This window comes from Paramisgurnus dabryanus, chromosome 9 (assembly GCF_030506205.2).
Source record: "Paramisgurnus dabryanus chromosome 9, PD_genome_1.1, whole genome shotgun sequence".
Classification (NCBI taxonomy): domain Eukaryota; kingdom Metazoa; phylum Chordata; class Actinopteri; order Cypriniformes; family Cobitidae; genus Paramisgurnus; species Paramisgurnus dabryanus.
The window spans coordinates 42,064,943-42,209,121 of NC_133345.1; the positions used below are offsets into that span (position 1 = coordinate 42,064,943).

Here is a 144,179-nt window from a genome sequence, read left to right on the forward strand (position 1 = left end):
CAGGCTTACAGACCAAGTCTTCTCTCGAACACCAGCATAACATCATCTGGAAACCTTTATTGTGGATGGTGATTGAAGTAGATCCATTTAGATCCTCTCACCTGAACACAAACCCTAACCCCAACGTCACAAAACCTGCAAAAAGCAGCCCTAAGCTCACTAACCACAAATGTGGATTTATTTACCAAAAAAGGAATTAGTGTGAGTGCTTGTGCATACTATTTTGGGCTTTTGGTGTGATAATGGGAACTTACCTGAGGCGGCCAGTTGAACGATGGCCAGTGCTTTCCAAGTTGGACCTTGGGTCTGGCTTTGGCCTAACTCTAACCTAACCGGACTTGACATACTATGTTCACGCGCACGATCTTACAACATCCAGGCCAGAAAATCGCCCAGATGGAGATCTTCATTCCCTCCCGTCTCTCCCTCTTCCGTTCTCGGTGGGGGATAGGCGGGAAGGGAAAACGAACCGAACCTAGACAGGTTCTTTGGGCGATGTGAGACCTAGACAGGCTTACATTTCCTGGTTCGTTCCTTAAGTAAGATCTTTTTCTGGACGCAGAAGACTCATATAATGTCAAACTTATTATAGTCCTCATCGTCGATTAGAAATAAATAATAAGTAAATAATCCTACAAATATAATCCCCTGACCTCCTCATAAACCCTAACCCCAAAAACCCTAAAAGGAGTACGATAAACTGAGATTAGTGGCCCACCACACTTAATCCCTAAACCCCAAAAATTAAAAATAATTTTTAGAACCCCTAAAAATAATAATAAATACATGTTTATTCCCCTCACCTAACACCAAACCCTAAACCCAACATCTGGAAAACTCAGCTCAAACCCAGGAGTAATTGCTCTAGGTTAATGAATTGTACATTCAAAAAAGCGACACGTTTCATTCCCTTGTTTTTTATAATAAATAAATAAAGGAAACGCTTTACAAATTCCTTAGACCATATCGAGTAGTAAAATAAAATGATTTATTTCAATTTTAAATGAAAAGCATAGCCAGCAGCTTTAAAAGGCATTCAAACATACGTTTTGGGACTGTAGTTCCCTAAAGTAACCACCAGAGGGCGCCACTCGATCGTTCCAACTTTATTAAAACTCATTACACTTCTGTTATCATCACAAAGCAGGTTCCACGGGACAACACGTGCAAAACATCGAACTGAGACCCACAAAGGATCAACATCAGCACTTTTAATGGTGACAGGTAGACATAACATCACTGTATCATTACTTTTTAAACAGGATTAATTGAATTTTCGTTAGGAAATGATCTTTTGGATCGAGGCATACGATAGCACGTGGCTTAGCATGACACTCAGGATCAGTTTCTCGTATTAACAGAGTCTTAAACTGTAGATTGGCAAGGCAAGTTTATTTGTATAGCCAACTCATACACATAATTCAAAACCACCTAATGAAAAATCTGTCAAAATAAGAGATATGATAATAAAAAACAAAGATAAATGTGAACTCAAAACAACAATTTAAAGAAAATAAAAACGGTTTATATTGCCAAAAATAGTATAAAGCAGGATTAAAGGTGCATCACTGCGACGCAGCACAGTACAGTTAATAAAAACCAGATGCAATATAGGTTGAAATCTCTTATTAGAATCCACAAAATAACCTTTTATCTATAAGGCAATAATGTGGTATTTATATTTCAGACTCCAACCTCACCAATTGAGAGTCTGATCACTTGTATAGTAATTGGCTACAAGACACACGCTCGGGATTGATCACCCGGGCGGGGCACATCTCGATGAAGGTGTATAGTGCTGAAAGCCCGAAACACCTGATGACTCGAGATGAAAGCACTACTGACGAGGTGTCTTGAAATTTTCCCTCGCATTGGTGAGGAATGCCTCTGGAGGGATAGGATTCAAAATGAAAAAACCCTTTGAATCAAAAGTTTTTGAGAACTACAGCAAGAGACGCTTTAAACGCTGAGACGGCTAAGGTAAAATCCCCTGAAGTACTCTGACAACTACAGTATAAATCAGACCTTAAACGCATATGCAAAATGCCAGATGTAGCGTAATTATACCGAAAACTAGATGGTACGCACAACACGAGCCGGTGAGACTTTTCAAAACCGAGACGGTCATAGTTCAAACTCTAAAGAGTCGGGATCTAAAATACAAATCCCTAAACCCAAGGTCAGTACTTCTTAAACATTAAAACCAACTACCCCTTACCTTAACTTGCCCTAACCCCAAAGTCAGGCACCATCGGGACAAATAGTAATCACTACACTTAACCTAAACCTGCCCCTAAACCTAAGGTCAGGAAACCTAGACTTCTTTAAAATATACCTGTATCTTGGCTAATTCTAAAGTCAAGCACCATAGACATAGTATCTAAATAAAAAGCTCTATACAAGATTTACCTTAAATCCTTCCTAGATACAAAACAAAGCAATATACAAACATTACAACAAACTACAGTCTAAGTTATAAAGAAAAGACAAAAACAAATAATGTAGATCTGAAGCAAAAACAGGATTCCTCAGAAATACACAAAAACAAATTATCTACGTGGCCTGAAGCCGATAAAGGCACTGCTCCTAGATGGGAGACGATCACAGGCGACATGGTATAGTCTAACATGCGTCGGCCCGTGCACCCACCTCATTCTCCCTATTCCAAACCTTTTCGGACGAGCTCCGAATAGGGGTGAGATGTTGTAACTTTCCGAAAAACCTAACCTAACCCTAACCCTAACCCTAACTAAAAGCAAAGCTGGAACCTGTAAATATTACACTTATAAGCGTTGGGTACGCAATAGGATTACACAACAAATTTTTGAGCTAAAACAGTCTCTGTCCTCCCACTCGGCTAATTGTGTGTATCTGATTTTTTGTAACAAGTGTCAAAAGCAGTATATTGGACAAACCAAAAATCAAATCAACACTAGAGTTTATCAACATGTACACAATATCATCCACAAAATTGATAAACGCAGACACTTAGTACAACATTTCCTAAAACATGGACTTAAAGAACTCAAAGTGACAGGCTTGCAATCAGATCCACGCTGGTCTCTTAGGGACAGATTGAAAACAGAGAGTTTGTGGATTAAAAAACTGAATACAGAATTTCCTAGAGGTCTCAATGAGGCCTAGTTTATGAGCTAACTCGCTATGCTTTCCTTTTAGGCCCACTGTCTCCTTTACAACAGACACACCATGCAGAGGTCTCCCTTTATATATTATATATTATTTGCTGAAAGATGCATCATCATGAAAATCTGATTAATGATTTGTATATGTTTTTAACACACATTTTTTCTCTGTATGCTTTTAGAGACGGGGGAGACCATACCAATTTACACACGGATAACCTCACTGATTGACCTTGAATAAGGCCCATACCCCAATCACAAGGGTCGATGCACCACACCTTCTGTGCCTAAACCCAATTCAGGTCACACATACTGTGATTTCTCAACACTACAGCCTCCTTAACTTCTAGAACACCACACCTACCCTTTCTCAAACCCCAACATCACAGGGGCCTGGGCACTAACCCCAATTACACCATCCCTATGGGAGCTTTTACACTAGTTCATTAGAACCCTAAACCCCTCCCTTTTCTAACCCCAACATCACAGGAGCCTGGGCACTAACCCCAATTACACCACCCCTATGGGAGTTTTTACACCAAGTTCATTAGAACCCTAAACCTCTCCCTTTTCTAACCCCAACATCACAGGGGCCTGGGCGTTTAACCCAAGTGCACCAGCCCTATATAAATCAAACACTATATGAATACAACCCTTATGGTGTGATACACTGTGTCTGACATACTCTATACATCTAAAATCTACATCATTAGAGATTAGAACCCCATATACTGATTTTAACACACTTTGTATCTAGGGCACCATTGACTTATACTGGGATGCAGTGCTCCTTTAAAAATCCATTTTGACATTGTATTTCCTTTTTGACATTGTATTTCCTTTACACAATAAAAGATCACTTTAACACACTGAATAAAATAAAAAATCCCTTTCTTCAGACACAAAATCTAAACACAGAGCTCCTGGAGGCCGTTTTGGGTACACGGTGGTGGATTGGTCATGGTCTCTCACCCTCTCTACGTACAGATTACACCAAAGGATGGACTTTCTCCTTTCTTATTGCCTATTCAGAGAACTGTTGATGTGTGAATATTACATATTTTTGTATGATGGGGAGCGGGGGGCTTTTCTGGTTCCTGGGGTGTCCATTGGATTGTCTGGAGTGGTCAGAGCTTGATGGCCCATGCACAACCGGGTCTGGACTTGTCTGGGCTCTGGACTAACCTAACTCCTAACCTAACCTAACCCTAACCTAACCAACAACACGAGGATTAGTTTTTTTCTGAGTAACACAAAAGAAGGTATTTTGAGGAATGATGGTAAACCCACAGCAGATAGTCACCATTGACTTCCATAGTAGGAATAAAAAAATATGATGGAATTTAATAGGTACCATCAACCGTGTGCTAACCATCACTTTGCAAAATATTTTCTTCATCATTTATCACGATACTTCCAAAATATTTTTTCCTACTAAGTCAATATTTCATTATTTGCTTTACAAGCTTAAAAATGATGGTGGCAGGATTCCATGGTAATCACAAACAGGTAAACAAGTAAAATAATCACTATTTACTTTTAAAAGCATTTTGAAAATTGCTTGCTTATGCTGGGAGTAAAGGTATTTCATGCAAAAGGTATTTCCTCTTTAAAAGGTAATGTATGCTTCTTTTAAAGCTGACACATTTGCCACATTAAAATAACAGAAATGTGTACTGTTTAAACTTTTTGGAGCCGGTGTGTCTGTGTTCTTGGGGCACACATCTACATGTAAAAGCAGAATTGCTTATTATTCTTCTCTATTTCTTGTATAGGTCAATTATGAGTGAAGAACCGTTCACCAAATGAAGACCGCAGCCAGGTGACGGGATCCTGTGGTAATCACAAACAGGTAAACCAGTAAAATAATCATCATTTAATGTTAAAATAATTTTGAAAATTGAAGTTCTGTGTGTTCTTATTGTACTTTATTTATTTCTGCAGGTAAGCACCATACCGTAAGCTTCATTCCCTTTATAACAGGTAAGGTTCATACTGTTTTATTCTTTTGTACTGTTTTATTCGTACTGTTTTAAATCATTCAGTAAATGCAAAGTTAAACTGATGTGTTTTTAATCTAGATTTAAAAGTGTCTACTGTTGAAGCACATCTGATCTCTTCTGAAAGCTGATAATAACTGAATGCTGAGGCACCTTGTTTTGAGTGAACCCTTGTTTTTTCTAAATGACCTGATCCTATTGATCCGAGTAATCGGTTTCATATTCGATTAGCATATCTGTCATGTATTGTAGCCATGAAGTGGTTTTTAAACAAGAAACAGTACTTTTTAAATCCATTGACCATTGCAATAATCGGCCCTGCTGGTGATGAAAGCATGAACAAGTTTCTCTAAGTCCTGTCTTGAGACAAAACCTCTAATTCTGGCAATATTTCTGAGATGGTAGTAAAAGCAGAATTCCTTATTATTTTTCTCTATCTCAGGCTCTACGGCATATATGTCATGATTTTATTTGTCTATTTATATGTCTATTTACAAGGACTGCCTTGGCCAAATGTTATTGTTAATTAATATTGAAGCAGTTATTTAACATAGTTCCTTTGAGTAGTGATTTGTGTAATGATCCATATATCTATTTTTATGTATATTTTTAACTTAGGAATGTGATTTTAAAGCTCATATTTGTTATTGTATGACACCTCTCATGTTATGAAAGTAAAAAATAAATGTATTTTCTGATGTCTTGCATTTCTGTTTTTAAACTGTTAATCCTTATCAAGTGCTATACATTAGAAAGTGGATATAGAGTGAAATGCACACGGTGAATAATGAACGCAGACCTTCAGTGCCGGACCTCTGACCCGCTAACCTCCATCCCGACAGCCAGCGCCTTCTCCGGATGCCATTGCGGTATCGCTTCTCGGCTTTTTGGGTAAGATCGAGTGGACACCGGGGACTACACGTTTAAATGGATTTTTGACCTTCGGCTATGGAAGCGAGGCTTGTTCCGTCCACTCCGTGCATCGACTCTGGCGCTTTCCGGGGACAAATAAGGTGAGTTTAAAATCAGAGTTTGCTTCTTTAGTGCGTGGTTGCCAGTTTGTTTGCCAATCCGTGGTCCATAATACGTTCCGCGTTCGTGGTCTCTCCATCGCTCAGTACTTTTCTGTGTTTCTATTTTACGTAAAGCTAACACCAAAACGATTGTGGAAGGCGCTATATAGATTGTTCTCAAAGAAAAAAAACGAGAAACAAACCCATGTGAATATGGGTCAAATTATCTAGGCGGAGCACTTCGTTCAAAGAAAAACGCAACAGAATTGTTTGCGTTGAACAAAGACAATGGTGCCTGCAGACATCGAATGTGTATTGTGGATAAAAAATGGCCAGTGGGGTGGGACAATTTTTCTTGAATTAAGTGTTTATGGGAAAAGTTCACGAATTTTTTCTTACCCTGTAGTCAGATTTATTTGCTTGTTTTAAGCATAAAATAACAGGAGAAGAAATTGTGTAGGGGGAGCAGAGGGTTTTTTTTCGTTCAAAGAAAAGCAGCGTGGCACGAATGAATGTTTGGCTGAAATGCTATCGTAATTTCCCCCTTAATTTTCCTTACAAACATGAAACCAGAGAGAAGGGTCAGTTGGCATCGAATTGCACCTTGTATTCGGTGATTGATTGAGGAAAAATATGCGTATGTGTATATATACACTTGTTTTGTTGAACAGAGACAATGGCCGCGTGCTCCAGCGTCACCTATATGCCTATTTCACAAAATGGCGGCTTTGACCGGAAGTAGGGAAAACATCGTTCAGGTTGCACCACTACGATGGCCACTCAATATAGTATGGACTGACAGCTGCTTCATGTGCTCCTACACATGAATTTACTTGTAAAAATAACAATAACAGATATTGTCGATTGGTGTTATATTATTTTTTTAGCATTTCGTATTATCAAAATATATCATATGTTAGACAGCTTATCAATTTTAAATAAAATAACGAGACATACATAACTATTCGTGTCTGCTCCCGTTTATTGTAATGAGTGTGCACATTTGGAGAAATACATTTTACATCTTATTTCTTTAGACTGAATAATTATTTCTTATTAATTCCAAAGTATGCGACCCGATGATCTAATCGTGGTGTATGTGCTATTCCTCGTTTGTTTGCCTGCATCCATTGCTTTACGGCTTGCTTGTTGCGTTTAAATGCACATTTGATTTCTTTACCAGCATTGGATTTAGACCATTCAATAAGAAGAGTTAACAGCGTTTATTATGATTGATAAGCCCTCAACGGAGAATGAGGTCGGCATACATTAAAAGCCTTATTTTGTTTTTATCGTGTGCCTTCCAAAATGTATGCGACGAAACTTAAATCACGCAAAATATGAATGGTAACTAGACGTGCTTGTTGTGTGCAAGGAGTGCATTTATTTGTAAACTTTTGCTAAATCAAAATGGTTTATTTGTATTTGCTTTTTACCTGGGTTTTATCAGGTTCGCAGTCGGGACATTTTTAATCCATAGTGTATGCATAATTAATTTCAAAGAAATAAGAAGTAAAATGTGTAAGTATTCCTCAAAATGTGCTTTGGACTAAGTCCCCCGTCATCACAGCAAACGGGAGCAGACCCGAATAGGTATGTCTAGTTATTTTATTAAAAATTTCCAGCCGTCTGTAAATTTATGTTTGAAAGAAAAAAGTAAATTAATATCTTACTTACTGTTTTTGTCTTGTTTTCTAGTGAATATCTGACAATTCTTAAATGGAGATACATTTACTTGGTAAGCAAAGTGGCTTAAGATATTATGTATTGTAATAGAAAATTGTTATAAAAACGTTTTGTTTTTGCTGGGAATTCTTGTATATATTTCACAGCTATATAATTAATTATAATAACGCACTTTTTGTTGATAAACATGTTAAAAAATACATTAACACAGAATAATGTGGCAACAAATCAAATGTGCATTTAAATGCAACAAGCAAAAATAAATAAATAAAGCAAATGCACGGAAAAGAAACGAGGAATAAAAGAAACACCGCGATTAAAAAAATCAGATCGCATACTTTGTAATAATTGAAATAAATTATAAAAATCAACAGGTTTATATTTAAAACAAATAAAAAATATCTGCCAGCGGGGTAAGAAAAATAAACTTAATTCTAGTTTCAACTTAATTCAATAATAAACTCAATTTAGGTTTATTTTTCTTACCCCACTGGCAGATATTTTTACTTGTTTTAAGCCTTAACCTATTACATTTTAGAATTTATTTCAGTAAACAAGACTTAAATTCTAAGCCACTTTGCTTATTAAGTAAATGTATCTCGATTTAAGAATTATTTTTTAACTCGAAAACATTAAGAAAATACTAAGTAAACGAACAAATTGGGATGTTCAAAACACTTAAATATTTTTTTTCACTCTACCCTTCATATTACAGCTGTCGAAAAACCACAGCAACGTTGACAGACCCGGAAGCCATGATACATTAGCAGTTTTTAAAATAAGTTAAATCTAGAATCCTTATTGGTTTTAGATACTTTAAAGCAATGAATGATCTTCTTTCTTTTGAATTGATTTGGTATTATGGAGGAGCTCTGTGTCTGGTTATTGAAGATGATTTGTTCTTTGCTCCTATGTTGGCTTATTTTTTTGTTATTTCCGTTACTATATATATTTTTTTCTTTGTTTTTTCTGATTTGAGGTTATGAAAATGTTTTAATTTGTAATAAAGGTTTTTTGAAAATTCTAAATTCTCTCTATCTCTCTCTCTCTCTCTCTCTCTCATGAGCGTGGATCAGATCCTGCATTAAAACATGAACTTCTGATTTGCTAGCTCAACGTTCTACCTCTGGGTTATACAATGAGAACGTATAGAGTTAAATGCCCGCTAGCCTCCACCCCAAAAGCCAGCGCCTTCGCCGGCTCCCCCTTTGGCTGCGTCTATTCCGGTATCGCTTCTCGGCCTTTTGGCTAAGATCAAGTGTAGTATCTGTTCTTATCAGTTTAATGTCTGATACGTCTCCTATCCGGGGACTATATGTTAAATGGATTTTTGACCTTCGGAAATGGAAGCGGAGCTTGCTCCTTCCACTCCATGCATCAACATGGTATTGCAGTGTTTCCATGAATGGTGCGCTCCCCATCTCGGGGATAAATAAGTCAAGTATAAAAAAAAGAATTTGCTTCTTTTGTGCGTGAAAGACGGTGTTTTTTCTAATCCATGTGTTTTAAAATTGCTGTGGTTTCGTTGGCTTTATTGGTTTAACGAAAAGCTTGCGTGGAAATGAACACGCTGATAAAGAAATGTTTTTGTAATGTATTTAATTATTTTCTTTACAAGTTTGCGGAGGTGATACGAGGACGAATTAAACATCCTCGACACAGCTGAAGGCGCAACAAAAGCGAACGAGACCGATTGGAATGTTAAAAACACCTGAAAACTTTTTTCACTACCCTTCATACTACAGCTGTCGAAACACCACAGCAACGTCGACAGACCTGGAAGCATAGCTGTACTTGTTTAACTCACAACGGGTAAGTCATTGAGCCCTGTGTTTTTATTTATCCACGTTCTAAAATTGCTATGCTTTCGTTGTTTCTTGATTGCTCTGTACATTTCTTTGTTTCTATTCCACGTAAAGTTACTTTGTAATAACGAAACCATATATTTGAATGCGCAATTTAAATCCATTTGATTTAAATTGTTTCACATATTTCACTCTACATGGTTCAACCGGGCTGGAAACGGAATAAAAACAGGGTAGATCTCGAAGAATGTTTGGTCTCAGACGTGGCTTCGTGCGCTTTCCACCTGGTCACACACAGTAAATGAAATGTTAGTCGGACGGCCTCCGGGGGCGCCGTCGATGTGATCGGTCACAGGAAGATGCGGCCGTCTGGCCTCAAAGGGTGTCGCTCATACTTACCTGGCAGGGGAGACACCATGATCATGAAGGTGGTTCACCCAGGGCGAGGCTCAGCCATTGCACTCCGGTTGGGCTGACCCTTTGCGAATTCCCCAAATGTGGGAATCTCGACTGCAAAATTTCTGATAGTGGGGGACTGCGTTCGCGCTCTCCCCTGACCTTTGTGTTAAAAATAGATTCGCTTGTCGTTTTAGGTAAAATCCAAGAGACGTCTAACCACGGCCCAAGAATACATTAGTCATCAAAAAAGCGGCTATTCAACGACTACATAACTTTTAATAGACAGCGAATATGTGTCTAGGCTAAAACAAGGCTTAATTTGGGCTGTCAGTGAAAATCTAATAGCCGTTTGACCATTCCAAACGAATAGACTAGCCATTAAATAGAACCACAATCAAACGGCTACATGTCTAAGAGCACAAAATAATGCTTAGATGATTCTTTTACTTCCAATATAAGAGGTTCTCGGGAATGGCAATCATCCAAACTAATAAATTATAAAGGCTTTTATAAGAAAATGACAACAGTTAAACAACCTAGACAGCGTTGGGCAATACAAAATGCTAATAAATACAAGACAAATTGAAATATTGTACATGCATGTACATTAAACAAGCCAACAAATCTGCCAATGGGCTACGACAATTTTTCTTGAATTAAGTGTTTATATCTAGATTTGTTTCTTACCCCTTTGGCAGATTTATTTGCTTGTTTTAAGCCCAAATTCGCTTAAAGTTCGAGTTTTTTCTCCCTAAAGGCTAGGTTTATTTACTTAGGGCATTTTGCTCATCAAAAAATGCATCTCATTTTAAGACTTTCTAGATATTTGTATAGTTAAAACAGTTCGAAATAACAAGTAAGAAATGATTTTTTGCAATGTATTCATTCATTCGCTACCCTTCACACTACAGCTGTCGAAAAACCACAGCAACGTCGACAGACCTGGAAGCGTAGCTGTATTTGTTTAACTCACAAAGACAACGGGTAAAGTATTTTCTTGATTACCTAAATGACTTGCTGTAAGAAAATAAGTTTAGGTTTAAGGGGGGGGAATACAGTTTAAAGGGATATTTCAATTTATGATGATAATTCTGTCATCATTTACTCATGCATACAGGCTTACAACAACACGAGGATTAGTTTTTTTCTGAGTAACACAAAAGAAGGTATTTTGAGGAATGATGGTAAACCCACAGCAGATAGTCACCATTGACTTCCATAGTAGGAATAAAAAAATATGATGGAATTTAATAGGTACCATCAACCGTGTGCTAACCATCACTTTGCAAAATATTTTCTTCATCATTTATCACGATACTTCCAAAATATTTTTTCCTACTAAGTCAATATTTCATTATTTGCTTTACAAGCTTAAAAATGATGGTGGCAGGATTCCATGGTAATCACAAACAGGTAAACAAGTAAAATAATCACTATTTACTTTTAAAAGCATTTTGAAAATTGCTTGCTTATGCTGGGAGTAAAGGTATTTCATGCAAAAGGTATTTCCTCTTTAAAAGGTAATGTATGCTTCTTTTAAAGCTGACACATTTGCCACATTAAAATAACAGAAATGTGTACTGTTTAAACTTTTTGGAGCCGGTGTGTCTGTGTTCTTGGGGCACACATCTACATGTAAAAGCAGAATTGCTTATTATTCTTCTCTATTTCTTGTATAGGTCAATTATGAGTGAAGAACCGTTCACCAAATGAAGACCGCAGCCAGGTGACGGGATCCTGTGGTAATCACAAACAGGTAAACCAGTAAAATAATCATCATTTAATGTTAAAATAATTTTGAAAATTGAAGTTCTGTGTGTTCTTATTGTACTTTATTTATTTCTGCAGGTAAGCACCATACCGTAAGCTTCATTCCCTTTATAACAGGTAAGGTTCATACTGTTTTATTCTTTTGTACTGTTTTATTCGTACTGTTTTAAATCATTCAGTAAATGCAAAGTTAAACTGATGTGTTTTTAATCTAGATTTAAAAGTGTCTACTGTTGAAGCACATCTGATCTCTTCTGAAAGCTGATAATAACTGAATGCTGATGCACCTTGTTTTGAGTGAACCCTTGTTTTTTCTAAATGACCTGATCCTATTGATCCGAGTAATCGGTTTCATATTCGATTAGCATATCTGTCATGTATTGTAGCCACGAAGTGGTTTTTAAACAAGAAACAGTACTTTTTAAATCCATTGACCATTGCAATAATCGGCCCTGCTGGTGATGAAAGCATGAACAAGTTTCTCTAAGTCCTGTCTTGAGACAAAACCTCTAATTCTGGCAATATTTCTGAGATGGTAGTAAAAGCAGAATTCCTTATTATTTTTCTCTATCTCAGGCTCTATGGCATATATGTCATGATTTTATTTGTCTATTTATATGTCTATTTACAAGGACTGCCTTGGCCAAATGTTATTGTTAATTAATATTGAAGCAGTTATTTAACATAGTTCCTTTGAGTAGTGATTTGTGTAATGATCCATATATCTATTTTTATGTATATTTTTAACTTAGGAATGTGATTTTAAAGCTCATATTTGTTATTGTATGACACCTCTCATGTTATGAAAGTAAAAAATAAATGTATTTTCTGATGTCTTGCATTTCTGTTTTTAAACTGTTAATCCTTATCAAGTGCTATACATTAGAAAGTGGATATAGAGTGAAATGCACACGGTGAATAATGAACGCAGACCTTCAGTGCCGGACCTCTGACCCGCTAACCTCCATCCCGACAGCCAGCGCCTTCTCCGGATGCCATTGCGGTATCGCTTCTCGGCTTTTTGGGTAAGATCGAGTGGACACCGGGGACTACACGTTTAAATGGATTTTTGACCTTCGGCTATGGAAGCGAGGCTTGTTCCGTCCACTCCGTGCATCGACTCTGGCGCTTTCCGGGGACAAATAAGGTGAGTTTAAAATCAGAGTTTGCTTCTTTAGTGCGTGGTTGCCAGTTTGTTTGCCAATCCGTGGTCCATAATACGTTCCGCGTTCGTGGTCTCTCCATCGCTCAGTACTTTTCTGTGTTTCTATTTTATGTAAAGCTAACACCAAAACGATTGTGGAAGGCGCTATATAGATTGTTCTCAAAGAAAAAAAACGAGAAACAAACCCATGTGAATATGGGTCAAATTATCTAGGCGGAGCACTTCGTTCAAAGAAAAACGCAACAGAATTGTTTGCGTTGAACAAAGACAATGGTGCCTGCAGACATCGAATGTGTATTGTGGATAAAAAATGGCCAGTGGGGTGGGACAATTTTTCTTGAATTAAGTGTTTATGGGAAAAGTTCACGAATTTTTTCTTACCCTGTAGTCAGATTTATTTGCTTGTTTTAAGCATAAAATAACAGGAGAAGAAATTGTGTAGGGGGAGCAGAGGGTTTTTTTTCGTTCAAAGAAAAGCAGCGTGGCACGAATGAATGTTTGGCTGAAATGCTATCGTAATTTCCCCCTTAATTTTCCTTACAAACATGAAACCAGAGAGAAGGGTCAGTTGGCATCGAATTGCACCTTGTATTCGGTGATTGATTGAGGAAAAATATGCGTATGTGTATATATACACTTGTTTTGTTGAACAGAGACAATGGCCGCGTGCTCCAGCGTCACCTATATGCCTATTTCACAAAATGGCGGCTTTGACCGGAAGTAGGGAAAACATCGTTCAGGTTGCACCACTACGATGGCCACTCAATATAGTATGGACTGACAGCTGCTTTGTTTTCTCCTACACATGAATGTACTTGTAAAAATAACAATAACAGATATTGTCGATTGGTGTTATATTATTTTTTTAGCATTTCGTATTATCAAAATATATCATATGTTAGACAGCTTATCAATTTTAAATAAAATAACGAGACATACATAACTATTCGTGTCTGCTCCCGTTTATTGTAATGAGTGTGCACATTTGGAGAAATACATTTTACATCTTATTTCTTTAGACTGAATAATTATTTCTTATTAATTCCAAAGTATGCGACCCGATGATCTAATCGTGGTGTATGTGCTATTCCTCGTTTGTTTGCCTGCATCCATTGCTTTACGGCTTGCTTGTTGCGTTTAAATGCACATTTGATTTCTTTACCAGCATTGGATTTAGACCATTCAATAAGAAGAGTTAACAGCGTTTATTATGATTGATAAGCCCTCAACGGAGAATGAGGTCGGCATACATTAAAAGCCTTATTTTGTTTTTATCGTGTGCCTTCCAAAATGTATGCGACGAAACTTAAATCACGCAAAATATGAATGGTAACTAGACGTGCTTGTTGTGTGCAAGGAGTGCATTTATTTGTAAACTTTTGCTAAATCAAAATGGTTTATTTGTATTTGCTTTTTACCTGGGTTTTATCAGGTTCGCAGTCGGGACATTTTTAATCCATAGTGTATGCATAATTAATTTCAAAGAAATAAGAAGTAAAATGTGTAAGTATTCCTCAAAATGTGCTTTGGACTAAGTCCCCCGTCATCACAGCAAACGGGAGCAGACCCGAATAGGTATGTCTAGTTATTTTATTAAAAATTTCCAGCCGTCTGTAAATTTATGTTTGAAAGAAAAAAGTAAATTAATATCTTACTTACTGTTTTTGTCTTGTTTGCTAGTGAATATCTGACAATTCTGAAATGGAGATACATTTACTTGGTAAGCAAAGTGGCTTAAGATATTATGTATTGTAATAGAAAATTGTTATAAAAACGTTTTGTTTTTGCTGGGAATTCTTGTATATATTTCACAGCTATATAATTAATTATAATAACGCACTTTTTGTTGATAAACATGTTAAAAAATACATTAACACAGAATAATGTGGCAACAAATCAAATGTGCATTTAAATGCAACAAGCAAAAATAAATAAATAAAGCAAATGCACGGAAAAGAAACGAGGAATAAAAGAAACACCGCGATTAAAAAAATCAGATCGCATACTTTGTAATAATTGAAATAAATTATAAAAATCAACAGGTTTATATTTAAAACAAATAAAAAATATCTGCCAGCGGGGTAAGAAAAATAAACTTAATTCTAGTTTCAACTTAATTCAATAATAAACTCAATTTAGGTTTATTTTTCTTACCCCACTGGCAGATATTTTTACTTGTTTTAAGCCTTAACCTATTACATTTTAGAATTTATTTCAGTAAACAAGACTTAAATTCTAAGCCACTTTGCTTATTAAGTAAATGTATCTCGATTTAAGAATTATTTTTTAACTCGAAAACATTAAGAAAATACTAAGTAAACGAACAAATTGGGATGTTCAAAACACTTAAATATTTTTTTTCACTCTACCCTTCATATTACAGCTGTCGAAAAACCACAGCAACGTTGACAGACCTGGAAGCCATGATACATTAGCAGTTTTTAAAATAAGTTAAATCTAGAATCCTTATTGGTTTTAGATACTTTAAAGCAATGAATGATCTTCTTTCTTTTGAATTGATTTGGTATTATGGAGGAGCTCTGTGTCTGGTTATTGAAGATGATTTGTTCTTTGCTCCTATGTTGGCTTATTTTTTTGTTATTTCCGTTACTATATATATTTTTTTCTTTGTTTTTTCTGATTTGAGGTTATGAAAATGTTTTAATTTGTAATAAAGGTTTTTTGAAAATTCTAAATTCTCTCTATCTCTCTCTCTCTCTCTCTCTCTCTCTCTCTCATGAGCGTGGATCAGATCCTGCATTAAAACATGAACTTCTGATTTGCTAGCTCAACGTTCTACCTCTGGGTTATACAATGAGAACGTATAGAGTTAAATGCCCGCTAGCCTCCACCCCAAAAGCCAGCGCCTTCGCCGGCTCCCCCTTTGGCTGCGTCTATTCCGGTATCGCTTCTCGGCCTTTTGGCTAAGATCAAGTGTAGTATCTGTTCTTATCAGTTTAATGTCTGATACGTCTCCTATCCGGGGACTATATGTTAAATGGATTTTTGACCTTCGGAAATGGAAGCGGAGCTTGCTCCTTCCACTCCATGCATCAACATGGTATTGCAGTGTTTCCATGAATGGTGCGCTCCCCATCTCGGGGATAAATAAGTCAAGTATAAAAAAAAGAATTTGCTTCTTTTGTGCGTGAAAGACGGTGTTTTTTCTAATCCGTGTGTTTTAAAATTGCTGTGGTTTCGTTGGCTTTATTGGTTTAACGAAAAGCTTGCGTGGAAATGAACACGCTGATAAAGAAATGTTTTTGTAATGTATTTAATTATTTTCTTTACAAGTTTGCGGAGGTGATACGAGGACGAATTAAACATCCTCGACACAGCTGAAGGCGCAACAAAAGCGAACGAGACCGATTGGAATGTTAAAAACACCTGAAAACTTTTTTCACTACCCTTCATACTACAGCTGTCGAAACACCACAGCAACGTCGACAGACCTGGAAGCATAGCTGTACTTGTTTAACTCACAACGACAACGGGTAAGTCATTGAGCCCTGTGTTTTTATTTATCCACGTTCTAAAATTGCTATGCTTTCGGTTTTTCTTGATTGCTCTGTACATTTCTTTGTTTCTATTCCACGTAAAGTTACTTTGTAATAACGAAACCATATATTTGAATGCGCAATTTAAATCCATTTGATTTAAATTGTTTCACATATTTCACTCTACACGGTTCAACCGGGCTGGAAACGGAATAAAAACAGGGTAGATCTCGAAGAATGTTTGGTCTCAGACGTGGCTTCGTGCGCTTTCCACCTGGTCACACACAGTAAATGAAATGTTAGTCGGACGGCCTCCGGGGGCGCCGTCGATGTGATCGGTCACAGGAAGATGCGGCCGTCTGGCCTCAAAGGGTGTCGCTCATACTTACCTGGCAGGGGAGACACCATGATCATGAAGGTGGTTCACCCAGGGCGAGGCTCAGTCATTGCACTCCGGTTGGGCTGACCCTTTGCGAATTCCCCAAATGTGGGAATCTCGACTGCAAAATTTCTGATAGTGGGGGACTGCGTTCGCGCTCTCCCCTGACCTTTGTGTTAAAAATAGATTCGCTTGTCGTTTTACGTAAAATCCAAGAGACGTCTAACCACGGCCCAAGAATACATTAGTCATCAAAAAAGCGGCTATTCAACGACTACATAACTTTTAATAGACAGCGAATATGTGTCTAGGCTAAAACAAGGCTTAATTTGGGCTGTCAGTGAAAATCTAATAGCCGTTTGACCATTCCAAACGAATAGACTAGCTATTAAATAGAACCACAATCAAACGGCTACATGTCTAAGAGCACAAAATAATGCTTAGATGATTCTTTTACTTCCAATATAAGAGGTTCTCGGGAATGGCAATCATCCAAACTAATAAATTATAAAGGCTTTTATAAGAAAATGACAACAGTTAAACAACCTAGACAGCGTTGGGCAATACAAAATGCTAATAAATACAAGACAAATTGAAATATTGTACATGCATGTACATTAAACAAGCCAACAAATCTGCCAATGGGCTACGACAATTTTTCTTGAATTAAGTGTTTATATCTAGATTTGTTTCTTACCCCTTTGGCAGATTTATTTGCTTGTTTTAAGCCCAAATTCTGAGTTTTTTCTCCCTAAAGGCTAGGTTTATTTTCTTAGGGCATTTTGCTCATCAAAAAATGCATCTTATTTTAAGACTTTCTAGATATTTGTATAGTTAAAACAGTTCGAAATAACAAGTAAGAAATGATTTTTTGCAATGTATTCATTCATTCGCTACCCTTCATACTACAGCTGTCGAAAAACCACAGCAACGTCGACAGACCTGGAAGCGTAGCTGTATTTGTTTAACTCACAAAGACAACGGGTAAAGTATTTTCTTGATTACCTAAATGACTTGCTGTAAGAAAATAAGTTTAGGTTTAAGGGGGGGAAATACAGTTTAAAGGGATATTTCAATTTATGATGATAATTCTGTCATCATTTACTCATGCATACAGGCTTACAACAACACGAGGATTAGTTTTTTTCTGAGTAACACAAAAGAAGGTATTTTGAGGAATGATGGTAAACCCACAGCAGATAGTCACCATTGACTTCCATAGTAGGAATAAAAAAATATGATGGAATTTAATAGGTACCATCAACCGTGTGCTAACCATCACTTTGCAAAATATTTTCTTCATCATTTATCACGATACTTCCAAAATATTTTTTCCTACTAAGTCAATATTTCATTATTTGCTTTACAAGCTTAAAAATGATGGTGACAGGATTCCATGGTAATCACAAACAGGTAAACAAGTAAAATAATCACTATTTACTTTTAAAAGCATTTTGAAAATTGCTTGCTTATGTTGGGAGTAAAGGTATTTCATGCAAAAGGTATTTCCTCTTTAAAAGGTAATGTATGCTTCTTTTAAAGCTGACACATTTGCCACATTAAAATAACAGAAATGTGTACTGTTTAAACTTTTTGGAGCCGGTGTGTCTGTGTTCTTGGGGCACACATCTACATGTAAAAGCAGAATTGCTTATTATTCTTCTCTATTTCTTGTATAGGTCAATTATGAGTGAAGAACCGTTCACCAAATGAAGACCGCAGCCAGGTGACGGGATCCTGTGGTAATCACAAACAGGTAAACCAGTAAAATAATCATCATTTAATGTTAAAATAATTTTGAAAATTGAAGTTCTGTGTGTTCTTATTGTACTTTATTTATTTCTGCAGGTAAGCACCATACCGTAAGCTTCATTCCCTTTATAACAGGTAAGGTTCATACTGTTTTATTCTTTTGTACTGTTTTATTCGTACTGTTTTAAATCATTCAGTAAATGCAAAGTTAAACTGATGTGTTTTTAATCTAGATTTAAAAGTGTCTACTGTTGAAGCACATCTGATCTCTTCTGAAAGCTGATAATAACTGAATGCTGAGGCACCTTGTTTTGAGTGAACCCTTGTTTTTTCTAAATGACCTGATCCTATTGATCCGAGTAATCGGTTTCATATTCGATTAGCATATCTGTCATGTATTGTAGCCATGAAGTGGTTTTTAAACAAGAAACAGTACTTTTTAAATCCATTGACCATTGCAATAATCGGCCCTGCTGGTGATGAAAGCATGAACAAGTTTCTCTAAGTCCTGTCTTGAGACAAAACCTCTAATTCTGGCAATATTTCTGAGATGGTAGTAAAAGCAGAATTCCTTATTATTTTTCTCTATCTCAGGCTCTACGGCATATATGTCATGATTTTATTTGTCTATTTATATGTCTATTTACAAGGACTGCCTTGGCCAAATGTTATTGTTAATTAATATTGAAGCAGTTATTTAACATAGGTCCTTTGAGTAGTGATTTGTGTAATGATCCATATATCTATTTTTATGTATATTTTTAACTTAGGAATGTGATTTTAAAGCTCATATTTGTTATTGTATGACACCTCTCATGTTATGAAAGTAAAAAATAAATGTATTTTCTGATGTCTTGCATTTCTGTTTTTAAACTGTTAATCCTTATCAAGTGCTATACATTAGAAAGTGGATATAGAGTGAAATGCACACGGTGAATAATGAACGCAGACCTTCAGTGCCGGACCTCTGACCCGCTAACCTCCATCCCGACAGCCAGCGCCTTCTCCGGATGCCATTGCGGTATCGCTTCTCGGCTTTTTGGGTAAGATCGAGTGGACACCGGGGACTACACGTTTAAATGGATTTTTGACCTTCGGCTATGGAAGCGAGGCTTGTTCCGTCCACTCCGTGCATCGACTCTGGCGCTTTCCGGGGACAAATAAGGTGAGTTTAAAATCAGAGTTTGCTTCTTTAGTGCGTGGTTGCCAGTTTGTTTGCCAGTCCGTGGTCCATAATACGTTCCGCGTTCGTGGTCTCTCCATCGCTCAGTACTTTTCTGTGTTTCTATTTTACGTAAAGCTAACACCAAAACGATTGTGGAAGGCGCTATATAGATTGTTCTCAAAGAAAAAAAACGAGAAACAAACCCATGTGAATATGGGTCAAATTATCTAGGCGGAGCACTTCGTTCAAAGAAAAACGCAACAGAATTGTTTGCGTTGAACAAAGACAATGGTGCCTGCAGACATCGAATGTGTATTGTGGATAAAAAATGGCCAGTGGGGTGGGACAATTTTTCTTGAATTAAGTGTTTATGGGAAAAGTTCACGAATTTTTTCTTACCCTGTAGTCAGATTTATTTGCTTGTTTTAAGCATAAAATAACAGGAGAAGAAATTGTGTAGGGGGAGCAGAGGGTTTTTTTTCGTTCAAAGAAAAGCAGCGTGGCACGAATGAATGTTTGGCTGAAATGCTATCGTAATTTCCCCCTTAATTTTCCTTACAAACATGAAACCAGAGAGAAGGGTCAGTTGGCATCGAATTGCACCTTGTATTCGGTGATTGATTGAGGAAAAATATGCGTATGTGTATATATATACTTGTTTTGTTGAACAGAGACAATGGCCGCGTGCTCCAGCGTCACCTATATGCCTATTTCACAAAATGGCGGCTTTGACCGGAAGTAGGGAAAACATCGTTCAGGTTGCACCACTACGATGGCCACTCAATATAGTATGGACTGACAGCTGCTTTGTTTTCTCCTACACATGAATTTACTTGTAAAAATAACAATAACAGATATTGTCGATTGGTGTTATATTATTTTTTTAGCATTTCGTATTATCAAAATATATCATATGTTAGACAGCTTATCAATTTTAAATAAAATAACGAGACATACATAACTATTCGTGTCTGCTCCCGTTTATTGTAATGAGTGTGCACATTTGGAGAAATACTTAGACATTTTACTTCTTATTTCTTTAGACTGAATAATTATTTCTTATTAATTCCAAAGTATGCGACCCGATGATCTAATCGTGGTGTTGTATGTGCTATTCCTCGTTTGTTTGCCTGCAACCATTCAATGAGAAGAGTTAACAGCGTTTATTATGATTGATAAGCCCTCAACGGAGAATGAGGTCGGCATACATTAAAAGCCTTATTTTGTTTTTATCGTGTGCCTTCCAAAATGTATGCGACGAAACTTAAATCACGCAAAATATGAATGGTAACTAGACGTGCTTGTTGTGTGCAAGGAGTGCATTTATTTGTAAACTTTTGCTAAATCAAAATGGTTTATTTGTATTTGCTTTTTACCTGGGTTTTATCAGGTTCGCAGTCGGGACATTTTTAATCCATAGTGTATGCATAATTAATTTCAAAGAAATAAGAAGTAAAATGTGTAAGTATTCCTCAAAATGTGCTTTGGACTAAGTCCCCCGTCATCACAGCAAACGGGAGCAGACCCGAATAGGTATGGCTAGTTATTTTATTAAAAATTTCCAGCCGTCTGTAAATTTATGTTTGAAAGAAAAAAGTAAATTAATATCTTACTTACTGTTTTTGTCTTGTTTTCTAGTGAATATCTGACAATGCTTAAATGGAGATACATTTACTTGGTAAGCAAAGTGGCTTAAGATATTATGTATTGTAATAGAAAATTGTTATAAAAACGTTTTGTTTTTGCTGGGAATTCTTGTATATATTTCACAGCTATATAATTAATTATAATAACGCACTTTTTGTTGATAAACATGTTAAAAAATACATTAACACATAATAATGTGGCAACAAATCAAATGTGCATTTAAATGCAACAAGCAAAAATAAATAAATAAAGCAAATGCACGGAAAAGAAACGAGGAATAAAAGAAACACCGCGATTAAAAAAATCAGATCGCATACTTTGTAAAATAATTGAAATAAATTATAAAAATCAACAGGTTTATATTTAAAACAAATAAAAAATATCTGCCAGCGGGGTAAGAAAAATAAACTTAATTCTAGTTTCAACTTAATTCAATAATAAACTCAATTTAGGTTTATTTTTCTTACCCCACTGGCAGATATTTTTACTTGTTTTAAGCCTTAACCTATTACATTTTAGAATTTATTTCAGTAAACAAGACTTAAATTCTAAGCCACTTTGCTTATTAAGTAAATGTATCTCGATTTAAGAATTATTTTTTAACTCGAAAACATTAAGAAAATACTAAGTAAACGAACAAATTGGGATGTTCAAAACACTTAAATATTTTTTTTCACTCTACCCTTCATATTACAGCTGTCGAAAAACCACAGCAACGTTGACAGACCCGGAAGCCATGATACATTAGCAGTTTTTAAAATAAGTTAAATCTAGAATCCTTATTGGTTTTAGATACTTTAAAGCAATGAATGATCTTCTTTCTTTTGAATTGATTTGGTATTATGGAGGAGCTCTGTGTCTGGTTATTGAAGATGATTTGTTCTTTGCTCCTATGTTGGCTTATTTTTTTGTTATTTCCGTTACTATATATATTTTTTTCTTTGTTTTTTCTGATTTGAGGTTATGAAAATGTTTTAATTTGTAATAAAGGTTTTTTGAAAATTCTAAATTCTCTCTATCTCTCTCTCTATCTCTCTCTCTCTCTCTCATGAGCGTGGATCAGATCCTGCATTAAAACATGAACTTCTGATTTGCTAGCTCAACGTTCTACCTCTGGGTTATACAATGAGAACGTATAGAGTTAAATGCCCGCTAGCCTCCACCCCAAAAGCCAGCGCCTTCGCCGGCTCCCCCTTTGGCTGCGTCTATTCCGGTATCGCTTCTCGGCCTTTTGGCTAAGATCAAGTGTAGTATCTGTTCTTATCAGTTTAATGTCTGATACGTCTCCTATCCGGGGACTATATGTTAAATGGATTTTTGACCTTCGGAAATGGAAGCGGAGCTTGCTCCTTCCACTCCATGCATCAACATGGTATTGCAGTGTTTCCATGAATGGTGCGCTCCCCATCTCGGGGATAAATAAGTCAAGTATAAAAAAAGAATTTGCTTCTTTTGTGCGTGAGTGACGGTGTTTTTTCTAATCCGTGTGTTTTAAAATTGCTGTGGTTTCGTTGGCTTTATTGGTTTAACGAAAAGCTTGCGTGGAAATGAACACGCTGATAAAGAAATGTTTTTGTAATGTATTTAATTATTTTCTTTACAAGTTTGCGGAGGTGATACGAGGACGAATTAAACATCCTCGACACAGCTGAAGGCGCAACAAAAGCGAACGAGACCGATTGGAATGTTAAAAACACCTGAAAACTTTTTTCACTACCCTTCATACTACAGCTGTCGAAACACCACAGCAACGTCGACAGACCTGGAAGCATAGCTGTACTTGTTTAACTCACAACGACAACGGGTAAGTCATTGAGCCCTGTGTTTTTATTTATCCACGTTCTAAAATTGCTATGCTTTCGTTGTTTCTTGATTGCTCTGTACATTTCTTTGTTTCTATTCCACGTAAAGTTACTTTGTAATAACGAAACCATATATTTGAATGCGCAATTTAAATCCATTTGATTTAAATTGTTTCACATATTTCACTCTACACGGTTCAACCGGGCTGGAAACGGAATAAAAACAGGGTAGATCTCGAAGAATGTTTGGTCTCAGACGTGGCTTCGTGCGCTTTCCACCTGGTCACACACAGTAAATGAAATGTTAGTCGGACGGCCTCCGGGGGCGCCGTCGATGTGATCGGTCACAGGAAGATGCGGCCGTCTGGCCTCAAAGGGTGTCGCTCATACTTACCTGGCAGGGGAGACACCATGATCATGAAGGTGGTTCACCCAGGGCGAGGCTCAGCCATTGCACTCCGGTTGGGCTGACCCTTTGCGAATTCCCCAAATGTGGGAATCTCGACTGCAAAATTTCTGATAGTGGGGGACTGCGTTCGCGCTCTCCCCTGACCTTTGTGTTAAAAATAGATTCGCTTGTCGTTTTACGTAAAATCCAAGAGACGTCTAACCACGGCCCAAGAATACATTAGTCATCAAAAAAGCGGCTATTCAACGACTACATAACTTTTAATAGACAGCGAATAAGTGTCTAGGCTAAAACAAGGCTTAATTTGGGCTGTCAGTGAAAATCTAATAGCCGTTTGACCATTCCAAACGAATAGACTAGCCATTAAATAGAACCACAATCAAACGGCTACATGTCTAAGAGCACAAAATAATGCTTAGATGATTCTTTTACTTCCAATATAAGAGGTTCTCGGGAATGGCAATCATCCAAACTAATAAATTATAAAGGCTTTTATAAGAAAATGACAACAGTTAAACAACCTAGACAGCGTTGGGCAATACAAAATGCTAATAAATACAAGACAAATTGAAATATTGTACATGCATGTACATTAAACAAGCCAACAAATCTGCCAATGGGCTACGACAATTTTTCTTGAATTAAGTGTTTATATCTAGATTTGTTTCTTACCCCTTTGGCAGATTTATTTGCTTGTTTTAAGCCCAAATTCGCTTAAATTTTGAGTTTTTTCTCCCTAAAGGCTAGGTTTATTTTCTTAGGGCATTTTGCTCATCAAAAAATGCATCTTATTTTAAGACTTTCTAGATATTTGTATAGTTAAAACAGTTCGAAATAACAAGTAAGAAATGATTTTTTGCAATGTATTCATTCATTCGCTACCCTTCATACTACAGCTGTCGAAAAACCACAGCAACGTCGACAGACCTGGAAGCGTAGCTGTATTTGTTTAACTCACAAAGACAACGGGTAAAGTATTTTCTTGATTACCTAAATGACTTGCTGTAAGAAAATAAGTTTAGGTTTAAGGGGGGGAAATACAGTTTAAAGGGATATTTCAATTTATGATGATAATTCTGTCATCATTTACTCATGCATACAGGCTTACAACAACACGAGGATTAGTTTTTTTCTGAGTAACACAAAAGAAGGTATTTTGAGGAATGATGGTAAACCCACAGCAGATAGTCACCATTGACTTCCATAGTAGGAATAAAAAAATATGATGGAATTTAATAGGTACCATCAACCGTGTGCTAACCATCACTTTGCAAAATATTTTCTTCATCATTTATCAGGATACTTCCAAAATATTTTTTCCTACTAAGTCAATATTTCATTATTTGCTTTACAAGCTTAAAAATGATGGTGACAGGATTCCATGGTAATCACAAACAGGTAAACAAGTAAAATAATCACTATTTACTTTTAAAAGCATTTTGAAAATTGCTTGCTTATGCTGGGAGTAAAGGTATTTCATGCGAAAGGTATTTCCTCTTTAAAAGGTAATGTATGCTTCTTTTAAAGCTGACACATTTGCCACATTAAAATAACAGAAATGTGTACTGTTTAAACTTTTTGGAGCCGGTGTGTCTGTGTTCTTGGGGCACACATCTACATGTAAAAGCAGAATTGCTTATTATTCTTCTCTATTTCTTGTATAGGTCAATTATGAGTGAAGAACCGTTCACCAAATGAAGACCGCAGCCAGGTGACGGGATCCTGTGGTAATCACAAACAGGTAAACCAGTAAAATAATCATCATTTAATGTTAAAATAATTTTGAAAATTGAAGTTCTGTGTGTTCTTATTGTACTTTATTTATTTCTGCAGGTAAGCACCATACCGTAAGCTTCATTCCCTTTATAACAGGTAAGGTTCATACTGTTTTATTCTTTTGTACTGTTTTATTCGTACTGTTTTAAATCATTCAGTAAATGCAAAGTTAAACTGATGTGTTTTTAATCTAGATTTAAAAGTGTCTACTGTTGAAGCACATCTGATCTCTTCTGAAAGCTGATAATAACTGAATGCTGAGGCACCTTGTTTTGAGTGAACCCTTGTTTTTTCTAAATGACCTGATCCTATTGATCCGAGTAATCGGTTTCATATTCGATTAGCATATCTGTCATGTATTGTAGCCATGAAGTGGTTTTTAAACAAGAAACAGTACTTTTTAAATCCATTGACCATTGCAATAATCGGCCCTGCTGGTGATGAAAGCATGAACAAGTTTCTCTAAGTCCTGTCTTGAGACAAAACCTCTAATTCTGGCAATATTTCTGAGATGGTAGTAAAAGCAGAATTCCTTATTATTTTTCTCTATCTCAGGCTCTACGGCATATATGTCATGATTTTATTTGTCTATTTATATGTCTATTTACAAGGACTGCCTTGGCCAAATGTTATTGTTAATTAATATTGAAGCAGTTATTTAACATAGGTCCTTTGAGTAGTGATTTGTGTAATGATCCATATATCTATTTTTATGTATATTTTTAACTTAGGAATGTGATTTTAAAGCTCATATTTGTTATTGTATGACACCTCTCATGTTATGAAAGTAAAAAATAAATGTATTTTCTGATGTCTTGCATTTCTGTTTTTAAACTGTTAATCCTTATCAAGTGCTATACATTAGAAAGTGGATATAGAGTGAAATGCACACGGTGAATAATGAACGCAGACCTTCAGTGCCGGACCTCTGACCCGCTAACCTCCATCCCGACAGCCAGCGCCTTCTCCGGATGCCATTGCGGTATCGCTTCTCGGCTTTTTGGGTAAGATCGAGTGGACACCGGGGACTACACGTTTAAATGGATTTTTGACCTTCGGCTATGGAAGCGAGGCTTGTTCCGTCCACTCCGTGCATCGACTCTGGCGCTTTCCGGGGACAAATAAGGTGAGTTTAAAATCAGAGTTTGCTTCTTTAGTGCGTGGTTGCCAGTTTGTTTGCCAGTCCGTGGTCCATAATACGTTCCGCGTTCGTGGTCTCTCCATCGCTCAGTACTTTTCTGTGTTTCTATTTTACGTAAAGCTAACACCAAAACGATTGTGGAAGGCGCTATATAGATTGTTCTCAAAGAAAAAAAACGAGAAACAAACCCATGTGAATATGGGTCAAATTATCTAGGCGGAGCACTTCGTTCAAAGAAAAACGCAACAGAATTGTTTGCGTTGAACAAAGACAATGGTGCCTGCAGCCATCGAATGTGTATTGTGGATAAAAAATGGCCAGTGGGGTGGGACAATTTTTCTTGAATTAAGTGTTTATGGGAAAAGTTCACAAATTTTTTCTTACCCTGTAGTCAGATTTATTTGCTTGTTTTAAGCATAAAATAACAGGAGAAGAAATTGTGTAGGGGGAGCAGAGGGTTTTTTTTCGTTCAAAGAAAAGCAGCGTGGCACGAATGAATGTTTGGCTGAAATGCTATCGTAATTTCCCCCTTAATTTTCCTTACAAACATGAAACCAGAGAGAAGGGTCAGTTGGCATCGAATTGCACCTTGTATTCGGTGATTGATTGAGGAAAAATATGCGTATGTGTATATATACACTTGTTTTGTTGAACAGAGACAATGGCCGCGTGCTCCAGCGTCACCTATATGCCTATTTCACAAAATGGCGGCTTTGACCGGAAGTAGGGAAAACATCGTTCAGGTTGCACCACTACGATGGCCACTCAATATAGTATGGACTGACAGCTGCTTTGTTTTCTCCTACACATGAATTTACTTGTAAAAATAACAATAACAGATATTGTCGATTGGTGTTATATTATTTTTTTAGCATTTCGTATTATCAAAATATATCATATGTTAGACAGCTTATCAATTTTAAATAAAATAACGAGACATACATAACTATTCGTGTCTGCTCCCGTTTATTGTAATGAGTGTGCACATTTGGAGAAATACTTAGACATTTTACTTCTTATTTCTTTAGACTGAATAATTATTTCTTATTAATTCCAAAGTATGCGACCCGATGATCTAATCGTGGTGTTGTATGTGCTATTCCTCGTTTGTTTGCCTGCATCCATTGCTTTACGGCTTGCTTGTTGCGTTTAAATGCACATTTGATTTCTTTACCAGCATTGGATTTAGACCATTCAATGAGAAGAGTTAACAGCGTTTATTATGATTGATAAGCCCTCAACGGAGAATGAGGTCGGCATACATTAAAAGCCTTATTTTGTTTTTATCGTGTGCCTTCCAAAATGTATGCGACGAAACTTAAATCACGCAAAATATGAATGGTAACTAGACGTGCTTGTTGTGTGCAAGGAGTGCATTTATTTGTAAACTTTTGCTAAATCAAAATGGTTTATTTGTATTTGCTTTTTACCTGGGTTTTATCAGGTTCGCAGTCGGGACATTTTTAATCCATAGTGTATGCATAATTAATTTCAAAGAAATAAGAAGTAAAATGTGTAAGTATTCCTCAAAATGTGCTTTGGACTAAGTCCCCCGTCATCACAGCAAACGGGAGCAGACCCGAATAGGTATGTCTAGTTATTTTATTAAAAATTTCCAGCCGTCTGTAAATTTATGTTTGAAAGAAAAAAGTAAATTAATATCTTACTTACTGTTTTTGTCTTGTTTTCTAGTGAATATCTGACAATTCTTAAATGGAGATACATTTACTTGGTAAGCAAAGTGGCTTAAGATATTATGTATTGTAATAGAAAATTGTTATAAAAACGTTTTGTTTTTGCTGGGAATTCTTGTATATATTTCACAGCTATATAATTAATTATAATAACGCACTTTTTGTTGATAAACATGTTAAAAAATACATTAACACATAATAATGTGGCAACAAATCAAATGTGCATTTAAATGCAACAAGCAAAAATAAATAAATAAAGCAAATGCACGGAAAAGAAACGAGGAATAAAAGAAACACCGCGATTAAAAAAATCAGATCGCATACTTTGTAATAATTGAAATAAATTATAAAAATCAACAGGTTTATATTTAAAACAAATAAAAAATATCTGCCAGCGGGGTAAGAAAAATAAACTTAATTCTAGTTTCAACTTAATTCAATAATAAACTCAATTTAGGTTTATTTTTCTTACCCCACTGGCAGATATTTTTACTTGTTTTAAGCCTTAACCTATTACATTTTAGAATTTATTTCAGTAAACAAGACTTAAATTCTAAGCCACTTTGCTTATTAAGTAAATGTATCTCGATTTAAGAATTATTTTTTAACTCGAAAACATTAAGAAAATACTAAGTAAACGAACAAATTGGGATGTTCAAAACACTTAAATATTTTTTTTCACTCTACCCTTCATATTACAGCTGTCGAAAAACCACAGCAACGTTGACAGACCCGGAAGCCATGATACATTAGCAGTTTTTAAAATAAGTTAAATCTAGAATCCTTATTGGTTTTAGATACTTTAAAGCAATGAATGATCTTCTTTCTTTTGAATTGATTTGGTATTATGGAGGAGCTCTGTGTCTGGTTATTGAAGATGATTTGTTCTTTGCTCCTATGTTGGCTTATTTTTTTGTTATTTCCGTTACTATATATATTTTTTTCTTTGTTTTTTCTGATTTGAGGTTATGAAAATGTTTTAATTTGTAATAAAGGTTTTTTGAAAATTCTAAATTCTCTCTATCTCTCTCTCTCTCTCTCTCTCTCTCTCATGAGCGTGGATCAGATCCTGCATTAAAACATGAACTTCTGATTTGCTAGCTCAACGTTCTACCTCTGGGTTATACAATGAGAACGTATAGAGTTAAATGCCCGCTAGCCTCCACCCCAAAAGCCAGCGCCTTCGCCGGCTCCCCCTTTGGCTGCGTCTATTCCGGTATCGCTTCTCGGCCTTTTGGCTAAGATCAAGTGTAGTATCTGTTCTTATCAGTTTAATGTCTGATACGTCTCCTATCCGGGGACTATATGTTAAATGGATTTTTGACCTTCGGAAATGGAAGCGGAGCTTGCTCCTTCCACTCCATGCATCAACATGGTATTGCAGTGTTTCCATGAATGGTGCGCTCCCCATCTCGGGGATAAATAAGTCAAGTATAAAAAAAAGAATTTGCTTCTTTTGTGCGTGAATGACGGTGTTTTTTCTAATCCGTGTGTTTTAAAATTGCTGTGGTTTCGTTGGCTTTATTGGTTTAACGAAAAGCTTGCGTGGAAATGAACACGCTGATAAAGAAATGTTTTTGTAATGTATTTAATTATTTTCTTTACAAGTTTGCGGAGGTGATACGAGGACGAATTAAACATCCTCGACACAGCTGAAGGCGCAACAAAAGCGAACGAGACCGATTGGAATGTTAAAAACACCTGAAAACTTTTTTCACTACCCTTCATACTACAGCTGTCGAAACACCACAGCAACGTCGACAGACCTGGAAGCATAGCTGTACTTGTTTAACTCACAACGACAACGGGTAAGTCATTGAGCCCTGTGTTTTTATTTATCCACGTTCTAAAATTGCTATGCTTTCGTTGTTTCTTGATTGCTCTGTACATTTCTTTGTTTCTATTCCACGTAAAGTTACTTTGTAATAACGAAACCATATATTTGAATGCGCAATTTAAATCCATTTGATTTAAATTGTTTCACATATTTCACTCTACACGGTTCAACCGGGCTGGAAACGGAATAAAAACAGGGTAGATCTCGAAGAATGTTTGGTCTCAGACGTGGCTTCGTGCGCTTTCCACCTGGTCACACACAGTAAATGAAATGTTAGTCGGACGGCCTCCGGGGGCGCCGTCGATGTGATCGGTCACAGGAAGATGCGGCCGTCTGGCCTCAAAGGGTGTCGCTCATACTTACCTGGCAGGGGAGACACCATGATCATGAAGGTGGTTCACCCAGGGCGAGGCTCAGCCATTGCACTCCGGTTGGGCTGACCCTTTGCGAATTCCCCAAATGTGGGAATCTCGACTGCAAAATTTCTGATAGTGGGGACTGCGTTCGCGCTCTCCCCTGACCTTTGTGTTAAAAATAGATTCGCTTGTCGTTTTACGTAAAATCCAAGAGACGTCTAACCACGGCCCAAGAATACATTAGTCATCAAAAAAGCGGCTATTCAACGACTACATAACTTTTAATAGACAGCGAATATGTGTCTAGGCTAAAACAAGGCTTAATTTGGGCTGTCAGTGAAAATCTAATAGCCGTTTGACCATTCCAAACGAATAGACTAGCCATTAAATAGAACCACAATCAAAGAGACAGGGGTAGCTGCAGCCTGGAGCAATGGGCGTGGCAAGAGGTAGGGGCGTGGCAGGAGGTATGGGGCGTGGCAAGAGGTTTCTCATTGGTCAAATGAGCTTCCTCCTGGCAACTGCGTTGGCCAATCAGCCGTAACCATAGTTATACGTCATTTCCTTTAGCAAAAAAGAAATCGTAATTTTCTTTTGATGGAAAGAAGAAGATGGATATAATACATCTGCGATATAATTTGATGGTCTCTTTGCTTGACGTCTTTTCAGCTTCGGGAATTATTTAATTGTTGTTGACAGATACATGTTACAGTGAGAAAAATTAATGACAGCATTTGCATCGAAGACATCCGAGTCGGCGATTTATGTCGATGTCCGTTCTGTGCTCTCAATGTTGTTAGACCTATCGTGAATATCGCAAGATACAAAGCCATTTGCAAAGCCACAGACTTCGCGCGGTTCTCCATGAAGGGGGTCATTGTGCGTTCTATTTAGATAGAGAGTTTGATGTCTTCTGTTCGAAGGAATGAGTTTTGAATACAAGAACACAAGCTTTTGATGACAACTTCAATTGACGTTTCAAAAAAATTATTGTAAAAATGACTGAATAAATGTTTTTTGGATAAAATGGTGTTTGTTTTGCTTAATTGATTAATGTCACTAAAAAGAAGTTTATTAAACCGTTTTTACTTTTACTTCATTTAATAATTATATGGTGATATATATATTATATGCCTTTATACAGCCAAAACATTTGCTGTACCATTTTTATAAAAATAACATTACTTTTAGAGAAATTTTTATCTTTAAAATAATAATTTGTTTTTTAATGATTTTTTATTTTATTATTTAGTTCAAATACAGACATTTCAAGTATAGTGCAATAAAAACGATGAATAAAGCATTGTAAATACAGCTCTAAATGTGTAAATCGGAGAATAACAAGTATAAAATGAAAAATACAAATGAATACAAAAATAAAAGTTTATGCATCAAAGTAGTTATAGATATTTTCAAAAACTTTTTGTTTTGTGATCTCATGGTTGAACGGGTTTCAAAGTATACTGCGAGGTCTTATAAAAGGTAATATAGGAGGGTTTCTTTTATTTGTGTATTATGCATATAAAAAGTCGACAAAATAATTTAATTATATAATTTTTTTCCAGAAAAATATGGGCTTTGGAAACAAAGTAAAATGTCACGAGGTTCTAAATTCTAATACTGGGAATTTCTATTTAAGGGAATATCTATTTTGAAGTAAGTCCAAAGTGAAATAGAAAAAGGGCAATACAAAAATAAATGTTTAATATCTTTAAGTGATGTTTTACAAAAAGTGCATTTATCACAAACATTACGAATGTTTTTAATGATTGATCCTGAAAATGTTGCGGTGGTGATGACGTCATGTAACCCGCGCCATACAGAAGGTGTCGAAGGTAACGTACTTTTGAATGAATTCTCAATATCATTATTGTTATTTTAACAGTGAAAGAAATGTATTTTGTATAGTGTTATATATGCAGCTAAATGTTGTGCTATATGAAGAGTTGCCATTAGGGGGCAACAGTGTTCTATATTAGAGTGAGTTCTGTACTGAATAAAGCAGTAAAAGAAGTGAGTGAATCAGCAAACAGCGTGTGAGTGTTGCTCTATGTGTTACGATAAAATTGTTTATATTAATACATCAACAAGCAACATAATATATAGTGATTAAGTTTATGGCTCGCTTTTATGCGGATCAGGAAGCTTTTCGCGTCCAATTGAAAAGACCTTACGGCACGCCCCATTCCTCGTGGCACGCCCCATTTCTTTCCGACCTCTTGCCACGCCCATTGCTCCAGCCTGCAGCTACCTCTACTTGCAATCAAACGGCTACATGTCTAAGAGCACAAAATAATGCTTAGATGATTCTTTTACTTCCAATATAAGAGGTTCTCGGGAATGGCAATCATCCAAACTAATAAATTATAAAGGCTTTTATAAGAAAATGACAACAGTTAAACAACCTAGACAGCGTTGGGCAATACAAAATGCTAATAAATACAAGACAAATTGAAATATTGTACATGCATGTACATTAAACAAGCCAACAAATCTGCCAATGGGCTACGACAATTTTTCTTGAATTAAGTGTTTATATCTAGATTTGTTTCTTACCCCTTTGGCAGATTTATTTGCTTGTTTTAAGCCCAAATTCGCTTAAATTTTGAGTTTTTTCTCCCTAAAGGCTAGGTTTATTTTCTTAGGGCATTTTGCTCATCAAAAAATGCATCTTATTTTAAGACTTTCTAGATATTTGTATAGTTAAAACAGTTCGAAATAACAAGTAAGAAATGATTTTTTGCAATGTATTCATTCATTCGCTACCCTTCATACTACAGCTGTCGAAAAACCACAGCAACGTCGACAGACCTGGAAGCGTAGCTGTATTTGTTTAACTCACAAAGACAACGGGTAAAGTATTTTCTTGATTACCTAAATGACTTGCTGTAAGAAAATAAGTTTAGGTTTAAGGGGGGGAAATACAGTTTAAAGGGATATTTCAATTTATGATGATAATTCTGTCATCATTTACTCATGCATACAGGCTTACAACAACACGAGGATTCGTTTTTTTCTGAGTAACACAAAAGAAGGTATTTTGAGGAATGATGGTAAACCCACAGCAGATAGTCACCATTGACTTCCATAGTAGGAATAAAAAAATATGATGGAATTTAATAGGTACCATCAACCGTGTGCTAACCATCACTTTGCAAAATATTTTCTTCATCATTTATCACGATACTTCCAAAATATTTTTTCCTACTAAGTCAATATTTCATTATTTGCTTTACAAGCTTAAAAATGATGGTGACAGGATTCCATGGTAATCACAAACAGGTAAACAAGTAAAATAATCACTATTTACTTTTAAAAGCATTTTGAAAATTGCTTGCTTATGCTGGGAGTAAAGGTATTTCATGCAAAAGGTATTTCCTCTTTAAAAGGTAATGTATGCTTCTTTTAAAGCTGACACATTTGCCACATTAAAATAACAGAAATGTGTACTGTTTAAACTTTTTGGAGCCGGTGTGTCTGTGTTCTTGGGGCACACATCTACATGTAAAAGCAGAATTGCTTATTATTCTTCTCTATTTCTTGTATAGGTCAATTATGAGTGAAGAACCGTTCACCAAATGAAGACCGCAGCCAGGTGACGGGATCCTGTGGTAATCACAAACAGGTAAACCAGTAAAATAATCATCATTTAATGTTAAAATAATTTTGAAAATTGAAGTTCTGTGTGTTCTTATTGTACTTTATTTATTTCTGCAGGTAAGCACCATACCGTAAGCTTCATTCCCTTTATAACAGGTAAGGTTCATACTGTTTTATTCTTTTGTACTGTTTTATTCGTACTGTTTTAAATCATTCAGTAAATGCAAAGTTAAACTGATGTGTTTTTAATCTAGATTTAAAAGTGTCTACTGTTGAAGCACATCTGATCTCTTCTGAAAGCTGATAATAACTGAATGCTGAGGCACCTTGTTTTGAGTGAACCCTTGTTTTTTCTAAATGACCTGATCCTATTGATCCGAGTAATCGGTTTCATATTCGATTAGCATATCTGTCATGTATTGTAGCCATGAAGTGGTTTTTAAACAAGAAACAGTACTTTTTAAATCCATTGACCATTGCAATAATCGGCCCTGCTGGTGATGAAAGCATGAACAAGTTTCTCTAAGTCCTGTCTTGAGACAAAACCTCTAATTCTGGCAATATTTCTGAGATGGTAGTAAAAGCAGAATTCCTTATTATTTTTCTCTATCTCAGGCTCTACGGCATATATGTCATGATTTTATTTGTCTATTTATATGTCTATTTACAAGGACTGCCTTGGCCAAATGTTATTGTTAATTAATATTGAAGCAGTTATTTAACATAGGTCCTTTGAGTAGTGATTTGTGTAATGATCCATATATCTATTTTTATGTATATTTTTAACTTAGGAATGTGATTTTAAAGCTCATATTTGTTATTGTATGACACCTCTCATGTTATGAAAGTAAAAAATAAATGTATTTTCTGATGTCTTGCATTTCTGTTTTTAAACTGTTAATCCTTATCAAGTGCTATACATTAGAAAGTGGATATAGAGTGAAATGCACACGGTGAATAATGAACGCAGACCTTCAGTGCCGGACCTCTGACCCGCTAACCTCCATCCCGACAGCCAGCGCCTTCTCCGGATGCCATTGCGGTATCGCTTCTCGGCTTTTTGGGTAAGATCGAGTGGACACCGGGGACTACACGTTTAAATGGATTTTTGACCTTCGGCTATGGAAGCGAGGCTTGTTCCGTCCACTCCGTGCATCGACTCTGGCGCTTTCCGGGGACAAATAAGGTGAGTTTAAAATCAGAGTTTGCTTCTTTAGTGCGTGGTTGCCAGTTTGTTTGCCAGTCCGTGGTCCATAATACGTTCCGCGTTCGTGGTCTCTCCATCGCTCAGTACTTTTCTGTGTTTCTATTTTACGTAAAGCTAACACCAAAACGATTGTGGAAGGCGCTATATAGATTGTTCTCAAAGAAAAAAAACGAGAAACAAACCCATGTGAATATGGGTCAAATTATCTAGGCGGAGCACTTCGTTCAAAGAAAAACGCAACAGAATTGTTTGCGTTGAACAAAGACAATGGTGCCTGCAGCCATCGAATGTGTATTGTGGATAAAAAATGGCCAGTGGGGTGGGACAATTTTTCTTGAATTAAGTGTTTATGGGAAAAGTTCACAAATTTTTTCTTACCCTGTAGTCAGATTTATTTGCTTGTTTTAAGCATAAAATAACAGGAGAAGAAATTGTGTAGGGGGAGCAGAGGGTTTTTTTTCGTTCAAAGAAAAGCAGCGTGGCACGAATGAATGTTTGGCTGAAATGCTATCGTAATTTCCCCCTTAATTTTCCTTACAAACATGAAACCAGAGAGAAGGGTCAGTTGGCATCGAATTGCACCTTGTATTCGGTGATTGATTGAGGAAAAATATGCGTATGTGTATATATACACTTGTTTTGTTGAACAGAGACAATGGCCGCGTGCTCCAGCGTCACCTATATGCCTATTTCACAAAATGGCGGCTTTGACCGGAAGTAGGGAAAACATCGTTCAGGTTGCACCACTACGATGGCCACTCAATATAGTATGGACTGACAGCTGCTTTGTTTTCTCCTACACATGAATTTACTTGTAAAAATAACAATAACAGATATTGTCGATTGGTGTTATATTATTTTTTTAGCATTTCGTATTATCAAAATATATCATATGTTAGACAGCTTATCAATTTTAAATAAAATAACGAGACATACATAACTATTCGTGTCTGCTCCCGTTTATTGTAATGAGTGTGCACATTTGGAGAAATACTTAGACATTTTACTTCTTATTTCTTTAGACTGAATAATTATTTCTTATTAATTCCAAAGTATGCGACCCGATGATCTAATCGTGGTGTTGTATGTGCTATTCCTCGTTTGTTTGCCTGCATCCATTGCTTTACGGCTTGCTTGTTGCGTTTAAATGCACATTTGATTTCTTTACCAGCATTGGATTTAGACCATTCAATGAGAAGAGTTAACAGCGTTTATTATGATTGATAAGCCCTCAACGGAGAATGAGGTCGGCATACATTAAAAGCCTTATTTTGTTTTTATCGTGTGCCTTCCAAAATGTATGCGACGAAACTTAAATCACGCAAAATATGAATGGTAACTAGACGTGCTTGTTGTGTGCAAGGAGTGCATTTATTTGTAAACTTTTGCTAAATCAAAATGGTTTATTTGTATTTGCTTTTTACCTGGGTTTTATCAGGTTCGCAGTCGGGACATTTTTAATCCATAGTGTATGCATAATTAATTTCAAAGAAATAAGAAGTAAAATGTGTAAGTATTCCTCAAAATGTGCTTTGGACTAAGTCCCCCGTCATCACAGCAAACGGGAGCAGACCCGAATAGGTATGGCTAGTTATTTTATTAAAAATTTCCAGCCGTCTGTAAATTTATGTTTGAAAGAAAAAAGTAAATTAATATCTTACTTACTGTTTTTGTCTTGTTTTCTAGTGAATATCTGACAATGCTTAAATAGAGATACATTTACTTGGTAAGCAAAGTGGCTTAAGATATTATGTATTGTAATAGAAAATTGTTATAAAAACGTTTTGTTTTTGCTGGGAATTCTTGTATATATTTCACAGCTATATAATTAATTATAATAACGCACTTTTTGTTGATAAACATGTTAAAAAATACATTAACACATAATAATGTGGCAACAAATCAAATGTGCATTTAAATGCAACAAGCAAAAATAAATAAATAAAGCAAATGCACGGAAAAGAAACGAGGAATAAAAGAAACACCGCGATTAAAAAAATCAGATCGCATACTTTGTAATAATTGAAATAAATTATAAAAATCAACAGGTTTATATTTAAAACAAATAAAAAATATCTGCCAGCGGGGTAAGAAAAATAAACTTAATTCTAGTTTCAACTTAATTCAATAATAAACTCAATTTAGGTTTATTTTTCTTACCCCACTGGCAGATATTTTTACTTGTTTTAAGCCTTAACCTATTACATTTTAGAATTTATTTCAGTAAACAAGACTTAAATTCTAAGCCACTTTGCTTATTAAGTAAATGTATCTCGATTTAAGAATTATTTTTTAACTCGAAAACATTAAGAAAATACTAAGTAAACGAACAAATTGGGATGTTCAAAACACTTAAATATTTTTTTTCACTCTACCCTTCATATTACAGCTGTCGAAAAAACACAGCAACGTTGACAGACCCGGAAGCCATGATACATTAGCAGTTTTTAAAATAAGTTAAATCTAGAATCCTTATTGGTTTTAGATACTTTAAAGCAATGAATGATCTTCTTTCTTTTGAATTGATTTGGTATTATGGAGGAGCTCTGTGTCTGGTTATTGAAGATGATTTGTTCTTTGCTCCTATGTTGGCTTATTTTTTTGTTATTTCCGTTACTATATATATTTTTTTCTTTGTTTTTTCTGATTTGAGGTTATGAAAATGTTTTAATTTGTAATAAAGGTTTTTTGAAAATTCTAAATTCTCTCTATCTCTCTCTCTCTCTCTCTCTCTCTCTCTCATGAGCGTGGATCATATCCTGCATTAAAACATGAACTTCTGATTTGCTAGCTCAACGTTCTACCTCTGGGTTATACAATGAGAACGTATAGAGTTAAATGCCCGCTAGCCTCCACCCCAAAAGCCAGCGCCTTCGCCGGCTCCCCCTTTGGCTGCGTCTATTCCGGTATCGCTTCTCGGCCTTTTGGCTAAGATCAAGTGTAGTCCGGGGACTATATGTTAAATGGATTTTTGACCTTCGGAAATGGAAGCGGAGCTTGCTCCTTCCACTCCATGCATCAACATGGTATTGCAGTGTTTCCATGAATGGTGCGCTCCCCATCTCGGGGATAAATAAGTCAAGTATAAAAAAAGAATTTGCTTCTTTTGTGCGTGAGTGACGGTGTTTTTTCTAATCCGTGTGTTTTAAAATTGCTGTGGTTTCGTTGGCTTTATTGGTTTAACGAAAAGCTTGCGTGGAAATGAACACGCTGATAAAGAAATGTTTTTGTAATGTATTTAATTATTTTCTTTACAAGTTTGCGGAGGTGATACGAGGACGAATTAAACATCCTCGACACAGCTGAAGGCGCAACAAAAGCGAACGAGACCGATTGGAATGTTAAAAACACCTGAAAACTTTTTTCACTACCCTTCATACTACAGCTGTCGAAACACCACAGCAACGTCGACAGACCTGGAAGCATAGCTGTACTTGTTTAACTCACAACGACAACGGGTAAGTCATTGAGCCCTGTGTTTTTATTTATAAAACTAAAATTCTAAAATTCTAATATTTCTAAAATTGCTATGCTTTCGTTGTTTCTTGATTGCTCTGTACATTTCTTTGTTTCTATTCCACGTAAAGTTACTTTGTAATAACGAAACCATATATTTGAATGCGCAATTTAAATCCATTTGATTTAAATTGTTTCACATATTTCACTCTACACGGTTCAACCGGGCTGGAAACGGAATAAAAACAGGGTAGATCTCGAAGAATGTTTGGTCTCAGACGTGGCTTCGTGCGCTTTCCACCTGGTCACACACAGTAAATGAAATGTTAGTCGGACGGCCTCCGGGGGCGCCGTCGATGTGATCGGTCACAGGAAGATGCGGCCGTCTGGCCTCAAAGGGTGTCGCTCATACTTACCTGGCAGGGGAGACAACATGATCATGAAGGTGGTTCACCCAGGGCGAGGCTCAGCCATTGCACTCCGGTTGGGCTGACCCTTTGCGAATTCCCCAAATGTGGGAATCTCGACTGCAAAATTTCTGATAGTGGGGGACTGCGTTCGCGCTCTCCCCTGACCTTTGTGTTAAAAATAGATTCGCTTGTCGTTTTACGTAAAATCCAAGAGACGTCTAACCACGGCCCAAGAATACATTAGTCATCAAAAAAGCGGCTATTCAACGACTACATAACTTTTAATAGACAGCGAATATGTGTCTAGGCTAAAACAAGGCTTAATTTGGGCTGTCAGTGAAAATCTAATAGCCGTTTGACCATTCCAAACGAATAGACTAGCCATTAAATAGAACCACAATCAAACGGCTACATGTCTAAGAGCACAAAATAATGCTTAGATGATTCTTTTACTTCCAATATAAGAGGTTCTCGGGAATGGCAATCATCCAAACTAATAAATTATAAAGGCTTTTATAAGAAAATGACAACAGTTAAACAACCTAGACAGCGTTGGGCAATACAAAATGCTAATAAATACAAGACAAATTGAAATATTGTACATGCATGTACATTAAACAAGCCAACAAATCTGCCAATGGGCTACGACAATTTTTCTTGAATTAAGTGTTTATATCTAGATTTGTTTCTTACCCCTTTGGCAGATTTATTTGCTTGTTTTAAGCCCAAATTCTGAGTTTTTTCTCCCTAAAGGCTAGGTTTATTTTCTTAGGGCATTTTGCTCATCAAAAAATGCATCTTATTTTAAGACTTTCTAGATATTTGTATAGTTAAAACAGTTCGAAATAACAAGTAAGAAATGATTTTTTGCAATGTATTCATTCATTCGCTACCCTTCATACTACAGCTGTCGAAAAACCACAGCAACGTCGACAGACCTGGAAGCGTAGCTGTATTTGTTTAACTCACAAAGACAACGGGTAAAGTATTTTCTTGATTACCTAAATGACTTGCTGTAAGAAAATAAGTTTAGGTTTAAGGGGGGGAAATACAGTTTAAAGGGATATTTCAATTTATGATGATAATTCTGTCATCATTTACTCATGCATACAGGCTTACAACAACACAAGGATTAGTTTTTTTCTGAGTAACACAAAAGAAGGTATTTTGAGGAATGATGGTAAACCCACAGCAGATAGTCACCATTGACTTCCATAGTAGGAATAAAAAAATATGATGGAATTTAATAGGTACCATCAACCGTGTGCTAACCATCACTTTGCAAAATATTTTCTTCATCATTTATCACGATACTTCCAAAATATTTTTTCCTACTAAGTCAATATTTCATTATTTGCTTTACAAGCTTAAAAATGATGGTGACAGGATTCCATGGTAATCACAAACAGGTAAACAAGTAAAATAATCACTATTTACTTTTAAAAGCATTTTGAAAATTGCTTGCTTATGCTGGGAGTAAAGGTATTTCATGCAAAAGGTATTTTCTCTTTAAAAGGTAATGTATGCTTCTTTTAAAGCTGACACATTTGCCACATTAAAATAACAGAAATGTGTACTGTTTAAACTTTTTGGAGCCGGTGTGTCTGTGTTCTTGGGGCACACATCTACATGTAAAAGCAGAATTGCTTATTATTCTTCTCTATTTCTTGTATAGGTCAATTATGAGTGAAGAACCGTTCACCAAATGAAGACCGCAGCCAGGTGACGGGATCCTGTGGTAATCACAAACAGGTAAACCAGTAAAATAATCATCATTTAATGTTAAAATAATTTTGAAAATTGAAGTTCTGTGTGTTCTTATTGTACTTTATTTATTTCTGCAGGTAAGCACCATACCGTAAGCTTCATTCCCTTTATAACAGGTAAGGTTCATACTGTTTTATTCTTTTGTACTGTTTTATTCGTACTGTTTTAAATCATTCAGTAAATGCAAAGTTAAACTGATGTGTTTTTAATCTAGATTTAAAAGTGTCTACTGTTGAAGCACATCTGATCTCTTCTGAAAGCTGATAATAACTGAATGCTGAGGCACCTTGTTTTGAGTGAACCCTTGTTTTTTCTAAATGACCTGATCCTATTGATCCGAGTAATCGGTTTCATATTCGATTAGCATATCTGTCATGTATTGTAGCCATGAAGTGGTTTTTAAACAAGAAACAGTACTTTTTAAATCCATTGACCATTGCAATAATCGGCCCTGCTGGTGATGAAAGCATGAACAAGTTTCTCTAAGTCCTGTCTTGAGACAAAACCTCTAATTCTGGCAATATTTCTGAGATGGTAGTAAAAGCAGAATTCCTTATTATTTTTCTCTATCTCAGGCTCTACGGCATATATGTCATGATTTTATTTGTCTATTTATATGTCTATTTACAAGGACTGCCTTGGCCAAATGTTATTGTTAATTAATATTGAAGCAGTTATTTAACATAGGTCCTTTGAGTAGTGATTTGTGTAATGATCCATATATCTATTTTTATGTATATTTTTAACTTAGGAATGTGATTTTAAAGCTCATATTTGTTATTGTATGACACCTCTCATGTTATGAAAGTAAAAAATAAATGTATTTTCTGATGTCTTGCATTTCTGTTTTTAAACTGTTAATCCTTATAAAGTGCTATACATTAGAAAGTGGATATAGAGTGAAATGCACACGGTGAATAATGAACGCAGACCTTCAGTGCCGGACCTCTGACCCGCTAACCTCCATCCCGACAGCCAGCGCCTTCTCCGGATGCCATTGCGGTATCGCTTCTCGGCTTTTTGGGTAAGATCGATTGGACACCGGGGACTACACGTTTAAATGGATTTTTGACCTTCGGCTATGGAAGCGAGGCTTGTTCCGTCCACTCCGTGCATCGACTCTGGCGCTTTCCGGGGACAAATAAGGTGAGTTTAAAATCAGAGTTTGCTTCTTTAGTGCGTGGTTGCCAGTTTGTTTGCCAGTCCGTGGTCCATAATACGTTCCGCGTTCGTGGTCTCTCCATCGCTCAGTACTTTTCTGTGTTTCTATTTTACGTAAAGCTAACACCAAAACGATTGTGGAAGGCGCTATATAGATTGTTCTCAAAGAAAAAAAACGAGAAACAAACCCATGTGAATATGGGTCAAATTATCTAGGCGGAGCACTTCGTTCAAAGAAAAACGCAACAGAATTGTTTGCGTTGAACAAAGACAATGGTGCCTGCAGACATCGAATGTGTATTGTGGATAAAAAATGGCCAGTGGGGTGGGACAATTTTTCTTGAATTAAGTGTTTATGGGAAAAGTTCACGAATTTTTTCTTACCCTGTAGTCAGATTTATTTGCTTGTTTTAAGCATAAAATAACAGGAGAAGAAATTGTGTAGGGGGAGCAGAGGGTTTTTTTTCGTTCAAAGAAAAGCAGCGTGGCACGAATGAATGTTTGGCTGAAATGCTATCGTAATTTCCCCCTTAATTTTCCTTACAAACATGAAACCAGAGAGAAGGGTCAGTTGGCATCGAATTGCACCTTGTATTCGGTGATTGATTGAGGAAAAATATGCGTATGTGTATATATATACTTGTTTTGTTGAACAGAGACAATGGCCGCGTGCTCCAGCGTCACCTATATGCCTATTTCACAAAATGGCGGCTTTGACCGGAAGTAGGGAAAACATCGTTCAGGTTGCACCACTACGATGGCCACTCAATATAGTATGGACTGACAGCTGCTTTGTTTTCTCCTACACATGAATTTACTTGTAAAAATAACAATAACAGATATTGTCGATTGGTGTTATATTATTTTTTTAGCATTTCGTATTATCAAAATATATCATATGTTAGACAGCTTATCAATTTTAAATAAAATAACGAGACATACATAACTATTCGTGTCTGCTCCCGTTTATTGTAATGAGTGTGCACATTTGGAGAAATACTTAGACATTTTACTTCTTATTTCTTTAGACTGAATAATTATTTCTTATTAATTCCAAAGTATGCGACCCGATGATCTAATCGTGGTGTTGTATGTGCTATTCCTCGTTTGTTTGCCTGCAACCATTCAATGAGAAGAGTTAACAGCGTTTATTATGATTGATAAGCCCTCAACGGAGAATGAGGTCGGCATACATTAAAAGCCTTATTTTGTTTTTATCGTGTGCCTTCCAAAATGTATGCGACGAAACTTAAATCACGCAAAATATGAATGGTAACTAGACGTGCTTGTTGTGTGCAAGGAGTGCATTTATTTGTAAACTTTTGCTAAATCAAAATGGTTTATTTGTATTTGCTTTTTACCTGGGTTTTATCAGGTTCGCAGTCGGGACATTTTTAATCCATAGTGTATGCATAATTAATTTCAAAGAAATAAGAAGTAAAATGTGTAAGTATTCCTCAAAATGTGCTTTGGACTAAGTCCCCCGTCATCACAGCAAACGGGAGCAGACCCGAATAGGTATGGCTAGTTATTTTATTAAAAATTTCCAGCCGTCTGTAAATTTATGTTTGAAAGAAAAAAGTAAATTAATATCTTACTTACTGTTTTTGTCTTGTTTTCTAGTGAATATCTGACAATGCTTAAATGGAGATACATTTACTTGGTAAGCAAAGTGGCTTAAGATATTATGTATTGTAATAGAAAATTGTTATAAAAACGTTTTGTTTTTGCTGGGAATTCTTGTATATATTTCACAGCTATATAATTAATTATAATAACGCACTTTTTGTTGATAAACATGTTAAAAAATACATTAACACATAATAATGTGGCAACAAATCAAATGTGCATATAAATGCAACAAGCAAAAATAAATAAATAAAGCAAATGCACGGAAAAGAAACGAGGAATAAAAGAAACACCGCGATTAAAAAAATCAGATCGCATACTTTGTAAAATAATTGAAATAAATTATAAAAATCAACAGGTTTATATTTAAAACAAATAAAAAATATCTGCCAGCGGGGTAAGAAAAATAAACTTAATTCTAGTTTCAACTTAATTCAATAATAAACTCAATTTAGGTTTATTTTTCTTACCCCACTGGCAGATATTTTTACTTGTTTTAAGCCTTAACCTATTACATTTTAGAATTTATTTCAGTAAACAAGACTTAAATTCTAAGCCACTTTGCTTATTAAGTAAATGTATCTCGATTTAAGAATTATTTTTTAACTCGAAAACATTAAGAAAATACTAAGTAAACGAACAAATTGGGATGTTCAAAACACTTAAATATTTTTTTTCACTCTACCCTTCATATTACAGCTGTCGAAAAACCACAGCAACGTTGACAGACCCGGAAGCCATGATACATTAGCAGTTTTTAAAATAAGTTAAATCTAGAATCCTTATTGGTTTTAGATACTTTAAAGCAATGAATGATCTTCTTTCTTTTGAATTGATTTGGTATTATGGAGGAGCTCTGTGTCTGGTTATTGAAGATGATTTGTTCTTTGCTCCTATGTTGGCTTATTTTTTTGTTATTTCCGTTACTATATATATTTTTTTCTTTGTTTTTTCTGATTTGAGGTTATGAAAATGTTTTAATTTGTAATAAAGGTTTTTTGAAAATTCTAAATTCTCTCTATCTCTCTCTCTCTCTCTCTCTCTCTCTCTCTCATGAGCGTGGATCAGATCCTGCATTAAAACATGAACTTCTGATTTGCTAGCTCAACGTTCTACCTCTGGGTTATACAATGAGAACGTATAGAGTTAAATGCCCGCTAGCCTCCACCCCAAAAGCCAGCGCCTTCGCCGGCTCCCCCTTTGGCTGCGTCTATTCCGGTATCGCTTCTCGGCCTTTTGGCTAAGTTCAACAGGACGTGACTGCGATCGACTTCTCTGTTTAGAATACAGACTATTACCTGTCAGTGGTTTTAGTCTCTTCGGACAGGGATTATATCCGGACTTTACTTGTGAACGTCAGTTTTTCCAGTTTTCTTTTGGATTTACGTGGTGGTTTTTATCCTTTATTCAGGTATCTTTTACAGCTCGCCGGGAAGGAGAAAATACACCAGCGTTCACAGGTAGAGTGCCTTTTACTTATTTATTCGGCTGTTTTATCATTTATCGTCCTTTTATTTTTTTAGTTATTTATTGCATCGTTCTTTTAAATATTTATTGGTGGTTTTTCTCCTATTTTTAAAAGGCTGTTGGTGCCTCCATCATGGCGGCTCGCGCCGGCGTGCGGAGGCACCACAGTGTGCGTTTTTCTTTTATTGAGAAAGACGGCACATTACCCCAAATGTCCAGATTAGATTTTTCCCGCAAACTTATACAACAAAGCTTAAAGTTCACGCCGAACGATTTAAATTGTATAATTTCTCTACCTTTTAATAAGGGGTTTGACGTGAGTTTTAAGACTGCTGCGTTGTTAAATGACTTTTGGTCAAGGTTTCAGAGTGTTACGACCCTCTTCTCCATTTTTAAAGTGGAAAAACTGACTGACAACACCAATAAAGTGGTAATTGTCAGGATGTTTAATGAAACCGTTAATGGAGAAGACATATGCACATGGTTGGGGAGATATTGCTCTGTGAGAGGACAAGCCATGAAGATGTTTGATGAGGATGGCATATGGAACTGTTCCTGGAGGGTCCCTATAAAACAATGGGAAGACCCCCAGGGGTTCCAGGGCCTGAGACATCTACCATCGGTGATTGTGCTTGGAGAAAACAGAGGCTACATTTATTACCAAGGAATGCCTAAACTATGTCGACGATGTGGTGAGATGGGACATTTAATTGAAGCCTGCCAAAAGCCTTTCTGTGGGAAATGTAGAGAAATTGGGCATACTTTTGAAAGTTGTCCCAATGGCAGGAAGTGCAACCTCTGTGGAGAGTTTAATCATCTTTACAGAGATTGCCCTAAATCGTTTGCCAACAAAGTAAAAGCTAACAAAATGGCGGCTCAGAGTAACGGTCGAGATAACGAGGAGGCGGAGCCACAAAATTCAAACTTCCCGCCAAGAACTGAGATTGAAGGAGAGGTGGAGGGGGAGGAGGAGCCACAGCCAGTACAGAGAGAGGAAGGTAATGAAGTGGAAGACGGTTTAGAAAGTAAAGACCAGGAAAATGAAAAAAGTGTCGAAGAGAATGGAGAAAGTGAGTTATTGTTAAGTTTGCCATGTGCTCAATTGACAAATAAAAAAGGGTAGCTGAGTCACCCCTTTCAAAAGAATTGAGGAAACGTGATCGGATGGGACTTGTGTCAGATTCCTCCTCTTCCGGGGACCTGAACAGGATTTTCCCAACCGATTCTCCCAATGAAGTTTCTTTTCTGTCAATAGAGCTGAAAACATCTACCCCTAGAGCTATTAGCTCGGGGGTGAAACAGGTTAACCCTCCTGATCCCTCTCTCATAGGGATAAAGGAAGAACCTGTTTCACAGGAAATTGAGTTTTTAGGCTAACAGCTTGGTTTTAAATTGTTCTCATGTTTTAGAAAATACTTTTGTAATGAATTTTAAAGGCTCACATTTTTTACATGATGTTTTAATTCCTTTTTAAGCTTATGCCTTTTTTACCTAATTTATTAATCATGGCTCTCACAATTTCAACAATTAATGTAAGGAGTGTGAGCTCCACGGTCCGAGCAAACACTATTTTATCCTTTTTAAAATCTCAAAAGTCAGATATTTTTTTACTACAAGAGTGTGCTTTACCTTTTTTATCTAGTTACAGGAGATGGGAGGAGATTTGGACGCCGGGACCCTCCATATGGAGCGGGTCCAACTTCAACAAAAATGATGGAGTCGCGATTTTAATAAATAACCCTCACATCCTGGTGAAGGGGAGCACGGTGGTAAGAAATGGACGGGCTATTTTAGCAAACCTGACTTTTTTAGATAGAGATTTTAATGTCTTTAATTTGTATGGTTTTACAGGTAAAAATGATAGGTATGAGCTTTTAGAGGAACTGCAGTCCCACATGTTGGGGAGGATACCATTAGTGATGGGGGGAGATTTTAATTGTGTTTTAGCAAAGACTGATAGGAAAAGGGCGGGGGAAGATTTTAAGTTTGACAAGACGTCAGTTTTATTGCAAAGTTTAGTTAAGGATTTTAAATTGACTGACTGTTTTAAGACTTTGCATCCAAGAGAGCTGGGCTACACCTGGGTCAGTGGTGATGGCACCAACGCCTCTCGTATTGACTACATTTTTGTACGTGATTGCCCGCCAACTGATGCTATATTAACACCTATGTTTTTTTCCGATCACGCTATGCTGTCTTGCACCATTTCTTTCAATACAAAACTGACAGTAGGGGGAGGGATCTGGAAAATGAATTGCTCCCTGTTGCAGGAGGAGGAGATAGTTAGTGATTACAGGGAGCAATTCAACGAATGGCAGACCCTCCAGGACTTCTTTGACTCACGTGCACAGTGGTGGGAAATGGTAAAACACCGGACGAGACTGTTTTTTAGAAAGAAAGGCATTGAAAAAAAGAACAAAGAAAAGAGACGCATGTCGGGACTGCAAAAAAGATTACAAAGGTATTTCAAGTTGGTAAACGAAGGGTTTGATTTTAATGAAGAGCTAAAGGAGGTTAAAAAAGAAATGGCTGAGTTAGAAAAACAAAGAAACAAAGGGTTGATTTTAAGAAGTAAGGAAAAAGATCTGGAAGAAGGCGAAAAGTGCACAAGATATTTTTTTAAGAGGATTTTAACAAATAAAGCGGTAATAACCAAATTAAAAAATGGGGAGAAGGAAGCCAGTAACACAGAAGAGATATTAAAAGAAGTAGAATCATTTTATGCAGATTTATACAATAAAAAAGAGGTAACCGAGGAAGCCATAGGAAATATTCTGGGAATTTTAGAAAATAAAATTGAAAATGAGTGTGCTATTTTAACCCAAGATTTTACTTTAATAGAGCTTACAAAATGTATGAAGGATTTTAAAACAGGTAAGTCGCCGGGGAGTGACGGCCTTCCCGTGGAATTTTATTCAAAATTTTGGGACATTTTAGCACCTGAACTTTTAATGATTTTTAATGATTTTGACAGACTAGACCGACTACCTGACAGTTTTAGACTAGGTATTGTTTCGCTTTTACATAAAAAAGGAGATAGAACAGACTTAAAAACATGGAGACCAATCAGCCTTTTAAATTTGGATTGTAAACTTTTTAGCAAGCTTTTAGCGACACGCATGTCCATGTTTTTAAAAGACGTGATCCACCCGGATCAAGCGTGTGCTGTGCCCGGGAAGAGGATCACAGACAGCCTAATATTGATCCGAGATGCCATCTGTTTTGCGAGAGACAGAAACATTGGCCTTATAGTGTTAAATTTAGATTTCGAAAAAGCTTTCGATCGTGTCTCGCACCAGTACCTATTGCAGGTACTGGAGAAAATGGGTTTCCCAGGGAGGTTCTTAGAATGGGTGGCATTGCTGTATAATGACATAACCAGCAAAATTCTAGTAAATGGGCATTTAACAAAGGCTGTTAATATACACAGCGGCGTCCGTCAAGGGTGCCCGTTATCCCCGCTCTTGTACGTGGCATGCATTGAGCCACTGGCACAGCTCTTGAGAAGGGACCAACGGATCGAAGGACTTAGACTACCGGGAGGTTTGATAACAAAATGTGTTGTATATATGGATGATGTGACTATTTTAACGACTGACTTTTTATCTGTCCGAAGAGCTTTGGAACTAACAGATTTTTATGGACAGGCCTCAGGCTCTAAATTAAATAGAAACAAGTCTGAGGCCCAGCTCTTCGGACAGTGGGATGACATAAATGTGGGAGGACTGGACGTGACTCTGAGGAATACTGACATAAAAATTCTAGGCGTAAAATTTGACAGGGAGGGTGGTGGACGTGGAAATTGGACAGATACTTTGGGGAAAGTAAGACAGCGATTAGGTTTGTGGGGACTAAGGACTTTGACAATGGAAGGAAAAATTTTGGTTTTTAAAGCAGTGATTTTACCTCTGTTTTTATTGTTGTGTTCTGTTTTTAGCCCCCCCAGGTCTTTCATTTTAGCAGTGGAACGTGCTGTCTTTTATTTTCTCTGGGGGTCCAGGTGGGAGAGGATAAAGAGAGAAACCGTCAAAAAACGAAAGGAAAATGGAGGCAAAGGACTCCCAGACCTTGGTCTTTTCCTAGGGAGTAATTTTACTGCTTTACATTTGAAGTATGCCACATCCCCATCCAGTGAAAAGACCACAGCAATAGTCAAATTCTGGATGGGGTCGTATTTACGCTATTTAAAAATTTTAACAGTAGATCTTAGAACCCCAGTGTCTTTTAACTTGCCAAAAGAATATGCTTTTATTAAGAAATTTCTAAGGAAACATGACTTAGAAAGTGAAAATTTGAATGTTTTAAAGGACCATAAAATGATTATCTCTGTTGTGCAGGACCGGGAGAAGGTGAGCCCAGTACCAGGCCTAACGGAGATTGAGGCAAAAACAGTATGGAGGAACGCAGCCCACCCTGCCCTTCAGAACCATCAAAAGGACCTGATGTGGATGGTGGCCCATGAGATCCTACCGACCAGGGCGGTTATGCACTCCCGCGGCATGGCCGCCAACGCAAAGTGCCCACGGCTCGGGTGCAACCACGAAGAGACCGTGCGGCACGTCCTCTGGGAGTGCGGCGCTGCACAGGACCAGTGGACCGCGACCGACCCCCTGGTTTTCCCGTGCCTGCCAGTGGGTGGGGTCCAGATGGACTATAATCTCGCCGTCCTAGGGGTGGGCCAGAGGACAAAGGAATTAACATCGGAACAGTTCACGACGCTCTGGCTCACCCTGAACGCTATAAAGCTTGCAATCTGGACTTCCAGAAACCTGCTGGTGGGGAAACGGGTGACGGTGCCCCTCCACGCCACTATAAGGACGGTTGAGAACTTGCTGCAGGGGCACCGCGCCTAATCATTCGGATGGGGGGGGCCGGGGTTGCCACAGAGAGGGTCCTGGCCGCCACCGACCTTGGTCGCCCGTAGATGTACCCTCACCACTTTCGGCTACGGGAGCAGCGGGCCAGAGGGTACGGATCTCCTCTGGGCCCCTGAAACCGGGTTTGATTGCCTGGGACTGAAGGGTGAGAGTGGGCCCATAGGGAAGGCTCACCTCCCCAGTCAAGCACAACAGAGTATTGTTTTTAAGACTTTTATTATTTAAAATGTTTTAGTCATTGAGGATTACTCACCAGCTTTGTTGTATTGTTTTATTCTGGCTTTTAAAACACACTGGAAGCACTTTTAATATATGTAAAAGAAACAATAAACTATATTTAACTTTTTTTTCTCGTTCTACAAGGTTTTAAGGATTGCATGCTTTTACATGGGTCATTTTAGGTGCTTCATTTGTATTTTAACATGTGGTGTGTTTTAGGGATTCAGGATTTTAGTGGTGTTTTAACCCTCGTTGTTTGGATTTTCTTGACTAGTTTTTGACTTTTCACCTGCATTTGTACATTAGTATTTTTACTTAATTTATTGTTTCATGTACACTTGTTTAAATATGTGATTATGTATCAATAAAAACCAGTCAAAAGAAAAAATCTGTTCTTATCAGTTTAATGTCTGATACGTCTCCTATCCGGGGACTATATGTTAAATGGATTTTTGACCTTCGGAAATGGAAGCGGAGCTTGCTCCTTCCACTCCATGCATCAACATGGTATTGCAGTGTTTCCATGAATGGTGCGCTCCCCATCTCGGGGATAAATAAGTCAAGTATAAAAAAAGAATTTGCTTCTTTTGTGCGTGAGTGACGGTGTTTTTTCTAATCCGTGTGTTTTAAAATTGCTGTGGTTTCGTTGGCTTTATTGGTTTAACGAAAAGCTTGCGTGGAAATGAACACGCTGATAAAGAAATGTTTTTGTAATGTATTTAATTATTTTCTTTACAAGTTTGCGGAGGTGATACGAGGACGAATTAAACATCCTCGACACAGCTGAAGGCGCAACAAAAGCGAACGAGACCGATTGGAATGTTAAAAACACCTGAAAACTTTTTTCACTACCCTTCATACTACAGCTGTCGAAACACCACAGCAACGTCGACAGACCTGGAAGCATAGCTGTACTTGTTTAACTCACAACGACAACGGGTAAGTCATTGAGCCCTGTGTTTTTATTTATAAAACTAAAATTCTAAAATTCTAATATTTCTAAAATTGCTATGCTTTCGTTGTTTCTTGATTGCTCTGTACATTTCTTTGTTTCTATTCCACGTAAAGTTACTTTGTAATAACGAAACCATATATTTGAATGCGCAATTTAAATCCATTTGATTTAAATTGTTTCACATATTTCACTCTACACGGTTCAACCGGGCTGGAAACGGAATAAAAACAGGGTAGATCTCGAAGAATGTTTGGTCTCAGACGTGGCTTCGTGCGCTTTCCACCTGGTCACACACAGTAAATGAAATGTTAGTCGGACGGCCTCCGGGGGCGCCGTCGATGTGATCGGTCACAGGAAGATGCGGCCGTCTGGCCTCAAAGGGTGTCGCTCATACTTACCTGGCAGGGGAGACAACATGATCATGAAGGTGGTTCACCCAGGGCGAGGCTCAGCCATTGCACTCCGGTTGGGCTGACCCTTTGCGAATTCCCCAAATGTGGGAATCTCGACTGCAAAATTTCTGATAGTGGGGGACTGCGTTCGCGCTCTCCCCTGACCTTTGTGTTAAAAATAGATTCGCTTGTCGTTTTACGTAAAATCCAAGAGACGTCTAACCACGGCCCAAGAATACATTAGTCATCAAAAAAGCGGCTATTCAACGACTACATAACTTTTAATAGACAGCGAATATGTGTCTAGGCTAAAACAAGGCTTAATTTGGGCTGTCAGTGAAAATCTAATAGCCGTTTGACCATTCCAAACGAATAGACTAGCCATTAAATAGAACCACAATCAAACGGCTACATGTCTAAGAGCACAAAATAATGCTTAGATGATTCTTTTACTTCCAATATAAGAGGTTCTCGGGAATGGCAATCATCCAAACTAATAAATTATAAAGGCTTTTATAAGAAAATGACAACAGTTAAACAACCTAGACAGCGTTGGGCAATACAAAATGCTAATAAATACAAGACAAATTGAAATATTGTACATGCATGTACATTAAACAAGCCAACAAATCTGCCAATGGGCTACGACAATTTTTCTTGAATTAAGTGTTTATATCTAGATTTGTTTCTTACCCCTTTGGCAGATTTATTTGCTTGTTTTAAGCCCAAATTCTGAGTTTTTTCTCCCTAAAGGCTAGGTTTATTTTCTTAGGGCATTTTGCTCATCAAAAAATGCATCTTATTTTAAGACTTTCTAGATATTTGTATAGTTAAAACAGTTCGAAATAACAAGTAAGAAATGATTTTTTGCAATGTATTCATTCATTCGCTACCCTTCATACTACAGCTGTCGAAAAACCACAGCAACGTCGACAGACCTGGAAGCGTAGCTGTATTTGTTTAACTCACAAAGACAACGGGTAAAGTATTTTCTTGATTACCTAAATGACTTGCTGTAGGAAAATAAGTTTAGGTTTAAGGGGGGAAATACAGTTTAAAGGGATATTTCAATTTATGATGATAATTCTGTCATCATTTACTCATGCATACAGGCTTACAACAACACGAGGATTAGTTTTTTTCTGAGTAACACAAAAGAAGGTATTTTGAGGAATGATGGTAAACCCACAGCAGATAGTCACCATTGACTTCCATAGTAGGAATAAAAAAATATGATGGAATTTAATAGGTACCATCAACCGTGTGCTAACCATCACTTTGCAAAATATTTTCTTCATCATTTATCACGATACTTCCAAAATATTTTTTCCTACTAAGTCAATATTTCATTATTTGCTTTACAAGCTTAAAAATGATGGTGACAGGATTCCATGGTAATCACAAACAGGTAAACAAGTAAAATAATCACTATTTACTTTTAAAAGCATTTTGAAAATTGCTTGCTTATGCTGGGAGTAAAGGTATTTCATGCAAAAGGTATTTCCTCTTTAAAAGGTAATGTATGCTTCTTTTAAAGCTGACACATTTGCCACATTAAAATAACAGAAATGTGTACTGTTTAAACTTTTTGGAGCCGGTGTGTCTGTGTTCTTGGGGCACACATCTACATGTAAAAGCAGAATTGCTTATTATTCTTCTCTATTTCTTGTATAGGTCAATTATGAGTGAAGAACCGTTCACCAAATGAAGACCGCAGCCAGGTGACGGGATCCTGTGGTAATCACAAACAGGTAAACCAGTAAAATAATCATCATTTAATGTTAAAATAATTTTGAAAATTGAAGTTCTGTGTGTTCTTATTGTACTTTATTTATTTCTGCAGGTAAGCACCATACCGTAAGCTTCATTCCCTTTATAACAGGTAAGGTTCATACTGTTTTATTCTTTTGTACTGTTTTATTCGTACTGTTTTAAATCATTCAGTAAATGCAAAGTTAAACTGATGTGTTTTTAATCTAGATTTAAAAGTGTCTACTGTTGAAGCACATCTGATCTCTTCTGAAAGCTGATAATAACTGAATGCTGAGGCACCTTGTTTTGAGTGAACCCTTGTTTTTTCTAAATGACCTGATCCTATTGATCCGAGTAATCGGTTTCATATTCGATTAGCATATCTGTCATGTATTGTAGCCATGAAGTGGTTTTTAAACAAGAAACAGTACTTTTTAAATCCATTGACCATTGCAATAATCGGCCCTGCTGGTGATGAAAGCATGAACAAGTTTCTCTAAGTCCTGTCTTGAGACAAAACCTCTAATTCTGGCAATATTTCTGAGATGGTAGTAAAAGCAGAATTCCTTATTATTTTTCTCTATCTCAGGCTCTACGGCACATATGTCATGATTTTATTTGTCTATTTATATGTCTATTTACAAGGACTGCCTTGGCCAAATGTTATTGTTAATTAATATTGAAGCAGTTATTTAACATAGGTCCTTTGAGTAGTGATTTGTGTAATGATCCATATATCTATTTTTATGTATATTTTTAACTTAGGAATGTGATTTTAAAGCTCATATTTGTTATTGTATGACACCTCTCATGTTATGAAAGTAAAAAATAAATGTATTTTCTGATGTCTTGCATTTCTGTTTTTAAACTGTTAATCCTTATCAAGTGCTATACATTAGAAAGTGGATATAGAGTGAAATGCACACGGTGAATAATGAACGCAGACCTTCAGTGCCGGACCTCTGACCCGCTAACCTCCATCCCGACAGCCAGCGCCTTCTCCGGATGCCATTGCGGTATCGCTTCTCGGCTTTTTGGGTAAGATCGAGTGGACACCGGGGACTACACGTTTAAATGGATTTTTGACCTTCGGCTATGGAAGCGAGGCTTGTTCCGTCCACTCCGTGCATCGACTCTGGCGCTTTCCGGGGACAAATAAGGTGAGTTTAAAATCAGAGTTTGCTTCTTTAGTGCGTGGTTGCCAGTTTGTTTGCCAGTCCGTGGTCCATAATACGTTCCGCGTTCGTGGTCTCTCCATCGCTCAGTACTTTTCTGTGTTTCTATTTTACGTAAAGCTAACACCAAAACGATTGTGGAAGGCGCTATATAGATTGTTCTCAAAGAAAAAAAACGAGAAACAAACCCATGTGAATATGGGTCAAATTATCTAGGCGGAGCACTTCGTTCAAAGAAAAACGCAACAGAATTGTTTGCGTTGAACAAAGACAATGGTGCCTGCAGACATCGAATGTGTATTGTGGATAAAAAATGGCCAGTGGGGTGGGACAATTTTTCTTGAATTAAGTGTTTATGGGAAAAGTTCACGAATTTTTTCTTACCCTGTAGTCAGATTTATTTGCTTGTTTTAAGCATAAAATAACAGGAGAAGAAATTGTGTAGGGGGAGCAGAGGGTTTTTTTTCGTTCAAAGAAAAGCAGCGTGGCACGAATGAATGTTTGGCTGAAATGCTATCGTAATTTCCCCCTTAATTTTCCTTACAAACATGAAACCAGAGAGAAGGGTCAGTTGGCATCGAATTGCACCTTGTATTCGGTGATTGATTGAGGAAAAATATGCGTTTGTGTATATATATACTTGTTTTGTTGAACAGAGACAATGGCCGCGTGCTCCAGCGTCACCTATATGCCTATTTCACAAAATGGCGGCTTTGACCGGAAGTAGGGAAAACATCGTTCAGGTTGCACCACTACGATGGCCACTCAATATAGTATGGACTGACAGCTGCTTTGTTTTCTCCTACACATGAATTTACTTGTAAAAATAACAATAACAGATATTGTCGATTGGTGTTATATTATTTTTTTAGCATTTCGTATTATCAAAATATATCATATGTTAGACAGCTTATCAATTTTAAATAAAATAACGAGACATACATAACTATTCGTGTCTGCTCCCGTTTATTGTAATGAGTGTGCACATTTGGAGAAATACTTAGACATTTTACTTCTTATTTCTTTAGACTGAATAATTATTTCTTATTAATTCCAAAGTATGCGACCCGATGATCTAATCGTGGTGTATGTGCTATTCCTCGTTTGTTTGCCTGCATCCATTGCTTTACGGCTTGCTTGTTGCGTTTAAATGCACATTTGATTTCTTTACCAGCATTGGATTTAGACCATTCAATGAGAAGAGTTAACAGCGTTTATTATGATTGATAAGCCCTCAACGGAGAATGAGGTCGGCATACATTAAAAGCCTTATTTTGTTTTTATCGTGTGCCTTCCAAAATGTATGCGACGAAACTTAAATCACGCAAAATATGAATGGTAACTAGACGTGCTTGTTGTGTGCAAGGAGTGCATTTATTTGTAAACTTTTGCTAAATCAAAATGGTTTATTTGTATTTGCTTTTTACCTGGGTTTTATCAGGTTCGCAGTCGGGACATTTTTAATCCATAGTGTATGCATAATTAATTTCAAAGAAATAAGAAGTAAAATGTGTAAGTATTCCTCAAAATGTGCTTTGGACTAAGTCCCCCGTCATCACAGCAAACGGGAGCAGACCCGAATAGGTATGGCTAGTTATTTTATTAAAAATTTCCAGCCGTCTGTAAATTTATGTTTGAAAGAAAAAAGTAAATTAATATCTTACTTACTGTTTTTGTCTTGTTTTCTAGTGAATATCTGACAATGCTTAAATGGAGATACATTTACTTGGTAAGCAAAGTGGCTTAAGATATTATGTATTGTAATAGAAAATTGTTATAAAAACGTTTTGTTTTTGCTGGGAATTCTTGTATATATTTCACAGCTATATAATTAATTATAATAACGCACTTTTTGTTGATAAACATGTTAAAAAATACATTAACACATAATAATGTGGCAACAAATCAAATGTGCATTTAAATGCAACAAGCAAAAATAAATAAATAAAGCAAATGCACGGAAAAGAAACGAGGAATAAAAGAAACACCGCGATTAAAAAAATCAGATCGCATACTTTGTAAAATAATTGAAATAAATTATAAAAATCAACAGGTTTATATTTAAAACAAATAAAAAATATCTGCCAGCGGGGTAAGAAAAATAAACTTAATTCTAGTTTCAACTTAATTCAATAATAAACTCAATTTAGGTTTATTTTTCTTACCCCACTGGCAGATATTTTTACTTGTTTTAAGCCTTAACCTATTACATTTTAGAATTTATTTCAGTAAACAAGACTTAAATTCTAAGCCACTTTGCTTATTAAGTAAATGTATCTCGATTTAAGAATTATTTTTTAACTCGAAAACATTAAGAAAATACTAAGTAAACGAACAAATTGGGATGTTCAAAACACTTAAATATTTTTTTTCACTCTACCCTTCATATTACAGCTGTCGAAAAACCACAGCAACGTTGACAGACCCGGAAGCCATGATACATTAGCAGTTTTTAAAATAAGTTAAATCTAGAATCCTTATTGGTTTTAGATACTTTAAAGCAATGAATGATCTTCTTTCTTTTGAATTGATTTGGTATTATGGAGGAGCTCTGTGTCTGGTTATTGAAGATGATTTGTTCTTTGCTCCTATGTTGGCTTATTTTTTTGTTATTTCCGTTACTATATATATTTTTTTCTTTGTTTTTTCTGATTTGAGGTTATGAAAATGTTTTAATTTGTAATAAAGGTTTTTTGAAAATTCTAAATTCTCTCTATCTCTCTCTCTCTCTCTCTCTCTCATGAGCGTGGATCAGATCCTGCATTAAAACATGAACTTCTGATTTGCTAGCTCAACGTTCTACCTCTGGGTTATACAATGAGAACGTATAGAGTTAAATGCCCGCTAGCCTCCACCCCAAAAGCCAGCGCCTTCGCCGGCTCCCCCTTTGGCTGCGTCTATTCCGGTATCGCTTCTCGGCCTTTTGGCTAAGATCAAGTGTAGTATCTGTTCTTATCAGTTTAATGTCTGATACGTCTCCTATCCGGGGACTATATGTTAAATGGATTTTTGACCTTCGGAAATGGAAGCGGAGCTTGCTCCTTCCACTCCATGCATCAACATGGTATTGCAGTGTTTCCATGAATGGTGCGCTCCCCATCTCGGGGATAAATAAGTCAAGTATAAAAAAAAGAATTTGCTTCTTTTGTGCGTGAATGACGGTGTTTTTTCTAATCCGTGTGTTTTAAAATTGCTGTGATTTCGTTGGCTTTATTGGTTTAACGAAAAGCTTGCGTGGAAATGAACACGCTGATAAAGAAATGTTTTTGTAATGTATTTATTTAATTTCTTTACAAGTTTGCGGAGGTGATACGAGGACGAATTAAACATCCTCGACACAGCTGAAGGCGCAACAAAAGCGAACGAGACCGATTGGAATGTTAAAAACACCTGAAAACTTTTTTCACTACCCTTCATACTACAGCTGTCGAAAAACCACAGCAACGTCGACAGACCTGGAAGCATAGCTGTACTTGTTTAACTCACAACGACAACGGGTAAGTCATTGAGCCCTGTGTTTTTATTTATCCACGTTCTAAAATTGCTATGCTTTCGTTGTTTCTTGATTGCTCTGTACATTTTTTTTTGTTTCTATTCCACGTAAAGTTACTTTGTAATAACGAAACCATATATTTGAATGCGCAATTTAAATCCATTTGATTTAAATTGTTTCACATATTTCACTCTACACGGTTCAACCGGGCTGGAAACGGAATAAAAACAGGGTAGATCTCGAAGAATGTTTGGTCTCAGACGTGGCTTCGTGCGCTTTCCACCTGGTCACACACAGTAAATGAAATGTTAGTCGGACGGCCTCCGGGGGCGCCGTCGATGTGATCGGTCACAGGAAGATGCGGCCGTCTGGCCTCAAAGGGTGTCGCTCATACTTACCTGGCAGGGGAGACACCATGATCATGAAGGTGGTTCACCCAGGGCGAGGCTCAGCCATTGCACTCCGGTTGGGCTGACCCTTTGCGAATTCCCCAAATGTGGGAATCTCGACTGCAAAATTTCTGATAGTGGGGGACTGCGTTCGCGCTCTCCCCTGACCTTTGTGTTAAAAATAGATTCGCTTGTCGTTTTACGTAAAATCCAAGAGACGTCTAACCACGGCCCAAGAATACATTAGTCATCAAAAAAGCGGCTATTCAACGACTACATAACTTTTAATAGACAGCGAATAAGTGTCTAGGCTAAAACAAGGCTTAATTTGGGCTGTCAGTGAAAATCTAATAGCCGTTTGACCATTCCAAACGAATAGACTAGCCATTAAATAGAACCACAATCAAACGGCTACATGTCTAAGAGCACAAAATAATGCTTAGATGATTCTTTTACTTCCAATATAAGAGGTTCTCGGGAATGGCAATCATCCAAACTAATAAATTATAAAGGCTTTTATAAGAAAATGACAACAGTTAAACAACCTAGACAGCGTTGGGCAATACAAAATGCTAATAAATACAAGACAAATTGAAATATTGTACATGCATGTACATTAAACAAGCCAACAAATCTGCCAATGGGCTACGACAATTTTTCTTGAATTAAGTGTTTATATCTAGATTTGTTTCTTACCCCTTTGGCAGATTTATTTGCTTGTTTTAAGCCCAAATTCTGAGTTTTTTCTCCCTAAAGGCTAGGTTTATTTTCTTAGGGCATTTTGCTCATCAAAAAATGCATCTTATTTTAAGACTTTCTAGATATTTGTATAGTTAAAACAGTTCGAAATAACAAGTAAGAAATGATTTTTTGCAATGTATTCATTCATTCGCTACCCTTCATACTACAGCTGTCGAAAAACCACAGCAACGTCGACAGACCTGGAAGCGTAGCTGTATTTGTTTAACTCACAAAGACAACGGGTAAAGTATTTTCTTGATTACCTAAATGACTTGCTGTAGGAAAATAAGTTTAGGTTTAAGGGGGGAAATACAGTTTAAAGGGATATTTCAATTTATGATGATAATTCTGTCATCATTTACTCATGCATACAGGCTTACAACAACACGAGGATTAGTTTTTTTCTGAGTAACACAAAAGAAGGTATTTTGAGGAATGATGGTAAACCCACAGCAGATAGTCACCATTGACTTCCATAGTAGGAATAAAAAAATATGATGGAATTTAATAGGTACCATCAACCGTGTGCTAACCATCACTTTGCAAAATATTTTCTTCATCATTTATCACGATACTTCCAAAATATTTTTTCCTACTAAGTCAATATTTCATTATTTGCTTTACAAGCTTAAAAATGATGGTGACAGGATTCCATGGTAATCACAAACAGGTAAACAAGTAAAATAATCACTATTTACTTTTAAAAGCATTTTGAAAATTGCTTGCTTATGCTGGGAGTAAAGGTATTTCATGCAAAAGGTATTTCCTCTTTAAAAGGTAATGTATGCTTCTTTTAAAGCTGACACATTTGCCACATTAAAATAACAGAAATGTGTACTGTTTAAACTTTTTGGAGCCGGTGTGTCTGTGTTCTTGGGGCACACATCTACATGTAAAAGCAGAATTGCTTATTATTCTTCTCTATTTCTTGTATAGGTCAATTATGAGTGAAGAACCGTTCACCAAATGAAGACCGCAGCCAGGTGACGGGATCCTGTGGTAATCACAAACAGGTAAACCAGTAAAATAATCATCATTTAATGTTAAAATAATTTTGAAAATTGAAGTTCTGTGTGTTCTTATTGTACTTTATTTATTTCTGCAGGTAAGCACCATACCGTAAGCTTCATTCCCTTTATAACAGGTAAGGTTCATACTGTTTTATTCTTTTGTACTGTTTTATTCGTACTGTTTTAAATCATTCAGTAAATGCAAAGTTAAACTGATGTGTTTTTAATCTAGATTTAAAAGTGTCTACTGTTGAAGCACATCTGATCTCTTCTGAAAGCTGATAATAACTGAATGCTGAGGCACCTTGTTTTGAGTGAACCCTTGTTTTTTCTAAATGACCTGATCCTATTGATCCGAGTAATCGGTTTCATATTCGATTAGCATATCTGTCATGTATTGTAGCCATGAAGTGGTTTTTAAACAAGAAACAGTACTTTTTAAATCCATTGACCATTGCAATAATCGGCCCTGCTGGTGATGAAAGCATGAACAAGTTTCTCTAAGTCCTGTCTTGAGACAAAACCTCTAATTCTGGCAATATTTCTGAGATGGTAGTAAAAGCAGAATTCCTTATTATTTTTCTCTATCTCAGGCTCTACGGCACATATGTCATGATTTTATTTGTCTATTTATATGTCTATTTACAAGGACTGCCTTGGCCAAATGTTATTGTTAATTAATATTGAAGCAGTTATTTAACATAGGTCCTTTGAGTAGTGATTTGTGTAATGATCCATATATCTATTTTTATGTATATTTTTAACTTAGGAATGTGATTTTAAAGCTCATATTTGTTATTGTATGACACCTCTCATGTTATGAAAGTAAAAAATAAATGTATTTTCTGATGTCTTGCATTTCTGTTTTTAAACTGTTAATCCTTATCAAGTGCTATACATTAGAAAGTGGATATAGAGTGAAATGCACACGGTGAATAATGAACGCAGACCTTCAGTGCCGGACCTCTGACCCGCTAACCTCCATCCCGACAGCCAGCGCCTTCTCCGGATGCCATTGCGGTATCGCTTCTCGGCTTTTTGGGTAAGATCGAGTGGACACCGGGGACTACACGTTTAAATGGATTTTTGACCTTCGGCTATGGAAGCGAGGCTTGTTCCGTCCACTCCGTGCATCGACTCTGGCGCTTTCCGGGGACAAATAAGGTGAGTTTAAAATCAGAGTTTGCTTCTTTAGTGCGTGGTTGCCAGTTTGTTTGCCAGTCCGTGGTCCATAATACGTTCCGCGTTCGTGGTCTCTCCATCGCTCAGTACTTTTCTGTGTTTCTATTTTACGTAAAGCTAACACCAAAACGATTGTGGAAGGCGCTATATAGATTGTTCTCAAAGAAAAAAAACGAGAAACAAACCCATGTGAATATGGGTCAAATTATCTAGGCGGAGCACTTCGTTCAAAGAAAAACGCAACAGAATTGTTTGCGTTGAACAAAGACAATGGTGCCTGCAGACATCGAATGTGTATTGTGGATAAAAAATGGCCAGTGGGGTGGGACAATTTTTCTTGAATTAAGTGTTTATGGGAAAAGTTCACGAATTTTTTCTTACCCTGTAGTCAGATTTATTTGCTTGTTTTAAGCATAAAATAACAGGAGAAGAAATTGTGTAGGGGGAGCAGAGGGTTTTTTTTCGTTCAAAGAAAAGCAGCGTGGCACGAATGAATGTTTGGCTGAAATGCTATCGTAATTTCCCCCTTAATTTTCCTTACAAACATGAAACCAGAGAGAAGGGTCAGTTGGCATCGAATTGCACCTTGTATTCGGTGATTGATTGAGGAAAAATATGCGTTTGTGTATATATATACTTGTTTTGTTGAACAGAGACAATGGCCGCGTGCTCCAGCGTCACCTATATGCCTATTTCACAAAATGGCGGCTTTGACCGGAAGTAGGGAAAACATCGTTCAGGTTGCACCACTACGATGGCCACTCAATATAGTATGGACTGACAGCTGCTTTGTTTTCTCCTACACATGAATTTACTTGTAAAAATAACAATAACAGATATTGTCGATTGGTGTTATATTATTTTTTTAGCATTTCGTATTATCAAAATATATCATATGTTAGACAGCTTATCAATTTTAAATAAAATAACGAGACATACATAACTATTCGTGTCTGCTCCCGTTTATTGTAATGAGTGTGCACATTTGGAGAAATACTTAGACATTTTACTTCTTATTTCTTTAGACTGAATAATTATTTCTTATTAATTCCAAAGTATGCGACCCGATGATCTAATCGTGGTGTATGTGCTATTCCTCGTTTGTTTGCCTGCATCCATTGCTTTACGGCTTGCTTGTTGCGTTTAAATGCACATTTGATTTCTTTACCAGCATTGGATTTAGACCATTCAATGAGAAGAGTTAACAGCGTTTATTATGATTGATAAGCCCTCAACGGAGAATGAGGTCGGCATACATTAAAAGCCTTATTTTGTTTTTATCGTGTGCCTTCCAAAATGTATGCGACGAAACTTAAATCACGCAAAATATGAATGGTAACTAGACGTGCTTGTTGTGTGCAAGGAGTGCATTTATTTGTAAACTTTTGCTAAATCAAAATGGTTTATTTGTATTTGCTTTTTACCTGGGTTTTATCAGGTTCGCAGTCGGGACATTTTTAATCCATAGTGTATGCATAATTAATTTCAAAGAAATAAGAAGTAAAATGTGTAAGTATTCCTCAAAATGTGCTTTGGACTAAGTCCCCCGTCATCACAGCAAACGGGAGCAGACCCGAATAGGTATGGCTAGTTATTTTATTAAAAATTTCCAGCCGTCTGTAAATTTATGTTTGAAAGAAAAAAGTAAATTAATATCTTACTTACTGTTTTTGTCTTGTTTTCTAGTGAATATCTGACAATGCTTAAATGGAGATACATTTACTTGGTAAGCAAAGTGGCTTAAGATATTATGTATTGTAATAGAAAATTGTTATAAAAACGTTTTGTTTTTGCTGGGAATTCTTGTATATATTTCACAGCTATATAATTAATTATAATAACGCACTTTTTGTTGATAAACATGTTAAAAAATACATTAACACATAATAATGTGGCAACAAATCAAATGTGCATTTAAATGCAACAAGCAAAAATAAATAAATAAAGCAAATGCACGGAAAAGAAACGAGGAATAAAAGAAACACCGCGATTAAAAAAATCAGATCGCATACTTTGTAAAATAATTGAAATAAATTATAAAAATCAACAGGTTTATATTTAAAACAAATAAAAAATATCTGCCAGCGGGGTAAGAAAAATAAACTTAATTCTAGTTTCAACTTAATTCAATAATAAACTCAATTTAGGTTTATTTTTCTTACCCCACTGGCAGATATTTTTACTTGTTTTAAGCCTTAACCTATTACATTTTAGAATTTATTTCAGTAAACAAGACTTAAATTCTAAGCCACTTTGCTTATTAAGTAAATGTATCTCGATTTAAGAATTATTTTTTAACTCGAAAACATTAAGAAAATACTAAGTAAACGAACAAATTGGGATGTTCAAAACACTTAAATATTTTTTTTCACTCTACCCTTCATATTACAGCTGTCGAAAAACCACAGCAACGTTGACAGACCCGGAAGCCATGATACATTAGCAGTTTTTAAAATAAGTTAAATCTAGAATCCTTATTGGTTTTAGATACTTTAAAGCAATGAATGATCTTCTTTCTTTTGAATTGATTTGGTATTATGGAGGAGCTCTGTGTCTGGTTATTGAAGATGATTTGTTCTTTGCTCCTATGTTGGCTTATTTTTTTGTTATTTCCGTTACTATATATATTTTTTTCTTTGTTTTTTCTGATTTGAGGTTATGAAAATGTTTTAATTTGTAATAAAGGTTTTTTGAAAATTCTAAATTCTCTCTATCTCTCTCTCTCTCTCTCTCTCTCATGAGCGTGGATCAGATCCTGCATTAAAACATGAACTTCTGATTTGCTAGCTCAACGTTCTACCTCTGGGTTATACAATGAGAACGTATAGAGTTAAATGCCCGCTAGCCTCCACCCCAAAAGCCAGCGCCTTCGCCGGCTCCCCCTTTGGCTGCGTCTATTCCGGTATCGCTTCTCGGCCTTTTGGCTAAGATCAAGTGTAGTATCTGTTCTTATCAGTTTAATGTCTGATACGTCTCCTATCCGGGGACTATATGTTAAATGGATTTTTGACCTTCGGAAATGGAAGCGGAGCTTGCTCCTTCCACTCCATGCATCAACATGGTATTGCAGTGTTTCCATGAATGGTGCGCTCCCCATCTCGGGGATAAATAAGTCAAGTATAAAAAAAAGAATTTGCTTCTTTTGTGCGTGAATGACGGTGTTTTTTCTAATCCGTGTGTTTTAAAATTGCTGTGATTTCGTTGGCTTTATTGGTTTAACGAAAAGCTTGCGTGGAAATGAACACGCTGATAAAGAAATGTTTTTGTAATGTATTTATTTAATTTCTTTACAAGTTTGCGGAGGTGATACGAGGACGAATTAAACATCCTCGACACAGCTGAAGGCGCAACAAAAGCGAACGAGACCGATTGGAATGTTAAAAACACCTGAAAACTTTTTTCACTACCCTTCATACTACAGCTGTCGAAAAACCACAGCAACGTCGACAGACCTGGAAGCATAGCTGTACTTGTTTAACTCACAACGACAACGGGTAAGTCATTGAGCCCTGTGTTTTTATTTATCCACGTTCTAAAATTGCTATGCTTTCGTTGTTTCTTGATTGCTCTGTACATTTTTTTTTGTTTCTATTCCACGTAAAGTTACTTTGTAATAACGAAACCATATATTTGAATGCGCAATTTAAATCCATTTGATTTAAATTGTTTCACATATTTCACTCTACACGGTTCAACCGGGCTGGAAACGGAATAAAAACAGGGTAGATCTCGAAGAATGTTTGGTCTCAGACGTGGCTTCGTGCGCTTTCCACCTGGTCACACACAGTAAATGAAATGTTAGTCGGACGGCCTCCGGGGGCGCCGTCGATGTGATCGGTCACAGGAAGATGCGGCCGTCTGGCCTCAAAGGGTGTCGCTCATACTTACCTGGCAGGGGAGACACCATGATCATGAAGGTGGTTCACCCAGGGCGAGGCTCAGCCATTGCACTCCGGTTGGGCTGACCCTTTGCGAATTCCCCAAATGTGGGAATCTCGACTGCAAAATTTCTGATAGTGGGGGACTGCGTTCGCGCTCTCCCCTGACCTTTGTGTTAAAAATAGATTCGCTTGTCGTTTTACGTAAAATCCAAGAGACGTCTAACCACGGCCCAAGAATACATTAGTCATCAAAAAAGCGGCTATTCAACGACTACATAACTTTTAATAGACAGCGAATAAGTGTCTAGGCTAAAACAAGGCTTAATTTGGGCTGTCAGTGAAAATCTAATAGCCGTTTGACCATTCCAAACGAATAGACTAGCCATTAAATAGAACCACAATCAAACGGCTACATGTCTAAGAGCACAAAATAATGCTTAGATGATTCTTTTACTTCCAATATAAGAGGTTCTCGGGAATGGCAATCATCCAAACTAATAAATTATAAAGGCTTTTATAAGAAAATGACAACAGTTAAACAACCTAGACAGCGTTGGGCAATACAAAATGCTAATAAATACAAGACAAATTGAAATATTGTACATGCATGTACATTAAACAAGCCAACAAATCTGCCAATGGGCTACGACAATTTTTCTTGAATTAAGTGTTTATATCTAGATTTGTTTCTTACCCCTTTGGCAGATTTATTTGCTTGTTTTAAGCCCAAATTCTGAGTTTTTTCTCCCTAAAGGCTAGGTTTATTTTCTTAGGGCATTTTGCTCATCAAAAAATGCATCTTATTTTAAGACTTTCTAGATATTTGTATAGTTAAAACAGTTCGAAATAACAAGTAAGAAATGATTTTTTGCAATGTATTCATTCATTCGCTACCCTTCATACTACAGCTGTCGAAAAACCACAGCAACGTCGACAGACCTGGAAGCGTAGCTGTATTTGTTTAACTCACAAAGACAACGGGTAAAGTATTTTCTTGATTACCTAAATGACTTGCTGTAGGAAAATAAGTTTAGGTTTAAGGGGGGAAATACAGTTTAAAGGGATATTTCAATTTATGATGATAATTCTGTCATCATTTACTCATGCATACAGGCTTACAACAACACGAGGATTAGTTTTTTTCTGAGTAACACAAAAGAAGGTATTTTGAGGAATGATGGTAAACCCACAGCAGATAGTCACCATTGACTTCCATAGTAGGAATAAAAAAATATGATGGAATTTAATAGGTACCATCAACCGTGTGCTAACCATCACTTTGCAAAATATTTTCTTCATCATTTATCACGATACTTCCAAAATATTTTTTCCTACTAAGTCAATATTTCATTATTTGCTTTACAAGCTTAAAAATGATGGTGACAGGATTCCATGGTAATCACAAACAGGTAAACAAGTAAAATAATCACTATTTACTTTTAAAAGCATTTTGAAAATTGCTTGCTTATGCTGGGAGTAAAGGTATTTCATGCAAAAGGTATTTCCTCTTTAAAAGGTAATGTATGCTTCTTTTAAAGCTGACACATTTGCCACATTAAAATAACAGAAATGTGTACTGTTTAAACTTTTTGGAGCCGGTGTGTCTGTGTTCTTGGGGCACACATCTACATGTAAAAGCAGAATTGCTTATTATTCTTCTCTATTTCTTGTATAGGTCAATTATGAGTGAAGAACCGTTCACCAAATGAAGACCGCAGCCAGGTGACGGGATCCTGTGGTAATCACAAACAGGTAAACCAGTAAAATAATCATCATTTAATGTTAAAATAATTTTGAAAATTGAAGTTCTGTGTGTTCTTATTGTACTTTATTTATTTCTGCAGGTAAGCACCATACCGTAAGCTTCATTCCCTTTATAACAGGTAAGGTTCATACTGTTTTATTCTTTTGTACTGTTTTATTCGTACTGTTTTAAATCATTCAGTAAATGCAAAGTTAAACTGATGTGTTTTTAATCTAGATTTAAAAGTGTCTACTGTTGAAGCACATCTGATCTCTTCTGAAAGCTGATAATAACTGAATGCTGAGGCACCTTGTTTTGAGTGAACCCTTGTTTTTTCTAAATGACCTGATCCTATTGATCCGAGTAATCGGTTTCATATTCGATTAGCATATCTGTCATGTATTGTAGCCATGAAGTGGTTTTTAAACAAGAAACAGTACTTTTTAAATCCATTGACCATTGCAATAATCGGCCCTGCTGGTGATGAAAGCATGAACAAGTTTCTCTAAGTCCTGTCTTGAGACAAAACCTCTAATTCTGGCAATATTTCTGAGATGGTAGTAAAAGCAGAATTCCTTATTATTTTTCTCTATCTCAGGCTCTACGGCACATATGTCATGATTTTATTTGTCTATTTATATGTCTATTTACAAGGACTGCCTTGGCCAAATGTTATTGTTAATTAATATTGAAGCAGTTATTTAACATAGGTCCTTTGAGTAGTGATTTGTGTAATGATCCATATATCTATTTTTATGTATATTTTTAACTTAGGAATGTGATTTTAAAGCTCATATTTGTTATTGTATGACACCTCTCATGTTATGAAAGTAAAAAATAAATGTATTTTCTGATGTCTTGCATTTCTGTTTTTAAACTGTTAATCCTTATCAAGTGCTATACATTAGAAAGTGGATATAGAGTGAAATGCACACGGTGAATAATGAACGCAGACCTTCAGTGCCGGACCTCTGACCCGCTAACCTCCATCCCGACAGCCAGCGCCTTCTCCGGATGCCATTGCGGTATCGCTTCTCGGCTTTTTGGGTAAGATCGAGTGGACACCGGGGACTACACGTTTAAATGGATTTTTGACCTTCGGCTATGGAAGCGAGGCTTGTTCCGTCCACTCCGTGCATCGACTCTGGCGCTTTCCGGGGACAAATAAGGTGAGTTTAAAATCAGAGTTTGCTTCTTTAGTGCGTGGTTGCCAGTTTGTTTGCCAGTCCGTGGTCCATAATACGTTCCGCGTTCGTGGTCTCTCCATCGCTCAGTACTTTTCTGTGTTTCTATTTTACGTAAAGCTAACACCAAAACGATTGTGGAAGGCGCTATATAGATTGTTCTCAAAGAAAAAAAACGAGAAACAAACCCATGTGAATATGGGTCAAATTATCTAGGCGGAGCACTTCGTTCAAAGAAAAACGCAACAGAATTGTTTGCGTTGAACAAAGACAATGGTGCCTGCAGACATCGAATGTGTATTGTGGATAAAAAATGGCCGGAGGGGTGGGACAATTTTTCTTGAATTAAGTGTTTATGGGAAAAGTTCACGAATTTTTTCTTACCCTGTAGTCAGATTTATTTGCTTGTTTTAAGCATAAAATAACAGGAGAAGAAATTGTGTAGGGGGAGCAGAGGGTTTTTTTTCGTTCAAAGAAAAGCAGCGTGGCACGAATGAATGTTTGGCTGAAATGCTATCGTAATTTCCCCCTTAATTTTCCTTACAAACATGAAACCAGAGAGAAGGGTCAGTTGGCATCGAATTGCACCTTGTATTCGGTGATTGATTGAGGAAAAATATGCGTTTGTGTATATATATACTTGTTTTGTTGAACAGAGACAATGGCCGCGTGCTCCAGCGTCACCTATATGCCTATTTCACAAAATGGCGGCTTTGACCGGAAGTAGGGAAAACATCGTTCAGGTTGCACCACTACGATGGCCACTCAATATAGTATGGACTGACAGCTGCTTTGTTTTCTCCTACACATGAATTTACTTGTAAAAATAACAATAACAGATATTGTCGATTGGTGTTATATTATTTTTTTAGCATTTCGTATTATCAAAATATATCATATGTTAGACAGCTTATCAATTTTAAATAAAATAACGAGACATACATAACTATTCGTGTCTGCTCCCGTTTATTGTAATGAGTGTGCACATTTGGAGAAATACTTAGACATTTTACTTCTTATTTCTTTAGACTGAATAATTATTTCTTATTAATTCCAAAGTATGCGACCCGATGATCTAATCGTGGTGTATGTGCTATTCCTCGTTTGTTTGCCTGCATCCATTGCTTTACGGCTTGCTTGTTGCGTTTAAATGCACATTTGATTTCTTTACCAGCATTGGATTTAGACCATTCAATGAGAAGAGTTAACAGCGTTTATTATGATTGATAAGCCCTCAACGGAGAATGAGGTCGGCATACATTAAAAGCCTTATTTTGTTTTTATCGTGTGCCTTCCAAAATGTATGCGACGAAACTTAAATCACGCAAAATATGAATGGTAACTAGACGTGCTTGTTGTGTGCAAGGAGTGCATTTATTTGTAAACTTTTGCTAAATCAAAATGGTTTATTTGTATTTGCTTTTTACCTGGGTTTTATCAGGTTCGCAGTCGGGACATTTTTAATCCATAGTGTATGCATAATTAATTTCAAAGAAATAAGAAGTAAAATGTGTAAGTATTCCTCAAAATGTGCTTTGGACTAAGTCCCCCGTCATCACAGCAAACGGGAGCAGACCCGAATAGGTATGGCTAGTTATTTTATTAAAAATTTCCAGCCGTCTGTAAATTTATGTTTGAAAGAAAAAAGTAAATTAATATCTTACTTACTGTTTTTGTCTTGTTTTCTAGTGAATATCTGACAATGCTTAAATGGAGATACATTTACTTGGTAAGCAAAGTGGCTTAAGATATTATGTATTGTAATAGAAAATTGTTATAAAAACGTTTTGTTTTTGCTGGGAATTCTTGTATATATTTCACAGCTATATAATTAATTATAATAACGCACTTTTTGTTGATAAACATGTTAAAAAATACATTAACACATAATAATGTGGCAACAAATCAAATGTGCATTTAAATGCAACAAGCAAAAATAAATAAATAAAGCAAATGCACGGAAAAGAAACGAGGAATAAAAGAAACACCGCGATTAAAAAAATCAGATCGCATACTTTGTAAAATAATTGAAATAAATTATAAAAATCAACAGGTTTATATTTAAAACAAATAAAAAATATCTGCCAGCGGGGTAAGAAAAATAAACTTAATTCTAGTTTCAACTTAATTCAATAATAAACTCAATTTAGGTTTATTTTTCTTACCCCACTGGCAGATATTTTTACTTGTTTTAAGCCTTAACCTATTACATTTTAGAATTTATTTCAGTAAACAAGACTTAAATTCTAAGCCACTTTGCTTATTAAGTAAATGTATCTCGATTTAAGAATTATTTTTTAACTCGAAAACATTAAGAAAATACTAAGTAAACGAACAAATTGGGATGTTCAAAACACTTAAATATTTTTTTTCACTCTACCCTTCATATTACAGCTGTCGAAAAACCACAGCAACGTTGACAGACCCGGAAGCCATGATACATTAGCAGTTTTTAAAATAAGTTAAATCTAGAATCCTTATTGGTTTTAGATACTTTAAAGCAATGAATGATCTTCTTTCTTTTGAATTGATTTGGTATTATGGAGGAGCTCTGTGTCTGGTTATTGAAGATGATTTGTTCTTTGCTCCTATGTTGGCTTATTTTTTTGTTATTTCCGTTACTATATATATTTTTTTCTTTGTTTTTTCTGATTTGAGGTTATGAAAATGTTTTAATTTGTAATAAAGGTTTTTTGAAAATTCTAAATTCTCTCTATCTCTCTCTCTCTCTCTCTCTCTCTCTCTCTCTCTCATGAGCGTGGATCAGATCCTGCATTAAAACATGAACTTCTGATTTGCTAGCTCAACGTTCTACCTCTGGGTTATACAATGAGAACGTATAGAGTTAAATGCCCGCTAGCCTCCACCCCAAAAGCCAGCGCCTTCGCCGGCTCCCCCTTTGGCTGCGTCTATTCCGGTATCGCTTCTCGGCCTTTTGGCTAAGATCAAGTGTATTATCTGTTCTTATCAGTTTAATGTCTGATACGTCTCCTATCCGGGGACTATATGTTAAATGGATTTTTGACCTTCGGAAATGGAAGCGGAGCTTGCTCCTTCCACTCCATGCATCAACATGGTATTGCAGTGTTTCCATGAATGGTGCGCTCCCCATCTCGGGGATAAATAAGTCAAGTATAAAAAAAGAATTTGCTTCTTTTGTGCGTGAGTGACGGTGTTTTTTCTAATCCGTGTGTTTTAAAATTGCTGTGGTTTCGTTGGCTTTATTGGTTTAACGAAAAGCTTGCGTGGAAATGAACACGCTGATAAAGAAATGTTTTTGTAATGTATTTAATTATTTTATTTACAAGTTTGCGGAGGTGATACGAGGACGAATTAAACATCCTCGACACAGCTGAAGGCGCAACAAAAGCGAACGAGACCGATTGGAATGTTAAAAACACCTGAAAACTTTTTTCACTACCCTTCATACTACAGCTGTCGAAACACCACAGCAACGTCGACAGACCTGGAAGCATAGCTGTACTTGTTTAACTCACAACGACAACGGGTAAGTCATTGAGCCCTGTGTTTTTATTTATCCACGTTCTAAAATTGCTTTGCTTTCGTTGTTTCTTGATTGCTCTGTACATTTCTTTGTTTCTATTCCACGTAAAGTTACTTTGTAATAACGAAACCATATATTTGAATGCGCAATTTAAATCCATTTGATTTAAATTGTTTCACATATTTCACTCTACACGGTTCAACCGGGCTGGAAACGGAATAAAAACAGGGTAGATCTCGAAGAATGTTTGGTCTCAGACGTGGCTTCGTGCGCTTTCCACCTGGTCACACACAGTAAATGAAATGTTAGTCGGACGGCCTCCGGGGGCGCCGTCGATGTGATCGGTCACAGGAAGATGCGGCCGTCTGGCCTCAAAGGGTGTCGCTCATACTTACCTGGCAGGGGAGACAATATGATCATGAAGGTGGTTCACCCAGGGCGAGGCTCAGCCATTGCACTCCGGTTGGGCTGACCCTTTGCGAATTCCCCAAATGTGGGAATCTCGACTGCAAAATTTCTGATAGTGGGGGACTGCGTTCGCGCTCTCCCCTGACCTTTGTGTTAAAAATAGATTCGCTTGTCGTTTTACGTAAAATCCAAGAGACGTCTAACCACGGCCCAAGAATACATTAGTCATCAAAAAAGCGGCTATTCAACGACTACATAACTTTTAATAGACAGCGAATAAGTGTCTAGGCTAAAACAAGGCTTAATTTGGGCTGTCAGTGAAAATCTAATAGCCGTTTGACCATTCCAAACGAATAGACTAGCCATTAAATAGAACCACAATCAAACGGCTACATGTCTAAGAGCACAAAATAATGCTTAGATGATTCTTTTACTTCCAATATAAGAGGTTCTCGGGAATGGCAATCATCCAAACTAATAAATTATAAAGGCTTTTATAAGAAAATGACAACAGTTAAACAACCTAGACAGCGTTGGGCAATACAAAATGCTAATAAATACAAGACAAATTGAAATATTGTACATGCATGTACATTAAACAAGCCAACAAATCTGCCAATGGGCTACGACAATTTTTCTTGAATTAAGTGTTTATATCTAGATTTGTTTCTTACCCCTTTGGCAGATTTATTTGCTTGTTTTAAGCCCAAATTCTGAGTTTTTTCTCCCTAAAGGCTAGGTTTATTTTCTTAGGGCATTTTGCTCATCAAAAAATGCATCTTATTTTAAGACTTTCTAGATATTTGTATAGTTAAAACAGTTCGAAATAACAAGTAAGAAATGATTTTTTGCAATGTATTCATTCATTCGCTACCCTTCATACTACAGCTGTCGAAAAACCACAGCAACGTCGACAGACCTGGAAGCGTAGCTGTATTTGTTTAACTCACAAAGACAACGGGTAAAGTATTTTCTTGATTACCTAAATGACTTGCTGTAGGAAAATAAGTTTAGGTTTAAGGGGGGAAATACAGTTTAAAGGGATATTTCAATTTATGATGATAATTCTGTCATCATTTACTCATGCATACAGGCTTACAACAACACGAGGATTAGTTTTTTTCTGAGTAACACAAAAGAAGGTATTTTGAGGAATGATGGTAAACCCACAGCAGATAGTCACCATTGACTTCCATAGTAGGAATAAAAAAATATGATGGAATTTAATAGGTACCATCAACCGTGTGCTAACCATCACTTTGCAAAATATTTTCTTCATCATTTATCACGATACTTCCAAAATATTTTTTCCTACTAAGTCAATATTTCATTATTTGCTTTACAAGCTTAAAAATGATGGTGACAGGATTCCATGGTAATCACAAACAGGTAAACAAGTAAAATAATCACTATTTACTTTTAAAAGCATTTTGAAAATTGCTTGCTTATGCTGGGAGTAAAGGTATTTCATGCAAAAGGTATTTCCTCTTTAAAAGGTAATGTATGCTTCTTTTAAAGCTGACACATTTGCCACATTAAAATAACAGAAATGTGTACTGTTTAAACTTTTTGGAGCCGGTGTGTCTGTGTTCTTGGGGCACACATCTACATGTAAAAGCAGAATTGCTTATTATTCTTCTCTATTTCTTGTATAGGTCAATTATGAGTGAAGAACCGTTCACCAAATGAAGACCGCAGCCAGGTGACGGGATCCTGTGGTAATCACAAACAGGTAAACCAGTAAAATAATCATCATTTAATGTTAAAATAATTTTGAAAATTGAAGTTCTGTGTGTTCTTATTGTACTTTATTTATTTCTGCAGGTAAGCACCATACCGTAAGCTTCATTCCCTTTATAACAGGTAAGGTTCATACTGTTTTATTCTTTTGTACTGTTTTATTCGTACTGTTTTAAATCATTCAGTAAATGCAAAGTTAAACTGATGTGTTTTTAATCTAGATTTAAAAGTGTCTACTGTTGAAGCACATCTGATCTCTTCTGAAAGCTGATAATAACTGAATGCTGAGGCACCTTGTTTTGAGTGAACCCTTGTTTTTTCTAAATGACCTGATCCTATTGATCCGAGTAATCGGTTTCATATTCGATTAGCATATCTGTCATGTATTGTAGCCATGAAGTGGTTTTTAAACAAGAAACAGTACTTTTTAAATCCATTGACCATTGCAATAATCGGCCCTGCTGGTGATGAAAGCATGAACAAGTTTCTCTAAGTCCTGTCTTGAGACAAAACCTCTAATTCTGGCAATATTTCTGAGATGGTAGTAAAAGCAGAATTCCTTATTATTTTTCTCTATCTCAGGCTCTACGGCATATATGTCATGATTTTATTTGTCTATTTATATGTCTATTTACAAGGACTGCCTTGGCCAAATGTTATTGTTAATTAATATTGAAGCAGTTGATTAACATAGGTCCTTTGAGTAGTGATTTGTGTAATGATCCATATGTCTATTTTTATGTATATTTTTAACTTAGGAATGTGATTTTAAAGCTCATATTTGTTATTGTATGACACCTCTCATGTTATGAAAGTAAAAAATAAATGTATTTTCTGATGTCTTGCATTTCTGTTTTTAAACTGTTAATCCTTATCAAGTGCTATACATTAGAAAGTGGATATAGAGTGAAATGCACACGGTGAATAATGAACGCAGACCTTCAGTGCCGGACCTCTGACCCGCTAACCTCCATCCCGACAGCCAGCGCCTTCTCCGGATGCCATTGCGGTATCGCTTCTCGGCTTTTTGGGTAAGATCAAGTGGACACCGGGGACTACACGTTTAAATGGATTTTTGACCTTCGGCTATGGAAGCGAGGCTTGTTCCGTCCACTCCGTGCATCGACTCTGGCGCTTTCCGGGGACAAATAAGGTGAGTTTAAAATCAGAGTTTGCTTCTTTAGTGCGTGGTTGCCAGTTTGTTTGCCAGTCCGTGGTCCATAATACGTTCCGCGTTCGTGGTCTCTCCATCGCTCAGTACTTTTCTGTGTTTCTATTTTACGTAAAGCTAACACCAAAACGATTGTGGAAGGCGCTATATAGATTGTTCTCAAAGAAAAAAAACGAGAAACAAACCCATGTGAATATGGGTCAAATTATCTAGGCGGAGCACTTCGTTCAAAGAAAAACGCAACAGAATTGTTTGCGTTGAACAAAGACAATGGTGCCTGCAGACATCGAATGTGTATTGTGGATAAAAAATGGCCAGTGGGGTGGGACAATTTTTCTTGAATTAAGTGTTTATGGGAAAAGTTCACGAATTTTTTCTTACCCTGTAGTCAGATTTATTTGCTTGTTTTAAGCATAAAATAACAGGAGAAGAAATTGTGTAGGGGGAGCAGAGGGTTTTTTTTCGTTCAAAGAAAAGCAGCGTGGCACGAATGAATGTTTGGCTGAAATGCTATCGTAATTTCCCCCTTAATTTTCCTTACAAACATGAAACCAGAGAGAAGGGTCAGTTGGCATCGAATTGCACCTTGTATTCGGTGATTGATTGAGGAAAAATATGCGTATGTGTATATATATACTTGTTTTGTTGAACAGAGACAATGGCCGCGTGCTCCAGCGTCACCTATATGCCTATTTCACAAAATGGCGGCTTTGACCGGAAGTAGGGAAAACATCGTTCAGGTTGCACCACTACGATGGCCACTCAATATAGTATGGACTGACAGCTGCTTTGTTTTCTCCTACACATGAATTTACTTGTAAAAATAACAATAACAGATATTGTCGATTGGTGTTATATTATTTTTTTAGCATTTCGTATTATCAAAATATATCATATGTTAGACAGCTTATCAATTTTAAATAAAATAACGAGACATACATAACTATTCGTGTCTGCTCCCGTTTATTGTAATGAGTGTGCACATTTGGAGAAATACTTAGACATTTTACTTCTTATTTCTTTAGACTGAATAATTATTTCTTATTAATTCCAAAGTATGCGACCCGATGATCTAATCGTGGTGTTGTATGTGCTATTCCTCGTTTGTTTGCCTGCATCCATTGCTTTACGGCTTGCTTGTTGCGTTTAAATGCACATTTGATTTCTTTACCAGCATTGGATTTAGACCATTCAATGAGAAGAGTTAACAGCGTTTATTATGATTGATAAGCCCTCAACGGAGAATGAGGTCGGCATACATTAAAAGCCTTATTTTGTTTTTATCGTGTGCCTTCCAAAATGTATGCGACGAAACTTAAATCACGCAAAATATGAATGGTAACTAGACGTGCTTGTTGTGTGCAAGGAGTGCATTTATTTGTAAACTTTTGCTAAATCAAAATGGTTTATTTGTATTTGCTTTTTACCTGGGTTTTATCAGGTTCGCAGTCGGGACATTTTTAATCCATAGTGTATGCATAATTAATTTCAAAGAAATAAGAAGTAAAATGTGTAAGTATTCCTCAAAATGTGCTTTGGACTAAGTCCCCCGTCATCACAGCAAACGGGAGCAGACCCGAATAGGTATGGCTAGTTATTTTATTAAAAATTTCCAGCCGTCTGTAAATTTATGTTTGAAAGAAAAAAGTAAATTAATATCTTACTTACTGTTTTTGTCTTGTTTTCTAGTGAATATCTGACAATGCTTAAATGGAGATACATTTACTTGGTAAGCAAAGTGGCTTAAGATATTATGTATTGTAATAGAAAATTGTTATAAAAACGTTTTGTTTTTGCTGGGAATTCTTGTATATATTTCACAGCTATATAATTAATTATAATAACGCACTTTTTGTTGATAAACATGTTAAAAAATACATTAACACATAATAATGTGGCAACAAATCAAATGTGCATTTAAATGCAACAAGCAAAAATAAATAAATAAAGCAAATGCACGGAAAAGAAACGAGGAATAAAAGAAACACCGCGATTAAAAAAATCAGATCGCATACTTTGTAAAATAATTGAAATAAATTATAAAAATCAACAGGTTTATATTTAAAACAAATAAAAAATATCTGCCAGCGGGGTAAGAAAAATAAACTTAATTCTAGTTTCAACTTAATTCAATAATAAACTCAATTTAGGTTTATTTTTCTTACCCCACTGGCAGATATTTTTACTTGTTTTAAGCCTTAACCTATTACATTTTAGAATTTATTTCAGTAAACAAGACTTAAATTCTAAGCCACTTTGCTTATTAAGTAAATGTATCTCGATTTAAGAATTATTTTTTAACTCGAAAACATTAAGAAAATACTAAGTAAACGAACAAATTGGGATGTTCAAAACACTTAAATATTTTTTTTCACTCTACCCTTCATATTACAGCTGTCGAAAAACCACAGCAACGTTGACAGACCCGGAAGCCATGATACATTAGCAGTTTTTAAAATAAGTTAAATCTAGAATCCTTATTGGTTTTAGATACTTTAAAGCAATGAATGATCTTCTTTCTTTTGAATTGATTTGGTATTATGGAGGAGCTCTGTGTCTGGTTATTGAAGATGATTTGTTCTTTGCTCCTATGTTGGCTTATTTTTTTGTTATTTCCGTTACTATATATATTTTTTTCTTTGTTTTTTCTGATTTGAGGTTATGAAAATGTTTTAATTTGTAATAAAGGTTTTTTGAAAATTCTAAATTCTCTCTATCTCTCTCTCTCTCTCTCTCTCTCATGAGCGTGGATCAGATCCTGCATTAAAACATGAACTTCTGATTTGCTAGCTCAACGTTCTACCTCTGGGTTATACAATGAGAACGTATAGAGTTAAATGCCCGCTAGCCTCCACCCCAAAAGCCAGCGCCTTCGCCGGCTCCCCCTTTGGCTGCGTCTATTCCGGTATCGCTTCTCGGCCTTTTGGCTAAGTTCAACAGGACGTGACTGCGATCGACTTCTCTGTTTAGAATACAGACTATTACCTGTCAGTGGTTTTAGTCTCTTCGGACAGGGATTATATCCGGACTTTACTTGTGAACGTCAGTTTTTCCAGTTTTCTTTTGGATTTACGTGGTGGTTTTTATCCTTTATTCAGGTATCTTTTACAGCTCGCCGGGAAGGAGAAAATACACCAGCGTTCACAGGTAGAGTGCCTTTTACTTATTTATTCGGCTGTTTTATCATTTATCGTCCTTTTATTTTTTTAGTTATTTATTGCATCGTTCTTTTAAATATTTATTGGTGGTTTTTCTCCTATTTTTAAAAGGCTGTTGGTGCCTCCATCATGGCGGCTCGCGCCGGCGTGCGGAGGCACCACAGTGTGCGTTTTTCTTTTATTGAGAAAGACGGCACATTACCCCAAATGTCCAGATTAGATTTTTCCCGCAAACTTATACAACAAAGCTTAAAGTTCACGCCGAACGATTTAAATTGTATAATTTCTCTACCTTTTAATAAGGGGTTTGACGTGAGTTTTAAGACTGCTGCGTTGTTAAATGACTTTTGGTCAAGGTTTCAGAGTGTTACGACCCTCTTCTCCATTTTTAAAGTGGAAAAACTGACTGACAACACCAATAAAGTGGTAATTGTCAGGATGTTTAATGAAACCGTTAATGGAGAAGACATATGCACATGGTTGGGGAGATATTGCTCTGTGAGAGGACAAGCCATGAAGATGTTTGATGAGGATGGCATATGGAACTGTTCCTGGAGGGTCCCTATAAAACAATGGGAAGACCCCCAGGGGTTCCAGGGCCTGAGACATCTACCATCGGTGATTGTGCTTGGAGAAAACAGAGGCTACATTTATTACCAAGGAATGCCTAAACTATGTCGACGATGTGGTGAGATGGGACATTTAATTGAAGCCTGCCAAAAGCCTTTCTGTGGGAAATGTAGAGAAATTGGGCATACTTTTGAAAGTTGTCCCAATGGCAGGAAGTGCAACCTCTGTGGAGAGTTTAATCATCTTTACAGAGATTGCCCTAAATCGTTTGCCAACAAAGTAAAAGCTAACAAAATGGCGGCTCAGAGTAACGGTCGAGATAACGAGGAGGCGGAGCCACAAAATTCAAACTTCCCGCCAAGAACTGAGATTGAAGGAGAGGTGGAGGGGGAGGAGGAGCCACAGCCAGTACAGAGAGAGGAAGGTAATGAAGTGGAAGACGGTTTAGAAAGTAAAGACCAGGAAAATGAAAAAAGTGTCGAAGAGAATGGAGAAAGTGAGTTATTGTTAAGTTTGCCATGTGCTCAATTGACAAATAAAAAAGGGTAGCTGAGTCACCCCTTTCAAAAGAATTGAGGAAACGTGATCGGATGGGACTTGTGTCAGATTCCTCCTCTTCCGGGGACCTGATCAGGATTTTCCCAACCGATTCTCCCAATGAAGTTTCTTTTCTGTCAATAGAGCTGAAAACATCTACCCCTAGAGCTATTAGCTCGGGGGTGAAACAGGTTAACCCTCCTGATCCCTCTCTCATAGGGATAAAGGAAGAACCTGTTTCACAGGAAATTGAGTTTTTAGGCTAACAGCTTGGTTTTAAATTGTTCTCATGTTTTAGAAAATACTTTTGTAATGAATTTTAAAGGCTCACATTTTTTACATGATGTTTTAATTCCTTTTTAAGCTTATGCCTTTTTTACCTAATTTATTAATCATGGCTCTCACAATTTCAACAATTAATGTAAGGAGTGTGAGCTCCACGGTCCGAGCAAACACTATTTTATCCTTTTTAAAATCTCAAAAGTCAGATATTTTTTTACTACAAGAGTGTGCTTTACCTTTTTTATCTAGTTACAGGAGATGGGAGGAGATTTGGACGCCGGGACCCTCCATATGGAGCGGGTCCAACTTCAACAAAAATGATGGAGTCGCGATTTTAATAAATAACCCTCACATCCTGGTGAAGGGGAGCACGGTGGTAAGAAATGGACGGGCTATTTTAGCAAACCTGACTTTTTTAGATAGAGATTTTAATGTCTTTAATTTGTATGGTTTTACAGGTAAAAATGATAGGTATGAGCTTTTAGAGGAACTGCAGTCCCACATGTTGGGGAGGATACCATTAGTGATGGGGGGAGATTTTAATTGTGTTTTAGCAAAGACTGATAGGAAAAGGGCGGGGGAAGATTTTAAGTTTGACAAGACGTCAGTTTTATTGCAAAGTTTAGTTAAGGATTTTAAATTGACTGACTGTTTTAAGACTTTGCATCCAAGAGAGCTGGGCTACACCTGGGTCAGTGGTGATGGCACCAACGCCTCTCGTATTGACTACATTTTTGTACGTGATTGCCCGCCAACTGATGCTATATTAACACCTATGTTTTTTTCCGATCACGCTATGCTGTCTTGCACCATTTCTTTCAATACAAAACTGACAGTAGGGGGAGGGATCTGGAAAATGAATTGCTCCCTGTTGCAGGAGGAGGAGATAGTTAGTGATTACAGGGAGCAATTCAACGAATGGCAGACCCTCCAGGACTTCTTTGACTCACGTGCACAGTGGTGGGAAATGGTAAAACACCGGACGAGACTGTTTTTTAGAAAGAAAGGCATTGAAAAAAAGAACAAAGAAAAGAGACGCATGTCGGGACTGCAAAAAAGATTACAAAGGTATTTCAAGTTGGTAAACGAAGGGTTTGATTTTAATGAAGAGCTAAAGGAGGTTAAAAAAGAAATGGCTGAGTTAGAAAAACAAAGAAACAAAGGGTTGATTTTAAGAAGTAAGGAAAAAGATCTGGAAGAAGGCGAAAAGTGCACAAGATATTTTTTTAAGAGGATTTTAACAAATAAAGCGGTAATAACCAAATTAAAAAATGGGGAGAAGGAAGCCAGTAACACAGAAGAGATATTAAAAGAAGTAGAATCATTTTATGCAGATTTATACAATAAAAAAGAGGTAACCGAGGAAGCCATAGGAAATATTCTGGGAATTTTAGAAAATAAAATTGAAAATGAGTGTGCTATTTTAACCCAAGATTTTACTTTAATAGAGCTTACAAAATGTATGAAGGATTTTAAAACAGGTAAGTCGCCGGGGAGTGACGGCCTTCCCGTGGAATTTTATTCAAAATTTTGGGACATTTTAGCACCTGAACTTTTAATGATTTTTAATGATTTTGACAGACTAGACCGACTACCTGACAGTTTTAGACTAGGTATTGTTTCGCTTTTACATAAAAAAGGAGATAGAACAGACTTAAAAACATGGAGACCAATCAGCCTTTTAAATTTGGATTGTAAACTTTTTAGCAAGCTTTTAGCGACACGCATGTCCATGTTTTTAAAAGACGTGATCCACCCGGATCAAGCGTGTGCTGTGCCCGGGAAGAGGATCACAGACAGCCTAATATTGATCCGAGATGCCATCTGTTTTGCGAGAGACAGAAACATTGGCCTTATAGTGTTAAATTTAGATTTCGAAAAAGCTTTCGATCGTGTCTCGCACCAGTACCTATTGCAGGTACTGGAGAAAATGGGTTTCCCAGGGAGGTTCTTAGAATGGGTGGCATTGCTGTATAATGACATAACCAGCAAAATTCTAGTAAATGGGCATTTAACAAAGGCTGTTAATATACACAGCGGCGTCCGTCAAGGGTGCCCGTTATCCCCGCTCTTGTACGTGGCATGCATTGAGCCACTGGCACAGCTCTTGAGAAGGGACCAACGGATCGAAGGACTTAGACTACCGGGAGGTTTGATAACAAAATGTGTTGTATATATGGATGATGTGACTATTTTAACGACTGACTTTTTATCTGTCCGAAGAGCTTTGGAACTAACAGATTTTTATGGACAGGCCTCAGGCTCTAAATTAAATAGAAACAAGTCTGAGGCCCAGCTCTTCGGACAGTGGGATGACATAAATGTGGGAGGACTGGACGTGACTCTGAGGAATACTGACATAAAAATTCTAGGCGTAAAATTTGACAGGGAGGGTGGTGGACGTGGAAATTGGACAGATACTTTGGGGAAAGTAAGACAGCGATTAGGTTTGTGGGGACTAAGGACTTTGACAATGGAAGGAAAAATTTTGGTTTTTAAAGCAGTGATTTTACCTCTGTTTTTATTGTTGTGTTCTGTTTTTAGCCCCCCCAGGTCTTTCATTTTAGCAGTGGAACGTGCTGTCTTTTATTTTCTCTGGGGGTCCAGGTGGGAGAGGATAAAGAGAGAAACCGTCAAAAAACGAAAGGAAAATGGAGGCAAAGGACTCCCAGACCTTGGTCTTTTCCTAGGGAGTAATTTTACTGCTTTACATTTGAAGTATGCCACATCCCCATCCAGTGAAAAGACCACAGCAATAGTCAAATTCTGGATGGGGTCGTATTTACGCTATTTAAAAATTTTAACAGTAGATCTTAGAACCCCAGTGTCTTTTAACTTGCCAAAAGAATATGCTTTTATTAAGAAATTTCTAAGGAAACATGACTTAGAAAGTGAAAATTTGAATGTTTTAAAGGACCATAAAATGATTATCTCTGTTGTGCAGGACCGGGAGAAGGTGAGCCCAGTACCAGGCCTAACGGAGATTGAGGCAAAAACAGTATGGAGGAACGCAGCCCACCCTGCCCTTCAGAACCATCAAAAGGACCTGATGTGGATGGTGGCCCATGAGATCCTACCGACCAGGGCGGTTATGCACTCCCGCGGCATGGCCGCCAACGCAAAGTGCCCACGGCTCGGGTGCAACCACGAAGAGACCGTGCGGCACGTCCTCTGGGAGTGCGGCGCTGCACAGGACCAGTGGACCGCGACCGACCCCCTGGTTTTCCCGTGCCTGCCAGTGGGTGGGGTCCAGATGGACTATAATCTCGCCGTCCTAGGGGTGGGCCAGAGGACAAAGGAATTAACATCGGAACAGTTCACGACGCTCTGGCTCACCCTGAACGCTATAAAGCTTGCAATCTGGACTTCCAGAAACCTGCTGGTGGGGAAACGGGTGACGGTGCCCCTCCACGCCACTATAAGGACGGTTGAGAACTTGCTGCAGGGGCACCGCGCCTAATCATTCGGATGGGGGGGCCGGGGTTGCCACAGAGAGGGTCCTGGCCGCCACCGACCTTGGTCGCCCGTAGATGTACCCTCACCACTTTCGGCTACGGGAGCAGCGGGCCAGAGGGTACGGATCTCCTCTGGGCCCCTGAAACCGGGTTTGATTGCCTGGGACTGAAGGGTGAGAGTGGGCCCATAGGGAAGGCTCACCTCCCCAGTCAAGCACAACAGAGTATTGTTTTTAAGACTTTTATTATTTAAAATGTTTTAGTCATTGAGGATTACTCACCAGCTTTGTTGTATTGTTTTATTCTGGCTTTTAAAACACACTGGAAGCACTTTTAATATATGTAAAAGAAACAATAAACTATATTTAACTTTTTTTTCTCGTTCTACAAGGTTTTAAGGATTGCATGCTTTTACATGGGTCATTTTAGGTGCTTCATTTGTATTTTAACATGTGGTGTGTTTTAGGGATTCAGGATTTTAGTGGTGTTTTAACCCTCGTTGTTTGGATTTTCTTGACTAGTTTTTGACTTTTCACCTGCATTTGTACATTAGTATTTTTACTTAATTTATTGTTTCATGTACACTTGTTTAAATATGTGATTATGTATCAATAAAAACCAGTCAAAAGAAAAAATCTGTTCTTATCAGTTTAATGTCTGATACGTCTCCTATCCGGGGACTATATGTTAAATGGATTTTTGACCTTCGGAAATGGAAGCGGAGCTTGCTCCTTCCACTCCATGCATCAACATGGTATTGCAGTGTTTCCATGAATGGTGCGCTCCCCATCTCGGGGATAAATAAGTCAAGTATAAAAAAAGAATTTGCTTCTTTTGTGCGTGAGTGACGGTGTTTTTTCTAATCCGTGTGTTTTAAAATTGCTGTGGTTTCGTTGGCTTTATTGGTTTAACGAAAAGCTTGCGTGGAAATGAACACGCTGATAAAGAAATGTTTTTGTAATGTATTTAATTATTTTCTTTACAAGTTTGCGGAGGTGATACGAGGACGAATTAAACATCCTCGACACAGCTGAAGGCGCAACAAAAGCGAACGAGACCGATTGGAATGTTAAAAACACCTGAAAACTTTTTTCACTACCCTTCATACTACAGCTGTCGAAACACCACAGCAACGTCGACAGACCTGGAAGCATAGCTGTACTTGTTTAACTCACAACGACAACGGGTAAGTCATTGAGCCCTGTGTTTTTATTTATAAAACTAAAATTCTAAAATTCTAATATTTCTAAAATTGCTATGCTTTCGTTGTTTCTTGATTGCTCTGTACATTTCTTTGTTTCTATTCCACGTAAAGTTACTTTGTAATAACGAAACCATATATTTGAATGCGCAATTTAAATCCATTTGATTTAAATTGTTTCACATATTTCACTCTACACGGTTCAACCGGGCTGGAAACGGAATAAAAACAGGGTAGATCTCGAAGAATGTTTGGTCTCAGACGTGGCTTCGTGCGCTTTCCACCTGGTCACACACAGTAAATGAAATGTTAGTCGGACGGCCTCCGGGGGCGCCGTCGATGTGATCGGTCACAGGAAGATGCGGCCGTCTGGCCTCAAAGGGTGTCGCTCATACTTACCTGGCAGGGGAGACAACATGATCATGAAGGTGGTTCACCCAGGGCGAGGCTCAGCCATTGCACTCCGGTTGGGCTGACCCTTTGCGAATTCCCCAAATGTGGGAATCTCGACTGCAAAATTTCTGATAGTGGGGGACTGCGTTCGCGCTCTCCCCTGACCTTTGTGTTAAAAATAGATTCGCTTGTCGTTTTACGTAAAATCCAAGAGACGTCTAACCACGGCCCAAGAATACATTAGTCATCAAAAAAGCGGCTATTCAACGACTACATAACTTTTAATAGACAGCGAATATGTGTCTAGGCTAAAACAAGGCTTAATTTGGGCTGTCAGTGAAAATCTAATAGCCGTTTGACCATTCCAAACGAATAGACTAGCCATTAAATAGAACCACAATCAAACGGCTACATGTCTAAGAGCACAAAATAATGCTTAGATGATTCTTTTACTTCCAATATAAGAGGTTCTCGGGAATGGCAATCATCCAAACTAATAAATTATAAAGGCTTTTATAAGAAAATGACAACAGTTAAACAACCTAGACAGCGTTGGGCAATACAAAATGCTAATAAATACAAGACAAATTGAAATATTGTACATGCATGTACATTAAACAAGCCAACAAATCTGCCAATGGGCTACGACAATTTTTCTTGAATTAAGTGTTTATATCTAGATTTGTTTCTTACCCCTTTGGCAGATTTATTTGCTTGTTTTAAGCCCAAATTCTGAGTTTTTTCTCCCTAAAGGCTAGGTTTATTTTCTTAGGGCATTTTGCTCATCAAAAAATGCATCTTATTTTAAGACTTTCTAGATATTTGTATAGTTAAAACAGTTCGAAATAACAAGTAAGAAATGATTTTTTGCAATGTATTCATTCATTCGCTACCCTTCATACTACAGCTGTCGAAAAACCACAGCAACGTCGACAGACCTGGAAGCGTAGCTGTATTTGTTTAACTCACAAAGACAACGGGTAAAGTATTTTCTTGATTACCTAAATGACTTGCTGTAGGAAAATAAGTTTAGGTTTAAGGGGGGGAAATACAGTTTAAAGGGATATTTCAATTTATGATGATAATTCTGTCATCATTTACTCATGCATACAGGCTTACAACAACACGAGGATTAGTTTTTTTCTGAGTAACACAAAAGAAGGTATTTTGAGGAATGATGGTAAACCCACAGCAGATAGTCACCATTGACTTCCATAGTAGGAATAAAAAAATATGATGGAATTTAATAGGTACCATCAACCGTGTGCTAACCATCACTTTGCAAAATATTTTCTTCATCATTTATCACGATACTTCCAAAATATTTTTTCCTACTAAGTCAATATTTCATTATTTGCTTTACAAGCTTAAAAATGATGGTGACAGGATTCCATGGTAATCACAAACAGGTAAACAAGTAAAATAATCACTATTTACTTTTAAAAGCATTTTGAAAATTGCTTGCTTATGCTGGGAGTAAAGGTATTTCATGCAAAAGGTATTTCCTCTTTAAAAGGTAATGTATGCTTCTTTTAAAGCTGACACATTTGCCACATTAAAATAACAGAAATGTGTACTGTTTAAACTTTTTGGAGCCGGTGTGTCTGTGTTCTTGGGGCACACATCTACATGTAAAAGCAGAATTGCTTATTATTCTTCTCTATTTCTTGTATAGGTCAATTATGAGTGAAGAACCGTTCACCAAATGAAGACCGCAGCCAGGTGACGGGATCCTGTGGTAATCACAAACAGGTAAACCAGTAAAATAATCATCATTTAATGTTAAAATAATTTTGAAAATTGAAGTTCTGTGTGTTCTTATTGTACTTTATTTATTTCTGCAGGTAAGCACCATACCGTAAGCTTCATTCCCTTTATAACAGGTAAGGTTCATACTGTTTTATTCTTTTGTACTGTTTTATTCGTACTGTTTTAAATCATTCAGTAAATGCAAAGTTAAACTGATGTGTTTTTAATCTAGATTTAAAAGTGTCTACTGTTGAAGCACATCTGATCTCTTCTGAAAGCTGATAATAACTGAATGCTGAGGCACCTTGTTTTGAGTGAACCCTTGTTTTTTCTAAATGACCTGATCCTATTGATCCGAGTAATCGGTTTCATATTCGATTAGCATATCTGTCATGTATTGTAGCCATGAAGTGGTTTTTAAACAAGAAACAGTACTTTTTAAATCCATTGACCATTGCAATAATCGGCCCTGCTGGTGATGAAAGCATGAACAAGTTTCTCTAAGTCCTGTCTTGAGACAAAACCTCTAATTCTGGCAATATTTCTGAGATGGTAGTAAAAGCAGAATTCCTTATTATTTTTCTCTATCTCAGGCTCTACGGCATATATGTCATGATTTTATTTGTCTATTTATATGTCTATTTACAAGGACTGCCTTGGCCAAATGTTATTGTTAATTAATATTGAAGCAGTTGATTAACATAGGTCCTTTGAGTAGTGATTTGTGTAATGATCCATATGTCTATTTTTATGTATATTTTTAACTTAGGAATGTGATTTTAAAGCTCATATTTGTTATTGTATGACACCTCTCATGTTATGAAAGTAAAAAATAAATGTATTTTCTGATGTCTTGCATTTCTGTTTTTAAACTGTTAATCCTTATCAAGTGCTATACATTAGAAAGTGGATATAGAGTGAAATGCACACGGTGAATAATGAACGCAGACCTTCAGTGCCGGACCTCTGACCCGCTAACCTCCATCCCGACAGCCAGCGCCTTCTCCGGATGCCATTGCGGTATCGCTTCTCGGCTTTTTGGGTAAGATCGAGTGGACACCGGGAACTACACGTTTAAATGGATTTTTGACCTTCGGCTATGGAAGCGAGGCTTGTTCCGTCCACTCCGTGCATCGACTCTGGCGCTTTCCGGGGACAAATAAGGTGAGTTTAAAATCAGAGTTTGCTTCTTTAGTGCGTGGTTGCCAGTTTGTTTGCCAGTCCGTGGTCCATAATACGTTCCGCGTTCGTGGTCTCTCCATCGCTCAGTACTTTTCTGTGTTTCTATTTTACGTAAAGCTAACACCAAAACGATTGTGGAAGGCGCTATATAGATTGTTCTCAAAGAAAAAAAACGAGAAACAAACCCATGTGAATATGGGTCAAATTATCTAGGCGGAGCACTTCGTTCAAAGAAAAACGCAACAGAATTGTTTGCGTTGAACAAAGACAATGGTGCCTGCAGACATCGAATGTGTATTGTGGATAAAAAATGGCCAGTGGGGTGGGACAATTTTTCTTGAATTAAGTGTTTATGGGAAAAGTTCACGAATTTTTTCTTACCCTGTAGTCAGATTTATTTGCTTGTTTTAAGCATAAAATAACAGGAGAAGAAATTGTGTAGGGGGAGCAGAGGGTTTTTTTTCGTTCAAAGAAAAGCAGCGTGGCACGAATGAATGTTTGGCTGAAATGCTATCGTAATTTCCCCCTTAATTTTCCTTACAAACATGAAACCAGAGAGAAGGGTCAATTGGCATCGAATTGCACCTTGTATTCGGTGATTGATTGAGGAAAAATATGCGTATGTGTATATATATACTTGTTTTGTTGAACAGAGACAATGGCCGCGTGCTCCAGCGTCACCTATATGCCTATTTCACAAAATGGCGGCTTTGACCGGAAGTAGGGAAAACATCGTTCAGGTTGCACCACTACGATGGCCACTCAATATAGTATGGACTGACAGCTGCTTTGTTTTCTCCTACACATGAATTTACTTGTAAAAATAACAATAACAGATATTGTCGATTGGTGTTATATTATTTTTTTTAGCATTTCGTATTATCAAAATATATCATATGTTAGACAGCTTATCAATTTTAAATAAAATAACGAGACATACATAACTATTCGTGTCTGCTCCCGTTTATTGTAATGAGTGTGCACATTTGGAGAAATACTTAGACATTTTACTTCTTATTTCTTTAGACTGAATAATTATTTCTTATTAATTCCAAAGTATGCGACCCGATGATCTAATCGTGGTGTATGTGCTATTCCTCGTTTGTTTGCCTGCATCCATTGCTTTACGGCTTGCTTGTTGCGTTTAAATGCACATTTGATTTCTTTACCAGCATTGGATTTAGACCATTCAATGAGAAGAGTTAACAGCGTTTATTATGATTGATAAGCCCTCAACGGAGAATGAGGTCGGCATACATTAAAAGCCTTATTTTGTTTTTATCGTGTGCCTTCCAAAATGTATGCGACGAAACTTAAATCACGCAAAATATGAATGGTAACTAGACGTGCTTGTTGTGTGCAAGGAGTGCATTTATTTGTAAACTTTTGCTAAATCAAAATGGTTTATTTGTATTTGCTTTTTACCTGGGTTTTATCAGGTTCGCAGTCGGGACATTTTTAATCCATAGTGTATGCATAATTAATTTCAAAGAAATAAGAAGTAAAATGTGTAAGTATTCCTCAAAATGTGCTTTGGACTAAGTCCCCCGTCATCACAGCAAACGGGAGCAGACCCGAATAGGTATGGCTAGTTATTTTATTAAAAATTTCCAGCCGTCTGTAAATTTATGTTTGAAAGAAAAAAGTAAATTAATATCTTACTTACTGTTTTTGTCTTGTTTTCTAGTGAATATCTGACAATGCTTAAATGGAGATACATTTACTTGGTAAGCAAAGTGGCTTAAGATATTATGTATTGTAATAGAAAATTGTTATAAAAACGTTTTGTTTTTGCTGGGAATTCTTGTATATATTTCACAGCTATATAATTAATTATAATAACGCACTTTTTGTTGATAAACATGTTAAAAAATACATTAACACATAATAATGTGGCAACAAATCAAATGTGCATTTAAATGCAACAAGCAAAAATAAATAAATAAAGCAAATGCACGGAAAAGAAACGAGGAATAAAAGAAACACCGCGATTAAAAAAATCAGATCGCATACTTTGTAAAATAATTGAAATAAATTATAAAAATCAACAGGTTTATATTTAAAACAAATTAAAAATATCTGCCAGCGGGGTAAGAAAAATAAACTTAATTCTAGTTTCAACTTAATTCAATAATAAACTCAATTTAGGTTTATTTTTCTTACCCCACTGGCAGATATTTTTACTTGTTTTAAGCCTTAACCTATTACATTTTAGAATTTATTTCAGTAAACAAGACTTAAATTCTAAGCCACTTTGCTTATTAAGTAAATGTATCTCGATTTAAGAATTATTTTTTAACTCGAAAACATTAAGAAAATACTAAGTAAACGAACAAATTGGGATGTTCAAAACACTTAAATATTTTTTTTCACTCTACCCTTCATATTACAGCTGTCGAAAAACCACAGCAACGTTGACAGACCCGGAAGCCATGATACATTAGCAGTTTTTAAAATAAGTTAAATCTAGAATCCTTATTGGTTTTAGATACTTTAAAGCAATGAATGATCTTCTTTCTTTTGAATTGATTTGGTATTATGGAGGAGCTCTGTGTCTGGTTATTGAAGATGATTTGTTCTTTGCTCCTATGTTGGCTTATTTTTTTGTTATTTCCGTTACTATATATATTTTTTTCTTTGTTTTTTCTGATTTGAGGTTATGAAAATGTTTTAATTTGTAATAAAGGTTTTTTGAAAATTCTAAATTCTCTCTATCTCTCTCTCTCTCTCTCTCTCTCTCATGAGCGTGGATCAGATCCTGCATTAAAACATGAACTTCTGATTTGCTAGCTCAACGTTCTACCTCTGGGTTATACAATGAGAACGTATAGAGTTAAATGCCCGCTAGCCTCCACCCCAAAAGCCAGCGCCTTCGCCGGCTCCCCCTTTGGCTGCGTCTATTCCGGTATCGCTTCTCGGCCTTTTGGCTAAGATCAAGTGTAGTATCTGTTCTTATCAGTTTAATGTCTGATACGTCTCCTATCCGGGGACTATATGTTAAATGGATTTTTGACCTTCGGAAATGGAAGCGGAGCTTGCTCCTTCCACTCCATGCATCAACATGGTATTGCAGTGTTTCCATGAATGGTGCGCTCCCCATCTCGGGGATAAATAAGTCAAGTATAAAAAAAAGAATTTGCTTCTTTTGTGCGTGAATGACGGTGTTTTTTCTAATCCGTGTGTTTTAAAATTGCTGTGATTTCGTTGGCTTTATTGGTTTAACGAAAAGCTTGCGTGGAAATGAACACGCTGATAAAGAAATGTTTTTGTAATGTATTTATTTAATTTCTTTACAAGTTTGCGGAGGTGATACGAGGACGAATTAAACATCCTCGACACAGCTGAAGGCGCAACAAAAGCGAACGAGACCGATTGGAATGTTAAAAACACCTGAAAACTTTTTTCACTACCCTTCATACTACAGCTGTCGAAAAACCACAGCAACGTCGACAGACCTGGAAGCATAGCTGTACTTGTTTAACTCACAACGACAACGGGTAAGTCATTGAGCCCTGTGTTTTTATTTATCCACGTTCTAAAATTGCTATGCTTTCGTTGTTTCTTGATTGCTCTGTACATTTTTTTTTGTTTCTATTCCACGTAAAGTTACTTTGTAATAACGAAACCATATATTTGAATGCGCAATTTAAATCCATTTGATTTAAATTGTTTCACATATTTCACTCTACACGGTTCAACCGGGCTGGAAACGGAATAAAAACAGGGTAGATCTCGAAGAATGTTTGGTCTCAGACGTGGCTTCGTGCGCTTTCCACCTGGTCACACACAGTAAATGAAATGTTAGTCGGACGGCCTCCGGGGGCGCCGTCGATGTGATCGGTCACAGGAAGATGCGGCCGTCTGGCCTCAAAGGGTGTCGCTCATACTTACCTGGCAGGGGAGACACCATGATCATGAAGGTGGTTCACCCAGGGCGAGGCTCAGCCATTGCACTCCGGTTGGGCTGACCCTTTGCGAATTCCCCAAATGTGGGAATCTCGACTGCAAAATTTCTGATAGTGGGGGACTGCGTTCGCGCTCTCCCCTGACCTTTGTGTTAAAAATAGATTCGCTTGTCGTTTTACGTAAAATCCAAGAGACGTCTAACCACGGCCCAAGAATACATTAGTCATCAAAAAAGCGGCTATTCAACGACTACATAACTTTTAATAGACAGCGAATAAGTGTCTAGGCTAAAACAAGGCTTAATTTGGGCTGTCAGTGAAAATCTAATAGCCGTTTGACCATTCCAAACGAATAGACTAGCCATTAAATAGAACCACAATCAAACGGCTACATGTCTAAGAGCACAAAATAATGCTTAGATGATTCTTTTACTTCCAATATAAGAGGTTCTCGGGAATGGCAATCATCCAAACTAATAAATTATAAAGGCTTTTATAAGAAAATGACAACAGTTAAACAACCTAGACAGCGTTGGGCAATACAAAATGCTAATAAATACAAGACAAATTGAAATATTGTACATGCATGTACATTAAACAAGCCAACAAATCTGCCAATGGGCTACGACAATTTTTCTTGAATTAAGTGTTTATATCTAGATTTGTTTCTTACCCCTTTGGCAGATTTATTTGCTTGTTTTAAGCCCAAATTCTGAGTTTTTTCTCCCTAAAGGCTAGGTTTATTTTCTTAGGGCATTTTGCTCATCAAAAAATGCATCTTATTTTAAGACTTTCTAGATATTTGTATAGTTAAAACAGTTCGAAATAACAAGTAAGAAATGATTTTTTGCAATGTATTCATTCATTCGCTACCCTTCATACTACAGCTGTCGAAAAACCACAGCAACGTCGACAGACCTGGAAGCGTAGCTGTATTTGTTTAACTCACAAAGACAACGGGTAAAGTATTTTCTTGATTACCTAAATGACTTGCTGTAGGAAAATAAGTTTAGGTTTAAGGGGGGAAATACAGTTTAAAGGGATATTTCAATTTATGATGATAATTCTGTCATCATTTACTCATGCATACAGGCTTACAACAACACGAGGATTAGTTTTTTTCTGAGTAACACAAAAGAAGGTATTTTGAGGAATGATGGTAAACCCACAGCAGATAGTCACCATTGACTTCCATAGTAGGAATAAAAAAATATGATGGAATTTAATAGGTACCATCAACCGTGTGCTAACCATCACTTTGCAAAATATTTTCTTCATCATTTATCACGATACTTCCAAAATATTTTTTCCTACTAAGTCAATATTTCATTATTTGCTTTACAAGCTTAAAAATGATGGTGACAGGATTCCATGGTAATCACAAACAGGTAAACAAGTAAAATAATCACTATTTACTTTTAAAAGCATTTTGAAAATTGCTTGCTTATGCTGGGAGTAAAGGTATTTCATGCAAAAGGTATTTCCTCTTTAAAAGGTAATGTATGCTTCTTTTAAAGCTGACACATTTGCCACATTAAAATAACAGAAATGTGTACTGTTTAAACTTTTTGGAGCCGGTGTGTCTGTGTTCTTGGGGCACACATCTACATGTAAAAGCAGAATTGCTTATTATTCTTCTCTATTTCTTGTATAGGTCAATTATGAGTGAAGAACCGTTCACCAAATGAAGACCGCAGCCAGGTGACGGGATCCTGTGGTAATCACAAACAGGTAAACCAGTAAAATAATCATCATTTAATGTTAAAATAATTTTGAAAATTGAAGTTCTGTGTGTTCTTATTGTACTTTATTTATTTCTGCAGGTAAGCACCATACCGTAAGCTTCATTCCCTTTATAACAGGTAAGGTTCATACTGTTTTATTCTTTTGTACTGTTTTATTCGTACTGTTTTAAATCATTCAGTAAATGCAAAGTTAAACTGATGTGTTTTTAATCTAGATTTAAAAGTGTCTACTGTTGAAGCACATCTGATCTCTTCTGAAAGCTGATAATAACTGAATGCTGAGGCACCTTTTTTTGAGTGAACCCTTGTTTTTTCTAAATGACCTGATCCTATTGATCCGAGTAATCGGTTTCATATTCGATTAGCATATCTGTCATGTATTGTAGCCATGAAGTGGTTTTTAAACAAGAAACAGTACTTTTTAAATCCATTGACCATTGCAATAATCGGCCCTGCTGGTGATGAAAGCATGAACAAGTTTCTCTAAGTCCTGTCTTGAGACAAAACCTCTAATTCTGGCAATATTTCTGAGATGGTAGTAAAAGCAGAATTCCTTATTATTTTTCTCTATCTCAGGCTCTACGGCACATATGTCATGATTTTATTTGTCTATTTATATGTCTATTTACAAGGACTGCCTTGGCCAAATGTTATTGTTAATTAATATTGAAGCAGTTATTTAACATAGGTCCTTTGAGTAGTGATTTGTGTAATGATCCATATATCTATTTTTATGTATATTTTTAACTTAGGAATGTGATTTTAAAGCTCATATTTGTTATTGTATGACACCTCTCATGTTATGAAAGTAAAAAATAAATGTATTTTCTGATGTCTTGCATTTCTGTTTTTAAACTGTTAATCCTTATCAAGTGCTATACATTAGAAAGTGGATATAGAGTGAAATGCACACGGTGAATAATGAACGCAGACCTTCAGTGCCGGACCTCTGACCCGCTAACCTCCATCCCGACAGCCAGCGCCTTCTCCGGATGCCATTGCGGTATCGCTTCTCGGCTTTTTGGGTAAGATCGAGTGGACACCGGGGACTACACGTTTAAATGGATTTTTGACCTTCGGCTATGGAAGCGAGGCTTGTTCCGTCCACTCCGTGCATCGACTCTGGCGCTTTCCGGGGACAAATAAGGTGAGTTTAAAATCAGAGTTTGCTTCTTTAGTGCGTGGTTGCCAGTTTGTTTGCCAGTCCGTGGTCCATAATACGTTCCGCGTTCGTGGTCTCTCCATCGCTCAGTACTTTTCTGTGTTTCTATTTTACGTAAAGCTAACACCAAAACGATTGTGGAAGGCGCTATATAGATTGTTCTCAAAGAAAAAAAACGAGAAACAAACCCATGTGAATATGGGTCAAATTATCTAGGCGGAGCACTTCGTTCAAAGAAAAACGCAACAGAATTGTTTGCGTTGAACAAAGACAATGGTGCCTGCAGACATCGAATGTGTATTGTGGATAAAAAATGGCCAGTGGGGTGGGACAATTTTTCTTGAATTAAGTGTTTATGGGAAAAGTTCACAAATTTTTTCTTACCCTGTAGTCAGATTTATTTGCTTGTTTTAAGCATAAAATAACAGGAGAAGAAATTGTGTAGGGGGAGCAGAGGGTTTTTTTTCGTTCAAAGAAAAGCAGCGTGGCACGAATGAATGTTTGGCTGAAATGCTATCGTAATTTCCCCCTTAATTTTCCTTACAAACATGAAACCAGAGAGAAGGGTCAGTTGGCATCGAATTGCACCTTGTATTCGGTGATTGATTGAGGAAAAATATGCGTTTGTGTATATATATACTTGTTTTGTTGAACAGAGACAATGGCCGCGTGCTCCAGCGTCACCTATATGCCTATTTCACAAAATGGCGGCTTTGACCGGAAGTAGGGAAAACATCGTTCAGGTTGCACCACTACGATGGCCACTCAATATAGTATGGACTGACAGCTGCTTTGTTTTCTCCTACACATGAATTTACTTGTAAAAATAACAATAACAGATATTGTCGATTGGTGTTATATTATTTTTTTAGCATTTCGTATTATCAAAATATATCATATGTTAGACAGCTTATCAATTTTAAATAAAATAACGAGACATACATAACTATTCGTGTCTGCTCCCGTTTATTGTAATGAGTGTGCACATTTGGAGAAATACTTAGACATTTTACTTCTTATTTCTTTAGACTGAATAATTATTTCTTATTAATTCCAAAGTATGCGACCCGATGATCTAATCGTGGTGTATGTGCTATTCCTCGTTTGTTTGCCTGCATCCATTGCTTTACGGCTTGCTTGTTGCGTTTAAATGCACATTTGATTTCTTTACCAGCATTGGATTTAGACCATTCAATGAGAAGAGTTAACAGCGTTTATTATGATTGATAAGCCCTCAACGGAGAATGAGGTCGGCATACATTAAAAGCCTTATTTTGTTTTTATCGTGTGCCTTCCAAAATGTATGCGACGAAACTTAAATCACGCAAAATATGAATGGTAACTAGACGTGCTTGTTGTGTGCAAGGAGTGCATTTATTTGTAAACTTTTGCTAAATCAAAATGGTTTATTTGTATTTGCTTTTTACCTGGGTTTTATCAGGTTCGCAGTCGGGACATTTTTAATCCATAGTGTATGCATAATTAATTTCAAAGAAATAAGAAGTAAAATGTGTAAGTATTCCTCAAAATGTGCTTTGGACTAAGTCCCCCGTCATCACAGCAAACGGTAGCAGACCCGAATAGGTATGGCTAGTTATTTTATTAAAAATTTCCAGCCGTCTGTAAATTTATGTTTGAAAGAAAAAAGTAAATTAATATCTTACTTACTGTTTTTGTCTTGTTTTCTAGTGAATATCTGACAATGCTTAAATGGAGATACATTTACTTGGTAAGCAAAGTGGCTTAAGATATTATGTATTGTAATAGAAAATTGTTATAAAAACGTTTTGTTTTTGCTGGGAATTCTTGTATATATTTCACAGCTATATAATTAATTATAATAACGCACTTTTTGTTGATAAACATGTTAAAAAATACATTAACACATAATAATGTGGCAACAAATCAAATGTGCATTTAAATGCAACAAGCAAAAATAAATAAATAAAGCAAATGCACGGAAAAGAAACGAGGAATAAAAGAAACACCGCGATTAAAAAAATCAGATCGCATACTTTGTAAAATAATTGAAATAAATTATAAAAATCAACAGGTTTATATTTAAAACAAATAAAAAATATCTGCCAGCGGGGTAAGAAAAAATAAACTTAATTCTAGTTTCAACTTAATTCAATAATAAACTCAATTTAGGTTTATTTTTCTTACCCCACTGGCAGATATTTTTACTTGTTTTAAGCCTTAACCTATTACATTTTAGAATTTATTTCAGTAAACAAGACTTAAATTCTAAGCCACTTTGCTTATTAAGTAAATGTATCTCGATTTAAGAATTATTTTTTAACTCGAAAACATTAAGAAAATACTAAGTAAACGAACAAATTGGGATGTTCAAAACACTTAAATATTTTTTTTCACTCTACCCTTCATATTACAGCTGTCGAAAAACCACAGCAACGTTGACAGACCCGGAAGCCATGATACATTAGCAGTTTTTAAAATAAGTTAAATCTAGAATCCTTATTGGTTTTAGATACTTTAAAGCAATGAATGATCTTCTTTCTTTTGAATTGATTTGGTATTATGGAGGAGCTCTGTGTCTGGTTATTGAAGATGATTTGTTCTTTGCTCCTATGTTGGCTTATTTTTTTGTTATTTCCGTTACTATATATATTTTTTTCTTTGTTTTTTCTGATTTGAGGTTATGAAAATGTTTTAATTTGTAATAAAGGTTTTTTGAAAATTCTAAATTCTCTCTATCTCTCTCTCTCTCTCTCTCTCTCTCTCTCTCATGAGCGTGGATCAGATCCTGCATTAAAACATGAACTTCTGATTTGCTAGCTCAACGTTCTACCTCTGGGTTATACAATGAGAACGTATAGAGTTAAATGCCCGCTAGCCTCCACCCCAAAAGCCAGCGCCTTCGCCGGCTCCCCCTTTGGCTGCGTCTATTCCGGTATCGCTTCTCGGCCTTTTGGCTAAGATCAAGTGTATTATCTGTTCTTATCAGTTTAATGTCTGATACGTCTCCTATCCGGGGACTATATGTTAAATGGATTTTTGACCTTCGGAAATGGAAGCGGAGCTTGCTCCTTCCACTCCATGCATCAACATGGTATTGCAGTGTTTCCATGAATGGTGCGCTCCCCATCTCGGGGATAAATAAGTCAAGTATAAAAAAAGAATTTGCTTCTTTTGTGCGTGAGTGACGGTGTTTTTTCTAATCCGTGTGTTTTAAAATTGCTGTGGTTTCGTTGGCTTTATTGGTTTAACGAAAAGCTTGCGTGGAAATGAACACGCTGATAAAGAAATGTTTTTGTAATGTATTTAATTATTTTATTTACAAGTTTGCGGAGGTGATACGAGGACGAATTAAACATCCTCGACACAGCTGAAGGCGCAACAAAAGCGAACGAGACCGATTGGAATGTTAAAAACACCTGAAAACTTTTTTCACTACCCTTCATACTACAGCTGTCGAAACACCACAGCAACGTCGACAGACCTGGAAGCATAGCTGTACTTGTTTAACTCACAACGACAACGGGTAAGTCATTGAGCCCTGTGTTTTTATTTATCCACGTTCTAAAATTGCTTTGCTTTCGTTGTTTCTTGATTGCTCTGTACATTTCTTTGTTTCTATTCCACGTAAAGTTACTTTGTAATAACGAAACCATATATTTGAATGCGCAATTTAAATCCATTTGATTTAAATTGTTTCACATATTTCACTCTACACGGTTCAACCGGGCTGGAAACGGAATAAAAACAGGGTAGATCTCGAAGAATGTTTGGTCTCAGACGTGGCTTCGTGCGCTTTCCACCTGGTCACACACAGTAAATGAAATGTTAGTCGGACGGCCTCCGGGGGCGCCGTCGATGTGATCGGTCACAGGAAGATGCGGCCGTCTGGCCTCAAAGGGTGTCGCTCATACTTACCTGGCAGGGGAGACAACATGATCATGAAGGTGGTTCACCCAGGGCGAGGCTCAGCCATTGCACTCCGGTTGGGCTGACCCTTTGCGAATTCCCCAAATGTGGGAATCTCGACTGCAAAATTTCTGATAGTGGGGGACTGCGTTCGCGCTCTCCCCTGACCTTTGTGTTAAAAATAGATTCGCTTGTCGTTTTACGTAAAATCCAAGAGACGTCTAACCACGGCCCAAGAATACATTAGTCATCAAAAAAGCGGCTATTCAACGACTACATAACTTTTAATAGACAGCGAATAAGTGTCTAGGCTAAAACAAGGCTTAATTTGGGCTGTCAGTGAAAATCTAATAGCCGTTTGACCATTCCAAACGAATAGACTAGCCATTAAATAGAACCACAATCAAACGGCTACATGTCTAAGAGCACAAAATAATGCTTAGATGATTCTTTTACTTCCAATATAAGAGGTTCTCGGGAATGGCAATCATCCAAACTAATAAATTATAAAGGCTTTTATAAGAAAATGACAACAGTTAAACAACCTAGACAGCGTTGGGCAATACAAAATGCTAATAAATACAAGACAAATTGAAATATTGTACATGCATGTACATTAAACAAGCCAACAAATCTGCCAATGGGCTACGACAATTTTTCTTGAATTAAGTGTTTATATCTAGATTTGTTTCTTACCCCTTTGGCAGATTTATTTGCTTGTTTTAAGCCCAAATTCTGAGTTTTTTCTCCCTAAAGGCTAGGTTTATTTTCTTAGGGCATTTTGCTCATCAAAAAATGCATCTTATTTTAAGACTTTCTAGATATTTGTATAGTTAAAACAGTTCGAAATAACAAGTAAGAAATGATTTTTTGCAATGTATTCATTCATTCGCTACCCTTCATACTACAGCTGTCGAAAAACCACAGCAACGTCGACAGACCTGGAAGCGTAGCTGTATTTGTTTAACTCACAAAGACAACGGGTAAAGTATTTTCTTGATTACCTAAAGACTTGCTGTAGGAAAATAAGTTTAGGTTTAAGGGGGGAAATACAGTTTAAAGGGATATTTCAATTTATGATGATAATTCTGTCATCATTTACTCATGCATACAGGCTTACAACAACACGAGGATTAGTTTTTTTCTGAGTAACACAAAAGAAGGTATTTTGAGGAATGATGGTAAACCCACAGCAGATAGTCACCATTGACTTCCATAGTAGGAATAAAAAAATATGATGGAATTTAATAGGTACCATCAACCGTGTGCTAACCATCACTTTGCAAAATATTTTCTTCATCATTTATCACGATACTTCCAAAATATTTTTTCCTACTAAGTCAATATTTCATTATTTGCTTTACAAGCTTAAAAATGATGGTGACAGGATTCCATGGTAATCACAAACAGGTAAACAAGTAAAATAATCACTATTTACTTTTAAAAGCATTTTGAAAATTGCTTGCTTATGCTGGGAGTAAAGGTATTTCATGCAAAAGGTATTTCCTCTTTAAAAGGTAATGTATGCTTCTTTTAAAGCTGACACATTTGCCACATTAAAATAACAGAAATGTGTACTGTTTAAACTTTTTGGAGCCGGTGTGTCTGTGTTCTTGGGGCACACATCTACATGTAAAAGCAGAATTGCTTATTATTCTTCTCTATTTCTTGTATAGGTCAATTATGAGTGAAGAACCGTTCACCAAATGAAGACCGCAGCCAGGTGACGGGATCCTGTGGTAATCACAAACAGGTAAACCAGTAAAATAATCATCATTTAATGTTAAAATAATTTTGAAAATTGAAGTTCTGTGTGTTCTTATTGTACTTTATTTATTTCTGCAGGTAAGCACCATACCGTAAGCTTCATTCCCTTTATAACAGGTAAGGTTCATACTGTTTTATTCTTTTGTACTGTTTTATTCGTACTGTTTTAAATCATTCAGTAAATGCAAAGTTAAACTGATGTGTTTTTAATCTAGATTTAAAAGTGTCTACTGTTGAAGCACATCTGATCTCTTCTGAAAGCTGATAATAACTGAATGCTGAGGCACCTTGTTTTGAGTGAACCCTTGTTTTTTCTAAATGACCTGATCCTATTGATCCGAGTAATCGGTTTCATATTCGATTAGCATATCTGTCATGTATTGTAGCCATGAAGTGGTTTTTAAACAAGAAACAGTACTTTTTAAATCCATTGACCATTGCAATAATCGGCCCTGCTGGTGATGAAAGCATGAACAAGTTTCTCTAAGTCCTGTCTTGAGACAAAACCTCTAATTCTGGCAATATTTCTGAGATGGTAGTAAAAGCAGAATTCCTTATTATTTTTCTCTATCTCAGGCTCTACGGCATATATGTCATGATTTTATTTGTCTATTTATATGTCTATTTACAAGGACTGCCTTGGCCAAATGTTATTGTTAATTAATATTGAAGCAGTTGATTAACATAGGTCCTTTGAGTAGTGATTTGTGTAATGATCCATATGTCTATTTTTATGTATATTTTTAACTTAGGAATGTGATTTTAAAGCTCATATTTGTTATTGTATGACACCTCTCATGTTATGAAAGTAAAAAATAAATGTATTTTCTGATGTCTTGCATTTCTGTTTTTAAACTGTTAATCCTTATCAAGTGCTATACATTAGAAAGTGGATATAGAGTGAAATGCACACGGTGAATAATGAACGCAGACCTTCAGTGCCGGACCTCTGACCCGCTAACCTCCATCCCGACAGCCAGCGCCTTCTCCGGATGCCATTGCGGTATCGCTTCTCGGCTTTTTGGGTAAGATCGAGTGGACACCGGGGACTACACGTTTAAATGGATTTTTGACCTTCGGCTATGGAAGCGAGGCTTGTTCCGTCCACTCCGTGCATCGACTCTGGCGCTTTCCGGGGACAAATAAGGTGAGTTTAAAATCAGAGTTTGCTTCTTTAGTGCGTGGTTGCCAGTTTGTTTGCCAGTCCGTGGTCCATAATACGTTCCGCGTTCGTGGTCTCTCCATCGCTCAGTACTTTTCTGTGTTTCTATTTTACGTAAAGCTAACACCAAAACGATTGTGGAAGGCGCTATATAGATTGTTCTCAAAGAAAAAAAACGAGAAACAAACCCATGTGAATATGGGTCAAATTATCTAGGCGGAGCACTTCGTTCAAAGAAAAACGCAACAGAATTGTTTGCGTTGAACAAAGACAATGGTGCCTGCAGACATCGAATGTGTATTGTGGATAAAAAATGGCCAGTGGGGTGGGACAATTTTTCTTGAATTAAGTGTTTATGGGAAAAGTTCACGAATTTTTTCTTACCCTGTAGTCAGATTTATTTGCTTGTTTTAAGCATAAAATAACAGGAGAAGAAATTGTGTAGGGGGAGCAGAGGGTTTTTTTTCGTTCAAAGAAAAGCAGCGTGGCACGAATGAATGTTTGGCTGAAATGCTATCGTAATTTCCCCCTTAATTTTCCTTACAAACATGAAACCAGAGAGAAGGGTCAATTGGCATCGAATTGCACCTTGTATTCGGTGATTGATTGAGGAAAAATATGCGTATGTGTATATATATACTTGTTTTGTTGAACAGAGACAATGGCCGCGTGCTCCAGCGTCACCTATATGCCTATTTCACAAAATGGCGGCTTTGACCGGAAGTAGGGAAAACATCGTTCAGGTTGCACCACTACGATGGCCACTCAATATAGTATGGACTGACAGCTGCTTTGTTTTCTCCTACACATGAATTTACTTGTAAAAATAACAATAACAGATATTGTCGATTGGTGTTATATTATTTTTTTTAGCATTTCGTATTATCAAAATATATCATATGTTAGACAGCTTATCAATTTTAAATAAAATAACGAGACATACATAACTATTCGTGTCTGCTCCCGTTTATTGTAATGAGTGTGCACATTTGGAGAAATACTTAGACATTTTACTTCTTATTTCTTTAGACTGAATAATTATTTCTTATTAATTCCAAAGTATGCGACCCGATGATCTAATCGTGGTGTATGTGCTATTCCTCGTTTGTTTGCCTGCATCCATTGCTTTACGGCTTGCTTGTTGCGTTTAAATGCACATTTGATTTCTTTACCAGCATTGGATTTAGACCATTCAATGAGAAGAGTTAACAGCGTTTATTATGATTGATAAGCCCTCAACGGAGAATGAGGTCGGCATACATTAAAAGCCTTATTTTGTTTTTATCGTGTGCCTTCCAAAATGTATGCGACGAAACTTAAATCACGCAAAATATGAATGGTAACTAGACGTGCTTGTTGTGTGCAAGGAGTGCATTTATTTGTAAACTTTTGCTAAATCAAAATGGTTTATTTGTATTTGCTTTTTACCTGGGTTTTATCAGGTTCGCAGTCGGGACATTTTTAATCCATAGTGTATGCATAATTAATTTCAAAGAAATAAGAAGTAAAATGTGTAAGTATTCCTCAAAATGTGCTTTGGACTAAGTCCCCCGTCATCACAGCAAACGGGAGCAGACCCGAATAGGTATGGCTAGTTATTTTATTAAAAATTTCCAGCCGTCTGTAAATTTATGTTTGAAAGAAAAAAGTAAATTAATATCTTACTTACTGTTTTTGTCTTGTTTTCTAGTGAATATCTGACAATGCTTAAATGGAGATACATTTACTTGGTAAGCAAAGTGGCTTAAGATATTATGTATTGTAATAGAAAATTGTTATAAAAACGTTTTGTTTTTGCTGGGAATTCTTGTATATATTTCACAGCTATATAATTAATTATAATAACGCACTTTTTGTTGATAAACATGTTAAAAAATACATTAACACATAATAATGTGGCAACAAATCAAATGTGCATTTAAATGCAACAAGCAAAAATAAATAAATAAAGCAAATGCACGGAAAAGAAACGAGGAATAAAAGAAACACCGCGATTAAAAAAATCAGATCGCATACTTTGTAAAATAATTGAAATAAATTATAAAAATCAACAGGTTTATATTTAAAACAAATAAAAAATATCTGCCAGCGGGGTAAGAAAAATAAACTTAATTCTAGTTTCAACTTAATTCAATAATAAACTCAATTTAGGTATATTTTTCTTACCCCACTGGCAGATATTTTTACTTGTTTTAAGCCTTAACCTATTACATTTTAGAATTTATTTCAGTAAACAAGACTTAAATTCTAAGCCACTTTGCTTATTAAGTAAATGTATCTCGATTTAAGAATTATTTTTTAACTCGAAAACATTAAGAAAATACTAAGTAAACGAACAAATTGGGATGTTCAAAACACTTAAATATTTTTTTCACTCTACCCTTCATATTACAGCTGTCGAAAAACCACAGCAACGTTGACAGACCCGGAAGCCATGATACATTAGCAGTTTTTAAAATAAGTTAAATCTAGAATCCTTATTGGTTTTAGATACTTTAAAGCAATGAATGATCTTCTTTCTTTTGAATTGATTTGGTATTATGGAGGAGCTCTGTGTCTGGTTATTGAAGATGATTTGTTCTTTGCTCCTATGTTGGCTTATTTTTTTGTTATTTCCGTTACTATATATATTTTTTTCTTTGTTTTTTCTGATTTGAGGTTATGAAAATGTTTTAATTTGTAATAAAGGTTTTTTGAAAATTCTAAATTCTCTCTATCTCTCTCTCTCTCTCTCTCTCTCATGAGCGTGGATCAGATCCTGCATTAAAACATGAACTTCTGATTTGCTAGCTCAACGTTCTACCTCTGGGTTATACAATGAGAACGTATAGAGTTAAATGCCCGCTAGCCTCCACCCCAAAAGCCAGCGCCTTCGCCGGCTCCCCCTTTGGCTGCGTCTATTCCGGTATCGCTTCTCGGCCTTTTGGCTAAGATCAAGTGTAGTATCTGTTCTTATCAGTTTAATGTCTGATACGTCTCCTATCCGGGGACTATATGTTAAATGGATTTTTGACCTTCGGAAATGGAAGCGGAGCTTGCTCCTTCCACTCCATGCATCAACATGGTATTGCAGTGTTTCCATGAATGGTGCGCTCCCCATCTCGGGGATAAATAAGTCAAGTATAAAAAAAAGAATTTGCTTCTTTTGTGCGTGAATGACGGTGTTTTTTCTAATCCGTGTGTTTTAAAATTGCTGTGATTTCGTTGGCTTTATTGGTTTAACGAAAAGCTTGCGTGGAAATGAACACGCTGATAAAGAAATGTTTTTGTAATGTATTTATTTAATTTCTTTACAAGTTTGCGGAGGTGATACGAGGACGAATTAAACATCCTCGACACAGCTGAAGGCGCAACAAAAGCGAACGAGACCGATTGGAATGTTAAAAACACCTGAAAACTTTTTTCACTACCCTTCATACTACAGCTGTCGAAAAACCACAGCAACGTCGACAGACCTGGAAGCATAGCTGTACTTGTTTAACTCACAACGACAACGGGTAAGTCATTGAGCCCTGTGTTTTTATTTATCCACGTTCTAAAATTGCTATGCTTTCGTTGTTTCTTGATTGCTCTGTACATTTTTTTTTGTTTCTATTCCACGTAAAGTTACTTTGTAATAACGAAACCATATATTTGAATGCGCAATTTAAATCCATTTGATTTAAATTGTTTCACATATTTCACTCTACACGGTTCAACCGGGCTGGAAACGGAATAAAAACAGGGTAGATCTCGAAGAATGTTTGGTCTCAGACGTGGCTTCGTGCGCTTTCCACCTGGTCACACACAGTAAATGAAATGTTAGTCGGACGGCCTCCGGGGGCGCCGTCGATGTGATCGGTCACAGGAAGATGCGGCCGTCTGGCCTCAAAGGGTGTCGCTCATACTTACCTGGCAGGGGAGACACCATGATCATGAAGGTGGTTCACCCAGGGCGAGGCTCAGCCATTGCACTCCGGTTGGGCTGACCCTTTGCGAATTCCCCAAATGTGGGAATCTCGACTGCAAAATTTCTGATAGTGGGGGACTGCGTTCGCGCTCTCCCCTGACCTTTGTGTTAAAAATAGATTCGCTTGTCGTTTTACGTAAAATCCAAGAGACGTCTAACCACGGCCCAAGAATACATTAGTCATCAAAAAAGCGGCTATTCAACGACTACATAACTTTTAATAGACAGCGAATAAGTGTCTAGGCTAAAACAAGGCTTAATTTGGGCTGTCAGTGAAAATCTAATAGCCGTTTGACCATTCCAAACGAATAGACTAGCCATTAAATAGAACCACAATCAAACGGCTACATGTCTAAGAGCACAAAATAATGCTTAGATGATTCTTTTACTTCCAATATAAGAGGTTCTCGGGAATGGCAATCATCCAAACTAATAAATTATAAAGGCTTTTATAAGAAAATGACAACAGTTAAACAACCTAGACAGCGTTGGGCAATACAAAATGCTAATAAATACAAGACAAATTGAAATATTGTACATGCATGTACATTAAACAAGCCAACAAATCTGCCAATGGGCTACGACAATTTTTCTTGAATTAAGTGTTTATATCTAGATTTGTTTCTTACCCCTTTGGCAGATTTATTTGCTTGTTTTAAGCCCAAATTCTGAGTTTTTTCTCCCTAAAGGCTAGGTTTATTTTCTTAGGGCATTTTGCTCATCAAAAAATGCATCTTATTTTAAGACTTTCTAGATATTTGTATAGTTAAAACAGTTCGAAATAACAAGTAAGAAATGATTTTTTGCAATGTATTCATTCATTCGCTACCCTTCATACTACAGCTGTCGAAAAACCACAGCAACGTCGACAGACCTGGAAGCGTAGCTGTATTTGTTTAACTCACAAAGACAACGGGTAAAGTATTTTCTTGATTACCTAAATGACTTGCTGTAGGAAAATAAGTTTAGGTTTAAGGGGGGAAATACAGTTTAAAGGGATATTTCAATTTATGATGATAATTCTGTCATCATTTACTCATGCATACAGGCTTACAACAACACGAGGATTAGTTTTTTTCTGAGTAACACAAAAGAAGGTATTTTGAGGAATGATGGTAAACCCACAGCAGATAGTCACCATTGACTTCCATAGTAGGAATAAAAAAATATGATGGAATTTAATAGGTACCATCAACCGTGTGCTAACCATCACTTTGCAAAATATTTTCTTCATCATTTATCACGATACTTCCAAAATATTTTTTCCTACTAAGTCAATATTTCATTATTTGCTTTACAAGCTTAAAAATGATGGTGACAGGATTCCATGGTAATCACAAACAGGTAAACAAGTAAAATAATCACTATTTACTTTTAAAAGCATTTTGAAAATTGCTTGCTTATGCTGGGAGTAAAGGTATTTCATGCAAAAGGTATTTCCTCTTTAAAAGGTAATGTATGCTTCTTTTAAAGCTGACACATTTGCCACATTAAAATAACAGAAATGTGTACTGTTTAAACTTTTTGGAGCCGGTGTGTCTGTGTTCTTGGGGCACACATCTACATGTAAAAGCAGAATTGCTTATTATTCTTCTCTATTTCTTGTATAGGTCAATTATGAGTGAAGAACCGTTCACCAAATGAAGACCGCAGCCAGGTGACGGGATCCTGTGGTAATCACAAACAGGTAAACCAGTAAAATAATCATCATTTAATGTTAAAATAATTTTGAAAATTGAAGTTCTGTGTGTTCTTATTGTACTTTATTTATTTCTGCAGGTAAGCACCATACCGTAAGCTTCATTCCCTTTATAACAGGTAAGGTTCATACTGTTTTATTCTTTTGTACTGTTTTATTCGTACTGTTTTAAATCATTCAGTAAATGCAAAGTTAAACTGATGTGTTTTTAATCTAGATTTAAAAGTGTCTACTGTTGAAGCACATCTGATCTCTTCTGAAAGCTGATAATAACTGAATGCTGAGGCACCTTGTTTTGAGTGAACCCTTGTTTTTTCTAAATGACCTGATCCTATTGATCCGAGTAATCGGTTTCATATTCGATTAGCATATCTGTCATGTATTGTAGCCATGAAGTGGTTTTTAAACAAGAAACAGTACTTTTTAAATCCATTGACCATTGCAATAATCGGCCCTGCTGGTGATGAAAGCATGAACAAGTTTCTCTAAGTCCTGTCTTGAGACAAAACCTCTAATTCTGGCAATATTTCTGAGATGGTAGTAAAAGCAGAATTCCTTATTATTTTTCTCTATCTCAGGCTCTACGGCACATATGTCATGATTTTATTTGTCTATTTATATGTCTATTTACAAGGACTGCCTTGGCCAAATGTTATTGTTAATTAATATTGAAGCAGTTATTTAACATAGGTCCTTTGAGTAGTGATTTGTGTAATGATCCATATATCTATTTTTATGTATATTTTTAACTTAGGAATGTGATTTTAAAGCTCATATTTGTTATTGTATGACACCTCTCATGTTATGAAAGTAAAAAATAAATGTATTTTCTGATGTCTTGCATTTCTGTTTTTAAACTGTTAATCCTTATCAAGTGCTATACATTAGAAAGTGGATATAGAGTGAAATGCACACGGTGAATAATGAACGCAGACCTTCAGTGCCGGACCTCTGACCCGCTAACCTCCATCCCGACAGCCAGCGCCTTCTCCGGATGCCATTGCGGTATCGCTTCTCGGCTTTTTGGGTAAGATCGAGTGGACACCGGGGACTACACGTTTAAATGGATTTTTGACCTTCGGCTATGGAAGCGAGGCTTGTTCCGTCCACTCCGTGCATCGACTCTGGCGCTTTCCGGGGACAAATAAGGTGAGTTTAAAATCAGAGTTTGCTTCTTTAGTGCGTGGTTGCCAGTTTGTTTGCCAGTCCGTGGTCCATAATACGTTCCGCGTTCGTGGTCTCTCCATCGCTCAGTACTTTTCTGTGTTTCTATTTTACGTAAAGCTAACACCAAAACGATTGTGGAAGGCGCTATATAGATTGTTCTCAAAGAAAAAAAACGAGAAACAAACCCATGTGAATATGGGTCAAATTATCTAGGCGGAGCACTTCGTTCAAAGAAAAACGCAACAGAATTGTTTGCGTTGAACAAAGACAATGGTGCCTGCAGACATCGAATGTGTATTGTGGATAAAAAATGGCCAGTGGGGTGGGACAATTTTTCTTGAATTAAGTGTTTATGGGAAAAGTTCACGAATTTTTTCTTACCCTGTAGTCAGATTTATTTGCTTGTTTTAAGCATAAAATAACAGGAGAAGAAATTGTGTAGGGGGAGCAGAGGGTTTTTTTTCGTTCAAAGAAAAGCAGCGTGGCACGAATGAATGTTTGGCTGAAATGCTATCGTAATTTCCCCCTTAATTTTCCTTACAAACATGAAACCAGAGAGAAGGGTCAGTTGGCATCGAATTGCACCTTGTATTCGGTGATTGATTGAGGAAAAATATGCGTTTGTGTATATATATACTTGTTTTGTTGAACAGAGACAATGGCCGCGTGCTCCAGCGTCACCTATATGCCTATTTCACAAAATGGCGGCTTTGACCGGAAGTAGGGAAAACATCGTTCAGGTTGCACCACTACGATGGCCACTCAATATAGTATGGACTGACAGCTGCTTTGTTTTCTCCTACACATGAATTTACTTGTAAAAATAACAATAACAGATATTGTCGATTGGTGTTATATTATTTTTTTAGCATTTCGTATTATCAAAATATATCATATGTTAGACAGCTTATCAATTTTAAATAAAATAACGAGACATACATAACTATTCGTGTCTGCTCCCGTTTATTGTAATGAGTGTGCACATTTGGAGAAATACTTAGACATTTTACTTCTTATTTCTTTAGACTGAATAATTATTTCTTATTAATTCCAAAGTATGCGACCCGATGATCTAATCGTGGTGTATGTGCTATTCCTCGTTTGTTTGCCTGCATCCATTGCTTTACGGCTTGCTTGTTGCGTTTAAATGCACATTTGATTTCTTTACCAGCATTGGATTTAGACCATTCAATGAGAAGAGTTAACAGCGTTTATTATGATTGATAAGCCCTCAACGGAGAATGAGGTCGGCATACATTAAAAGCCTTATTTTGTTTTTATCGTGTGCCTTCCAAAATGTATGCGACGAAACTTAAATCACGCAAAATATGAATGGTAACTAGACGTGCTTGTTGTGTGCAAGGAGTGCATTTATTTGTAAACTTTTGCTAAATCAAAATGGTTTATTTGTATTTGCTTTTTACCTGGGTTTTATCAGGTTCGCAGTCGGGACATTTTTAATCCATAGTGTATGCATAATTAATTTCAAAGAAATAAGAAGTAAAATGTGTAAGTATTCCTCAAAATGTGCTTTGGACTAAGTCCCCCGTCATCACAGCAAACGGTAGCAGACCCGAATAGGTATGGCTAGTTATTTTATTAAAAATTTCCAGCCGTCTGTAAATTTATGTTTGAAAGAAAAAAGTAAATTAATATCTTACTTACTGTTTTTGTCTTGTTTTCTAGTGAATATCTGACAATGCTTAAATGGAGATACATTTACTTGGTAAGCAAAGTGGCTTAAGATATTATGTATTGTAATAGAAAATTGTTATAAAAACGTTTTGTTTTTGCTGGGAATTCTTGTATATATTTCACAGCTATATAATTAATTATAATAACGCACTTTTTGTTGATAAACATGTTAAAAAATACATTAACACATAATAATGTGGCAACAAATCAAATGTGCATTTAAATGCAACAAGCAAAAATAAATAAATAAAGCAAATGCACGGAAAAGAAACGAGGAATAAAAGAAACACCGCGATTAAAAAAATCAGATCGCATACTTTGTAAAATAATTGAAATAAATTATAAAAATCAACAGGTTTATATTTAAAACAAATAAAAAATATCTGCCAGCGGGGTAAGAAAAATAAACTTAATTCTAGTTTCAACTTAATTCAATAATAAACTCAATTTAGGTTTATTTTTCTTACCCCACTGGCAGATATTTTTACTTGTTTTAAGCCTTAACCTATTACATTTTAGAATTTATTTCAGTAAACAAGACTTAAATTCTAAGCCACTTTGCTTATTAAGTAAATGTATCTCGATTTAAGAATTATTTTTTAACTCGAAAACATTAAGAAAATACTAAGTAAACGAACAAATTGGGATGTTCAAAACACTTAAATATTTTTTTTCACTCTACCCTTCATATTACAGCTGTCGAAAAACCACAGCAACGTTGACAGACCCGGAAGCCATGATACATTAGCAGTTTTTAAAATAAGTTAAATCTAGAATCCTTATTGGTTTTAGATACTTTAAAGCAATGAATGATCTTCTTTCTTTTGAATTGATTTGGTATTATGGAGGAGCTCTGTGTCTGGTTATTGAAGATGATTTGTTCTTTGCTCCTATGTTAGCTTATTTTTTTGTTATTTCCGTTACTATATATATTTTTTTCTTTGTTTTTTCTGATTTGAGGTTATGAAAATGTTTTAATTTGTAATAAAGGTTTTTTGAAAATTCTAAATTCTCTCTATCTCTCTCTCTCTCTCTCTCTCTCTCTCTCTCTCATGAGCGTGGATCAGATCCTGCATTAAAACATGAACTTCTGATTTGCTAGCTCAACGTTCTACCTCTGGGTTATACAATGAGAACGTATAGAGTTAAATGCCCGCTAGCCTCCACCCCAAAAGCCAGCGCCTTCGCCGGCTCCCCCTTTGGCTGCGTCTATTCCGGTATCGCTTCTCGGCCTTTTGGCTAAGATCAAGTGTATTATCTGTTCTTATCAGTTTAATGTCTGATACGTCTCCTATCCGCGTGATTTTTTTTCCCAAACCAGTTCAGATAGGAGTTTTACTTAAACATGAGCTCAGGGGCAGAAAGAAATTTGATTGGTTCACAAAAATGACCAATGAAAGTCCTCAACCGGAGCCTTCAAGGCAGCTTCTGCAGTGAAGCAGTTCGAGCTCACCGTTGGTCAGGTGAGTAGCGCAGATGGTTAGATAGGAATGTGACTGTTTTGAATTCAGCTCGAAATGTTTCGAGCGTTTAAGTTACGTGTTACCACGTTTTCACGTGTCCGTGGCACGACTTTCTTTTTCTTGCCAGTTTCACGTAATGTTTACTCAATTGTTTTTCCTATTTTCTTACCATTGTCGTTTGGGATTGGGGTTAGAACAACTTTCTGTTACGTAAAATGACATCCTAACCCAAACCCAACTCTAACCCCAACATCAAGTGAAAGCAGTTTAAATTTCTGACAAATAAATGTATAAACCACTGCCATTCTAACCCAAACCCAACTTCATCCTCGCGCGAAAACAGTTTAAAAATGAAAAAAACCCACAAATCTAACCCCAATCCCAAACGACAATGGTTTGAAAAAAGGAAAAAAAATTGAGTAACCATTACGTGAAACTGGCACGTAAAAGAAAGTCGTGCCACGGACACGTGAAAACGTGGTAACACGTAACTTAAATGCTCGAAACATTTCGAGCTGAATTCCAAACCAGTCACATTCCTATCTAACCATCTGCGCTACTCACCTGACCAACGGTGAGCTCGAACTGCTTCACTGCAGAAGCTGCCTTGAAGGCTCCGGTTGAGGACTTTCATTGGTCATTTTTGTGAACCAATCAAATTTCTTTCTGCCCCTGAGCTCATGTTTAAGTAAAACTCCTATCTGAACTGGTTTGGGAAAAAAAATCAAGCCTCCTATCCGGGGACTATATGTTAAATGGATTTTTGACCTTCGGAAATGGAAGCGGAGCTTGCTCCTTCCACTCCATGCATCAACATGGTATTGCAGTGTTTCCATGAATGGTGCGCTCCCCATCTCGGGGATAAATAAGTCAAGTATAAAAAAAGAATTTGCTTCTTTTGTGCGTGAGTGACGGTGTTTTTTCTAATCCGTGTGTTTTAAAATTGCTGTGGTTTCGTTGGCTTTATTGGTTTAACGAAAAGCTTGCGTGGAAATGAACACGCTGATAAAGAAATGTTTTTGTAATGTATTTAATTATTTTATTTACAAGTTTGCGGAGGTGATACGAGGACGAATTAAACATCCTCGACACAGCTGAAGGCGCAACAAAAGCGAACGAGACCGATTGGAATGTTAAAAACACCTGAAAACTTTTTTCACTACCCTTCATACTACAGCTGTCGAAACACCACAGCAACGTCGACAGACCTGGAAGCATAGCTGTACTTGTTTAACTCACAACGACAACGGGTAAGTCATTGAGCCCTGTGTTTTTATTTATCCACGTTCTAAAATTGCTTTGCTTTCGTTGTTTCTTGATTGCTCTGTACATTTCTTTGTTTCTATTCCACGTAAAGTTACTTTGTAATAACGAAACCATATATTTGAATGCGCAATTTAAATCCATTTGATTTAAATTGTTTCACATATTTCACTCTACACGGTTCAACCGGGCTGGAAACGGAATAAAAACAGGGTAGATCTCGAAGAATGTTTGGTCTCAGACGTGGCTTCGTGCGCTTTCCACCTGGTCACACACAGTAAATGAAATGTTAGTCGGACGGCCTCCGGGGGCGCCGTCGATGTGATCGGTCACAGGAAGATGCGGCCGTCTGGCCTCAAAGGGTGTCGCTCATACTTACCTGGCAGGGGAGACAACATGATCATGAAGGTGGTTCACCCAGGGCGAGGCTCAGCCATTGCACTCCGGTTGGGCTGACCCTTTGCGAATTCCCCAAATGTGGGAATCTCGACTGCAAAATTTCTGATAGTGGGGGACTGCGTTCGCGCTCTCCCCTGACCTTTGTGTTAAAAATAGATTCGCTTGTCGTTTTACGTAAAATCCAAGAGACGTCTAACCACGGCCCAAGAATACATTAGTCATCAAAAAAGCGGCTATTCAACGACTACATAACTTTTAATAGACAGCGAATAAGTGTCTAGGCTAAAACAAGGCTTAATTTGGGCTGTCAGTGAAAATCTAATAGCCGTTTGACCATTCCAAACGAATAGACTAGCCATTAAATAGAACCACAATCAAACGGCTACATGTCTAAGAGCACAAAATAATGCTTAGATGATTCTTTTACTTCCAATATAAGAGGTTCTCGGGAATGGCAATCATCCAAACTAATAAATTATAAAGGCTTTTATAAGAAAATGACAACAGTTAAACAACCTAGACAGCGTTGGGCAATACAAAATGCTAATAAATACAAGACAAATTGAAATATTGTACATGCATGTACATTAAACAAGCCAACAAATCTGCCAATGGGCTACGACAATTTTTCTTGAATTAAGTGTTTATATCTAGATTTGTTTCTTACCCCTTTGGCAGATTTATTTGCTTGTTTTAAGCCCAAATTCTGAGTTTTTTCTCCCTAAAGGCTAGGTTTATTTTCTTAGGGCATTTTGCTCATCAAAAAATGCATCTTATTTTAAGACTTTCTAGATATTTGTATAGTTAAAACAGTTCGAAATAACAAGTAAGAAATGATTTTTTGCAATGTATTCATTCATTCGCTACCCTTCATACTACAGCTGTCGAAAAACCACAGCAACGTCGACAGACCTGGAAGCGTAGCTGTATTTGTTTAACTCACAAAGACAACGGGTAAAGTATTTTCTTGATTACCTAAATGACTTGCTGTAGGAAAATAAGTTTAGGTTTAAGGGGGGAAATACAGTTTAAAGGGATATTTCAATTTATGATGATAATTCTGTCATCATTTACTCATGCATACAGGCTTACAACAACACGAGGATTAGTTTTTTTCTGAGTAACACAAAAGAAGGTATTTTGAGGAATGATGGTAAACCCACAGCAGATAGTCACCATTGACTTCCATAGTAGGAATAAAAAAATATGATGGAATTTAATAGGTACCATCAACCGTGTGCTAACCATCACTTTGCAAAATATTTTCTTCATCATTTATCACGATACTTCCAAAATATTTTTTCCTACTAAGTCAATATTTCATTATTTGCTTTACAAGCTTAAAAATGATGGTGACAGGATTCCATGGTAATCACAAACAGGTAAACAAGTAAAATAATCACTATTTACTTTTAAAAGCATTTTGAAAATTGCTTGCTTATGCTGGGAGTAAAGGTATTTCATGCAAAAGGTATTTCCTCTTTAAAAGGTAATGTATGCTTCTTTTAAAGCTGACACATTTGCCACATTAAAATAACAGAAATGTGTACTGTTTAAACTTTTTGGAGCCGGTGTGTCTGTGTTCTTGGGGCACACATCTACATGTAAAAGCAGAATTGCTTATTATTCTTCTCTATTTCTTGTATAGGTCAATTATGAGTGAAGAACCGTTCACCAAATGAAGACCGCAGCCAGGTGACGGGATCCTGTGGTAATCACAAACAGGTAAACCAGTAAAATAATCATCATTTAATGTTAAAATAATTTTGAAAATTGAAGTTCTGTGTGTTCTTATTGTACTTTATTTATTTCTGCAGGTAAGCACCATACCGTAAGCTTCATTCCCTTTATAACAGGTAAGGTTCATACTGTTTTATTCTTTTGTACTGTTTTATTCGTACTGTTTTAAATCATTCAGTAAATGCAAAGTTAAACTGATGTGTTTTTAATCTAGATTTAAAAGTGTCTACTGTTGAAGCACATCTGATCTCTTCTGAAAGCTGATAATAACTGAATGCTGAGGCACCTTGTTTTGAGTGAACCCTTGTTTTTTCTAAATGACCTGATCCTATTGATCCGAGTAATCGGTTTCATATTCGATTAGCATATCTGTCATGTATTGTAGCCATGAAGTGGTTTTTAAACAAGAAACAGTACTTTTTAAATCCATTGACCATTGCAATAATCGGCCCTGCTGGTGATGAAAGCATGAACAAGTTTCTCTAAGTCCTGTCTTGAGACAAAACCTCTAATTCTGGCAATATTTCTGAGATGGTAGTAAAAGCAGAATTCCTTATTATTTTTCTCTATCTCAGGCTCTACGGCATATATGTCATGATTTTATTTGTCTATTTATATGTCTATTTACAAGGACTGCCTTGGCCAAATGTTATTGTTAATTAATATTGAAGCAGTTGATTAACATAGGTCCTTTGAGTAGTGATTTGTGTAATGATCCATATGTCTATTTGTATGTATATTTTTAACTTAGGAATGTGATTTTAAAGCTCATATTTGTTATTGTATGACACCTCTCATGTTATGAAAGTAAAAAATAAATGTATTTTCTGATGTCTTGCATTTCTGTTTTTAAACTGTTAATCCTTATCAAGTGCTATACATTAGAAAGTGGATATAGAGTGAAATGCACACGGTGAATAATGAACGCAGACCTTCAGTGCCGGACCTCTGACCCGCTAACCTCCATCCCGACAGCCAGCGCCTTCTCCGGATGCCATTGCGGTATCGCTTCTCGGCTTTTTGGGTAAGATCGAGTGGACACCGGGGACTACACGTTTAAATGGATTTTTGACCTTCGGCTATGGAAGCGAGGCTTGTTCCGTCCACTCCGTGCATCGACTCTGGCGCTTTCCGGGGACAAATAAGGTGAGTTTAAAATCAGAGTTTGCTTCTTTAGTGCGTGGTTGCCAGTTTGTTTGCCAGTCCGTGGTCCATAATACGTTCCGCGTTCGTGGTCTCTCCATCGCTCAGTACTTTTCTGTGTTTCTATTTTACGTAAAGCTAACACCAAAACGATTGTGGAAGGCGCTATATAGATTGTTCTCAAAGAAAAAAAACGAGAAACAAACCCATGTGAATATGGGTCAAATTATCTAGGCGGAGCACTTCGTTCAAAGAAAAACGCAACAGAATTGTTTGCGTTGAACAAAGACAATGGTGCCTGCAGACATCGAATGTGTATTGTGGATAAAAAATGGCCAGTGGGGTGGGACAATTTTTCTTGAATTAAGTGTTTATGGGAAAAGTTCACGAATTTTTTCTTACCCTGTAGTCAGATTTATTTGCTTGTTTTAAGCATAAAATAACAGGAGAAGAAATTGTGTAGGGGGAGCAGAGGGTTTTTTTTCGTTCAAAGAAAAGCAGCGTGGCACGAATGAATGTTTGGCTGAAATGCTATCGTAATTTCCCCCTTAATTTTCCTTACAAACATGAAACCAGAGAGAAGGGTCAATTGGCATCGAATTGCACCTTGTATTCGGTGATTGATTGAGGAAAAATATGCGTATGTGTATATATATACTTGTTTTGTTGAACAGAGACAATGGCCGCGTGCTCCAGCGTCACCTATATGCCTATTTCACAAAATGGCGGCTTTGACCGGAAGTAGGGAAAACATCGTTCAGGTTGCACCACTACGATGGCCACTCAATATAGTATGGACTGACAGCTGCTTTGTTTTCTCCTACACATGAATTTACTTGTAAAAATAACAATAACAGATATTGTCGATTGGTGTTATATTATTTTTTTTAGCATTTCGTATTATCAAAATATATCATATGTTAGACAGCTTATCAATTTTAAATAAAATAACGAGACATACATAACTATTCGTGTCTGCTCCCGTTTATTGTAATGAGTGTGCACATTTGGAGAAATACTTAGACATTTTACTTCTTATTTCTTTAGACTGAATAATTATTTCTTATTAATTCCAAAGTATGCGACCCGATGATCTAATCGTGGTGTATGTGCTATTCCTCGTTTGTTTGCCTGCATCCATTGCTTTACGGCTTGCTTGTTGCGTTTAAATGCACATTTGATTTCTTTACCAGCATTGGATTTAGACCATTCAATGAGAAGAGTTAACAGCGTTTATTATGATTGATAAGCCCTCAACGGAGAATGAGGTCGGCATACATTAAAAGCCTTATTTTGTTTTTATCGTGTGCCTTCCAAAATGTATGCGACGAAACTTAAATCACGCAAAATATGAATGGTAACTAGACGTGCTTGTTGTGTGCAAGGAGTGCATTTATTTGTAAACTTTTGCTAAATCAAAATGGTTTATTTGTATTTGCTTTTTACCTGGGTTTTATCAGGTTCGCAGTCGGGACATTTTTAATCCATAGTGTATGCATAATTAATTTCAAAGAAATAAGAAGTAAAATGTGTAAGTATTCCTCAAAATGTGCTTTGGACTAAGTCCCCCGTCATCACAGCAAACGGGAGCAGACCCGAATAGGTATGGCTAGTTATTTTATTAAAAATTTCCAGCCGTCTGTAAATTTATGTTTGAAAGAAAAAAGTAAATTAATATCTTACTTACTGTTTTTGTCTTGTTTTCTAGTGAATATCTGACAATGCTTAAATGGAGATACATTTACTTGGTAAGCAAAGTGGCTTAAGATATTATGTATTGTAATAGAAAATTGTTATAAAAACGTTTTGTTTTTGCTGGGAATTCTTGTATATATTTCACAGCTATATAATTAATTATAATAACGCACTTTTTGTTGATAAACATGTTAAAAAATACATTAACACATAATAATGTGGCAACAAATCAAATGTGCATTTAAATGCAACAAGCAAAAATAAATAAATAAAGCAAATGCACGGAAAAGAAACGAGGAATAAAAGAAACACCGCGATTAAAAAAATCAGATCGCATACTTTGTAAAATAATTGAAATAAATTATAAAAATCAACAGGTTTATATTTAAAACAAATAAAAAATATCTGCCAGCGGGGTAAGAAAAATAAACTTAATTCTAGTTTCAACTTAATTCAATAATAAACTCAATTTAGGTTTATTTTTCTTACCCCACTGGCAGATATTTTTACTTGTTTTAAGCCTTAACCTATTACATTTTAGAATTTATTTCAGTAAACAAGACTTAAATTCTAAGCCACTTTGCTTATTAAGTAAATGTATCTCGATTTAAGAATTATTTTTTAACTCGAAAACATTAAGAAAATACTAAGTAAACGAACAAATTGGGATGTTCAAAACACTTAAATATTTTTTTCACTCTACCCTTCATATTACAGCTGTCGAAAAACCACAGCAACGTTGACAGACCCGGAAGCCATGATACATTAGCAGTTTTTAAAATAAGTTAAATCTAGAATCCTTATTGGTTTTAGATACTTTAAAGCAATGAATGATCTTCTTTCTTTTGAATTGATTTGGTATTATGGAGGAGCTCTGTGTCTGGTTATTGAAGATGATTTGTTCTTTGCTCCTATGTTGGCTTATTTTTTTGTTATTTCCGTTACTATATATATTTTTTTCTTTGTTTTTTCTGATTTGAGGTTATGAAAATGTTTTAATTTGTAATAAAGGTTTTTTGAAAATTCTAAATTCTCTCTATCTCTCTCTCTCTCTCTCTCTCTCATGAGCGTGGATCAGATCCTGCATTAAAACATGAACTTCTGATTTGCTAGCTCAACGTTCTACCTCTGGGTTATACAATGAGAACGTATAGAGTTAAATGCCCGCTAGCCTCCACCCCAAAAGCCAGCGCCTTCGCCGGCTCCCCCTTTGGCTGCGTCTATTCCGGTATCGCTTCTCGGCCTTTTGGCTAAGATCAAGTGTAGTATCTGTTCTTATCAGTTTAATGTCTGATACGTCTCCTATCCGGGGACTATATGTTAAATGGATTTTTGACCTTCGGAAATGGAAGCGGAGCTTGCTCCTTCCACTCCATGCATCAACATGGTATTGCAGTGTTTCCATGAATGGTGCGCTCCCCATCTCGGGGATAAATAAGTCAAGTATAAAAAAAAGAATTTGCTTCTTTTGTGCGTGAATGACGGTGTTTTTTCTAATCCGTGTGTTTTAAAATTGCTGTGATTTCGTTGGCTTTATTGGTTTAACGAAAAGCTTGCGTGGAAATGAACACGCTGATAAAGAAATGTTTTTGTAATGTATTTATTTAATTTCTTTACAAGTTTGCGGAGGTGATACGAGGACGAATTAAACATCCTCGACACAGCTGAAGGCGCAACAAAAGCGAACGAGACCGATTGGAATGTTAAAAACACCTGAAAACTTTTTTCACTACCCTTCATACTACAGCTGTCGAAAAACCACAGCAACGTCGACAGACCTGGAAGCATAGCTGTACTTGTTTAACTCACAACGACAACGGGTAAGTCATTGAGCCCTGTGTTTTTATTTATCCACGTTCTAAAATTGCTATGCTTTCGTTGTTTCTTGATTGCTCTGTACATTTTTTTTTGTTTCTATTCCACGTAAAGTTACTTTGTAATAACGAAACCATATATTTGAATGCGCAATTTAAATCCATTTGATTTAAATTGTTTCACATATTTCACTCTACACGGTTCAACCGGGCTGGAAACGGAATAAAAACAGGGTAGATCTCGAAGAATGTTTGGTCTCAGACGTGGCTTCGTGCGCTTTCCACCTGGTCACACACAGTAAATGAAATGTTAGTCGGACGGCCTCCGGGGGCGCCGTCGATGTGATCGGTCACAGGAAGATGCGGCCGTCTGGCCTCAAAGGGTGTCGCTCATACTTACCTGGCAGGGGAGACACCATGATCATGAAGGTGGTTCACCCAGGGCGAGGCTCAGCCATTGCACTCCGGTTGGGCTGACCCTTTGCGAATTCCCCAAATGTGGGAATCTCGACTGCAAAATTTCTGATAGTGGGGGACTGCGTTCGCGCTCTCCCCTGACCTTTGTGTTAAAAATAGATTCGCTTGTCGTTTTACGTAAAATCCAAGAGACGTCTAACCACGGCCCAAGAATACATTAGTCATCAAAAAAGCGGCTATTCAACGACTACATAACTTTTAATAGACAGCGAATAAGTGTCTAGGCTAAAACAAGGCTTAATTTGGGCTGTCAGTGAAAATCTAATAGCCGTTTGACCATTCCAAACGAATAGACTAGCCATTAAATAGAACCACAATCAAACGGCTACATGTCTAAGAGCACAAAATAATGCTTAGATGATTCTTTTACTTCCAATATAAGAGGTTCTCGGGAATGGCAATCATCCAAACTAATAAATTATAAAGGCTTTTATAAGAAAATGACAACAGTTAAACAACCTAGACAGCGTTGGGCAATACAAAATGCTAATAAATACAAGACAAATTGAAATATTGTACATGCATGTACATTAAACAAGCCAACAAATCTGCCAATGGGCTACGACAATTTTTCTTGAATTAAGTGTTTATATCTAGATTTGTTTCTTACCCCTTTGGCAGATTTATTTGCTTGTTTTAAGCCCAAATTCTGAGTTTTTTCTCCCTAAAGGCTAGGTTTATTTTCTTAGGGCATTTTGCTCATCAAAAAATGCATCTTATTTTAAGACTTTCTAGATATTTGTATAGTTAAAACAGTTCGAAATAACAAGTAAGAAATGATTTTTTGCAATGTATTCATTCATTCGCTACCCTTCATACTACAGCTGTCGAAAAACCACAGCAACGTCGACAGACCTGGAAGCGTAGCTGTATTTGTTTAACTCACAAAGACAACGGGTAAAGTATTTTCTTGATTACCTAAATGACTTGCTGTAGGAAAATAAGTTTAGGTTTAAGGGGGGAAATACAGTTTAAAGGGATATTTCAATTTATGATGATAATTCTGTCATCATTTACTCATGCATACAGGCTTACAACAACACGAGGATTAGTTTTTTTCTGAGTAACACAAAAGAAGGTATTTTGAGGAATGATGGTAAACCCACAGCAGATAGTCACCATTGACTTCCATAGTAGGAATAAAAAAATATGATGGAATTTAATAGGTACCATCAACCGTGTGCTAACCATCACTTTGCAAAATATTTTCTTCATCATTTATCACGATACTTCCAAAATATTTTTTCCTACTAAGTCAATATTTCATTATTTGCTTTACAAGCTTAAAAATGATGGTGACAGGATTCCATGGTAATCACAAACAGGTAAACAAGTAAAATAATCACTATTTACTTTTAAAAGCATTTTGAAAATTGCTTGCTTATGCTGGGAGTAAAGGTATTTCATGCAAAAGGTATTTCCTCTTTAAAAGGTAATGTATGCTTCTTTTAAAGCTGACACATTTGCCACATTAAAATAACAGAAATGTGTACTGTTTAAACTTTTTGGAGCCGGTGTGTCTGTGTTCTTGGGGCACACATCTACATGTAAAAGCAGAATTGCTTATTATTCTTCTCTATTTCTTGTATAGGTCAATTATGAGTGAAGAACCGTTCACCAAATGAAGACCGCAGCCAGGTGACGGGATCCTGTGGTAATCACAAACAGGTAAACCAGTAAAATAATCATCATTTAATGTTAAAATAATTTTGAAAATTGAAGTTCTGTGTGTTCTTATTGTACTTTATTTATTTCTGCAGGTAAGCACCATACCGTAAGCTTCATTCCCTTTATAACAGGTAAGGTTCATACTGTTTTATTCTTTTGTACTGTTTTATTCGTACTGTTTTAAATCATTCAGTAAATGCAAAGTTAAACTGATGTGTTTTTAATCTAGATTTAAAAGTGTCTACTGTTGAAGCACATCTGATCTCTTCTGAAAGCTGATAATAACTGAATGCTGAGGCACCTTGTTTTGAGTGAACCCTTGTTTTTTCTAAATGACCTGATCCTATTGATCCGAGTAATCGGTTTCATATTCGATTAGCATATCTGTCATGTATTGTAGCCATGAAGTGGTTTTTAAACAAGAAACAGTACTTTTTAAATCCATTGACCATTGCAATAATCGGCCCTGCTGGTGATGAAAGCATGAACAAGTTTCTCTAAGTCCTGTCTTGAGACAAAACCTCTAATTCTGGCAATATTTCTGAGATGGTAGTAAAAGCAGAATTCCTTATTATTTTTCTCTATCTCAGGCTCTACGGCACATATGTCATGATTTTATTTGTCTATTTATATGTCTATTTACAAGGACTGCCTTGGCCAAATGTTATTGTTAATTAATATTGAAGCAGTTATTTAACATAGGTCCTTTGAGTAGTGATTTGTGTAATGATCCATATATCTATTTTTATGTATATTTTTAACTTAGGAATGTGATTTTAAAGCTCATATTTGTTATTGTATGACACCTCTCATGTTATGAAAGTAAAAAATAAATGTATTTTCTGATGTCTTGCATTTCTGTTTTTAAACTGTTAATCCTTATCAAGTGCTATACATTAGAAAGTGGATATAGAGTGAAATGCACACGGTGAATAATGAACGCAGACCTTCAGTGCCGGACCTCTGACCCGCTAACCTCCATCCCGACAGCCAGCGCCTTCTCCGGATGCCATTGCGGTATCGCTTCTCGGCTTTTTGGGTAAGATCGAGTGGACACCGGGGACTACACGTTTAAATGGATTTTTGACCTTCGGCTATGGAAGCGAGGCTTGTTCCGTCCACTCCGTGCATCGACTCTGGCGCTTTCCGGGGACAAATAAGGTGAGTTTAAAATCAGAGTTTGCTTCTTTAGTGCGTGGTTGCCAGTTTGTTTGCCAGTCCGTGGTCCATAATACGTTCCGCGTTCGTGGTCTCTCCATCGCTCAGTACTTTTCTGTGTTTCTATTTTACGTAAAGCTAACACCAAAACGATTGTGGAAGGCGCTATATAGATTGTTCTCAAAGAAAAAAAACGAGAAACAAACCCATGTGAATATGGGTCAAATTATCTAGGCGGAGCACTTCGTTCAAAGAAAAACGCAACAGAATTGTTTGCGTTGAACAAAGACAATGGTGCCTGCAGACATCGAATGTGTATTGTGGATAAAAAATGGCCAGTGGGGTGGGACAATTTTTCTTGAATTAAGTGTTTATGGGAAAAGTTCACAAATTTTTTCTTACCCTGTAGTCAGATTTATTTGCTTGTTTTAAGCATAAAATAACAGGAGAAGAAATTGTGTAGGGGGAGCAGAGGGTTTTTTTTCGTTCAAAGAAAAGCAGCGTGGCACGAATGAATGTTTGGCTGAAATGCTATCGTAATTTCCCCCTTAATTTTCCTTACAAACATGAAACCAGAGAGAAGGGTCAGTTGGCATCGAATTGCACCTTGTATTCGGTGATTGATTGAGGAAAAATATGCGTTTGTGTATATATATACTTGTTTTGTTGAACAGAGACAATGGCCGCGTGCTCCAGCGTCACCTATATGCCTATTTCACAAAATGGCGGCTTTGACCGGAAGTAGGGAAAACATCGTTCAGGTTGCACCACTACGATGGCCACTCAATATAGTATGGACTGACAGCTGCTTTGTTTTCTCCTACACATGAATTTACTTGTAAAAATAACAATAACAGATATTGTCGATTGGTGTTATATTATTTTTTTAGCATTTCGTATTATCAAAATATATCATATGTTAGACAGCTTATCAATTTTAAATAAAATAACGAGACATACATAACTATTCGTGTCTGCTCCCGTTTATTGTAATGAGTGTGCACATTTGGAGAAATACTTAGACATTTTACTTCTTATTTCTTTAGACTGAATAATTATTTCTTATTAATTCCAAAGTATGCGACCCGATGATCTAATCGTGGTGTATGTGCTATTCCTCGTTTGTTTGCCTGCATCCATTGCTTTACGGCTTGCTTGTTGCGTTTAAATGCACATTTGATTTCTTTACCAGCATTGGATTTAGACCATTCAATGAGAAGAGTTAACAGCGTTTATTATGATTGATAAGCCCTCAACGGAGAATGAGGTCGGCATACATTAAAAGCCTTATTTTGTTTTTATCGTGTGCCTTCCAAAATGTATGCGACGAAACTTAAATCACGCAAAATATGAATGGTAACTAGACGTGCTTGTTGTGTGCAAGGAGTGCATTTATTTGTAAACTTTTGCTAAATCAAAATGGTTTATTTGTATTTGCTTTTTACCTGGGTTTTATCAGGTTCGCAGTCGGGACATTTTTAATCCATAGTGTATGCATAATTAATTTCAAAGAAATAAGAAGTAAAATGTGTAAGTATTCCTCAAAATGTGCTTTGGACTAAGTCCCCCGTCATCACAGCAAACGGGAGCAGACCCGAATAGGTATGGCTAGTTATTTTATTAAAAATTTCCAGCCGTCTGTAAATTTATGTTTGAAAGAAAAAAGTAAATTAATATCTTACTTACTGTTTTTGTCTTGTTTTCTAGTGAATATCTGACAATGCTTAAATGGAGATACATTTACTTGGTAAGCAAAGTGGCTTAAGATATTATGTATTGTAATAGAAAATTGTTATAAAAACGTTTTGTTTTTGCTGGGAATTCTTGTATATATTTCACAGCTATATAATTAATTATAATAACGCACTTTTTGTTGATAAACATGTTAAAAAATACATTAACACATAATAATGTGGCAACAAATCAAATGTGCATTTAAATGCAACAAGCAAAAATAAATAAATAAAGCAAATGCACGGAAAAGAAACGAGGAATAAAAGAAACACCGCGATTAAAAAAATCAGATCGCATACTTTGTAAAATAATTGAAATAAATTATAAAAATCAACAGGTTTATATTTAAAACAAATAAAAAATATCTGCCAGCGGGGTAAGAAAAATAAACTTAATTCTAGTTTCAACTTAATTCAATAATAAACTCAATTTAGGTTTATTTTTCTTACCCCACTGGCAGATATTTTTACTTGTTTTAAGCCTTAACCTATTACATTTTAGAATTTATTTCAGTAAACAAGACTTAAATTCTAAGCCACTTTGCTTATTAAGTAAATGTATCTCGATTTAAGAATTATTTTTTAACTCGAAAACATTAAGAAAATACTAAGTAAACGAACAAATTGGGATGTTCAAAACACTTAAATATTTTTTTTCACTCTACCCTTCATATTACAGCTGTCGAAAAACCACAGCAACGTTGACAGACCCGGAAGCCATGATACATTAGCAGTTTTTAAAATAAGTTAAATCTAGAATCCTTATTGGTTTTAGATACTTTAAAGCAATGAATGATCTTCTTTCTTTTGAATTGATTTGGTATTATGGAGGAGCTCTGTGTCTGGTTATTGAAGATGATTTGTTCTTTGCTCCTATGTTGGCTTATTTTTTTGTTATTTCCGTTACTATATATATTTTTTTCTTTGTTTTTTCTGATTTGAGGTTATGAAAATGTTTTAATTTGTAATAAAGGTTTTTTGAAAATTCTAAATTCTCTCTATCTCTCTCTCTCTCTCTCTCTCTCATGAGCGTGGATCAGATCCTGCATTAAAACATGAACTTCTGATTTGCTAGCTCAACGTTCTACCTCTGGGTTATACAATGAGAACGTATAGAGTTAAATGCCCGCTAGCCTCCACCCCAAAAGCCAGCGCCTTCGCCGGCTCCCCCTTTGGCTGCGTCTATTCCGGTATCGCTTCTCGGCCTTTTGGCTAAGATCAAGTGTCTGGCCACAAGGGGGAGTGATCGCCTCATTGCAGGTTTCTGGGTTTTTGCTTACCTATAGCTTAAACCACATATCTGTGAAGAGGTATATATTGCTTTTGCTTGCTTTTTCGCTTGCTTTTGCTTTTAGTTATTTATTTTTCAGGTTTTAAAGAAGACTCTGTATTTGTGCAACGATCGTTTTAAGGTAAGTTTGAATTTTTAAATTGTTTATTGGTTTTAGTGTGTTTTAGTATATTTTAAGCTGTTGGTGCCTCCAACATGTCGGCTGCTCGTGCCGGCGTGCGGAGGCACCACAGCGTGCGGTTTATATTTAAAGAAGTTGAGGGTAAGCTCCTGGGGATGTCACGTCTTGACTTCTCCAGGAAGTTTGTCCAAAAAGCCCTCAACTTCAAAGCTACAGATATTAATTGTTTGATGACGTTGCCTTTTAACAAAGGCTTTGATTTGAGTTTTAATAGTGCTTCATTGCTTATTGATTTCTGGCAAAGATTTGAGGTTGTAAAGGCCCAGTTTTCTATGTTTACTGTGGAAAGGCTTTCTGATAACACACTTAAAACTGTGATTGTCAGGATGTTTAATGAAACAGTGACTGGAGAAGACATTTGTGTTTGGCTGGGTAGATTTTGCACTGTTCGTGGCCCGCCTATCAAAGTGCTTGATGAGGATGGCATTTGGAACTGCTCCTGGCGAATTCCCATCAAACAATGGGAGGACGCTGGGGGCTACCTAGGCCTGAGACATCTGCCTTCAATGATTGTGCTGGGAGAAAACAGGGGCTACATTCACTATCAGGGGATGCCCAAACTGTGTAGGAAGTGTGGAAGTATGGGGCATCTCGCTGAAGCATGCCAGGAATTAATATGTGGGAAGTGCAGAGAAACTGGTCATACTTTTGAAGAATGTACCAATGGCAGGAGGTGCAATCTTTGTGGAGATTCAAACCATCTCTACAGAGATTGCCCAAAAAGCTTTGCCAACAAGCTTAAGGCACCCAAGATGGCCGCCCCACATGGCCAACAAACACAAGAACAAAGGGAGGAGGAGGCGGTCCCTGAGGTTTTGGCGGGAAATTCAAAATCCCAGCCAGCTTCAGGGATTGGGCAAGATGGAGGATGTGGGGTGGCCCCAGGGGCGGAGTCAAATGTTTTAAAGGAACTTGGGGAGGAAGAGAAAGACAATGAAAGTGATGAAACAGTTTCCAGCATGATCACTGTGCCTGAGGTGAGTACTGATTCTAGTGGGAGTAAAACCGATTGTTCACTCCCAAGTGCTCAAGTGCAGAAAAGGCCTGCGGGATCTCCTTTGTCCAAGACAGAGGAGAAAAAGCTTCGGGCCACACAGCAACCAAATAGTTCCTCTTTGGAAGATCTGGATCGTGTGTGGCCCCAAGAATCCCCCAATGAGGTCTCTTTTCTTCAAATTAGGCTAAGAACATCATCGCCCAAGGAGCCACAAGAGAGTGTCTCTGTGGTTCCTCTAGAACAAATTGTCTGCTCTCCTGTCTCCAATACCGTGGGGATAAAGGAAGAGCAAGTTTCCCAAGAAATTTTATGATTTTAAATTATCTGTAGTTTTATTTGGATAATGTTTCTCTTTTAAAGTTCATGCTTTTTAAAACCTTACTGCTCATGGCCCTCACTGTCTCTACAATCAATGTGAGAAGTGTGAGGACTAACATCCGAGCACAGAGTGTTTTATCCCTTTTAAAGTCTTTTAAGTCAGATGTGTTTTTATTGCAAGAGTGTTCTCTGCCCTTTTTAACTAATTATAGAAGGTGGGAGGAACTATGGACCCCAGGACCCTCACTGTGGAGCGGATCAAATTTTAATAAATCAGATGGTGTTGCAATTTTAATAAATAATCCTAATATCTTGGTGAAGGGCAGCACGGTGGTGAGGGACGGACGGGCCATTTTAACAAATCTGACTTTTTTAGACAGGGATTTTAAGATTCTCAACGTGTATGGTTTTACAGATAAAAATGAAAGGCATGAACTTTTAGAGGTTTTGCAGCCTCACATGCTAGGTAGGGCTCCCCTGGTGGTGGCAGGGGATTTTAATTGTGTTTTAAGCCAAAATGATAGGAAGAGGGTAGGGGAAGATTTTAAGGTAGATAAAACATCGGTTTTATTGCAGGGTTTAGTGAGAGATTTTAAGTTAGTCGACTGTTTTAAACTAATGCATCAGAGAGAGGAGGGCTTCACCTGGTTCAGTGGTGATGGCACTAAAGCCTCTCGAATCGACTATGTTTTTACAAGAGACTGCCCGCCAACCGATGCTACATTGACCCCCCTTTTCTTTTCTGATCACATGATGCTGTCTTGCACCCTTTCACTCAGCCCCGCCGCTCCCATAACGCGCATCACGCGCTGTGCGTAGGGCACCAGGTCCTGAGAGGGCACCAAAATAATAGCCTAATGAAAAAAAATTATAATGCTGATAGAATTTCATTAGCCTGTAGAAATATTATTTGGCACTTTTTATACATGTATATGTTACAAAAAAGGGGGAACGAGATAATTTAATTGCTCTAGTCTAGAAAGTATGCCCCCCAGCCTTTGATGGTCCGTGCAGGTTGATCGCGCGGGCGCCTGACGAAGTTTGACAGAGACCGCCTTTCTCAATCTGAAGGCTGCAGCCTCCAGAGGTCGCATTTCCAGGCTGCATACGTCATCAAAACGTTTTTATTTCGTAATATTAACAATTATAAAATTGACTATTATTCTTAGTTCATCGTAAATTGTTGTAATATGCTTATGACTTGCTAATGTAATGTTCAGTTAACTGAAATAAACCAGGCTTGATGACGTATGCAGCCTGCATATGCGACCTCGCGTAGGCTGCAGGCAGCCTTCGGATTGAGAAACGGCCAAACAGTAAACTATTGGAAATGGCCCCGAAAAGACAGCAGGACTCATGATCGGAAAAAAGAAGAAACTGCGGGATGATGCCCGTGCATCACTTGCAGGTAAATCCATCATGTTTATCATTCACTCCTAAATAAGGGAAATGCGCATGTGCTGCAGCTGCTGCTAATCGTAATGCGCCTCGAACTTGCTGTGCTGACATTAATGTTTAGCAAACTATGTTGTTATAATTTATAAAGCTAAATTGAGATTTTACTGTAAAACATTACCTATGTATATGCATTTTACAAATAACTGACAGCAGCTGTTACTTTCTTTACTACGTTTCTTTAGATATTGAGCAGTAATTTTGTGGTTTATTTTGACGTGATGGTTAATACTTTCTCAGGATAAGTTAATGTTAGCAGTCAGTGCACATGGTAGGCTAACAATTCCTGACTGTTAAATATATAAAAATATAAAATGTCACCATGTATGATATGAAGCAAACATTACTATGGCACTTAGTTCTCTAAATCTTTGTTTTATTTACGAATATTGAGCATTCTTGTTTACTTATTGGTGTTTATTTAATGTAATTTATTAAAAGTGACATTGTACTTGGGAAAAACATGTCTGGATTATTTTTATTTTTTATTTTGCTATTCTATTTAAGTTTGCACTTTCAAATGTGTAGTGTTTGTTGACTTAAGCTGTGAAGATTTTACTTTCTGCTATTATTTTATATGTTTGGTAATAAAAAGTTAAACTGGCAAAAAAAATTCTCAAGGTCGGGGGGGGGGGCATTTTAAAGGAATTATGCTTAGGGCACCAAAATGGCTAGCAGCGGCACTGCTTTCACTGCCCACTGGTGTGACGGTAGGGGGAGGGCTGTGGAAGCTGAACTGTTCCCTTCTCGAGGATGACGAGGTAGCTAGACAATACAGGGAGCAGTTTAGCCAATGGCAGACCCTCCAAGACTTTTATGATTCACGTGCACAATGGTGGGAGATGGTAAAACACAGGACAAGGCAATTTTTTAGAAAAATAGGAAAGATGAAAAAAGACAGGGAGAAAAGACGCATGATGGGGCTGCAAAAAAGACTGCAGAGGTATTTTAATCTTTTAAATGAAGGATTGGATTTTAGTCAAGAAATTAAAGATGTTAAAGAGGAAATGTCAGCCTTAAGTGAAACTCAAAGCAAAGGAGTAATTTTAAGAAGTAGAGAAAGAGATATTGAGGAAGGGGAAAAATGCACCAGATATTTTTTTAAGAAGATTGTTACAAAGGCTAAAGCAATAACATCACTAAAAACAGGTGGGAGGGAAGTGCATACAACAAAAGAAATTTTAAATGGAGTGACAGAATTCTATGAAAGTTTATATTGCAATAAAGAAGTAGAAAACGAGACAATAAAGGAAGTTTTAGAGTTTGTGGAAAAAAAGGTAAGTTGTGAAAATGTGTTTTTATCTCAAGATTTAACCATTTTAGAATTACATACTGCTCTTAAAGGTTTTAAACGAGGAAAGTCCCCAGGAATGGATGGACTCCCCCTGGAGTTTTATGTGACGTTTTGGGATATTTTAGCACATGATTTATTGACTGTTTTAAAGGAATTTGAGACTCTAGACAAACTTCCTGACAGCTTCAGAATAGGGATAGTTTCACTTTTACATAAGAAAGGAGACAAGACTGACCTTAAGACGTGGCGACCAATCACACTTTTAAATTTTGACATTAAACTTTTTAGTAAAATTTTAGCAACACGAATGTCTACTGTTTTAGAGGACGTAATCCACCCGGATCAAGCATGTGCTGTGCCTGGGAGGAAGATCACGGACAGTCTGGTGCTGATTAGAGATGCCATCTGTTTTGCGAGAGACAGAAACATTCGGCTAGCAGTCCTAAATTTAGATTTTGAAAAAGCATTCGACCGGGTCTCGCACAAGTACCTGTTTCAGGTACTGGAAAAAATGGGTTTCCCAGGGAGATTCATAGCTTGGGTGGGATTGCTGTACAACGGCTTAGTCAGCAGAATTCTAGTTAACGGGCATCTTTCCCAAGCTGTAAATATATGCAGCGGCGTCCGTCAGGGGTGTCCTTTATCTCCCCTCCTGTATGTGGCATGTATGGAACCACTGGCACAGATCTTGAGAAGGGATAAATGGATTAAAGGACTAGACGTGCCTGGGACTGGTGGACTGACAGCGACCTGTGTTTTATATATGGATGACGTAACCCTTTTAACAACTGATGTTTTATCTTTACAAAGAGCAATGGACTTGACTGACTGGTACGGTCGGGCCTCAGGCGCTAAACTTAACAGAAGTAAGTCTGAGGCCCTGCTCTTCGGGCCGTGGGGGAACATTGACACAGGAGGACTGGATGTGGATTTTAAAGAAACAGACCTTAAAATTTTAGGAGTTAAATTTGACAAGGAGGGTGGTGGACGGGGAAACTGGACTGACTTGTTAGGGAAAGTTAGGAAAAGACTGGGGTTTTGGGGACAAAGACAGTTGACATTACATGGAAAAGTGCTGATTTTTAAAGCTGTAATTTTACCATTGCTTTTACTTGTATGTTCTGTTTTTAGTCCTACTAAACAATTTTTTACAGACCTGGAGAGGGCCGTGTTTTATTTCCTGTGGGGGTCCAAATGGGAACGTCTAAAGAGAGAGGTCGTAAAGAAAAGACCAGAAAATGGTGGGATAGGCCTCCCAGACCCACGACTGTTTTTAACAAGCCGATTTACTGCCCTGCACATTAGTTATGCAGTGACCCCATCCAACGAGAACAAGACGACAGCTATGGTCAGATATTGGATGGGGTCCTACCTGAGATTCTTAAAAGTTTTACCAGTTGATTTAAAAACTCCAGTATCTTTTAATTTGCCCCAACAGTACAGTTTTATCAAGACATTTTTAAAGAAATACATTTTAGAGACTCAAGATGTAAATATTTTAACAAATCACAAATCTCTTGTCTCTCTTGTACAGGACCGGGAGTCAGTGAGCCCAGTTCCAGGCCTCACTTTAGAGGAGGCCAAACAAGTATGGAGGAACACTGCCCACCCCGCTCTTCAGAACAGACACAAAGATTTGGCGTGGTTGGTGGCCCATGAGATCCTCCCAGTCAGGGCGGTAATGCACTCCCGGGGTATGGCCAAGAACCCAGTCTGTCCACAGACTGGGTGTAATCTACCGGAGACTGTTCGACATCTGCTCTGGGAGTGCGGTAATGCGAGGGACCTGTGGGCCAGAACCGGTCCCCTGCTTTTCCCGTGCCTGCCAGCAGGTGGGGTCCAGATGGACTACAAGCTCGCAGTCCTGGGGGTGGGTCGGGGCCTGAGGGTGTTGTCAGCACAAGAGTTCACCTCGCTCTGGCTCACCCTAAATGCCATTAAGGACACCATCTGGACCACCAGGAACCTGCTGGTGGGGAAACGTGTTACGGTGCCCCTCCACGCACGCGAGCGGATGGTCAGAACGGTGTTGCAGGGGCACCGGACATAATCATTCGGACGAAGGGGCCGGGGCCACACAGGGAGGTCCCAGCTTGCCACCGTGCCTGGCTGCCCGTAGATGCACCCAGACCACCACCGGCTACGGGAACAGCGGGCCAGCGGGCCGGAGGGTGGGGATCTCCGCTGGGCACCAAGAAAAAAAAAAAATAAAAAAAGTTTGTTCTGTAGAGTGGGGTGATGGTAAGGACTCACCCCGGCCCTGGACAATAAAGGACTTTTAAAAAAAAAAAAAATTTTAGGTTGTTGTTTTACAATTGTTAAAAACTTTATTTCATGCATTGTTTTATTCTTAAACTCATTGGCTTTTTACCCTTTTAACACCCAGAAAAGATTTTAATAGTCCCATCTCTTTAAAAAAGTCTTAAATGTTATTTATTGTCTGACGTTTTAAAGATATTTTATTGATATAAATGACTGTGACTGTGAATGTGAGTGTTTCTTTAAAGCCATGTTTGTTTTTGAAAAAAGATGTGATGACAATAAAAAATTTTCGAAAGAAAAAATCTGTTCTTATCAGTTTAATGTCTGATACGTCTCCTATCCGGGGACTATATGTTAAATGGATTTTTGACCTTCGGAAATGGAAGCGGAGCTTGCTCCTTCCACTCCATGCATCAACATGGTATTGCAGTGTTTCCATGAATGGTGCGCTCCCCATCTCGGGGATAAATAAGTCAAGTATAAAAAAAAGAATTTGCTTCTTTTGTGCGGGAATGACGGTGTTTTTTCTAATCCGTGTGTTTTAAAATTGCTGTGATTTCGTTGGCTTTATTGGTTTAACGAAAAGCTTGCGTGGAAATGAACACGCTGATAAAGAAATGTTTTTGTAATGTATTTATTTAATTTCTTTACAAGTTTGCGGAGGTGATACGAGGACGAATTAAACATCCTCGACACAGCTGAAGGCGCAACAAAAGCGAACGAGACCGATTGGAATGTTAAAAACACCTGAAAACTTTTTTCACTACCCTTCATACTACAGCTGTCGAAAAACCACAGCAACGTCGACAGACCTGGAAGCATAGCTGTACTTGTTTAACTCACAACGACAACGGGTAAGTCATTGAGCCCTGTGTTTTTATTTATCCACGTTCTAAAATTGCTATGCTTTCGTTGTTTCTTGATTGCTCTGTACATTTTTTTTTGTTTCTATTCCACGTAAAGTTACTTTGTAATAACGAAACCATATATTTGAATGCGCAATTTAAATCCATTTGATTTAAATTGTTTCACATATTTCACTCTACACGGTTCAACCGGGCTGGAAACGGAATAAAAACAGGGTAGATCTCGAAGAATGTTTGGTCTCAGACGTGGCTTCGTGCGCTTTCCACCTGGTCACACACAGTAAATGAAATGTTAGTCGGACGGCCTCCGGGGGCGCCGTCGATGTGATCGGTCACAGGAAGATGCGGCCGTCTGGCCTCAAAGGGTGTCGCTCATACTTACCTGGCAGGGGAGACACCATGATCATGAAGGTGGTTCACCCAGGGCGAGGCTCAGCCATTGCACTCCGGTTGGGCTGACCCTTTGCGAATTCCCCAAATGTGGGAATCTCGACTGCAAAATTTCTGATAGTGGGGGACTGCGTTCGCGCTCTCCCCTGACCTTTGTGTTAAAAATAGATTCGCTTGTCGTTTTACGTAAAATCCAAGAGACGTCTAACCACGGCCCAAGAATACATTAGTCATCAAAAAAGCGGCTATTCAACGACTACATAACTTTTAATAGACAGCGAATAAGTGTCTAGGCTAAAACAAGGCTTAATTTGGGCTGTCAGTGAAAATCTAATAGCCGTTTGACCATTCCAAACGAATAGACTAGCCATTAAATAGAACCACAATCAAACGGCTACATGTCTAAGAGCACAAAATAATGCTTAGATGATTCTTTTACTTCCAATATAAGAGGTTCTCGGGAATGGCAATCATCCAAACTAATAAATTATAAAGGCTTTTATAAGAAAATGACAACAGTTAAACAACCTAGACAGCGTTGGGCAATACAAAATGCTAATAAATACAAGACAAATTGAAATATTGTACATGCATGTACATTAAACAAGCCAACAAATCTGCCAATGGGCTACGACAATTTTTCTTGAATTAAGTGTTTATATCTAGATTTGTTTCTTACCCCTTTGGCAGATTTATTTGCTTGTTTTAAGCCCAAATTCTGAGTTTTTTCTCCCTAAAGGCTAGGTTTATTTTCTTAGGGCATTTTGCTCATCAAAAAATGCATCTTATTTTAAGACTTTCTAGATATTTGTATAGTTAAAACAGTTCGAAATAACAAGTAAGAAATGATTTTTTGCAATGTATTCATTCATTCGCTACCCTTCATACTACAGCTGTCGAAAAACCACAGCAACGTCGACAGACCTGGAAGCGTAGCTGTATTTGTTTAACTCACAAAGACAACGGGTAAAGTATTTTCTTGATTACCTAAATGACTTGCTGTAGGAAAATAAGTTTAGGTTTAAGGGGGGAAATACAGTTTAAAGGGATATTTCAATTTATGATGATAATTCTGTCATCATTTACTCATGCATACAGGCTTACAACAACACGAGGATTAGTTTTTTTCTGAGTAACACAAAAGAAGGTATTTTGAGGAATGATGGTAAACCCACAGCAGATAGTCACCATTGACTTCCATAGTAGGAATAAAAAAATATGATGGAATTTAATAGGTACCATCAACCGTGTGCTAACCATCACTTTGCAAAATATTTTCTTCATCATTTATCACGATACTTCCAAAATATTTTTTCCTACTAAGTCAATATTTCATTATTTGCTTTACAAGCTTAAAAATGATGGTGACAGGATTCCATGGTAATCACAAACAGGTAAACAAGTAAAATAATCACTATTTACTTTTAAAAGCATTTTGAAAATTGCTTGCTTATGCTGGGAGTAAAGGTATTTCATGCAAAAGGTATTTCCTCTTTAAAAGGTAATGTATGCTTCTTTTAAAGCTGACACATTTGCCACATTAAAATAACAGAAATGTGTACTGTTTAAACTTTTTGGAGCCGGTGTGTCTGTGTTCTTGGGGCACACATCTACATGTAAAAGCAGAATTGCTTATTATTCTTCTCTATTTCTTGTATAGGTCAATTATGAGTGAAGAACCGTTCACCAAATGAAGACCGCAGCCAGGTGACGGGATCCTGTGGTAATCACAAACAGGTAAACCAGTAAAATAATCATCATTTAATGTTAAAATAATTTTGAAAATTGAAGTTCTGTGTGTTCTTATTGTACTTTATTTATTTCTGCAGGTAAGCACCATACCGTAAGCTTCATTCCCTTTATAACAGGTAAGGTTCATACTGTTTTATTCTTTTGTACTGTTTTATTCGTACTGTTTTAAATCATTCAGTAAATGCAAAGTTAAACTGATGTGTTTTTAATCTAGATTTAAAAGTGTCTACTGTTGAAGCACATCTGATCTCTTCTGAAAGCTGATAATAACTGAATGCTGAGGCACCTTGTTTTGAGTGAACCCTTGTTTTTTCTAAATGACCTGATCCTATTGATCCGAGTAATCGGTTTCATATTCGATTAGCATATCTGTCATGTATTGTAGCCATGAAGTGGTTTTTAAACAAGAAACAGTACTTTTTAAATCCATTGACCATTGCAATAATCGGCCCTGCTGGTGATGAAAGCATGAACAAGTTTCTCTAAGTCCTGTCTTGAGACAAAACCTCTAATTCTGGCAATATTTCTGAGATGGTAGTAAAAGCAGAATTCCTTATTATTTTTCTCTATCTCAGGCTCTACGGCACATATGTCATGATTTTATTTGTCTATTTATATGTCTATTTACAAGGACTGCCTTGGCCAAATGTTATTGTTAATTAATATTGAAGCAGTTATTTAACATAGGTCCTTTGAGTAGTGATTTGTGTAATGATCCATATATCTATTTTTATGTATATTTTTAACTTAGGAATGTGATTTTAAAGCTCATATTTGTTATTGTATGACACCTCTCATGTTATGAAAGTAAAAAATAAATGTATTTTCTGATGTCTTGCATTTCTGTTTTTAAACTGTTAATCCTTATCAAGTGCTATACATTAGAAAGTGGATATAGAGTGAAATGCACACGGTGAATAATGAACGCAGACCTTCAGTGCCGGACCTCTGACCCGCTAACCTCCATCCCGACAGCCAGCGCCTTCTCCGGATGCCATTGCGGTATCGCTTCTCGGCTTTTTGGGTAAGATCGAGTGGACACCGGGGACTACACGTTTAAATGGATTTTTGACCTTCGGCTATGGAAGCGAGGCTTGTTCCGTCCACTCCGTGCATCGACTCTGGCGCTTTCCGGGGACAAATAAGGTGAGTTTAAAATCAGAGTTTGCTTCTTTAGTGCGTGGTTGCCAGTTTGTTTGCCAGTCCGTGGTCCATAATACGTTCCGCGTTCGTGGTCTCTCCATCGCTCAGTACTTTTCTGTGTTTCTATTTTACGTAAAGCTAACACCAAAACGATTGTGGAAGGCGCTATATAGATTGTTCTCAAAGAAAAAAAACGAGAAACAAACCCATGTGAATATGGGTCAAATTATCTAGGCGGAGCACTTCGTTCAAAGAAAAACGCAACAGAATTGTTTGCGTTGAACAAAGACAATGGTGCCTGCAGACATCGAATGTGTATTGTGGATAAAAAATGGCCAGTGGGGTGGGACAATTTTTCTTGAATTAAGTGTTTATGGGAAAAGTTCACGAATTTTTTCTTACCCTGTAGTCAGATTTATTTGCTTGTTTTAAGCATAAAATAACAGGAGAAGAAATTGTGTAGGGGGAGCAGAGGGTTTTTTTTCGTTCAAAGAAAAGCAGCGTGGCACGAATGAATGTTTGGCTGAAATGCTATCGTAATTTCCCCCTTAATTTTCCTTACAAACATGAAACCAGAGAGAAGGGTCAGTTGGCATCGAATTGCACCTTGTATTCGGTGATTGATTGAGGAAAAATATGCGTTTGTGTATATATATACTTGTTTTGTTGAACAGAGACAATGGCCGCGTGCTCCAGCGTCACCTATATGCCTATTTCACAAAATGGCGGCTTTGACCGGAAGTAGGGAAAACATCGTTCAGGTTGCACCACTACGATGGCCACTCAATATAGTATGGACTGACAGCTGCTTTGTTTTCTCCTACACATGAATTTACTTGTAAAAATAACAATAACAGATATTGTCGATTGGTGTTATATTATTTTTTAGCATTTCGTATTATCAAAATATATCATATGTTAGACAGCTTATCAATTTTAAATAAAATAACGAGACATACATAACTATTCGTGTCTGCTCCCGTTTATTGTAATGAGTGTGCACATTTGGAGAAATACTTAGACATTTTACTTCTTATTTCTTTAGACTGAATAATTATTTCTTATTAATTCCAAAGTATGCGACCCGATGATCTAATCGTGGTGTATGTGCTATTCCTCGTTTGTTTGCCTGCATCCATTGCTTTACGGCTTGCTTGTTGCGTTTAAATGCACATTTGATTTCTTTACCAGCATTGGATTTAGACCATTCAATGAGAAGAGTTAACAGCGTTTATTATGATTGATAAGCCCTCAACGGAGAATGAGGTCGGCATACATTAAAAGCCTTATTTTGTTTTTATCGTGTGCCTTCCAAAATGTATGCGACGAAACTTAAATCACGCAAAATATGAATGGTAACTAGACGTGCTTGTTGTGTGCAAGGAGTGCATTTATTTGTAAACTTTTGCTAAATCAAAATGGTTTATTTGTATTTGCTTTTTACCTGGGTTTTATCAGGTTCGCAGTCGGGACATTTTTAATCCATAGTGTATGCATAATTAATTTCAAAGAAATAAGAAGTAAAATGTGTAAGTATTCCTCAAAATGTGCTTTGGACTAAGTCCCCCGTCATCACAGCAAACGGGAGCAGACCCGAATAGGTATGGCTAGTTATTTTATTAAAAATTTCCAGCCGTCTGTAAATTTATGTTTGAAAGAAAAAAGTAAATTAATATCTTACTTACTGTTTTTGTCTTGTTTTCTAGTGAATATCTGACAATGCTTAAATGGAGATACATTTACTTGGTAAGCAAAGTGGCTTAAGATATTATGTATTGTAATAGAAAATTGTTATAAAAACGTTTTGTTTTTGCTGGGAATTCTTGTATATATTTCACAGCTATATAATTAATTATAATAACGCACTTTTTGTTGATAAACATGTTAAAAAATACATTAACACATAATAATGTGGCAACAAATCAAATGTGCATTTAAATGCAACAAGCAAAAATAAATAAATAAAGCAAATGCACGGAAAAGAAACGAGGAATAAAAGAAACACCGCATTAAAAAAATCAGATCGCATACTTTGTAAAATAATTGAAATAAATTATAAAATCAACAGGTTTATATTTAAAACAAATAAAAAATATCTGCCAGCGGGGTAAGAAAAATAAACTTAATTCTAGTTTCAACTTAATTCAATAATAAACTCAATTTAGGTTTATTTTTCTTACCCCACTGGCAGATATTTTTACTTGTTTTAAGCCTTAACCTATTACATTTTAGAATTTATTTCAGTAAACAAGACTTAAATTCTAAGCCACTTTGCTTATTAAGTAAATGTATCTCGATTTAAGAATTATTTTTTAACTCGAAAACATTAAGAAAATACTAAGTAAACGAACAAATTGGGATGTTCAAAACACTTAAATATTTTTTTTCACTCTACCCTTCATATTACAGCTGTCGAAAAACCACAGCAACGTTGACAGACCCGGAAGCCATGATACATTAGCAGTTTTTAAAATAAGTTAAATCTAGAATCCTTATTGGTTTTAGATACTTTAAAGCAATGAATGATCTTCTTTCTTTTGAATTGATTTGGTATTATGGAGGAGCTCTGTGTCTGGTTATTGAAGATGATTTGTTCTTTGCTCCTATGTTGGCTTATTTTTTTGTTATTTCCGTTACTATATATATTTTTTTCTTTGTTTTTTCTGATTTGAGGTTATGAAAATGTTTTAATTTGTAATAAAGGTTTTTTGAAAATTCTAAATTCTCTCTATCTCTCTCTCTCTCTCTCTCTCTCTCTCTCATGAGCGTGGATCAGATCCTGCATTAAAACATGAACTTCTGATTTGCTAGCTCAACGTTCTACCTCTGGGTTATACAATGAGAACGTATAGAGTTAAATGCCCGCTAGCCTCCACCCCAAAAGCCAGCGCCTTCGCCGGCTCCCCCTTTGGCTGCGTCTATTCCGGTATCGCTTCTCGGCCTTTTGGCTAAGATCAAGTGTAGTATCTGTTCTTATCAGTTTAATGTCTGATACGTCTCCTATCCGGGGACTATATGTTAAATGGATTTTTGACCTTCGGAAATGGAAGCGGAGCTTGCTCCTTCCACTCCATGCATCAACATGGTATTGCAGTGTTTCCATGAATGGTGCGCTCCCCATCTCGGGGATAAATAAGTCAAGTATAAAAAAAGAATTTGCTTCTTTTGTGCGTGAGTGACGGTGTTTTTTCTAATCCGTGTGTTTTAAAATTGCTGTGGTTTCGTTGGCTTTATTGGTTTAACGAAAAGCTTGCGTGGAAATGAACACGCTGATAAAGAAATGTTTTTGTAATGTATTTAATTATTTTCTTTACAAGTTTGCGGAGGTGATACGAGGACGAATTAAACATCCTCGACACAGCTGAAGGCGCAACAAAAGCGAACGAGACCGATTGGAATGTTAAAAACACCTGAAAACTTTTTTCACTACCCTTCATACTACAGCTGTCGAAACACCACAGCAACGTCGACAGACCTGGAAGCATAGCTGTACTTGTTTAACTCACAACGACAACGGGTAAGTCATTGAGCCCTGTGTTTTTATTTATCCACGTTCTAAAATTGCTATGCTTTCGTTGTTTCTTGATTGCTCTGTACATTTCTTTGTTTCTATTCCACGTAAAGTTACTTTGTAATAACGAAACCATATATTTGAATGCGCAATTTAAATCCATTTGATTTAAATTGTTTCACATATTTCACTCTACACGGTTCAACCGGGCTGGAAACGGAATAAAAACAGGGTAGATCTCGAAGAATGTTTGGTCTCAGACGTGGCTTCGTGCGCTTTCCACCTGGTCACACACAGTAAATGAAATGTTAGTCGGACGGCCTCCGGGGGCGCCGTCGATGTGATCGGTCACAGGAAGATGCGGCCGTCTGGCCTCAAAGGATGTCGCTCATACTTACCTGGCAGGGGAGACACCATGATCATGAAGGTGGTTCACCCAGGGCGAGGCTCAGCCATTGCACTCCGGTTGGGCTGACCCTTTGCGAATTCCCCAAATGTGGGAATCTCGACTGCAAAATTTCTGATAGTGGGGGACTGCGTTCGCGCTCTCCCCTGACCTTTGTGTTAAAAATAGATTCGCTTGTCGTTTTACGTAAAATCCAAGAGACGTCTAACCACGGCCCAAGAATACATTAGTCATCAAAAAAGCGGCTATTCAACGACTACATAACTTTTAATAGACAGCGAATAAGTGTCTAGGCTAAAACAAGGCTTAATTTGGGCTGTCAGTGAAAATCTAATAGCCGTTTGACCATTCCAAACGAATAGACTAGCCATTAAATAGAACCACAATCAAACGGCTACATGTCTAAGAGCACAAAATAATGCTTAGATGATTCTTTTACTTCCAATATAAGAGGTTCTCGGGAATGGCAATCATCCAAACTAATAAATTATAAAGGCTTTTATAAGAAAATGACAACAGTTAAACAACCTAGACAGCGTTGGGCAATACAAAATGCTAATAAATACAAGACAAATTGAAATATTGTACATGCATGTACATTAAACAAGCCAACAAATCTGCCAATGGGCTACGACAATTTTTCTTGAATTAAGTGTTTATATCTAGATTTGTTTCTTACCCCTTTGGCAGATTTATTTGCTTGTTTTAAGCCCAAATTCTGAGTTTTTTCTCCCTAAAGGCTAGGTTTATTTTCTTAGGGCATTTTGCTCATCAAAAAATGCATCTTATTTTAAGACTTTCTAGATATTTGTATAGTTAAAACAGTTCGAAATAACAAGTAAGAAATGATTTTTTGCAATGTATTCATTCATTCGCTACCCTTCATACTACAGCTGTCGAAAAACCACAGCAACGTCGACAGACCTGGAAGCGTAGCTGTATTTGTTTAACTCACAAAGACAACGGGTAAAGTATTTTCTTGATTACCTAAATGACTTGCTGTAAGAAAATAAGTTTAGGTTTAAGGGGGGGAAATACAGTTTAAAGGGATATTTCAATTTATGATGATAATTCTGTCATCATTTACTCATGCATACAGGCTTACAACAACACGAGGATTAGTTTTTTTCTGAGTAACACAAAAGAAGGTATTTTGAGGAATGATGGTAAACCCACAGCAGATAGTCACCATTGACTTCCATAGTAGGAATAAAAAAATATGATGGAATTTAATAGGTACCATCAACCGTGTGCTAACCATCACTTTGCAAAATATTTTCTTCATCATTTATCACGATACTTCCAAAATATTTTTTCCTACTAAGTCAATATTTCATTATTTGCTTTACAAGCTTAAAAATGATGGTGACAGGATTCCATGGTAATCACAAACAGGTAAACAAGTAAAATAATCACTATTTACTTTTAAAAGCATTTTGAAAATTGCTTGCTTATGCTGGGAGTAAAGGTATTTCATGCAAAAGGTATTTCCTCTTTAAAAGGTAATGTATGCTTCTTTTAAAGCTGACACATTTGCCACATTAAAATAACAGAAATGTGTACTGTTTAAACTTTTTGGAGCCGGTGTGTCTGTGTTCTTGGGGCACACATCTACATGTAAAAGCAGAATTGCTTATTATTCTTCTCTATTTCTTGTATAGGTCAATTATGAGTGAAGAACCGTTCACCAAATGAAGACCGCAGCCAGGTGACGGGATCCTGTGGTAATCACAAACAGGTAAACCAGTAAAATAATCATCATTTAATGTTAAAATAATTTTGAAAATTGAAGTTCTGTGTGTTCTTATTGTACTTTATTTATTTCTGCAGGTAAGCACCATACCGTAAGCTTCATTCCCTTTATAACAGGTAAGGTTCATACTGTTTTATTCTTTTGTACTGTTTTATTCGTACTGTTTTAAATCATTCAGTAAATGCAAAGTTAAACTGATGTGTTTTTAATCTAGATTTAAAAGTGTCTACTGTTGAAGCACATCTGATCTCTTCTGAAAGCTGATAATAACTGAATGCTGAGGCACCTTGTTTTGAGTGAACCCTTGTTTTTTCTAAATGACCTGATCCTATTGATCCGAGTAATCGGTTTCATATTCGATTAGCATATCTGTCATGTATTGTAGCCATGAAGTGGTTTTTAAACAAGAAACAGTACTTTTTAAATCCATTGACCATTGCAATAATCGGCCCTGCTGGTGATGAAAGCATGAACAAGTTTCTCTAAGTCCTGTCTTGAGACAAAACCTCTAATTCTGGCAATATTTCTGAGATGGTAGTAAAAGCAGAATTCCTTATTATTTTTCTCTATCTCAGGCTCTACGGCATATATGTCATGATTTTATTTGTCTATTTATATGTCTATTTACAAGGACTGCCTTGGCCAAATGTTATTGTTAATTAATATTGAAGCAGTTATTTAACATAGGTCCTTTGAGTAGTGATTTGTGTAATGATCCATATATCTATTTTTATGTATATTTTTAACTTAGGAATGTGATTTTAAAGCTCATATTTGTTATTGTATGACACCTCTCATGTTATGAAAGTAAAAAATAAATGTATTTTCTGATGTCTTGCATTTCTGTTTTTAAACTGTTAATCCTTATCAAGTGCTATACATTAGAAAGTGGATATAGAGTGAAATGCACACGGTGAATAATGAACGCAGACCTTCAGTGCCGGACCTCTGACCCGCTAACCTCCATCCCGACAGCCAGCGCCTTCTCCGGATGCCATTGCGGTATCGCTTCTCGGCTTTTTGGGTAAGATCGAGTGGACACCGGGGACTACACGTTTAAATGGATTTTTGACCTTCGGCTATGGAAGCGAGGCTTGTTCCGTCCACTCCGTGCATCGACTCTGGCGCTTTCCGGGGACAAATAAGGTGAGTTTAAAATCAGAGTTTGCTTCTTTAGTGCGTGGTTGCCAGTTTGTTTGCCAGTCCGTGGTCCATAATACGTTCCGCGTTCGTGGTCTCTCCATCGCTCAGTACTTTTCTGTGTTTCTATTTTACGTAAAGCTAACACCAAAACGATTGTGGAAGGCGCTATATAGATTGTTCTCAAAGAAAAAAAACGAGAAACAAACCCATGTGAATATGGGTCAAATTATCTAGGCGGAGCACTTCGTTCAAAGAAAAACGCAACAGAATTGTTTGCGTTGAACAAAGACAATGGTGCCTGCAGACATCGAATGTGTATTGTGGATAAAAAATGGCCAGTGGGGTGGGACAATTTTTCTTGAATTAAGTGTTTATGGGAAAAGTTCACGAATTTTTTCTTACCCTGTAGTCAGATTTATTTGCTTGTTTTAAGCATAAAATAACAGGAGAAGAAATTGTGTAGGGGGAGCAGAGGGTTTTTTTTCGTTCAAAGAAAAGCAGCGTGGCACGAATGAATGTTTGGCTGAAATGCTATCGTAATTTCCCCCTTAATTTTCCTTACAAACATGAAACCAGAGAGAAGGGTCAGTTGGCATCGAATTGCACCTTGTATTCGGTGATTGATTGAGGAAAAATATGCGTATGTGTATATATATACTTGTTTTGTTGAACAGAGACAATGGCCGCGTGCTCCAGCGTCACCTATATGCCTATTTCACAAAATGGCGGCTTTGACCGGAAGTAGGGAAAACATCGTTCAGGTTGCACCACTACGATGGCCACTCAATATAGTATGGACTGACAGCTGCTTTGTTTTCTCCTACACATGAATTTACTTGTAAAAATAACAATAACAGATATTGTCGATTGGTGTTATATTATTTTTTTAGCATTTCGTATTATCAAAATATATCATATGTTAGACAGCTTATCAATTTTAAATAAAATAACGAGACATACATAACTATTCGTGTCTGCTCCCGTTTATTGTAATGAGTGTGCACATTTGGAGAAATACTTAGACATTTTACTTCTTATTTCTTTAGACTGAATAATTATTTCTTATTAATTCCAAAGTATGCGACCCGATGATCTAATCGTGGTGTTGTATGTGCTATTCCTCGTTTGTTTGCCTGCAACCATTCAATGAGAAGAGTTAACAGCGTTTATTATGATTGATAAGCCCTCAACGGAGAATGAGGTCGGCATACATTAAAAGCCTTATTTTGTTTTTATCGTGTGCCTTC

At 36.8% G+C, this 144,179-nt stretch overlaps 31 non-coding genes and 4 pseudogenes across 31 annotated transcripts; all 35 read left to right on the forward strand.

The window, feature by feature from the left end:
• Nucleotides 1-9,070: 9,070 nt before the first annotated feature.
• On the forward strand, nucleotides 9,071-9,261 carry LOC135764520 (U2 spliceosomal RNA). Its single transcript, XR_012337434.1, has one exon. It is a non-coding gene; the product is annotated as a U2 spliceosomal RNA (small nuclear RNA).
• A 777-nt stretch (nucleotides 9,262-10,038) lies between these two features.
• LOC135764371 (U1 spliceosomal RNA) lies at nucleotides 10,039-10,203 on the forward strand. Its single transcript, XR_012337395.1, has one exon. It is a non-coding gene; the product is annotated as a U1 spliceosomal RNA (small nuclear RNA).
• A 5,682-nt stretch (nucleotides 10,204-15,885) lies between these two features.
• On the forward strand, nucleotides 15,886-16,076 carry LOC135764519 (U2 spliceosomal RNA). The gene has a single exon (XR_010540065.1). It is a non-coding gene; the product is annotated as a U2 spliceosomal RNA (small nuclear RNA).
• Nucleotides 16,077-16,859: 783 nt separating this feature from the next.
• LOC135764374 (U1 spliceosomal RNA) lies at nucleotides 16,860-17,024 on the forward strand. The gene has a single exon (XR_010539925.1). It is a non-coding gene; the product is annotated as a U1 spliceosomal RNA (small nuclear RNA).
• Nucleotides 17,025-22,636: 5,612 nt separating this feature from the next.
• On the forward strand, nucleotides 22,637-22,827 carry LOC135764517 (U2 spliceosomal RNA). The gene has a single exon (XR_010540063.1). It is a non-coding gene; the product is annotated as a U2 spliceosomal RNA (small nuclear RNA).
• Nucleotides 22,828-23,609: 782 nt separating this feature from the next.
• On the forward strand, nucleotides 23,610-23,774 carry LOC135764370 (U1 spliceosomal RNA). The gene has a single exon (XR_010539921.1). It is a non-coding gene; the product is annotated as a U1 spliceosomal RNA (small nuclear RNA).
• A 5,687-nt stretch (nucleotides 23,775-29,461) lies between these two features.
• On the forward strand, nucleotides 29,462-29,652 carry LOC135764515 (U2 spliceosomal RNA). Its single transcript, XR_010540062.1, has one exon. It is a non-coding gene; the product is annotated as a U2 spliceosomal RNA (small nuclear RNA).
• Nucleotides 29,653-30,435: 783 nt separating this feature from the next.
• Nucleotides 30,436-30,599, forward strand: LOC135764393 (U1 spliceosomal RNA). The gene has a single exon (XR_010539943.2). It is a non-coding gene; the product is annotated as a U1 spliceosomal RNA (small nuclear RNA).
• A 7,552-nt stretch (nucleotides 30,600-38,151) lies between these two features.
• On the forward strand, nucleotides 38,152-38,303 carry LOC135764537 (U2 spliceosomal RNA; annotated as a pseudogene).
• An 804-nt stretch (nucleotides 38,304-39,107) lies between these two features.
• LOC135764387 (U1 spliceosomal RNA) lies at nucleotides 39,108-39,272 on the forward strand. The gene has a single exon (XR_010539936.1). It is a non-coding gene; the product is annotated as a U1 spliceosomal RNA (small nuclear RNA).
• Nucleotides 39,273-50,589: 11,317 nt separating this feature from the next.
• LOC135764556 (U2 spliceosomal RNA) lies at nucleotides 50,590-50,770 on the forward strand (annotated as a pseudogene).
• Nucleotides 50,771-51,574: 804 nt separating this feature from the next.
• On the forward strand, nucleotides 51,575-51,739 carry LOC135764386 (U1 spliceosomal RNA). The gene has a single exon (XR_010539935.1). It is a non-coding gene; the product is annotated as a U1 spliceosomal RNA (small nuclear RNA).
• Nucleotides 51,740-57,410: 5,671 nt separating this feature from the next.
• On the forward strand, nucleotides 57,411-57,601 carry LOC135764514 (U2 spliceosomal RNA). The gene has a single exon (XR_010540061.1). It is a non-coding gene; the product is annotated as a U2 spliceosomal RNA (small nuclear RNA).
• A 785-nt stretch (nucleotides 57,602-58,386) lies between these two features.
• On the forward strand, nucleotides 58,387-58,551 carry LOC135764369 (U1 spliceosomal RNA). The gene has a single exon (XR_010539920.1). It is a non-coding gene; the product is annotated as a U1 spliceosomal RNA (small nuclear RNA).
• A 5,671-nt stretch (nucleotides 58,552-64,222) lies between these two features.
• LOC135764513 (U2 spliceosomal RNA) lies at nucleotides 64,223-64,413 on the forward strand. Its single transcript, XR_010540060.1, has one exon. It is a non-coding gene; the product is annotated as a U2 spliceosomal RNA (small nuclear RNA).
• Nucleotides 64,414-65,198: 785 nt separating this feature from the next.
• On the forward strand, nucleotides 65,199-65,363 carry LOC135764368 (U1 spliceosomal RNA). Its single transcript, XR_010539919.1, has one exon. It is a non-coding gene; the product is annotated as a U1 spliceosomal RNA (small nuclear RNA).
• A 5,683-nt stretch (nucleotides 65,364-71,046) lies between these two features.
• On the forward strand, nucleotides 71,047-71,237 carry LOC135764525 (U2 spliceosomal RNA). The gene has a single exon (XR_010540072.1). It is a non-coding gene; the product is annotated as a U2 spliceosomal RNA (small nuclear RNA).
• A 782-nt stretch (nucleotides 71,238-72,019) lies between these two features.
• Nucleotides 72,020-72,184, forward strand: LOC135764395 (U1 spliceosomal RNA). The gene has a single exon (XR_010539944.1). It is a non-coding gene; the product is annotated as a U1 spliceosomal RNA (small nuclear RNA).
• Nucleotides 72,185-83,560: 11,376 nt separating this feature from the next.
• On the forward strand, nucleotides 83,561-83,741 carry LOC135765136 (U2 spliceosomal RNA; annotated as a pseudogene).
• Nucleotides 83,742-84,545: 804 nt separating this feature from the next.
• Nucleotides 84,546-84,710, forward strand: LOC135765162 (U1 spliceosomal RNA). The gene has a single exon (XR_010540498.2). It is a non-coding gene; the product is annotated as a U1 spliceosomal RNA (small nuclear RNA).
• A 5,675-nt stretch (nucleotides 84,711-90,385) lies between these two features.
• LOC135765118 (U2 spliceosomal RNA) lies at nucleotides 90,386-90,576 on the forward strand. Its single transcript, XR_010540459.1, has one exon. It is a non-coding gene; the product is annotated as a U2 spliceosomal RNA (small nuclear RNA).
• A 785-nt stretch (nucleotides 90,577-91,361) lies between these two features.
• LOC135764367 (U1 spliceosomal RNA) lies at nucleotides 91,362-91,526 on the forward strand. Its single transcript, XR_010539918.1, has one exon. It is a non-coding gene; the product is annotated as a U1 spliceosomal RNA (small nuclear RNA).
• A 5,680-nt stretch (nucleotides 91,527-97,206) lies between these two features.
• Nucleotides 97,207-97,397, forward strand: LOC135764524 (U2 spliceosomal RNA). The gene has a single exon (XR_010540071.1). It is a non-coding gene; the product is annotated as a U2 spliceosomal RNA (small nuclear RNA).
• A 782-nt stretch (nucleotides 97,398-98,179) lies between these two features.
• LOC135764384 (U1 spliceosomal RNA) lies at nucleotides 98,180-98,344 on the forward strand. Its single transcript, XR_010539933.1, has one exon. It is a non-coding gene; the product is annotated as a U1 spliceosomal RNA (small nuclear RNA).
• Nucleotides 98,345-104,014: 5,670 nt separating this feature from the next.
• Nucleotides 104,015-104,205, forward strand: LOC135764511 (U2 spliceosomal RNA). Its single transcript, XR_010540058.1, has one exon. It is a non-coding gene; the product is annotated as a U2 spliceosomal RNA (small nuclear RNA).
• A 785-nt stretch (nucleotides 104,206-104,990) lies between these two features.
• LOC135764365 (U1 spliceosomal RNA) lies at nucleotides 104,991-105,155 on the forward strand. Its single transcript, XR_010539917.1, has one exon. It is a non-coding gene; the product is annotated as a U1 spliceosomal RNA (small nuclear RNA).
• A 5,681-nt stretch (nucleotides 105,156-110,836) lies between these two features.
• On the forward strand, nucleotides 110,837-111,025 carry LOC135764560 (U2 spliceosomal RNA). Its single transcript, XR_010540090.1, has one exon. It is a non-coding gene; the product is annotated as a U2 spliceosomal RNA (small nuclear RNA).
• Nucleotides 111,026-111,738: 713 nt separating this feature from the next.
• On the forward strand, nucleotides 111,739-111,932 carry LOC135764563 (U2 spliceosomal RNA). Its single transcript, XR_010540091.1, has one exon. It is a non-coding gene; the product is annotated as a U2 spliceosomal RNA (small nuclear RNA).
• A 782-nt stretch (nucleotides 111,933-112,714) lies between these two features.
• Nucleotides 112,715-112,879, forward strand: LOC135764381 (U1 spliceosomal RNA). Its single transcript, XR_010539932.1, has one exon. It is a non-coding gene; the product is annotated as a U1 spliceosomal RNA (small nuclear RNA).
• A 5,671-nt stretch (nucleotides 112,880-118,550) lies between these two features.
• Nucleotides 118,551-118,741, forward strand: LOC135764510 (U2 spliceosomal RNA). The gene has a single exon (XR_010540057.1). It is a non-coding gene; the product is annotated as a U2 spliceosomal RNA (small nuclear RNA).
• A 785-nt stretch (nucleotides 118,742-119,526) lies between these two features.
• LOC135764364 (U1 spliceosomal RNA) lies at nucleotides 119,527-119,691 on the forward strand. The gene has a single exon (XR_010539916.1). It is a non-coding gene; the product is annotated as a U1 spliceosomal RNA (small nuclear RNA).
• A 12,558-nt stretch (nucleotides 119,692-132,249) lies between these two features.
• LOC135764552 (U2 spliceosomal RNA) lies at nucleotides 132,250-132,423 on the forward strand (annotated as a pseudogene).
• Nucleotides 132,424-133,208: 785 nt separating this feature from the next.
• On the forward strand, nucleotides 133,209-133,373 carry LOC135764362 (U1 spliceosomal RNA). Its single transcript, XR_010539914.1, has one exon. It is a non-coding gene; the product is annotated as a U1 spliceosomal RNA (small nuclear RNA).
• Nucleotides 133,374-139,047: 5,674 nt separating this feature from the next.
• LOC135764509 (U2 spliceosomal RNA) lies at nucleotides 139,048-139,238 on the forward strand. The gene has a single exon (XR_010540056.1). It is a non-coding gene; the product is annotated as a U2 spliceosomal RNA (small nuclear RNA).
• A 782-nt stretch (nucleotides 139,239-140,020) lies between these two features.
• LOC135764361 (U1 spliceosomal RNA) lies at nucleotides 140,021-140,185 on the forward strand. Its single transcript, XR_010539913.1, has one exon. It is a non-coding gene; the product is annotated as a U1 spliceosomal RNA (small nuclear RNA).
• Nucleotides 140,186-144,179: the final 3,994 nt, after the last annotated feature.